The 137,510-nt window shown below is 36.8% G+C and overlaps 1 protein-coding gene and 2 long non-coding RNA genes across 3 annotated transcripts; 2 read left to right on the top strand and 1 right to left on the bottom strand.

Annotated features, from left to right (window-relative positions):
- Positions 1-19,069: 19,069 nt before the first annotated feature.
- LOC140140093 (uncharacterized) lies at positions 19,070-25,087 on the bottom strand. Its single transcript, XM_072161917.1, has 4 exons — positions 24,854-25,087; positions 23,132-23,212; positions 22,015-22,134; positions 19,070-20,790 (listed from the first exon to the last, which is right to left on the bottom strand). The coding sequence occupies exons 2-4, from the start codon at positions 23,176-23,178 to the stop codon at positions 19,773-19,775; spliced, it is 1,185 nt and encodes a 394-aa protein (XP_072018018.1). The 5' UTR covers positions 23,179-23,212; positions 24,854-25,087; the 3' UTR covers positions 19,070-19,772.
- Positions 25,088-45,898: 20,811 nt separating this feature from the next.
- Positions 45,899-73,676, top strand: LOC140139427 (uncharacterized). Its single transcript, XR_011857117.1, has 3 exons — positions 45,899-45,996; positions 70,073-70,231; positions 73,081-73,676. It is a non-coding gene; the product is annotated as an uncharacterized lncRNA (long non-coding RNA).
- A 19,660-nt stretch (positions 73,677-93,336) lies between these two features.
- LOC140139426 (uncharacterized) lies at positions 93,337-101,409 on the top strand. The gene is made up of 3 exons (XR_011857116.1): positions 93,337-93,521; positions 97,812-97,950; positions 101,265-101,409. It is a non-coding gene; the product is annotated as an uncharacterized lncRNA (long non-coding RNA).
- Positions 101,410-137,510: the final 36,101 nt, after the last annotated feature.

The following is a 137,510-nucleotide window of genomic DNA, read 5'->3' as shown; positions in this document are numbered from 1 at the left end:
GTTGTTGTTACAGATGATTTTCTTATTACTTTATTAACAAACAAAGGTTGTAGATAGTGACAATAATTAAATATGTGGCTGTTGTTGTTTTATAGGCCTACTTTAGCATTAATTATAATGATATAAAGCTTAATAATAATAATAATAATAATAATAGGCCTCAATAGTAAACATTATATAAATAAAAAAATAAAGCATAGGCCTACTATTATTAAAATAAAAGCATAATAATATTATTAATTGAATTAATATGAAAATGCAATTAAATATTAAATAATAGCATTAATTATAATAACAGTAAAACATAATAATAATATCATTAATTGTAACATTAATAAATGATAATAATTTATTATCATTTAATAAAAAAATTATAGGCAAAAAAAAAATGTCTTGGAATTCTTTCTCTAGGCCTACAGTGCTATATGCCGATTAAAAAAAATCTTGACTGTTAAAAACAGTAGTTCAGTAGGGCCTATACGATGACCTTTTTTCTAGCATGTCTAGCAATATCAATATATGGATTTAGGGTTTTTCTACCGGAAGTCAATTTGTGCCGAAATTCCTTCCCACAATGCAATAAGCGTTTTGCATAACAATATATACAGTTCGGATGTTAATCAATATTCTTTGTTATGCAATACGCATAATTGCATAGTGGGAAGGAATTTCGGCACAAATTGACTCCCGGTAGAGAAACCCTAAATCCGCGTATTGATCCTATTGCTTCAATTTGGTTAAGGGTCAGTCAGTATGTAAAGTTGACCTGTTACCCCATATATATTTTCATGGCATTTCTCTATGATCACATGAACAATACAGGCCTATATATTATACATTCGTCTTTCAAACAACACATGTAAAAATTATATCACACACTTGATTACGTAACAGCATTAGCATAAAATCAATGGTCTACAGTCACTGGCTGAGTCGTTTTTGTTAAGGGAAATAAGATATTGAAATGAGGTATCGCTGTGTATTGCTATGTGCGGGAGCACGTGTGGCCGAGTGAAAGGCGCCCGACTCATAATCCATAGGTTGCGAGTTCGAGCCCCGCTCGTGCCAACGTGTTGTGTCCTTGGGCCATAGGGCCTGCACTTTGGCTCGTTTTTGCAGGTTTACATGGTCCAATAATCACAAGATGACTGACATGTGGTAACAAAGGAAGCAGTCACTGCAATTTGATTATGTATGATTGGCCATTCAAGACACCCCTGTGAATATACTATAGCAGCCTTTTCAAAATATAATACCTGTTTGCTTGACTGTATTGACAATACCCGGGAACAATACACACAGTATATGCATTGGACAAACTTTTTACAATAAGCATGATAAGTGATGATGTGACCTCCAGATTTATACATCGTTCGTCTCGCACACTGACAACATTTGATCATAGATACTATGATTTGATTGAATGGACTGTAGGCTACTGCGCCGTGATTACGGTGAAGGACACCGGTTCAAATCCTTTGTTTGGAGCCAATCGATAAAAGCATGCAGGGCCTCTATACCCATGTACAGTTTATCCCTACATAACCTATGTCTTGAATACGCTGGCAAAGTTATGTAATAATCGGATTAATACTATATAGCAGTAGGTAAAAACTAGTCCCATTCAGTGATCCCAGCGAAAGTGGAAAAAAAATCAAATTGTTACGTTTATAAATTTTTTAATGAAAAACAAATGGCAAAAAAAACCAACAGGAAAACGACAGTATTAACGAAGTTGAAGCCCCATTCAAATACATGTAGCTAATTTATATACTGTCAGTACCGGTATATAAATTACAGACTCACGTAAATGCATTATTTTTTGTCTTAGACACACGGCGCGGCTTTCGGCTGAACCACTGCACTAGCAAGCTATGTTAGCACATCTATGACAATGACGAAAGGTACAAAATCAGCCATAGGCCTTTAGATAGCAGAAGACACAAAAGTGGTGTTTTATGACCTTTGACATTCTTTTGTGGCGAGTGACATGGTCTTTCAATTCACGCCGAGTGTCCTTGACAGGTTTGACTATGCTTCAGTGGTCATAAAAGAATTCAAAAGATAACCTTTGCCCCAATAATCCCAAGCAATTGTCTGAAACTGCTCCTCGGATCATAAGAACTCAGTCCTCAAATGATAGTCATAATAATGTCCAAAATATAAAAATTACTGACTATCATTGAAGACTGAGTTCCGCAGTCTAGTATCCAAAATCTGAATTTTGATGATTTTTACGATCGTCGGAATGAAAAAAAAATCAAAAAAATCACTGAATGGGCCTTTAGTTCCCTCCTCTCCTTACCCTGGCAATATAAATCAAAGAAAAATAAAGAAAAAAATAAAGAAAACAAGAAAAGAAAATTAACCAAATTAAGGGATCTGTTTTGAGCATTTCGATAGTATTTTTTGTGGGACATGAGAGCACATCAGACATATCGAATTGCATTCTGAATACGAAGAATGTCTTTCTGATATCAAATAAATTTCATTGTTTGAAATTCACGATATAATACAAATTTTATGACAAATTATTAAAATTTGATATTTTTCACATTTTTGATAAATAACAGTCCTCGAAGTAAATATCATAAATCTAATGTTATATTCTTAAACAGTCCCTGGCATACAGATACCATACATGTATAGGCCTATGTATAGTAAATTTGTCTGCTTTATCTGTTTTGTGCTGTTTAAGCAAATAGTTAAACATAATTTCCATAAAATGTAAGCTTTTACTGTCAGATATGTCCCCTTTAATTTTGAGCAGAACAAGTGAGGTAAAGCAAAGAAAATTGAAATGTACTACTACTAGCGCCAATGAATGTTATACGATTGTAAAACGGTACGATCCTCTGGGTGTGTGGGGGTGTGTGCGTATGTGTGTCTTGCACGCGTATTTTTTTCTGCAACTATAACGGGACGCAATACGATACCGGTATGTTATAAGAATCAAACTTACAAGAAAGATGGCTCTTGTCAAATGCTACAATTCTGTCAGAGAAAATATGCATATTTGCATTAAATTTTTAATTAATCGACATAATTGATTAATTAATAAATATTTTATTTAATGATTTACCATAATTCCAAATATGTCAAACAATATGTCAAATTAAAGCTAATGAAATGCTTTATAAATTGGTCAGAGCGCATTTTGAAGAATGCATTTAGTACTTTAGTTGCATTATTCCAAACATTCTATTCCAATTTTTTGCTATACACGCATAGGAGCTGTACTTTTAAAATCCGCGCCTAATCAATAATAATAGTCTTTCACTCCATTGTCAAAGTACTGTGCTCCCTGTAGCATTATGGAGTGACCAGGTCCTAGAGCACACCACTCCACGCCATACATAAATTCTCCCAGTCACATTTCCCCAATATGAAATTTAAAAAAAGTTAAATTTTAATTTTACTTCTTTTAAAGTTTTTAAAGTTTTAAAATTGAAATAAAATTCTCTGCCTCATAAACGACCTCAAATGTGCCACAATTGGGTATCACGAATCGTTATATATGATGTGCAGTTAATATTCATATTTTCTTTTATACAGAGGATGCTTCAGTTTTGACAGGAAAAATATTTTCTTGAAAACCCTCTCACTCGGTTATTTCAAAACGGTAACCACGCTTCCCCAGAATGTGCAATAATTTAGCATTAATTTTTTTCTTATTCTAACAGCAAGCGTTTCTAGAATACAGTATGGCGAAATGTGGTGTAGTCCTAGAGTGTGATGGTTTTGTAGCAGATGACAGTGCCCATTCAAGCCTGTCAAGGTCAGTTAGTAGCCACTTGCTGAATGGATGGCCATGATCAGCTATCAAAGAGATGCCTTGTGCAGCTGCCAATCACAGTTAGAGGTTTGATAACATTTTGTTAAAAACCCAAATGTGATATAAGGACAAAGCTGTGCATTTTGGTACTTAATTGTTTGGATTCTTACGTTGAAATTCCCTTGTATTAGTATTTTTATGTGTAGTGTATAGTGGTCATAAATTATATAGCTTTTAAATTGTGGGCATTTTTGCTCTGTTGCACTGTACCATTATGGAATTTGAGCAAATCAATTACCGACACAAGCAGGTATACAGTGTATTATTTTATTTTTATTTCGTATCTCAGGAGCACAGCTCACTTGGTAAGGCATAAAAATGTGGTACACTAGCGCTTCGAACTTTAAATCGGAAGGTGGTGAGTTCGAGCCTCATCACGGTCACATTAATTTTATAAACCAAATATTGTTCGAACTTTTCATATTTGTTTTTCTTTTATTGTTTCTTTTTTGTCTTTTTTTTTTGTCTTTTTTTTTTTGTCTTTTTTTTCTTTGATCCATATTGCCAGTGTTAGGAGAGGAGGGAACTAACGGCCCATTCAGTGATTTTTTTTCATCCGGACGATCGTAAAAATCATCAAAATTCAGATTTTGTACAAGACTGCGGAACTCAGTCTTCAATGATATAGTCAGTAATAATCTTTTGGTCATTATATGTGATGCGATCAAGCAAAATCAGTCGGAACTCGGAAATATTGATTTTGAGATATAGCCATACAAAGGAAATATTTCCTTTTGTTTTCTGTTGTTTTAGAACCTCTTTAATTGTTCATATCTTTGGAACTGGTTGTTCAATTTCAATGGTGTTTTCTGCAAAATCCAGATTTGTAAATGCTTTTTACTATTCCATAAGAGACTGAAAATTTAATATTTCCGAGTTCCGACCGATTTTGCTTGATCGCATCACATATGACTATCATCATTTGACGACTGAGTTCTTATGATACATCATCCGAAGAGCAGTTTCAGACAATTGCTTGGGATTGTTGGGGCAGAGGTTATCTTTTGACTTCTTTCATGACCACCGAAGCAGAGTTAAACCTGTCAAGGACACTCGGCGTGAATTGAACTGACCATGTCACTCGCCACAAAAGAATGTCAAAGGTCATAAAACATCAACTTGGTGTCTTCTGCTAGTGGTTCAGCCCTAAGCCGTGTAGGCCTATTTAAGACAAAAATAATGCATTTATGTGAATCTGTAATTTATATACTGACAGTATATATAAATTAGCTACATGTATTTGAATGGGGCTTCAACTTCGTCAATACTGCCGTTTTCTTGGGTTTTGTGCCAATTTTGTTCATTAAAATTTTTTATAAAAGTAACAATTTTTTTTTTTTTTTCACTTTCGCTGGGATCACTGAATGGGGCTTTGCAACGCGATATATTCAAAACTTGTATTCACCTACTGTTATAGCATTAATCCGATTATTACACAACCTCGCCAGCGTATTCAAGACATCCAATGCAAATAATCACCTAGATTATGCCGTATCATACCATAAATATGGCGGAGTACTCAAATTCATTCAACAAAAGCATGATTACCAGCTATTGCAATCTACCGCGACAGCTCGTCTCACACACATACAGTCTGCCGCCTGGACAACCAATTCTTTAGAAATGCTTAGTCGCGCTAAAAGTCGATCGATACATGTAAAAATCAGCACAATTCAGAGATACACCTTTTTGCTATGAAATTAATTTTCTCGGTCAAATATAAAGCAATATTTTTTTTCTTCAGTAATGTCAGTTAAAAACTTGGTGCTTGGATATACATTTTTTTAAAATCCTGGTGTTAAAATTAAGCATCAAATTGTGTCTTTTAGTGTGATATTTTTGATTTTTATAGGCCTTGAATTCGCCTGCGAGCTTTTTACGGAATTCATGTTTTAGCGTCTCAAACTAACATAGTTTGCTAAAGAAAGATATTTCCCACCTCTGTAAAGCACATCGTGTGGGTCTATATGTTATAGTTTTGTCAGAATTTCCGTTTTTGTTTTACCCTTTTTCCATTCATGATCCGAAAATGTCAAACTAAGTAAAAGTAGGCAATGGTGAGTACTTTTATCTCGAGAGCAACCAGCAGAAATAGTCGATATTTCCTTTGTTGTTATCCAGGTCAATTTTTCATTGAAAGCAAATTGCCCGACCAGCGATTAAATCCCCAATTGGGTGTTCTGGTTAAACATGATCAGTAGGAGCGCTATAGGTCTGGGAATTTCTTTGCTATATTGAAGTTCTGGCAACACTATAGCCATGCCGGTATTCCTATTAAACCCAGGGATATCGATCCACAATGCTAGTACTAGCCTTTAGATTTCACGTGTTGATTTAGAAATTTTTTCAGCCGACAGTGAAAGATGGTGAAATCAAAACGGAAATTCTGACAAAACTATGATATATAGCTCACGGTGATGTGCTTTAGAAAGTTGGGGAAAATCCTTCATTAGCGAACTATATTACTTTGAAAAGCTAAAAGGTTGATCCAAGAAAAAGCTCGCGGGCCGAGCTGAAGCCTATAAAAATCGAATATCTTACACTAAATGACTGAATTTCAGGCCTAAGTTTAACACCAGGATTTAAAAAAATCAGTATCAAGCATTATAGTTTTTCCAGCCATTTACTGAAAAAATTAAAATTATTGCTTTTCATTTGGCTGAGAAAAAAAATTTTACACTGAAAAGTTGTAACTCAAAATTTTGCTCATTTCAACACCAATTTCGATCGTTTGTATTGCCTCATTAAATGACTGAGTGAGCCTTGCAGAACAAAAGAATCGGTTGTGCAGGTAGGTGACTGCATAACAAATGCACAAATACGATCAAATAGGTTGACGACAACGTTTGATTGAATGCACTGCATTGTGCCATGATTACGGCGAAGGACACCGGTTCAATTCCTTTGTATGGAGCCAATCAATAATTTCACGCACATCCTCTATTATTGCCCAATTATTGCCCGGGATGATTGCACACTGTAAAAGAGCTATTGTTATAATGTTTGATGAAATCGTGTTTAACTACCGTATTTGCTCAAGAACGGCACAATACAGATAAAGCAGACAGATTGACTACATGTGGTACATGTATATACATATAGGGAATGTGTGTGAGTCGAGTATTACCTAATTATAATAGGGGCGTATCCAAAAATGAATTCACGCCCCTTTCAAATGTCGAGCCAAAGTGCAGGCCCTATGAAAGCACTTTATCCTCATTGCCTACTGGGGGGATGGGGTTGGGTTGGGTTGGATGTTTGTATAGTTGTTTAACTTGTTTGTTGCAATGTTGCAATATTGGCGCTGATTAAGCTGCTGCCTGCAAAATTACATTGTGTCTGTTTAGGTGTGTTTAATGTTCAATTCTAGCAATTTGACCTGCGGGTCACCATTAGAGTTTGACATAAAACCTTCCTTTTTTTATGGGTTTTTTTTTAATAGATTTTCTCAGGAATTCTGCCTTTTGAAATAGTGGTAGAACCTCCAACTCATAAAATCATTTTTGGTTTGGCTGGAAAGGTTTTAGTTTATTATTATAATGTGTGGTCAACCGTCAAATATGACTTTTCTTTCTACAAACATTTTGTTTGTAGAAAGGCTTTTCGTTCTACAAACATTTTGATATTGCCAACAATAGCAAACGTGGAATTTTTTATTTTTGGCCATTTCTGTTGACTATGATCTGCAAATATTAAAAACGGAAGTCTCCCTAAAAATATTTGAAACCGTGATTAACAAATGACTGTTATTCTACTATTGTTACATTCATAGTTCATACAAAAGTGGTACACAGAGAAAGAGAGAGGTCATCGTTTGAGTGAAAAATTAATTTAAAAAAAAATTCTGTTCATTTGAGGTTAAAGCCTTAATGTACGATCTTTTTTCAGAATTAACCTTTATTTTGTTCAAAATCGATTTTTTTTGGCATATTTGTAATACTTACACATGTTCTAACTTAAATCTATGAGCAAACGGTCAAATTCGCCCTATTTGTAGTAAAACGGGATGATTTTCTGTTGGTCCGACATAAAATCAGAATTTTTTAGATTATGATTTTATGTCGGCCACGATCGCAAACCGTAGTCTCCTACGAAACTATTTGGTTACGCTCCCTCCACATGTGGAGGGAGCGTAAACCAAACTGGCCGCGTAGGAGACTAACTCTGAGGCCGCACTCGCTATCCTAATCCAAATAGTGCGAGATATTTCGAGTGATAGAGGTGAAGTTTATGATGTTGTTTCTTTGCAAATTCCCAATGTTTTTCGCGTCCAAATGTATTAGGAACTTTCATAATGATTTCATATTATCATTTTGGAAGAAAAAAAAAAAATCTAAAATTTTAAAAAGATCGTACATTAAGCCTTTAATTGAGATCATCCATAAAATATCACATGAATTATTAAATTTCTATTTACATTATAGCATTTTGTAAAATTTTCTAAAGGTGTATCCCCATCCTTGGTGTAAGATATTCATGAGTTAGACTAGTGTAAAGATTTCATTGTGGAATTAAGCAGCTTACGGAATAAAGCTGTGTAATCCTTCAATAGAAGATTTGTGCTTGGCTAATTCCACGTAGTCTTACAAGAAGTATAAACTATATTTGAAGCCCTTTTTTACAATTACATGAAAGTTTGCAATTTTCATACATTTGTTCATAGGTACGAAATAACCATGTGTCATGTATTCTGCATACCAAATATGACGTTTCTACTTTATTTAATGTTAAAGATACTTAGCTAAATAACACTAAATGATATGTAACTTAATATATAACACTATATACCATCTTCATGATGCTTATAACTTGCCAGCAGGATATTCTACTGATTCTAGACACATGCAGTATGCAGCAGTATGCAAAAGGAACCTGTTGCGTTTGTAACCAGCTTTCAAACAAAATAAGCTTTCTAAAATCAAATACCACTCTATCATTAATATTCAATTACGGCATATAAGGTGTTTACTCATAGTTCTTCATAGGTGGACCCTTATTTTCAATAGGTCTATACTTTTGCAAACGAGGCAGATAAGAAAAATAAATGGACATTATATATAAAGGGCTCTAATTATTGACAGAAAAGAATTATAAGCAAGCATTTGTGATGCGATCAAGCCAAATCAGTCGGAACTTAACTCGGAAATATTAAATTTTCAGTTTCTTATAGGATAGGAAATAGCATTTACGAAGCTGGATTTTGCAGAACACCCCATTGAAATTGAACAACTAGTTTCAAAGATATGAGCAATTAAAAGAGTTTCCAAAACAAGAGGAAACAAAAGGGAATATTTCATTTGTTTGGCTATATCTCAAAATCAATATTTCCGAGTTCCGACTGATTTAGCTTGATTGCATCACATTTACTGGGTAGATGTATACCTCATTTCTATGAAGCATGGCGGTTACTGGTTTCATAGCATAATTATTTTTATCATGTTCAAGAATAGGAACTAAGTTTCAGTTGGCAGCCCGGTGTAGCAGAATAGAAGTTGGTTAAATATATCCAGTGCATCTTGCCTATGCATTAACTCTCTCCACGCGAGTGTCGACTGCAGACGACAAGTTTCAAATTGTATTTGAATTTTTCAAAAATTTCAGAATTGTAAATTTTCATGACCATATTTGAAATCAGCATGAAAAATGCATTAAAATGAGTACAAACAAGCCTAGTATTGGTTCAGTGGTTCTTAAGATAGCTCTTGATATTTTGAGAACATTTCTCAAAACTTGGTATTTTTATGTTGAAGCTTATGACTAGCACGCAGAGCATTAATGCTTAGCTATTTAAGTAAACAACCATACTGACCTTTTTATTTGCTCACCACTCAGTATACAGTAAAGGCTATTAAAATCACGCGATTTGCTGGAGCCAATGGGTTATTATAGTCTTTGTCATGTGGGGCAGGATTAGATAAAGGCATACAAAACTTGGTTAGAAATAGTAGGACTTATTTTCTAGCATACTGCAGTTACTGTCCGTTTTCCTATACGCAATACACAATGCTCTCACCATTGACGCGCGACCTTTACAAATAGTGTATGTTAGAAGTATATTGCATTTGCCTAGTTAACATCACTGTGTGAAAAATAACCGGCCAATATTTAAACTATTCTCTAAACTTCTAGCAAATATATTTCTCTAACATGACCTAAAATTACAGCTAGGTTAGATGTTCAGAAATAGTCGCACTTTCGTAGAATATGAGTGAGGGCAAAGCAGACCGAAAATATTCGAGCTATATTGGTAACGGACCGCTCCGTTCTGAAGGATGCCACAAAAAAACGGTACAAGCTACATTTAAACTATTCTATGAAATTCTAGAAAATATAGTTTTGTAACATGTCCTAAATTTTTAGCTAATTTAGGTGTTTGGAAATAGTCGCACTTTTGTGTTTTAGGAAGGATATGTAAACGACAGATAACACCAAAAATATGAAGAAATTATTTCCAAACCGTGTTAAGTCAACAATCATTATGTTGCTCATTTTCAAGAATGCTGGTTAACAAAAAGCAGGCCATTGTCTCATTTCGTGAACAAAGGTCCACATACCATTGTTTCCTTGCGTTTCCTGTATAATCAGTTACCAAACTGAAGCTGTATTATAGCACCTCATAGCGATACCGCACATATAAAACAGACACATGTGCACAACCAGAGAAGATCCGATTTAATCAGTTGAGCTGTTTCAATGAGTGTTATCTTGGTTTAATAGCTTTTAATGGGGTTTAAGTCCTGCAAAGGTCGTGATGAATTCTACTGTAGACATGACTGCATCATGGCCTCTTTAATGGTTCGCGGGCTACAAATAGCTAATCCAGACAAGGGATAAAATGTGCATATGAGATATGTAGTAGGAATAGTTCAACCCGAAACGCGTGCATACTCGGAATACGTTGGCGAACGTTTTCACTGATCATGCGTACTTTAGAAATGACCAACGGTATATGCATGTGTTGGATTCCACAGCGGTATACGCCACTTGTAATGAAAGTTTCTAAGTGTTTGAGTAGGGTATTAAGGGGGTAAAGTTTGAGAGAGCGAGGATAAGTGGAGGGTAGAGGAAGGGGAGAATATGAAGAATGGAGGGGGAACAGGAGGGGAAGAGGAGATAGATTGAAAAAGATGGAATGAAAGAAAAAAATTGTGTTCATTAGCCTATGCTTTGTGTTGGCAAATGGAAATATAAAATTGACAGAGCTAATGTTAAATAATTAAGCATTATTTTGTTTAATAATATAGGCCTACTAAAGTTTGTTTGGTTTATATAAGGCGGAAAAATAAGACTCATACAGGGGTTATTTTATTGTGCCTCCTGGCACGTTCGTGCAGTGAGAATAGAAATCCGTGCAGTGAGAATTAAAAATCCGTGCTTAAAATATTTTTATACTAGTTTCAGCCCGAAAAACGACTAAGAAATGAAAGAAGTTCCCCACAAAGTAAGACTGATCTAGTCGGGAAATCCTATATTGTATAGTTTGTGGTGGTCAGTGCAAACATTCAATATGTGACATATTGAATGTTTGACATAATGTCACATATCGGGTTTTATGTCCATCTTGCTTTTGTTTCTTATTTGGGACAAATCTCTTCGTGGCATGGGATCGGCACTAAGTTGCTCGGCTTTGCCTTCATTGATTGAGTCCACCTCAGGAAGTCATTAACTTCAACATTTAATAAAGAGGTTCTGTGTACTTTCATGGAGTTATCAAAAATGATAAAACAATTAAACCCACCCTTGTCAGTAAATCAAAAGGATTTTTTTATTAGGACATTTTACAGATATTAATTTCGTGCAATTGTAGACATCTGTGTGCATTTTATGCATTTTTTGCAGAGTTTGTATTCTGTTTTGCATATCAATACCATAAATACCATAAACTTAATAAAATTAATGATCCTAGTGTATACTTTCATGGAGCTGTAGGTAATTAAAAATAATGACAAGTCAATTAAATGAATTAGTGAAATGCATTAGTGAACCAGACATGTATCAATTTTCAACTTTAAGTGCATATCATTAGATTGATAAACTTTACTTCGAGGAAAATTTTGATCTTTTAGATTTTACGTTTGCTAAATTAACGCACACCGACATCGTCTGGCTAATAATTACTTGGTACAGCAGAGATACTAAAATCAATACCCGGGATCGATACACGTGAATGTGCTATGCACGATTTGATATTCAGAGTAAAATCTTTGGATACCGGGGTAGAAAATGATGAATATCTCAATTGATTTAGTCTAAAGAAACCAGATTTGGTTCCTTGCACTTGAACATATGTGTTGAACGGATATGATAGTCATTAGCTTGCGTCTTGAGAAAGAAGCTTGCGTCTTGAACGCAAAACCTGACAAAAATTCTGATTTTATATGTGCCGAACTATAGCACAGTGTATAGGCCAATCGTGGAGGTAGTCTAAAAGCAGATGACCTATGGCGTATGCTATGCTCACACACATCGAGGTCAGTCACCGGGCTATTGTCAGTAGCCTTAGTCAGATGTCCATCGGCCCATTATGCGTCTCAAAACTATTAAACAAAATGGCCATGCGTGGCGGTGGATTCAACCTACCATGGCGATTTCTGCTATGAAGATATCGGGGCGATGACGTACACTGTGTAACGTACAGTGACTTTTTTCTTCTAAAATAGCCCCATGACTCATAACACCGTGTCTTGATATAGAATGACATGCACGCAGTTGGGCGCAATGCTAATACGCTAGTTGTGCGTTGCGTAATGCGTGACTGGCGCACGCTTATGTGAATTTACGCGAGCGTGAGTTTGGGACTTTATTGACGCGCGCAGTAACAAAAGCCAAATAATTTTCCGCCTTATATAAGCCGAACAAACTTTATCGTAATCATATTAAAGTTAGTTTAAAAATAATATGATACGGAGATTAGCGCTGGGTTAAGAAGCTCATCGCCTTGTGAGATCATTCATGTTTATTCAAACGAATCGCCTAAGCTAGAATCTTTTGTCTTACTAGTTGCTAACCCATTTGAATAAACAAAAGTTTGATGCGGGTATGCAGTCGCTTACACGTGCCCTTCTTTTGATCGACCATTGATGCACATGTATGTCCCGAGACGTTGTTGGTGCAGTAACCATGGTAACCAAACAGACGTTCGCGTTGCAATAAATTTGAGCAAGACATTCAATAGATATATTTGCAGTTTCTGTGAAGTAAATTAACAAACTTCATTCCGCAAACTCTATATCACCGACCATCTGAACATGATAGTAATGTACCAGTGACTCCAAAAGAGTGCCTTATGGTCACATGTTGACATGTCACGTGTTCAAGACGTGTGGAAAGGTTTGGATACAAAAACGATTCTCTTATAGACGCATCTATGCACAGTTTCTACCTTGATACGCCACCTGAGCGCACAATATCGTCCAAGCAGCAGTACCTTGTAGAGAACACAGTCTGTGCTACACGGTTGAGTGCATAACATCATAAGAGCTGGAAAATAGGCATCTGTGATTGTTTCTTTCTTTGCCAAAACCTCAAGTGTTCCCTTCATTCAATCAGATTGGGCCCAATGATTTTATTCTCTCGGAAATGTCTTACGGCAATGTAATTTACTTATCCTCCGGATAGGCCGCCCTCCCTCTTTATAACTAAAAACCCAATGCCTCTTTCGTCGGTTCGTACTATGCTTTACAAACACTTATTTAATAGGTACAGCTATAGTGTAACCAAGTAAAGTACACTCATGAATATAACTGCTCATTCAATTTTATACTTTTTATAGTCCTCACTAAAGATTACCGTTTTATTTTTATGGTATAAATCTGACCTATTAATATAAATAAACTTTGGGGTGACGATGAATTTCTATGTGAAGTACAAAAATCCAGATTTGAGGAGCATAATATGAAAATGTTTCGATTGGTTGATATGATTTGAGAGATTCAATTGTGTTTGGTTCTAAACGTCACCACATGATTTGACATAAATGAAAAACATAAAACAAATACGATTGGAATGAGTAATATCCATTAAAAGGCAAATGAGTCTCATTATTTGAGAACATTAGCATAAGCTAGATATTAGCGCGCAAATAAAAAGTACAAAAATTGTTGAATGATTAATATATAGGCTTCTAGTACCCCTCCAAAGTATGCAGACATCATGACATATGTTTGTTCTATTCCAGGGCATAACGTAGTATATTAACCGCGTAGATCGTGAGCAACTCAGTGATCATCACCATGCGGTCTTTGCGATCATGTACTGATTCAATCATGTCATCGAATTCGTCGATGTTAAAACTATACAATTAACCTTGAAGCACTGTTGTTGAGCGATTTAAAACATCTGTTTATAATCATTATTTTCTGAGGCGAATGTCGGCAGGGCGGATTATAAACTGTCGCCTGGTAGTTATAGTTCTGCACTTTCGGGTCAAAAAACGGATTAAAAGTTATTAAACATTGTTTAAGAAATATGAAACTTTTCTTTTTGTGTTTGAGACGCATCAGTCACACCCGTGGGTTGTATGAGAACCAAAGGTACCACTGGCTAAGCGGGCGCTTTCAAATGACTTTCGTTTGATCACTTATTGACAGTATGCTGCCTGGTAAAGCGTTAATACGCTATCAGATCAGTTACCGATTTAATGGCGATACTCTTTTGTCCTGAACAAAAGGAACCACTTGATGAATAGCTTGTCGGCAACTCAAATCAACATCAAAGGAAAAATGCGTTACGTAATCTATGTCTCACCATTTTATACAAGCCTTTTGTGTGTGCATACAAATGAAATACGTTAGAAATGCCAAAATATATTATCAAAGAACATTTCAGTATCTAAATCTGCAGGAACAGAAAGCGTATGGTGTACATTCCAAAAACACATGTTTAATCGATAGGAACACGAGTAAAGGATAATAAATCAAATATCGCGCCCTCAACTCGCATGTAATCGATAACCCCATTGCAATTTAGCCATCAGTGTGCCGCTTCCAGTCCCTTCGTAAAGTTTGCTCGGCTTAGGCGGAAAAATAGGACTCATAACCACAGAATTAATTGGTTTTAATTCTGTGCTGTTGGGCGCAGTGCTTACGCTAGGTGTGCGTTGCGTAATGCGTGACTAGCGCACGCTTATGAATTTACGCGAGCGTGAGATGGAACTTTATTGACCGTCGCAGTAACAAGCGGAACAAACCTTAACACGATCCCTGCTTCAACCATTTCCTAAACTTGGCATAAAATGGTTACTAGAGTTCTTCATATTATACGGACCAGCTTTCAGCAACATTTGAAATCTTTTCTTCTTTTGGTTTGATCTTAACATGTGAAATATATCCATTTGATTATTTTTCTTTGGAGGTTTTTCGCATCTCGCACAAAATGTCATTTTAATATTGTATCTTATTAATATTTAATGACACCATATGTATATGATTTCTCCTATGGTTGATTTCCTTATTTTAGCCGTATCCACCACAATAAATACACAGGAATGATACAGGAACTTTTGCCTCAGGTCAGGTCAGGTTGCTTCAATGGTTGCACAATTAATCTGCACATACCTCTGTCTTCTTGCTGGATGTGCCGGCAGTCACTACATGAACTCAAAACTGGTTGTGATTCGGATATACAGATGTAGGAGCATGGCTTATGTGATCCATGTCCATGTCCAGATTCAGAAGAGTCAACCTGGTTGTAGCTGTTGAAATTCATATCTTTGTAATCTGGTTTGATTTTGATGACAGCAAGAAAATAGAACGCGTACGCACAGCGCGCGTAAGTGAAATCGCGTAGCGTGGGAAAACAATACGGATAATTATATAATCATGTACGCGTCACCGAAGAACGTGTCACACTTCCTGTCACATTTCAGAGGCAAATTTAGTGGAAATGGATGGCCTTATTTTGCATTAAAATGTAGGTTTTCTTAAAGTTCGAGACGGGAATTAGCCATTTATTTAAATCATGGTGTGTTTTTTTTTGGGGGGGGGGGAGGAGGTTCCCTTGTATAGGCTGCAAGTCATGTTGTGGTTGCACAACTAATCTGCACATACCTTTATGTCTTCTTGCTCGATGTGCCGGCAGTTAGTAAAAAAATTTAAAACTTGTACCTTGGATGAGATGTAAGAGCATGACTGTGATGTGATCCATGCCCTTGCCCAGATTCAGAAGTCACCCTGGTTGTAGCTGTTGACATTTATATCCTTGTAGTCCGGTTAAAATGACAATATTTCCATAATATTTTACATTAATGATTTTGTTTACAGCAAGAAATAGAACGGGTACGCATAGCGCGCGTAAGTGATAGCGGGTAACGCGGAAAATATACCCGTCACTATGTACGCGTCACCGCACCCAATGTAACGTGTCATACTTAGAGGCAAATTTTGTGAAAATGGAAGGTCTTATTTTGCATTAAAATACACCGAGGTTTTATAAAAGTTCGAGACCTGATTTAGCCATTTATATAAATCATGTTGTTTTATCGTTTTCCCTTTTAAAATTATGTTGCAGGTCTGGTTGCTTTTGTAGTTGCACAATTAATCTGCACATACCTTTATGTCTTCTTGTTGGATGTGCCGGCGCCCGGCAGTCACTAAAAAAAACTGGTTGTGATTTGGATGAGATGTAAGAGCAAGACTGTGATCCATGGCCTTGCCCAGATTGAGAAGTCACCCTGGTTGTAACTTTTGCAATCTATCACCCTTGGAGTCCGGTTAAAATGTCAAACTTTCCATCATTTTTTTACCTTAGATTAATAAACATAATGTTTTTTTACATTTGATTGTTTACGACAAGAAAATAGAACGCGTACGCATAGCGAGAGTAAGTGACAGCCATGGTGATAGCGCTAAGTGCGAAAAAATATGCGCGTCACCATGTACGCATCGCCGCACGCAATGTCCTGCGTAGAGCGTGTCATACTTCAGAGGCAAATTGTGTGCGAAAGTGGAATGCCTTATTCCCGGGGCCTTATTTTCCATTAACATCAGAGAGTTAGAGAAGGAGAACCTGGACTCCGTATACCGCCACGTACATGTAAAATCTCGCCGTCAGCATGGTCAGCTATGGGTTGAAAATTGCGGGTATTTATTCAGGTCCTTGCTAATGGTGTGCGGGACGAACGAAAACTAATCTGCGTCTTATCTGAAGCGTCTGGTACTCACGTGCAGGTCGCATGAAGTGCGTTTCTCAAAATGCGCCCATCATCCATGTCGCGTGTGCATGACAACGAATGCCTCGACCGAATCCCCCATTTTTGTTCAATGCCTGTTTCAAGATGACGATCGAGTCCCCCGGGTCGAGTCACAGTTCTCCTTTCCCTTTATTCTGTGATTGAATTGCACGTTTTATTAAAGTTCGATTATGCATTTATAGCCATTTATACAAACCATGTTATTATACATGTAGTTTTTTTGGTATCTCTCTTTAATAAATATAGGTTTCATTGTAAAACATTTGTAAAATATGCTAACAAAACTTAATAAATAACGCCCAATGCCCTCATACGATAATATATAAATCGCGAATATTTAAACATTTTATTGAAATTGTCATACATTTTATAACAGTTTTGTATTAAACATGTTAAAGCCATAATATACGATTGCCTTCAAATTTTAAATTTGTTATGATACTCTAAAATTAATGCTGAAATAAATACTGGTAATAATAATTGTCGGGAATGGTTTATGTCCATTATTAGCTGAAATAACAAGGTAAAGGGATAAAAAAAAGCGTAGTGATTTATAGTGCGCTATATGCACAGACACAAGACGTTGATCCACTAGCCTCAGCACACTTTACAGTGTAAAGTTAACTCCCACTGGTTAGTTTGGCCGTTTAACATGCAGTTTTATTGGAGGACATAAAGTTATAATTCATGACTGTATGTCGAATTTTGCTCCGTTGACCTACAAACACAACAAATTTGCCTGATTCCATTTGTGTGCAAGTTGGTACATGTGTAAACATTACAAATATCATGAAATATGCCACAAAATCAGGTTTAAAAAAAATAATATCATAAGATAGTACATTGTGGCTTTAAGGGTAGACTAGGTATTGTTGGTCGAAGCAGCCAAACAAAAAATCGATTTTCGTTATCTAAATCAATATGTTTTGCAAAAGTTCATTCTACAAATCATATACCTTAAAAACTTCTTTGATTTATTGTTGTAAATGAGTTATGAACGTTTTACAAAAGTGTTGTTGTTTCAACCCTCTTTACAACTAAACTCAAGAACCACATGACCTACAAAAGTATATCTGTGCTATTTGAATTCTACACACTCTCTATGAAATGGTCAATGCAATTTTGCCACAGCTTAGGCCTACTACCATTTGCAAGATGCTGTGAACTACTAAATCACAACAGTTTAAAATAGTTGCTAACTTTAATGAGTTGAATATGATAAAATATTATTGAATGTGGATATAGAATGTGAATTGTTTTGCTAACTGCTGTATGTCATTTTTCTGTATATTACAGTATTTTTCTTGCAAAATCCCATTATCTTTTGCTTTAAGAACGTTTTGGTATCGACGCTTTATATAAAGTGTCTTATTATATATGTTATTTATATTTGGTTGGCATCTACATGTAGTTGTATTTCATTGCCAACTGATTGTACTTCGCTTTTAACCTTTGCCATGATAGGCTATTGCACTATAAGCACGTTTCAATGTTTAATTTGTCAACATGTCATATGACGCAAGTCCAATGATCAACATACAACTCCAGTTCAACTTAAGGGATCTGGAATGAGCATTTTGAGCGTTTCGACAGTATTTTTTGTGGGACATGAGAGCACATCAGACATATCGAATTGCATTCTGAATACGAAGAATGTCTTTCTGATATCAAATAATTTTCATTTTTGAAATTCACGATATAATATAAATTTTATAAATCTAATGATATATTTTAAAGTGTATGTAGCTGGGAGGAAAGCCGACGATCAATTGAAAATTTTGACCTTTCATATTGAAGATATGGATTTTTTTCCCAAAAAGACCTATTTTTCTGTTGTGTTTTGGGGAAAAAATTCATATCTTCAATACAAAAGGTCAAAATTTTCAATTGATCGTCGGCTTTTCATCCCACCTCCATACACTTTATGTATAAATCATCACATTTATAAAGTTTACTTCGAGTACTGTTAAATATCAAAAATATCAATGTTTAATCATTAGCCATAAAATGTGTATTACATATACATTGCGAATTTCAAAAAATCAAAATTATTTGATATCAGAAGGCCATTCTTCGTATTAAGAATGCAATTCGATATGTCTGATGTGCTCTAACGTTCCACAATAAATACTGTCCAAAGGTTCATACCTCAGCCCTTAATGGTACACTATGACTGACTGACTGACGAAAACTCGGGTCAGATCTCATAATTTCTGTGTAAAAATTTGAACCAACGACATATCCGTTTGTGTCTTATAACTACATCTGTGACAAATCTACATGGTGAAAACGATCTAAACACAGTAGACCTGCCCGTAACGAAATGTATGATTTCTACATTATTTACATAGCACTGAGAAATGTATTGGCGTAGACCATTAAACCTAGACACTTCAACCAAATTAATAGTCGATCGCAAAAGCTACTTCACTTTTGTACAATGAGCATGCGCGCGATTCGCTTTCACGCAACAGCATGCGCAACAGTGATCGAGCAAAAATTCAGATTTATTGTGTCTATTTTAATCAGCAACCTTAACCATGAATATTGGATGTCAGAAAATTATACAGCGAAATAGAATGACACCCCCAAAACAGACAAAAAACAATTTGAACTAAACAAACGAACAAATAAAAAAAAAACCAGTTCTTCAAGTTTTCATTACTAAATGACAAACACGTGGTACAATGGTGTTGACAGAATGGAAAACCACAAACTTGAAAGGCCCATCGGATTTCCCCATGTTCACTATAAACCAAGATATGACCTTTGTGCTTTTAAGAGATCTTTCAGGAAACTAATTTTGTCAGTAGTCGGAATGTGTTTGAAATCGGGATGGTGTGTCAAAGAGGTCAATCTTTGTGGTCTTTCCAAAGTATGTCTACCTCTCTTGCTTCTAATTGCTACAGTTTTCTTTTCCTTCCTCTCTATATCCAGCAATAGGGATGACGATTTGCTGCATCCAAGTCGCTTAAGCGAGGTCGAGTTGAGTTTTGGTATTGTTACACGCAGCGATTTGGTCATTTGAAACATTTTAGGTGTATGTGTTGATTCTCTGATTTGTTTTGACGGGATTACTGCAGTGTCTTGTAAAACAATATCTTTTGGTCCAGTATTCGATTTGGTTGTTTGCGTTTTCAGCACGTGCTCTGTGTCTGTGTTTGGAATATGCGCCATTTTACACATTGCGCGTGCATCTTTACCAGGTTGCATCTTATCTTTTACATTATTTCCTGGTTTCTGATATTTGCTTTCGTATGCGTCAAACGAACCAGTTTTATTCCACGGAAATTTGACTTTTAATTGACTGTGTCCGACTGTTAAATTTCCAGGTTTGTTGGAACCGGAACTTCTGTTTGTGTTTGTGTTTCTTGTATGATTTTTAGTGCTATGAACAGATATTACAGGGAAGTTCTTCAGTTTGGTTTTTCCTTGAAGGATGCTGTTAGCACTGGGTTTCTGAGATGGTTGTTGGTGAGGAGTAATCTCTATTGACGCATTCCGTAATTGCTTATCTGTTCTCTGTCCCGATGGCATCAAAGTTACTCTTGATCGGTTATTGTCGACATGTCGGCTACTAATTGTTATCGGTGTTTGTATCGTAGGTGCTTGATGGGTCTGCCTTAGTTGAGTTGGTTCAATAAGCACGGGCTGTTGGATATTTGGTTGAATCACGTGACCAAGGACTTGCTGAACACCCACAAGTTTACCATCCACCGAAGTCAGTAAATTATTGCCATTTACAACGCATGCAGAAATTGGCACCCTATGAATAAGATATTTAAAAACAGGAAATTATTTACTCACATTAATATTACTTACAAATACTTCCAATAGTTCCAATGAGAAATGGGCAAATAAATCAGTAATGCAAATAAATTATATTGTTTGTTGGCTTCGGTTACTATTGTTATCATCATCATTATCATCATCATCATCATCATCATCATTATCATTATCATCATCATCATCATCATCATCATCATCATTATTATCATATCGTCATCATCATTATCATCATCATCATCATTAAGCATATAGGAATAAAAAAAAAAGCATTTAATTTGGAATTTTTTTAAATAAGTGCTATAATGCTTGTTTATTCTGATGCTCAGTGAAAAATAATCTTTTCATTAACTATTTAAACTGAGGGTTTAGCATAATCAAAGCACGCCATCTTTTTAATGGATTTCACTGGGTAAGTGCGATACAATTTTTGTCATTTTATAGAAGAAGGTTATGGTGTGGGTGTGTTTCAATTTGCTTACTTATTTATTGTTTAATTATTTAATTTAATTTAATGCTTCTAACAGTTGCAAAATACCATAGAATATATGGTTTCACCTAAATCCTAATATTACATTATGAACTCATTTTGCCCAAAATGTCGCATACGACTATATCTGTAATGGCAGGGATGTGCCTCGGCCATGTTAAAAGTAGGGGGCTTTCAGGTCAAATGTACAATTACAAAAATATGGGGTCATTCAGTACACAACCTGAATAAAAATGAGGTCATTCGATATGAAACTTTAAATAAAGGGGGGCATTGGGGAAACAAACTGTAAAATTGGGGTCATTGGGTACAAGATTGCCAAAAAGGTGTCATTGAGTACACATAAACATGATAAATAAGTGCCAAAACTGCGAAAAAGAAACTTGGCCACCTTGGGAACTAGAATCAGTTAACAAAATTGGAAACAACTGGATGATTGAATTTGAAAAATCCCCATTATTTCTCGAGGAGAACACAAATACCACCTACCTTTGGGAATAAAAACGGGGTCATTGGGTATCAGGATTTTTTTAAAGGGGGTCATTGGGTATTAGGTAGGACAATAACATAAAAAAGGGGGTCATTGGGTACAAGCCGGCTTGAAGCCGGTTTGAAATAGGGGGTCTATCCCGAGGCACATGATGCATATCCGTTATGGAAGTGCCCTCCGGGTTACACCCACTCTCATTTCGCCCAAAATCGATTTATCATTACCTGAAATTAGTAATCTGATCAGCCTCTGTCTTCATCAGTGGTGAGAATGCATAGAATATCGATTTGTCTTGAACCCAAACTATCTTACGACATAGGCATAAAGACGTGGGACCTAGAGACCTATTCAGAAGATAACAATATAGTACATACAATTATAATAATATCGTCACCCCTTGGCCCGGTCATCGACATCGAATAATCGATGCAACCAGTATTTGTTCATCAATCGATTTCCAGTCGTATGTTTGACGACGTATAATCGATAATATTAATTCTATCAGATATTCGACGTCAAATAAATATAATTGATTTTTTTCATCCACAAACATTAGTTAGAAAATAAAAACAAAATAAATTGAAAATATTTGATAACGAATACTTGTTGCATCAGGTATTTGCGTCGAATACATCGGAATATGACTCAGGCCTTTACATGCTATAAATAGGTTAAATTGCATAACTTATTTTTCAAGCCAACATTAAAGCAAGTCTGCACACAATCACGTGTCATATCATAAGATCGAATTAGTAACCATTTTATAAATACTATGTTAATGTACCCCGGGTAGACCTCCAGCATTGCATGCATTAAATATTAAACATGTGCAGAGCAATGCCGTCATCATGTTCATGTGTGATTTGTCATCAATTGGTCAAAGTGCAAGCCGACGTGGCGTGAATTAGCCGATGTCTTTCTCAGACGAATGAGAAAACAAAATTTGCTGAAATGGCTTTGAAATAAAATATTTTGATATTAATCCGCAATGTTATAAGGCCCGCCGATTACTATTTATAGGATTTAGCTGTACTCGCATAATAGGATGATACTTTCCCAACAAAATTAGTTTTTCCTGGAATAGGGAGTAGCATATTCATTTCTAATATCTCTTAAAAAATATCTCTGCCAAAATGACACAAGATGGAAGATGGGAATTTGGGATCTCAAAATGTCCCCTTTTGAAATGTACGGTTAACAACATACATAGGCCTAATAATAATAGGCCTAATAATTATACACGCATATGCACAATTTAAAAGAACCAGACTCAAATTGATTGATTTAAGAATGAAATTGTTTTGATGTGAAATTAATAGTATCGCATGTAAACTGACTTACTGGGGTGTAGGTACCAGGAATAGTAACGGTGGCTTTGACGACGCCATTTTGCTCTTCCTTAGTTTGTGAACTTATGTGTACCTGTCGGTTCAAACGAGCAAGTAAGAATATCATGATTGTACAAAATGTATAACAATGCAATGTTTTGTTAACTAACCATACCATATGTAGGCCTATGGCACGTTGACAAGGATGATTGCACGTGTGACATTAATAGATCGTATACTGTAGTGTTGTTAAAGGAAGTCTCCAGCAATCACAACATTGTGCCTTATATGTAAGAAAAATAATTATCAAGCACGAATCATGTGGTTTAAAACAAATTCATATATATTGACCATAAAAACGAATAAAAACATCCATCTCTCAACACGCGATATTCAAAATTCCCGGACGCCGAAATTGTCGAGTGCAATGACGTCGAAGTAATACAATGAGGGCTGACGACAATTGCACAAATAACCATTACGTCATTCGTTTTTGTGGTCAATATGAGTTTGTTTGAAATAAAACTATGTGATTCGTGCTTGATAATTACTTTTCTAACATATAAGGCATAATGTTGTGATTGCCGGAGACTCTCTTTAAACTGCTACGGCATTTTATCATTATGCACATGATAATATTAGTAAATAATAATAGTAACAATAATATGAATAAAACTATTAATAATAATAACAATAAGACTTATAATAACACAATACTTAATAATAATAATAATAATAGTAATAATAAATCATGAGTGTAAACAAAAGCAAATCGTCACCCTGTAGATTATTGACGAGCTTACTTTTCAGCCGAATTGAGGATTTTGCCTAAAACATGTCACTACTATCAATATCATTGACATTAACCAATCATAAAGGAGAATATAGATGATTTAGGCAATTTTAACACTTGAAAAATGGTGATTAGGCATTTTTACACCAGAATTGATGCTTAACTCAGCTGTTCATTTGTTTTTGTCTGACTGTAATCGTTTCTGTTAATTAATTTTAATTTGTCCCATTATCATTTGTTCATGTTCAAAATTTGATGAATAAATATATTTATATGCGTGCTTAACCATATGATATACTTCTCAAAATCACCAAAAGAGAGCAATTATCGTAGTCATGGTAGTATAATTTCTAAATTACAATGAACAAAGTAACGAAGCATCAGTATAATTTGTGATTTAAGGGGGATGGTGATGGTCCAAATTTCTTTTTTTTTTTTTACATTTTTTTTTATTGGGGCCTACAATAACAACATGCAGCAATTTTAATTTTAATTTTAATTTTAAAATAAATAGACATCAGTAATATAAATTTCTAAATAAATAAAAACTAAATGAAGCATACATACAAAGCATTAAGAAATATACAGTATTAATGATTAAATTAAAACAAAACAAAAATATACTTTAGTTTAACTTATATGAAATTAGATGGTTAGGCCCCTACAACATTTTATAATAAATTATGCTATTAATTAAATCACCGCGATCCGAGATACTTGTTCAAAACGATAATAATAATGTTAAATAAATTTAAGCATAGTAACAAAACATGAAAACATTTAATGTCATTGAAGAGGATAATCAAAAAAGTATGATTACAAATTATTCAAATAGCAAGAAATACTTTAATAGAAAATATTTAAGCTTAAGGTATACATGTAATAAATATACGAATTATTATTACTAATAATATATAAATACATAGTAAAATATATACTCACTTGTATTTATATATCATTCTGCAGCTGCCGATTCTTAATGCGAAGTCTTTGTTCCTTTCACAAAGAACAATTCGACGCATCCGTCGACCGTCCTTGCCTCCGTCGAGTTAATATGGCGGTTTGTGATAAACCAGTCAACCATATACTAGTATTCAACGCGGGAACTCTCTACAGCAGGTTTGACTCACAAACGTGCAGCGGTTGGTAATGTTTACCTTCGGCGTGGAGCTTTCAATGCCCATATGCGGTAAGCCCCGCCCCAAAGACGCCTGAGGTTCAATATCGGCTGTGTTGTAACCTGATCGATTGGCGGCGCTCGTACTGCTACATGTTGTGTAGATTTGGATCGACATATAATGTACAGCTCATTACGAAGGTCGGGTGAATCACATGGAGCCCCGATTACCCGACCCAACAGAGAGGTTTTAATTGGATTATTAATGATACTATTACAGCCAAATACTATACACGTGTTTGGTATTAAAACACGGTGTGGTTGAGAATTACGGGTTATATCATAATGAATATTTCTACACGAACAAAGAAAAGCAAATTAACAAAGAAAGAAAGATTTATTGACTGGCTTATTGATTAGTGTCGATGTGCAGTATTGATGGTATTTTGCACACGTTGACTTGATCATGAGTCAGGATTGTGTTGCTTGGGCTTGAATTGAGAGCATTTACTAATTCTTGTCTTCAACGTGCTATTAATTTAATAATATTAAATAATAATATTAATATTATACTAATGATAATGATAATAATAATAATACTATAATATTAATAATAATAATAATATAATACCGTGATAATACTAATAATACTATAATAATAATAAATAATATTAAGAATAATAACACTAATAATACTAACAATAATAATAATAATAATGATAATAATAATAATAATAATAATAATAATAATAACCGGGAATAATAATAATAATAATAATAATATTGATAATAATATTGATAACATTGTAGCTTGAAACGTGTAGTTGATGAAATAAAACATTATAAAAAGTGACCAAGAGTATTCGCAGTAAAAAATAAGTATGTACTGCGCAGCCATGGCACAACTTAAAAAGCTAGTTGATAATAATATATTTTATGACTAATTAGACAATACCAAGAAAGAAGCGCGACAATAACTAGGAAAACCTATAGTATTAGCTTACATCATATATATGAAACATTTTACATTTTATATTATTTACTTTGTTTGGTCATAATTTTTACCATTCATTCGATTATGATAAATTGTGTTATATTAATTAATATTTACTAATACTGCTGCAATTTATTTTTGTTTTATAAAATACTGGATATGTATACGCACAAAATCAGTAATTTTACACAGCAAAATACTCGTTAACAGTACTTATAGTACTAGTAAATTTAATAATTATGATTACAAAACCATAATAATTATACAATGCAAACTTGTACTCCTGTATACACTTGCATGATGACAAAGTCAGCTTTCCTATTCCTGTATACACTTGCATGATGACAAAGTCAGCTTTCCTACTCCTGTATACACTTGCATGATGACAAAGTCAGCTTTCCTGCTCCTGCATACACTTGCATGATGACAAAGTCAGCTTTCTTACTCCTACATGCACTTGCATGATGACAATGTCAGCTTTCCTACTCCTGCATGTACTTGCATGATGGCAATGTCAGCTTTCCTACTCCTGCATGCACTTGCATGATGACAATGTCACCTTTCCTACTCCTGCATGCACTTGCATGGTGACAATGTCAGCTTTCCTACTCCTGCATGCACTTGCATGATGGCAATGTCAGCTTTCCTACTCCTGCATGCACTTGCATGATGGCAATGTCAGCTCTCCTACTCCTGCATGCACTTGCATGATGACAAGGTCAGCTTTAATCCTACACGTGGTTACACTTGCATGATGACAATGTCAGCTTTCCTACTCCTGCATGCACTTGCATGATGACAATGTCAGCTTTCCTACTCCTGCATGCACTTGCATGCTGGCAATGTCAGCTTTCCTACTCCTGCATGCACTTGCATGATGACAATGTCAGCTTTCCTACTCCTGCATGCACTTGCATGATGACAATGTCAGCTTTCTTACTCCTGCATGCACTTGCATGATGACAATGTCAGCTTTCCTACTCCTGCATGCACTTGCATGATGACAATGTCAGCTTTCCTACTCCTGTATACACTTGCATGATAACAAAGTGAGCTTTCTCACTACTGCATACACTTGCGCATACACTTGCAAGTTTTGTACAAACAGGTGATGGACCAACTGAAGAGTTTCTCACTACTGCTGGAATCCTGCAGGGCGACACATTGGCCCCTTACCATTTTGTGATAGTGGTAGACTATCTCCTCAGACAGTCGATATACACTGACAAGTCCAAAGGGATTGACATCATGCCCAATAAGACGAGCAGCTAGAGAGAAGAACAAATATCAAACCGATCTTGACTACGCAGACGACATAGCTTTAACAGCTACGTTATCACAAGATGCCCAAGATCTTCTGTCATCTTTAGAAGATGCTTCAGCCAAAGTTGGCCTCTTTCTCAATTCCAAGAAGACAGAATATATGTGTATTAATGGAGATAAGAACCCAACTCCAATCCTTTCTCGGATTTTGCATGATGACAAAGTCAGCTTTCTTACTCCTACATGCTCTTGCATGATGACAATGTCAGCTTTCCTACTCCTGCATGCACTTGCATGATGGCAATGTCAGCTTTCCTACTCCTGCATGCACTTGCATGATGACAATGTCAGCTTTCCTACACGTGTCTACACTTGCATGATGACAATGTCAGCTTTCCTACTCCTGCATGCACTTGCATAATGACAATGTCAGCTTTCCTACTCCTGCATGCACTTGCATGATGGCAATGTCAGCTTTCCTACTCCTGCATGCACTTGCATGATGACAATGTCAAATTTCCTACACGTGTCTACACTTGCATGATGACAATGTCAGCTTTCCTATTCCTGCATACACTTGCATGATGACAATATCAGCTTTCCTACTCCTGCATGCACTTGCATGATGACAATGTCAGCTTTCCTACTCCTGCATACACTTGCATGATGACAACGTCAGCTTTCCTACACGTGTCTACACTTGCATGATGACAATGTAAGCTTTCCTATTCCTGCATACACTTGCATGATGACAATATCAGCTTTCCTACTCATGCATGCACTTGGATGATGACAATGTCAGCTTTCCTACTCCTGCATGCACTTACATGATGACAATGTCAGCTTTCTTACTCCCGCATGCACTTACATGATGACAATGTCAGCTTCCATACTCCTGCATGCACTTGCATGATGACAACGTCAGCTTTCCTACACGTGTCTACACTTGCATGATGACAATGTCAGCTTTCCTATTCCTGCATACACTTGCATGATGACAATATCAGCTTTCCTACTCATGCATGCACTTGGATGATGACAATGTCAGCTTTCCTACTCCTGCATGCACTTACATGATGACAATGTCAGCTTTCTTACTCCCGCATGCACTTGCATGATGACAATGTCAGCTTTCCTACACGTGGTTACACTTGCATGATGACAATGTAAGCTTTCCTACACGTGTCTACACTTGCATGATGACAATGTCAGCTTTCCTATTCCTGCATACACTTGCATGATGACAATGTCAGTTTTCCTATACTTGCATTATAGACAATGTCAGTATACACTTGCATAATAACAATATCAGCTTTCCTACACGTGTCTACACCTAACTTACATGATGACAATGTCAGCTTTCCTACTCCTGCATTCACTTGCATGATGACAATGTCAGCTTTCTTACTCATGTATACACTTGCATGATGACAATGTCAGCTTTCTTACTCATGTATACACTTGCATGATGACAATGTCAGCTTTCTTACTCATGCATACACTTGCATGATGACAATGTCAGCTTTCCTACACGTGGTTACACTTGCATGATGACAATGTCATCTTTCCTACTCCTGTATACACTTGCATGATGACAATGTCAGCTTTGCTACTCCTGCATACACTTGCATGATGACAATGTCAGCTTTCCTACTCCTGCATGAACTTACATGATGACAATGTTAGCTTTCCTACTCCTGCATGCACTTGCATGATGACAATGTCAGCTTTCTTACTCATGTATACACTTGCATGATGACAATGTCAGCTTTCCTACACGTGGTTCCACTTGCATGATGACAATGTCATCTTTCCTACTCCTGCATAGACTTGCATGATGACAATGTCAGCTTTCCTACTCCTGCATCCACTTGCATGATGGCAATGTCAGCTTTCCTACTCCTGCATGCACTTGCATGATGACAATGTCAGCTTTCCTACACGTGTCTACACTTGCATGATGACAATGTCAGCTTTCCTACTCCTGCATGCACTTGCATGATGACAATGTCAGCTATCCTACTCCTGCATGCACTTGCATGATGACAATGTCAGCTTTCCTACTCCTGCATGCACTTGCATGATGACAATGTCAGCTTTCCTACTCCTGCATGCACTTGCATGATGGCAATGTCAGCTTTCCTACTCCTGCATGCACTTGCATGATGACAATGTCAGCTTTCCTACACGTGTCTACACTTGCATGATGACAATGTCAGCTTTCCTATTCCTGCATACACTTGCATGATGACAATATCAGCTTTCCTACTCCTGCATGCACTTGGATGATGACAATGTCAGCTTCCATACTCCTGCATGCACTTGCATGATGACAACGTCAGCTTTCCTACACGTGTCTACACTTGCATGATGACAATGTCAGCTTTCCTATTCCTGCATGCACTTGCATAATGACAATGTCAGCTTTCCTACTCCTGCATGCACTTGCATGATGGCAATGTCAGCTTCCATACTCCTGCATGCACTTGCATGATGACAACGTCAGCTTTCCTACACGTGTCTACACTTGCATGATGACAATGTCAGCTTTCCTATTCCTGCATACACTTGCATGATGACAATATCAGCTTTCCTACTCCTGCATGCACTTGCATGATGACAATGTCAGCTTTCTTACTCCCGCATGCACTTGCATGATGACAATGTCAGCTTTCCTACACGTGGTTACACTTGCATGATGACAATGTAAGCTTTCCTACACGTGTCTACACTTGCATGATGACAATGTCAGCTTTCCTATTCCTGCATACACTTGCATGATGACAATATCAGCTTTCCTACTCATGCATGCACTTGCATGATGACAATGTCAGCTTTCCTACTCCTGCATACACTTGCACGATGACAATGTCAGTTTTCCTATACTTGCATTATAGACAATGTCAGTATACACTTGCATAATAACAATATCAGCTTTCCTACACGTGTCTACACCTAACTTACATGATGACAATGTCAGCTTTCCTAATCCTGCATTCACTTGCATGATGACAATGTCAGCTTTCTTACTCATGTATACACTTGCATGATAACAATGTCAGCTTTCTTACTCATGTATACACTTGCATGATGACAATGTCAGCATTCTTACTCATGCATACACTTGCATGATGACAATGTCAACTTTCCTACACGTGGTTACACTTGCATGATGACAATGTCAGCTTTCCTACACGTGGTTACACTTGCATGATGGCAATGTCAGCTTTCCTACACGTGTCTACACTTGCATGATGACAATGTCAGCTTTCCTATTCCTGCATACACTTGCATGATGACAATGTCCGCTTTCCTACTCCTGCATACACTTGCACGATGACAATGTCAGTTTTCCTATACTTGCATTATAGACAATGTCAGTATACACTTGCATAATAACAATGTCAGCTTTCCTACACGTGTCTACACTTAACATACATGATGACAATGTCATCTTTCTTACTCCTGCATGCACTTGCATGATGACAATGTCAGCTTTCTTACTCATGTATACACTTGCATGATGACAATGTCAGCTTTCCTACACGTGGTAACACTTGCATGATGGCAATGTCATCTTTCCTACTCCTGTATACACTTGCCTGATGACAATGTCAGCTTTGCTACTCCTGCATACACTTGCATGATGACAATGTCAGCTTTCCTACTCCTGCATGAACTTACATGATGACAATGTTAGCTTTCCTACTCCTGCATGCACTTGCATGATGACAATGTCAGCTTTCTTACTCATGTATACACTTGCATGATGACAATGTCAGCTTTCCTACACGTGGTTCCACTTGCATGATGACAATGTCATCTTTCCTACTCCTGCATACACTTGCATGATGACAATGTCATCTTTCCTACTCCTGCATGCACTTGCATGATGGCAATGTCAGCTTTCCTACTCCTGCATGCACTTGCATGATGACAATGTCAGCTTTCCTACACGTGTCTACACTTGCATGATGACAATGTCAGCTTTCCTACTCCTGCATGCACTTGCATGATGACAATGTCAGCTTTCCTACTCCTGCATGCACTTGCATGATGACAATGTCAGCTTTCCTACTCCTGCATGCACTTGCATGATGACAATATCAGCTTTCCTACTCCTGCATGCACTTGCATGATGGCAATGTCAGCTTTCCTACTCCTGCATGCACTTGCATGATGACAATGTCAGCTTTCCTACACGTGTCTACACTTGCATGATGACAATGTCAGCTTTCCTATTCCTGCATACACTTGCATGATGACAATATCAGCTTTCCTACTCCTGCATGCACTTGGATGATGACAATGTCAGCTTTCCTACTCCTGCATACACTTGCATGATGACAACGTCAGCTTTCTTACTCCCGCATGCACTTGCATGATGACAATGTCAGCTTTCCTACACGTGGTTACACTTGCATGATGACAATGTAAGCTTTCCTATACGTGTCTACACTTGCATGATGAAAATGTCAGCTTTCCTATTCCTGCATACACTTGCATGATGACAATGTCAGCTTTCCTACTCATGCATGCACTTGCATGATGACAATGTCAGCTTTCCTACTCCTGCATACACTTGCACGATGACAATGTCAGTTTTCCTATACTTGCATTATAGACAATGTCAGTATACACTTGCATAATAACAATATCAGCTTTCCTACACGTGTCTACACCTAACTTACATGATGACAATGTCAGCTTTCCTACTCCTGCATTCACTTGCATGATGACAATGTCAGCTTTCTTACTCATGTATACACTTGCATGATGACAATGTCAGCTTTCTTACTCATGTATACACTTGCATGATGACAATGTCAGCTTTCTTACTCATGCATACACTTGCATGATGACAATGTCAACTTTCCTACACGTGGTTACACTTGCATGATGACAATGTCAGCTTTCCTACACGTGGTTACACTTGCATGATGGCAATGTCAGCTTTCCTACACGTGTCTACACTTGCATGATGACAATGTCAGCTTTCCTATTCCTGCATACACTTGCATGATGACAATGTCCGCTTTCCTACTCCTGCATACACTTGCACGATGACAATGTCAGTTTTCCTATACTTGCATTATAGACAATGTCAGTATACACTTGCATAATAACAATGTCCGCTTTCCTACACGTGTCTACACTTAACTTACATGATGACAATGTCATCTTTCTTACTCCTGCATGCACTTGCATGATGACAATGTCAGCTTTCTTACTCATGTATACACTTGCATGATGACAATGTCAGCTTTCCTACACGTGGTTACACTTGCATGATGACAATGTCATCTTTCCTACTCCTGTATACACTTGCATGATGACAGTGTCAGCTTTGCTACTCCTGCATACACTTGCATGATGACAATGTCAGCTTTCCTACTCCTGCATGAACTTACATGATGACAATGTTAGCTTTCCTACTCCTGCATGCACTTGCATGATGACAATGTCAGCTTTCTTACTCATGTATACACTTGCATGATGACAATGTCAGCTTTCCTACACGTGGTTCCACTTGCATGATGACAATGTCATCTTTCCTACTCCTGCATACACTTGCATGATGACAATGTCAGCTTTCCTACTCCTGCATGCACTTACATGATGACAATGTCAGCTTTCCTACTCCTGCATGCACTTACATGATGACAATGTCAGCTTTCCTACTCCTGCATGCACTTGCATGATGACAATGTCAGCTTTCTTACTCATGTATACACTTGCATGATGACAATGTCAGCTTTCCTACACGTGGTTACACTTGCATGATGACAATGTCATCTTTCCTACTCCTGCTTGCACTTGCATGATGACAATGTCAGCTTTCCTACTCCTGCATACACTTGCATGATGACAATGTCAGCTTTCCTACTCCTGCATGCACTTGCATGATGACAACGTCAGCTTTCTTACTCCTGCATGCACTTGCATGATGACAATGTCAGCTTTCCTACACGTGGTTACACTTGCATGATGACAATGTCAGCTTTCCTACACGTGTCTACACTTGCATGATGACAATGTCAGCTTTCCTATTCCTGCATACACTTGCATGATGACAATATCAGCTTTCGTACTCATGCATGCACTTGCATGATGACAATGTCAGCTTTCCTACTCCGGCATACACTTGCACGATGACAATGTCAGTTTTCCTATACTTGCATTATAGACAATGTCAGTATACACTTGCATAATAACAATATCAGCTTTCCTACACGTGTCTACACCTAACTTACATGATGACAATGTCAGCTTTCCTACTCCTGCATTCACTTGCATGATGACAATGTCAGCTTTCTTACTCATGTATACACTTGCATGATGACAATGTCAGCTTTCTTACTCATGTATACACTTGCATGATGACAATGTCAGCTTTCTTACTCATGCATACACTTGCATGATGACAATGTCAACTTTCCTACACGTGGTTACACTTGCATGATGACAATGTCAGCTTTCCTACACGTGGTTACACTTGCATGATGGCAATGTCAGCTTTCCTACACGTGTCTACACTTGCATGATGACAATGTCAGCTTTCCTATTCCTGCATACACTTGCATGATGACAATGTCCGCTTTCCTACTCCTGCATACACTTGCACGATGACAATGTCAGTTTTCCTATACTTGCATTATAGACAATGTCAGTATACACTTGCATAATAACAATGTCAGCTTTCCTACACGTGTCTACACTTAACTTACATGATGACAATGTCATCTTTCTTACTCCTGCATGCACTTGCATGATGACAATGTCAGCTTTCTTACTCATGTATACACTTGCATGATGACAATGTCAGCTTTCCTACACGTGGTTACACTTGCATGATGACAATGTCATCTTTCCTACTCCTGTATACACTTGCATGATGACAATGTCAGCTTTCCTACTCCTGCATACACTTGCATGATGACAATGTCAGCTTTCCTACTCCTGCATGAACTTACATGATGACAATGTCAGCTTTCCTACTCCTGCATGCACTTGCATGATTAATTAAAATTAAAGTTAAATATGGACAAAACTGAATTTATTTTATTTGGTTCACCACATAATACCAGAACATACTCTACCGATCATCTGACAGTTGGAAATTCTATTGTAATGCCATCTACATCCGTTCGCAATCTAGGTGTTCACCTGGACTCAACATTATCAATGAATACTCATGTCTCTCATTTGTGTAAAACTCTGATTTTTCAACTAAGGAACATTTCTCGCATTAGGAGATATTTAGATAAAGACTCATGTAATCACATTGTTCGTGCACTTGTTACATCTCGTCTGGACTATGGCAACTCACTTTTAACTGGAACTACAGAAACCAATCTTAACAAGCTTCAACGCATTCAAAATCGGGCCGTCCGTCTTATTTGTGGTTTAAAGCGACGTGATCATATTTCTTCTCATCTTACTGAGCTTCATTGGCTTCCGGTTAAAGAACGCATAAAGTTTAAACTTCTCACAATCATATTTCAGTGTGTGCATGGGTTAGCTCCAACTTATTTGCAGGATTATGTTCATCTTTATTCATCTGTTAATACCAGACATCATTTACTTCGTTCTTCTCTTGATACAACCAAACTTCACATTCCATATACAAATCGCTGCCTAGGGGATCAGGCTTTCCATGTTGCTGGCCCACGGATATGGAATACTCTTCCACAGCATATCCGTGAGGCCCCCACCCTTAACCGGTTCAAAGAACTCCTCAAATCACATTTATTTCCTGTTGCATAATATTGTTATTGTTTATATTCCATTTGCATGTTTTTGTAGCGTAAGTTTATTGTAGCGTAAAATCTCTTGTAATGCGCTTTGGTATTTCATGATAAAGCGCAATATAAATCTTATATGTATGTATGTATGTAATGTCAGCTTTCTTACTCATGTATACACTTGCATGATGACAATGTCAGCTTTCCTACACGTGGTTACACTTGCATGATGACAATGTCATCTTTCCTACTCCTGCATACACTTGCATGATGACAATGTCAGCTTTCCTACTCCTGCATGCACTTACATGATGACAATGTCAGCTTTCCTACTCCTGCATGCACTTGCATGATGACAATGTCAGCTTTCCTACTCCTGCATGCACTTACATGATGATAATGTCAGCTTTCCTACTGTATGCACTTGCATGATGACAATGTCAGCTTTCTTACTCATGTATACACTTGCATGATGACAATGTCAGCTTTCCTACACGTGGTTACACTTGCATGATGACAATGTCAGCTTTCCTACTCCTGCATACACTTGCATGATGACAATGTCAGCTTTCCTACTCCTGCATGCACTTGCATGATGACAATGTCAGCTTTCCTACTCCTGCATACACTTGCATGATGACAATGTCAGCTTTCCTACTCCTGCATGCACTTGCATGATGACAATGTCAGCTTTCTTACTCATGCATACACTTGCATGATGACAAGGTCAGCTTTCTTACTCATGCATACACTTGCATGATGACAATGTCAGCTTTCCTACACGTGGTTAAACTTGCATGATGACAATGTCAGCTTTCCTACACGTGGTTACACTTGCATGATGACAATATCAACTTTCCTACACGTGGTTACACTTGCATGATGACAATATCAGCTTTTCTACTCCTGCATACACTTGCATGATGACAATGTCAGTTTTCCTATACTTGCATTATAGACAATAATCAGTATACACTTGCATAATAACAATGTCAGCTTTCCTACACGTGTCTACACTTAACTTACATGATGACAATCCCTCATTTCAAATCTTTAGTTTTGGTTTCTCTTTTGTTCAGAAACCAAAAATCAAGGGATTAAAAAGTAGAGCTGATCTGGTCTGCAATCATAACACTATTATGCTGGGAAGCCACAGAATAGGGTATATTACCAGAAGTATACAATTGCCTATAGTGCTAACATAATTATTATCATGATTGATATCGTAAATCTATCCCGCGGACGACAGTTGATGCTCTCTGTCGAAGGTAGGTGGCATATTACATTCACGAGTTCTAGGCCTAGAAATCATATACATGCGCGTAGGCGGGGTGGGGGATTTGTTTGTTTGTATGAAACATAAACGATGCATGGAGATGATTTGATTATGAATTAGTTTATTATCCCCGGGAAGCACAACCCATACCTCTTTAAGAGGGGGCTCCCCTCCCTATATAACTACCTCTTCCCTAAATTACCCCTTTCCCCTCCTCCTCCCCTACATTCGATATCTTCATCTCGAGCTCTCCTCCCCTTCTCTTTAACTTCCAATGCTCTCTCTCATCTGTTTCTCTCTCTCCCGGCCCATATCCCCTTGCCCTCCAACCACCCCCCCCCCCACACACACACACCACAATCTCTTCTCCCCTATATCTTATACTTTTTGCAGTAAAAATTGCTTCAGTAAAAGTCATTAGGTTATTAGAGGTCATATTATAATGGCCTTCCATCGATTCTGGTACATGGGATTAAGGACATGGATCGATTTTATTTATAGCACCTATACAATTACAATAGTGGCCCCTTTTGTAATGTCGAATGCAAATATTTCGATGGTCTATATTTTTTCACAGGTGAATTAGCCTAGGCTTATTCGGTTTTGTAAACCACGTCTTTCAATGTAGATTACCATGCTCGAATTGTCTCCTCGTGAATATTGCACTGCAAAATTTAAACATTTCTTTTGTATACTTAGAGTAGGTAACTTCAAATCAAATAAATTTACGATTCACACCACTTATAAGAAACTGAAACCAAAACCGAAACTGACTGACACAAATGTTCGGTTTTAAACAAAAGGTAGAAACAATGAGTTCGATATCTTATGATTCAAGTGGTTAGGCAGGACAATAGGAAACCACGTGACCAAAACCAAAACTAAAACTAAACATTTAAAATGAGGCAATGTCAGCTTTCCTACTCCTGCATGCACTTGCATGACGTCAGATCATGTACACCAGCGTACACTTGGATGATGATAAAGTCAGCTTCCATGCTCCGTGCATGATGACATTGTCAGATTACCTATCCCAGCATACACTTGCATGATTTCAGTACATGATGGGCTCGGAATCGAACAGTAAAAGGCTCGGCTCTGACAAAAAAGTCGCGTCCGATCCCAGTTCAACCAATCCATGTACAATGTGGAAAATTATATATCTCAAAACATCAATTGGACTTAAATTAATTGTTAATTTTCCTAGTAAGTGGAACCTTTCATGCACATTGCATATCCACACACCCACCAGATTATCCATTGGCTTAATCATATAATTATGATCATTAACACATCCATGTTTTATTAATAGTTTGTCTATAGGACCCAGAAATCCAACATTTCTGTATGGTAAGGACATCTCTATTCATTTGACTCGGATGCACAAGCCCAAGCATGGGCACAAAGCCCCCCCCCCGCACGCGCCTGCAAGAAGTACATGTGGCGGTCCGGAATGTCCTCATAACAAATACATTATCATGTAGTTCTTGATGTGATAAAAGGTATAATAATGGTATTACACCGATAACTTGAAATTCATCACCAAAATAAATGTTCTCCCAGTTTGCTGATGTTTTTTTGCTGTATTGGTCAGTGTGCAGCATGTAGATTTTTGTAGCCAGGTCGGATTTAGCTTTTCAGTGCCCTGGGCCATGCTAAGTAACCCAGCAAACACAAAAACGTTTTAAAAACGTTTTAAATAAGTTATATTTTGGCTTTTGGTTTAGGTAAAAACGTTTTAATAACATTAAAATGTCGGGTTATATAAAGGTCATGAAAACGTTTAAAAACGTTTTGTATGAAAACACACTACAGCAATATTTTTAAATGTTTTCAAAAAATGTTATTGTAAACTATATTTGCAAACATTTTTGCCAAATAGTGTGCCAATACTTAAATAACATTATGTTAAAATGTTTGAACCCAGCAAACACAGAAATGTTCTTAAAATGTTTTTTCAAAACCTTTTAATAACATTTAAATGTCGGGTTATATAAAGGTCATGAAAACGTTTTTAAAACGTTATTGAAAATATTTTGGGCAAACATTTTTCGCAAAATATTTTTTCAACCCCAAAATAACATTCTGTTTAGAATGTTTTGTATCAAGTTTTCAAGAATGTTTTTAGAATGTTATTAAAACGTTTTTATACCCTTTATATAACCCGACATTTAAACGTTTTCGGTAAAACATTTTTGTTTGCTGAGCAGTAGATTATTAAAAAATGTTTTTTAAGGTTATGAAAACGTTTTATACTCTAAATATACCCTTTATATAACCCGACATTTAAACGTTTTCTGACAACCTTTTATAACCTTTTGCGAATGATGTCGAAAACGTTTTGTGTTTGCTGGGAAGGGCACTTGCTATCTGGATCCATGCGTCCATCCAACCCCGGGATCCATCACCAACAATGTAAACCTATTTAATTTGATTTTGAGGACTCGTAGTGAGATTAGAGTTAACATACATCTGGGGGGTAGAGAGTATTCTTCTCTCATTTTTATGTAGCCATGTACTGCACGGTACCAGTGTAAGGGTACGGGTCCCGGACCATGAGTATGGGTACGGGTCCCATGCCACGAGTACAGGTACGATCGAGTCCCATTCCATGAGTATGGGTTTCGGATACGGGTCCAAAGTCAAAATAAGGCATGAGTACGGGTACGGGCCCGGAGCCATGGTACGGGTACAGGTACCAAACCAAGTCTCGAGTACGGGTACGGGTACTACAAGTCTGGTTTATACTGCACTAATCATGCTAATAGAGACGTGTCACTTAAACTTGGGACGTATGTATCAATGGGCGATCAACAGAAGGGACGTATGTATCAATGGGCGATCAACAGAAGGGCAATAGTAAGCGACTGCTCCTTCGGTTTGCTTGAGCAAGTGGGTTATTGGTCACACTTAAAGACAAAAAACTACCTCTTCAACAGGGATTATGTCGGAAGCCTGCGCTAATCTCCTTATCCTAGTTTTTTAACAAGATATGTTTCGATTAAATATTCTTATGATTGTAAGCATATATATTATAAAGCCGGGCTCAATTATTAAAGTTAACGTTATCTTTGTCAATTTCATATCTCCATTTTACAACACAAAGCGTAATGAAACACCAACTCGTTTTTTCTTTCCCTTCCTCTCCCGTCCCCATATTCCCCCTCCCTCTCCTCTATCTGAAATGTCTTCTTTTCTTATTTTTTTGCACACATCGTCAAAAAAATTATATGTGCATTATTATTCTCTGCAGTAGCTGCTCCCTCTGCTCTAGTATATAACTATCAAGCACATGACTCATCGAGACTGCACATTAATCATTGGAAACTATTCCGTGCGACATTAGTCATGTTAGTTAATATTGTTAAATATTGACTAAATACAGGGCACACGAAAATTCGCACCCTCAATTTCTTTGCTATGAGAGGTGCAATATCGCATTCGATTAGTAATGGAATGGAATGTTAAGGCCTTAGAAAGCATGAGCACAATTAAGTTTTACATAAAAATAACATTTCATTATAAATTATAACCTTTTGTTATTGCCATTTTGCCAATATTTTACTACTACCATTTTAACACTCGTCCTGCCAAGAAAATTTTATTTAATCTAAATAACAAGTATGAAGACAATATCACTTAGAATAATTTTTATTTAGAACAATAGATATCGCTTAGCCTCAACTCCCTCCTGAGATTTCGAACTTTGTTCGACCACCCTAACCTCGGGTTTAAGGAAGTTGAGTCCACATAGTTTTGTTCGCACAAGATGTACGTATACCATGTCATTTGAACGATAAGTTAATTTGAGAGTTTTAGTGCAACCACTATCTTTATTGTATGATTATAAACAAGCATCTACACTCCTTCCATTGTCCATTTGAGTCAGTGCGTTCGCGGCATAGTATTAAATCTGACTTGTTGACTCGAAGAGCGGACGTGTTAATACGCTCGATCAAAACACGCGCGCATATATCCGACTAAATAAACCTTTTTCCCGTGACGTCACTGTATCGATTTTGGGGTCTTAGATGTAAACAAACAACACGTGCGTTTCCCACGTGCCCGCGATGTGAAACATATTTCACCTCTGTTTTGTCATCTTTCACTTCAGCTTCCATAAAATAAGTGTTTAAACGGGAACTGTATATGGCTGCCTTTATTTCAGCTTGTTTTGATGATATAAATCACAAAAGATAGGGAAAAACAGCGATGCTATAATTTGAAATCCAATCTTTGTTGTTGTTTTTCCACGATGTTATGAGTCCCCTCTATTACGAGGTGATCAGAATACCGAGCAAACACAAAACGTTTTCGACATCATTCGCAAAAGGTTAGAAAAGCTGGCCAGAAAACGTTTAAATGTCGGTGTGACACGATTTCATAACATTCGAAAAACGTTTTTTTGATAACTTATCGCGAATATTCTAACATAATGTTATTAATGTGTTAACGAAATATTTGCAAAAAAATATTTTATAATAACATTTCGAAAACATTTAAAAATATTTTTGTAGTGTGTTTTCATACAAAACGTTTTCATGATCTTCATATATCCCGATATTTAATGTTATTAAAACGTTTTTACCAAACCAAAAATCCAAAATATAACCTGTTAAGTACGTTTTGGGTTTGCTGGGTATATAGCCCAGCTTCAATAAGCACATTAATTTATAGGTCAGTGGATCACAAAACATAACTTAACCAAGATCTTCTCCTTTAAAGTTCAAGGCTATCTCCAGCATGCTCCGCATCCGCATGTTATGGTCGCGAATTCGACAACGCATCACTTGTGCTGTAATAAAAGTACATACGTCCTTTAATCCTGTCTCCCTTTTAAATGTCAGATGTTGACTAAATATACAGATTTACTTTATTACTTTTCACGTTTGTCATTTGCTCGATATGTTTGCTTAAAAATGCCAAAATCTTAAACGTTGATGGATATTATGTGGTTTGGTCTTATGGTTGATTAGCTTTTGAGCTTGGTTTTAAACCCTAGAATTTTGACAACTTCGTAAAAAAGCTCGATGACCCAAATACCAACTATTTTTTGGTGATGTTTGTCAAATTAAATTAAATTCATTCATTCATTCATTGGACAACCAAGAATCCGCGCAGTTAATTTGTACCTTAAGTTTATAACATTTGACCTCAAGGAAGCCATTCAAACTTTCAGAGTACATACCACTTTTAAAAGCCATATTTTAAGCTCCTCCCATGTTCAATAAAATGATACATTGCAAGTGTATTTTAACTGTGATTAATGCCAACTGCTGACGAAGTTTAGGAAATATCACCTCAAACCCCTATAAATTTGATAATAACAGAACAATGATAATAACAGAACAATGTTGCATAAAGTCCGGAATTGTGTGCACCACAAAGCTCAAATTCAGCCTCCCTAAATCCGCTATTTTAGGCAGATTCGCTACATTATGAGAACCATAATGTTAACTCATGTAAAGCACATTTTGTATCAAACAATTATTTTACACCATCTCACGACACAACCCAATTAATATTTATCCCGTGGTCTGTAATGATGCAAACCCCTTCCAGACCAATCTTGATATTTTTCGAAAAAATATTCCATACTAAATGTCAAGTCTGTAATTTTAATATTCGTTCAGAATGAATGAGCCATTTTCGAAATATTCTGCCGTCTGCGAAATTAATATTTATGAATACCAATCATTTTTATTATAAATTATAACCCTTAAAAGCGGGTAAGGGCACGTTTGGTCAATAGCAACACTCAAGTATTTCACAAAAAGTGACCTTTGATGGATTGACATATACATTCAATTCATCTTGACATCTCCGACTTTTGTAACTGATCTCTTGGATTTAAATGCCATAATTAAGTGGGGAAAGTTTACTACCTACTAGCCAGTTGTTGCATGACTCCTAAGTCTGTACCAAAGTTTATAGTGTATTTAACAGAAGGAATCAATACTCATACTCTCTCATTTATGTAATATAATAACAAAAGGGGCCCTAACATACATCCCTGAGGTACACAACACATGCAGGAAATATCAAGATGGTTAGATTCAACGTCATTTACATAAACTATTTGATGCCCATAGCAACCACTCAACTGATACATGATACAGTTAAGGCAACACAGATAATAATAACTTTATGTTACCTAGATAGTATTTTCGCCCTTTCCTTTTTAAAGGAATTTTTATTTCCTTATATCAATGGGTTTTGCAAACACACCGTACAAATAGTCAATCAGGAGTTGACTTCCGATTCCGACTCGACAACGTCATGTGTGGATTTAGGAACTAATAAACGGGTATTGTAACTGAGGAAAAACGAGTGAAATTTGAAATACTGGTATATAACCAAGAAGAATATTTTGTTTTCATTTGCTGGTCGGTCATGGAGGATAAAAAAGGTAAGACAACATATTGACTCGCTTATTTCATAATAAGAATTTATCTTTATTTAATTTATAATGAATTAATGACACATTAAATAATCTGCAGTTATGCAATTGATATCTGTGAATAATACCAAATATTTTTACAGGTATATATTCTTTTATTTAATCCTAACATTTTTAAGCCACCAAGATACTTACTCTCGATATCTCCAGCATGCTAGTGACCAAGGGGTCCTATAATGGTCCCTACTATCACAAACCACTTTCCTATCGAAAATGCGTGGGAAACTACAGAACTTGTTTATTTCACAATACAAAATATTCATTGAGGTCGTATTGGGGGGTAGGAGGTTGGTTGGTTGTGGGGTGTTAGGGTTTTTAATGCATTAATTTACGCTTTGAGTCATATTTACTCTGTGTAAACATTGATATTCATGAATTGCCCCGGAACATAACAGTTTTTCTGATATTACATTGCGCGCACAATAAAATGCGTTTTATTTAATAATCACAAACAGTTATGGGAAGGAACATTTTAAATTTAATTTATCACCAAGGTAAGTAATGGATTTAGAAATAACAGTGTGCAAATAATCTACCCGTATGTGATGTGACAAGCGTTATTTATTTATTTATATATATATTTATTTATTTATATATTTATATATATATTTATTTATTTATTTATGTATTTATTTATTTATATTTATTTATTTATTTATTTATTTATTTATTTATATATTTATATATTAATTAATTTATTTATTTATTTACTTATTTATTTATTTATATATTAATTAATTAATTAATTTATTTACTTATTTATTTATTTATTTATTTACTTAAAATATATTTTATGCTAGGCCTATTTGTTTTATATATAAATAAATAAAAGTTTTATGAATAAAATATGCATTGCAGACAAATATTTTATTAACAGTAACTGTAGGTTGCAGCAATCGCGTTTATATTTTACTTACTAGTATTCAATTATTTCAAAGTTTTGATCCTACAAAAATAAAAAGCGAAACAGAACGGTTTCTCATACCCGCTAGACAAAAATGGTTGTGTATTGGGTGACACTTTTTTTCTGTAATGAGTATACTCAGCGATAATTAAATCTGCAGTGCATAAATTGGACTACAATAGAAAAGAAATGACGCATTTTATGAAAAAAAACCGGTGAAACGATAAATCATTTCATGAATGCTTCAGTTTCAGATCATGAATACATGCATAATGTTTTATTTCATCAATTCTTATAACCATTAATTAATTGCACTTACGTTACAGAAATTTGGAACATTTTATGTATTACCAATTCCAATAAGATTGACAGCGCTAACATCCAGGACAAACATGCGACCGTCAGGCGGGCTTTTTGTGCAATCAACAACTGCACCAGCTTGTATTATATTCGTATCAGGCTAGATAAACACGATTAAAAAACCTTTATACATATACCCGGCTGGATTGAGCTCTCATTTATGGGGAGGTATGCAGCAATTAAGGTTTCAAAATCCTATGCAGATTTATTCTTATTTTACACATTTCTTATGGGAGAATGTAATTAAATAAACACATTCACCAATCCAATGATGATTCTCATAATTTTAATCTTTATAGGCTTATCTCCTAATTTTATGTGCCCCAAAATTTTCCACAGTATTCATTAATATGTATGTAATATTATGCTGTAATATGTTATAATTAGTGTGTGGTTATTCTAGAATGGTAACAAATTATATATAAGGCCTGTGAAAGAATATGTCCTTTATATTCCACCACATGGGAAGAGGAAACCGGGATGGCCACGCACACTGTACTTACAGTATGTCCAGCACCTCATGGGAGATACTGAAGGGATGCTGCAGCCTAACAAAATTGTTTCGCTTGCCCAAGATCGCAATAGTTACAGAAAGCTTGTAGCCGCCTGCTCCGCAGCCGACTGATGATGATAAGGCATGGAGAATAATCAACCAGCAGGCAGCAGTGTAGAATTATAACAGGAACGCTGTGAAACTTATGTTAACCAGTGGTGGTAATTGTTTGAAGTCTTCAAACTGGAGAGAAGAAAATACGTCAAGCGGTGGTGAAAGCCAATATAGTGCTTGATTCTCTGGTTGACTCAAAGAAGTGACAGACTGAAATATATCTCCATCAACAAACGGTAGTTCTGTGAACTAAAATTATATGTTATCTGACTATCAAGTCGAGCAGGTAACTTTCTCAAGAGATCTCCTACAGGCCTAGGGGGGCTTACAGTCAACATATTTAAGACCATTTGGAAAACACTTGCATTGCAGCTTGGATAGTGAAAACATAGTCCCCATGACTTGGACTGAGGCTGTGGTAGACGAGGGGTTTTCCTTGGGTTGACAGGATGGATAAAACAGGAAAAAACACAGAAATGTGAATCTGAGGCTAACAAAATGAAAGAAAAAAAGACATTATAAAGCAACTGCCAGCCTGTGTGGTGATGACACAGGCTTCAACTGGCACTAACGTTGTCGTTAGACATTTTCAACTCGATAAGCGATCAGTGACGGCACAATGTTTCCCGGGAATAATAGCGTACCACAATGAATTTCAGATGTCACTTACACATACGCATATGTCCAGTGTCTACAGGATGTACACATAATTGAGGTCAAATGTCAATTAAAAGATCACTTCCGGTATGAGACAAATACGTTTAAAATCATTTTCTGCCACAAATTGCATAATCATAATGAAGTCTATTCTCTTTCGCATATACATTGTAGCCTAAATACTGTGATATTCCGTCCATGCATGGATCCTACATGTGCAATACCTAGCTTGCAATAATGAGTCCAATTGGTTGAAGATCATAGACAATTAACCTTGTGAAGCTGTGCTAATTGGCTAATGGCAATAGCATAATTGGTTGTAAGCTATGGCATTATTGAGACGATTTGCGCGCGGAAAATTTTTGTATTTTACACTAATTTTTAGCCCATGTTCGGGCTGAATTTCGGTAGAAAAGGGCTCCTTGCCCCTTTTCTTTTCTTTTGCCCTTCTTTTTAGTTTTTGTCAGAGGGCACTTTTTTCTTTCATTTTTTGTCAGGGGGGCACTCAGCCCTCCATGCCCACGCTGGTTACGCTACTGTACGTGTACGTGTGTACCAAATCACCTCTACTTATTTTTTTTACCTCTCTCTCTTTACATCTACAGGGTTGATCAAAATGAACATGTTCCCGTTACCTCTGAAATGCAAAGTTACGCTTACGGTGGTCAGCCAGAGGCTCCTCCTTACCAACAGCATGTCGTGGTAATTATGCTACATTTTGATCTTTTTTTAAACCCTTCATGAAAATGTTAATATAAAGCTGTGGATGGTCTTAAATAGTTTCGAATATGTTGGTCTATATATATTGAATGTTAAAGGGGGGGGGGGGGCACGAGGGACTACGAATTGTTTTTAATGAAAAAGAGAGAAACAATTCTGGAGAGCCATATCCTCCCCCAAAAAAAAAAAAAGAGAATCTACTCGCATTTACGTTTATATATCAATATCCTTCAATGTGGCAACGTAAACAGCCAAGGGTCATCCAGGCAGGAATTTCATATCAATTTCTAAGCGCCCTTTAAGGGATGTGGAATGAGCGTTTTGACAGTATTTTTTGTGGGACATGAGAACAAATCAGACATATCGAACTGCATTTTTAATACGAAGAAAGTCCTTCTGATATCAAATAATTTTAATTTTTTGAAATTCGCGATGCAACTCAAATTTTATGACAAATTATAAAAATTTGATATTTTTCAACAGATTGACAACATTCGCCTTGCTATAAACATTTAATTGCGTCATCTGTTGACGTAATGAAAAAAACAAACAGGCTCCCCAAAAATCAAAACAGAAGAAAAAAATAAAACATGATGCAGTCATGTCTACAGTAGAATTCATCTCGACCTTTGCAGGACTTTTACATTAAAAGCTATTAAACCAAGATAACACTCATTGAAACAGCTCAACTGATTAATTCGGATCTTCTCTGGTTGTGCACATGTGTCTGTTTTCATGTGCGATATCGCAATAAAGCTGGTATTATAGCTTCAGTTGGGTAACCGATTATAAAGGAAACGAAAGGAAACAATGGTATGTGTACCTTTGTTCACGAAATGAGACAATGGCCTGCTTTTTGTAAACCAGCATTCTTGAAAATGAGCAACATAATGATTGTTGACTTAACACGGTTTGGAAATAATTTCTTCATATTTTTGGTGTTATCTGTCGTTTACATATCCTTCCTAAAACACAAAAGTGCGACCCTCTTCAAACACCTAAATTAGCTAAAAATTTAGGACATGTTATCAAAACTATATTGTCTAGAACTTTAGAAGAGTACTTTTAATATTGGCCGGTTATTTTTCACACAGCGACGTTAACTAGTCGTCGCATTTACAGCATAGTGACCTATGTCAAAAAACAGTGTTTCTTGAAATTCAGTGTTTAAATATTAACCATGTGTAAAAATTGTTCCTACTCAGTCAGTTAATGCTTTTGATTAATAACATTAATCATATAGTTGACTGATGTTTAAAGATTATATCAATTATAAAATTGAATTAAATCAAACATATTAATTATTTAAATTTAACGGTTAAAGTTATATGCCGGTATGTCCTAGACTTATTTTGACAGTTATGACATAGGTCACCTTTGACATAGAGCTATTATTATTATTACACTTGTTATATTGTGTGCTAAGTTGAGTTTTGCAATAAAATGTTCACGACATAGTGGCATATCTCAGGTCCTATGGCATATCATAGGTCACTATGTCCTGGAATATGTGGTATTGACCAATATTTTGTAGGTTATTTTTTTCACAGTATTTAAATTGTGGAATAACATTAATTAAACAATTGCTTGTTGATCTCATCATGTGTACAATAAAAGCGAATGATTCATAGACTATGAATTTCAACGTAACTCATTTTGTGAAAAAATGCTCATAGGTCACTATGCCGTAAATGTGACGTAGTCATATCCCCATACTTTTAACGTAGGGCTATTTGTAGAGGTCACGCGTCAATGGAAAAGAGCACTGTGTATTGTGTATAGGAAAACGGACAGTAACTGCAGTATGACAAAAATGGTCCATCTACAGGGAAGATTGTACACATTTTCGCGCCAAAACAGGGTTAAATTACATTGACTAGTTACCAATATCATACGTCACTTCAAAAACTGACCTCCAGTCCAGAACGTTTGAAACGTGTGTCCGCATTTATTTGTCCTTGTTTCACGGTCATTGATTTTAGGAACAATAAAACGAAATCTGGCCATTGTATTGCCATAATGCGGATCCAATGACACATGTGATATAGCTAAGGGATCAAATCAAAACTCGACCGCCGGTTGCCCGCCGGTTCCGGGCGGTTCCGTCCGGTTCTAAAATATACACACTAATGAGGTCAGTCGTCACACCCTGGTTCATATGGCCGGTTGGTATCATCAAGTGAGTGAGTGGAGTGATTTCAAGTGGTTTCTTTTCAAATTTAGTACAATAGGAATAATCGATTTATCTTCTCGAAGTTCTTCTCAATCAATTAGCTACTTTTAGCATTTTATTTTGATAAAATATAGGCAGAGACTTGATCTATTTATTTCTAATTATTTTACCTCGTGACAGGTTAGATTAAAGTTTCATTTCCGAGGGGATAATCGCGATCTAGGAATTCTGCATGTTTTAAAACGCAAGGGTAATACATTTTTCATAAACTGTGTTTATAATCGAAAGAAAGAAAAAAAGAATCAAAGAAAAAAGAAAGAGAGAAAAAGGGGAAAGAGAGAAAAAAAGAAGAGAGAAAGGGAGCAAGAAGGGGAAGAGAGAGGGGGAGAGTAAGAGGGCGGATGGGGTAGAGGTGGGAAAGGGGTGAGAGTATGAGATGTGTCTCTCACATCACATGAGAGAGAGGGGAGTAAAAAACTTCACTAAGTTCGTAATATAGGCCATATTAGGCCGGTATATTGGGCCTACAATGATGTTGGCCATGCTCATTGAGGTGATGTGCAAGAAGAACTAATGATTTTGCAAGATGCATAAAATATATGCGAATCCCAACCGCGCCCTTCATCAGCACCAATGGAGATTAGCCATGGGGGCAGGGTGGCAAGTCAGTACCTTCCCCGCCCCTGCTCAGTCGACAGAAATGTTGTGACAAAATCTTCCTTTTGGTCTATTTTAGACCCAAAATCAACCCCATTTTGGGCTATCATTTTCTTCGGAAGGGGGGAGGTGTCTCAAATATACGGGAGGGGGGAGCGGGGTTATATATTTTTGGAAAGAAAAATGGGGGGGTTCATAAACATTTTGATGACCAAAAGGTAGGGAGTCATAAGATGACCACAGATAGTGTGTTTGTTTTATTCAAAAAGACTGATTTCAATACAATTTTAGGGTGTGTCGGTGGTGGGATCATAAAATTGTTGTTGCCGAAATAGGAGGAATCGCAATTTTATTGACGCTGACATTTTGTACATTTGGGACCCATATTCCGAAGAAAATGATATCCCCCATAGTATTAAAATGCCAAATTGCCGCGCGCTTCTTTCTCGGTAATGCCATTCTGTGAGTAGATTTGCGAGAGAACCCTTCTTCTTTTTTTTTTAATCTCCAACTTGAACACGAATTTCAAAAATGAGAGTATAATTCTATACTTTCTATTATATAATTCTATCCTTTCTATTATGTAAATCATAAAATAATATGAGTGCTAGATCAGCTCCTCTGATATAATACTCTTGAGCTGGGTCAAAATAGGCCTACCGGGACTAAATTAACCAAAAGTCAAAAGGCATATATGCAGCTTCCTTTGGCACGATGTCTTCTGGAGGCAGATTCGAACTAATGACTTTTCGTGAAATTGTCCTATAGTAGTATATAAATAATAATTGTCCATCACCAATACAGGCCTATGTGATTTTCAAAATAATAAATTCACAACTTCTAAATTACTTATAACCTGTAGAAATCATTGAAACACTGTTCTGAACTGAAATTAACTGATCTAAACAATGGTGATATATTCAAGTAATTTTAACCATAAACAAGAAATCATATCCAAAATTAATTTGCTTTTGTGACAAGCCAATAGATACACGACTAAGAAAAATCGATCACCGTGTAGTACTTTCAAGTATGCGCTATTGTGACCGTGAAATTTCAAGTATGCGCTATTGTGATCGCGAAATAAACATATCGACATTTTGTTAATCTCTCCGGTTATGTGCTTAACCGGCGGTTGTTACTCATGCATTCTTGAATATTCATATACCAATGACCTCTGCCAACCGGACGGAACCGCCCGGAACCGGCGGGCAACCGGCGGTCGAGTTTTGATTTGATCCCTAACGTTCGTTACCTTAGGCCAAGTAAAAAATAAAACATGTTTCACGTCTGGGTTTTCGAAAAAAAGGAAAAAGGAACAGGCCCTTTTTTATTTGTTGTTCTGAGAGTTACACCCCCTCCAATGATCACAAAACCTTCCTATAATGTAAGGCTATAGAAAGCATTCCAACTTCCTAGACATATTTTTTGAAGTTACAACTGAATTTCAAAAAATAAAAATATATTTGAGGAAATAAATTAAATTTTATACAAATTTTATGCATGGAATGCTTTAGATATGGCAGAAATTTTCAACATGCTACGAAATATAAGGGGGGGGGGGAAGCTCAAACGAATTAAAATCACAGAAATATTGCGCCCTATAGACGAATCCAACGAGCCAAGTCACATGTGGTCAGGATTTGGTCGGCCATCTTTGGGTCCCCGTAACACCAAAAATCCGCTTAAAAATCGATGTTACATTCTTTTGTGTTGTAAACTGTCATTATTCTTTTGTCTACTTGTAACACGGTTGATATAATGCAGTTTAAAATGCCCTCCAAGGCCGCATTATTTCACATTTTAGGTGAAATTGAGTCGACGGGAACCAAAACTTTGGCAGCCATTGAGGTATAGGACTGCGTGAAATTGGATTCGTCTATAGACGAATCCAACGAGCCAAGTCATGGTCAGGATTTGGTCGGCCATCTTTGGTTTCCCGCTAGCACCAACCTGGGGTATTGAGCTCCCGATTGTGCAAATAAAAGCCGCCTATTAGCGTTGTTGCGGCTCCCGTATGCATATGCACCGTAGATTTTGATGAATAGACTGACGGTTAAAAGTCAATCAGCTGTATAATTTGAAGTACTCAACCTGCGTGACACACCACGAAGAGCGTGCTGATATAAATCAATAAATCCCACTTGAAATCGAATCCAAAGTCTATACGCCGTAGAAGTGACGTAGTTAATCGGATTAACTACCATAGCAATAGATGAATACAATTTTGGCAATATCGCCCCGCACTACAACGTTCATGCGGTACCGATGCATTGAACCATAGATGTCAAAGAAATGCTAATCACTTGCACCTGTAAGATTAGTCTCTTTGAAAAGAGCGGTATTGTATTCAATCTATTATTTGATTGAAGACAGGTGATGAGTGCAACCTGCTGCAGTGCAGCGCGGTATATTCAAAAATTGTATTCATCTATTGCTATGGTAGTTAATCAGATTATGACGTCACTTCTACAGCGTATACGCATAACAATGAGAGGGTTTGTGCATCGATGCATATATGTGACCCGTTACAGCGAAAGGTACCTTATGTCGGCTGCTACAAGTGTCTCTTTTTCCCCAATGTTGGCAGAAAATATTAAACAATAATGACAATCTGAAGTGGCGGTCATTTCAAATCATTTACAAGTCAACGAGGTTCAGGAATGTACTCTCATTGTTAGTGGGTGGTACATACCTATACAAATACAATACAATGCTTTTGTAACCCACCACTCATGCCACTTGAACAGGGATTAGCCATATCAAATAAAGACTAGAGCTGTATAACAAACAGTTCTATAGACAGGTACAAGCTTATTATCCTCTACAACAATAGGATTAATGATTGGTTTAGAATGCATTTGTTACTAGCAAAATAAGGCATATGTAGCTCCCGACTTAAGGTACCTTTTGCTGTAACGGGTCACATATAATAGTAGGTTTAATATTTCAAAGCCTCTTCAATGAGGGCGGTGACTTGCGATTAACAAGCTCTCCATGCATGGTCATCGCGGAGCAGAAGGCCTGGGAAGATTTTGAATATAGGGAGAGGTGGGGGGAGGGGGCAATTGTTTTGAGCCTGTTCCGAGACGCGACATGCTGAAGGGGGTGGGTGCGGGAGGGCGAGTTTTGAAATGCATACATGTTAACCTAAAATCAATTACATTATAAATTATACTAAAATTATGAATTTGACCTTAAAATACAATACAATACCAAAAAAAATTGAATACCTTCAAATTATGAATTTTACCTTGAAATTGTGAATTTGGTCTTAAAATTATGAACTTTACCCTTAAATTATGAATTTTACCCTAGATTAATGGGAAGGGGCCTAGGGTACTTGGCCCCACCAAAATTATTGCCTCAACCTCCCCCCCGATTCCGGGGCCACTGCGGAGTTGATTTGATTATATATGTAGGTTCTTGTCCTGGCAAAATAAATTCTATACCTCTCTCCTCAAATATTTCCGGCAAAGGGTGGCTTTATCCTTATCTCACCCTACCCTCTCTCAGGCTGGAGGTAGCGGCGGCGCCATAAATTTCTCTTTCGGGGATAGGGGCAAAGTGAATTTAAACAATGGCGGGCGAGTATTTTTTCGGGGCATGGGGAGGGGCTAAATCAACAAATTTTCTCCCATGTCACCCCCCCCCCCGCGGCGCCACCTGTATGTGTTTGTTTAAATGAGGTATTTTTTAATCTCAATTTCTATTGTACTAAATAAAAACCGAAGGGGTGATATAGGGCTGATTATACTGGCCTTTGAAGTGGTCAGGCGCCCTCTCTATTTCTCTCATCATAATGCTCTCTCTCCCTTTCTTCTCTCTCCTACATACGACCCCAATCAACCCACCCTGTCTCTCTCATTCCCTCTCACCTCCACTCTCTCCTCTCCTGGGAGCGAACTTACAAGTAGGCCTACGTCTCGTGTGGACACACTCGCAAGTTACTTTCGAAATTAAACGAACATGTAAACACACCCACTTCTATAGGATTAGGTGAATGACCGCTAAGGTACCTCCTTTGTTAGTATGCTAATTCTCCTTTGTTAGTTACCGTACGTTTGACTGTTCTGGATAAAGGATATGACCGGAACCATGACTACTCGGTACCTTCATTGTTATGTATCACGGGTACCATGGCTACTAGGTACCTCCTTTGTTAACATGCTAATTCTCCTTTGTTAGATACCGTACATTTGATTGTTCTGGATAAAGGATGACCGGAACCATGGCTACTCCGTGCCTTCATTGTTATGTATCACGGGTACCATGGCTACTAGGTACGTCCTTTGTTAATATGCTAATTCTCCTTTGTTAGATACCGTACATTTGATTGTTCTGGATAAAGGATATGACCGGAACCATGACTACTCCGTGCCTTCATTGTTAGTTTCCGTAAAGGATTAGAGAGCGCTTGTTATGCTAATTCTCTTCATTGTTTGTTACGGAACAGGTTACTCACCTTAGGTAAAGGTTTAAACTCAGTCGCTACGCTATCGCGACGATTGATTGACTTTTATTGAATAAAATCGCTGTTCCAAAGGCGACTGGGTGTAAACCTTTACCTAAGGTGTCTAACCTGTACGGTAAAACAATGAAGAGAATTAGCATAACACTGAGCGGGCTTGCGCAGCTGAGCAGTCTCTCTAATCTCTTACGCAAATTAACCATATCAGTGGTGGGGTGGGGGAGGTGGGGAATGTTGGGGGGGGGGGAGGCAGTGGCTGCGACAGCCATTTTTCGGGGGTACAAGGGTGGGGAGGGGGCAAAGTGAATTTCATGGGGTGGGTAGAATCAACCCATTTTGCGCAAAAATGGAGCAAAAAGTCTTTTTTTTATCTCACTTTCTTGTTGTTTATTGTACCAAACGAAAACAAACGGGGTTATGTGAGTTGATTTATAATTTGGCTTCTTTAAACAAGATTTGCACATCAATTTATCTTTTTAAATAGAATTCAGCATGCTGCCAAATACTAATATATATAGGGCTTATTATACTGCCATTGGAAGTGGTCAGGCGCCCTCTCTCTCTCCTCTCTCCTCTCTCCATGCGAGTATTAGGGGGGGGGGACTTTGGGGGCGCCAGCCCCCCGGGGTCAAGGTAGGGGGCGGCCAAAAAGAAGGGGCGGCGGAAGAAGAAGGGGCAGCAAAAGGAAGGAGGGGCGGCAAAAAGAATTAGTAAAGAAAAAAGGGCGAAAAAATTGGAAATAACATAAAAAACTTGGAAAAAATGGTACTATACATTTGTTTTAGGGCGCTAACGCTAAAACCTTTTTTTTTTTTCTTTTTTGCTCTTCACTTTTTCAAACCACCTTTTCGTGCTGTTGAGGAAGGGGCGCCAAAATTTAATTTTCTTCAGCTCCCCGGGGTAGGGGCGGCCACGGTACGCCACTGATCTCTCTCTCTCTCATGATAATAATAATTATTATTATCACTATTTGAACCAACTCGATATTATGAGTTCAGTTAACAAAACTTGAAAGGTATTTTAGTGAAAGTGGTGCCGCAATTGGGAACTTGATCCAATTTTCCCCTTCCCCTCTTCACCTGTCCCTCATCTCCCGGTCCCTTTCTCACCCCACCCTCCCTTTCTTCTCTCTCCACACACAATTCCATTAAATACACATACACACCCTCTTTCCCTCTAGGCGGGGGCGGGGCTGACCGATTTTGATTGAAGTTACCAACTACAATGGCAGAGTCCGCTTCCCTCCTGTAACATTAATTCTTCCTCCTCTCCCAGTCCATCCCCTTTTCTTATCTGCTCTCTCTCCCTTTCTTCTCTCTCCCACATATGGCCCCAATCCACCCACCCCGTCTCTCTCATTCCCTCTCACCTCCACTCGCTCCTCTCCCGGGAGTGAACTTACAAGTAGGCCTACGTCTCGTGTGGACACACTCGCAAGTTACTTTCGAAATTAATCGAATATGTAAACACACCCACTTCTCTGGGATTAGGTGAATGACCGCTAAGGTACGTCTTTTGTTAGTATGCTAATTCTCCTTTGTTAGTTACCGTACGTTTGATTGTTCTGGATAAAGGATATGACCGGAACCATGACTACTCGGTACCTCATTGTTATGTATCACGGGTACCATGGCTACTAGGTACCTCCTTTGTTAACATGCTAATTCTCCTTTGTTAGATACCGTACATTTGATTGTTCTGGATAAAGGATGACCGGAACCATGGCTACTCCGTGCCTTCATTGTTATGTATCACGGGTACCATGGCTACTAGGTACGTCCTTTGTTAATATGCTAATTCTCCTTTGTTAGATACCGTACATTTGATTGTTCTGGATAAAGGATATGACCGGAACCATGACTACTCCGTGCCTTCATTGTTAGTTTCCGTAAAGGATTAGAGAGCGCAAGCCGCTTGTTATGCTAATTCTCTTCATTGTTTGTTACGGAACAGGTTACTCACCTTAGGTAAAGGTTTAAACTCAGTCGCTACGCTATCGCGACGATTGATTGACTTTTATTGAATAAATTCGCTGTTCCAAAGGCGACTGGGTGTAAACCTTTACCCAAGGTGTCTAACATGTACGGTAAAACAATGAAGAGAATTAGCATAACACTGAGCGGGCTTGCGCAGCTGAGCAGTCTCTCTAATCTCTTACGCAAATTAACCATATCAGTGGTGGGGCGGGGGAGGTGGGTAATATTGGGGGGGAGGCAGTGGCGGCAAAAATGGAGCAAAAAGTCTTTTTTTATCTCACTTTCTGGTTGTTTATTGTACCAAACGAAAACAAACGGGGTTATGTGAGTTGATTTATAATTTGGCTTCTTTAAACAAGATTTGCACATCAATTTATCTTTTAAATAGAATTCAGCATGCTGCCAAATACTGATATATAGGGCTTATTATACTGCCATTGGAAGTGGTCAGGCGCCCCTCTCTCTCTCCTCCTCTCCATGCGAGTATTGGGGGGGGGGGGGGCTTTGGGGGGTCAAGGTAGGGGGCGGCCAAAAAGAAGGGGCGGCGGAAGAAGGGGCGGCAAAAGGAAGAAGGGGCGGCAAAAAGAATTAGTAAATTGTTGCTCTTCACTTTTTCAAACAACCTTTTCGGCCTGTTGAGGAAGGGGCGCCAAAATTTAATTTTCTTCAGCTCCCCGGGGTAGGGGCAGCCACGGTACGCCACTGATCTCTCTCTCTCTCATGATAATAATAACTATTTGGGCCCCCGCCCCCTAGTGCAAGGAAAAATGAGGAAAAAGGAGGGAGAAAGAGGAAAAAGAGAGGAGAGAGAGAGAGGGGGGGGAGAGGAGGGACAGAGAGATGGGGAATCCATACGATATGCAATACCATACGATTATTATCAATAAGCCTAGCAAAAGTGTCTATTTGCCCCCCCCCAGTGCAGGGAAATTTGGTGGATTTGGGCCCCCGCAACATACAGGCTTGCCCCCCTGGAAAAAATCACAGCTACGCCGCTATGTCTCCCCGTCAGTCCACTAAAAGACCGTCAGTCAGAACCACCGTCAGTCAGAACCACCGTCAGTCAGAATTGTTTAGGGTTTGGGTTAGATTTTTTTTTAAAATTCGGATTGACAGTGGTTCGGACTGACGGTGTTTCTGTTTGACGGGGTGTAGGCCTACCCAACAAATTAAACTTTGAGGAACCTATGAGAATGATGCGGACATGTGTGGAGATGAGATGAGAGGAGAGGAAAGGCGAAGAAAAGAGATCGAGGACAGCTGAGGAGGACAGGATAGGAGCAGGGCGATTATTTTTCGTACATCATAATTAGGCCTATATATTTGTAACGCATGTGGTAAAATCAGTTGATTTTTCAGACAATTTAATTTAATTTTTTCAGGCTGAGTTTGCTTTAAATATTTCGTGTTTGATTATGAAAAACGGAACAAATTTTCAAATATGTAGGCCCTATGATGTATGAAAAAAATCGCGAGCGGAGCAGGGAAAGGCCCGGCCGGGAGACGACAGGAGGCAGAAAGTGGAAGGAAAGAAAGTTATCAGATTGGGTGTTCCCAATTTCATCACTATCACCAAAATACCCTATTTTATAAAAACTCGCCCCGAATCCAACATTTACAAAATTATTATGGGCAATGAGGACGCTAGACCAATTCAAACATCGGTGTTTATCAAACCTTGAAACCTAACAGATATAATGGACAGCACCCACCCAGCTCTTTAATTGATGTATGAGGCACAACTTTCAGGGTCGCATTAAAGACTTCACGGTAGGATTTATTGATTGATATCAGCCTGAATTCGTGGTGCGTCACGCACGTGGAGCTACTTTAAATTTTACGGCTGATTGACTTTTAACCGTAAGTCTATTCATCAAAATCTACGGTGCATATGCATACGGGAGCCGCAACAACGCTATTAACATCTGGAGAAGATGCAAAGACGAGGAGGGTTAATATAATAATATATACAATAGAGGTAATCCTGTCGCATCTATTCATACATATAGTCCTTTTGTTCATCCATTTGTACATCTATGAATACATGCGACGGGATTACCTGCGGAATTATCTCTATAGTATTATTCTATTAACCCTCCTCGACCTTATCTAGGTGTAAGGCGGCTTTTATTTGCACAACTGTTGGAACTGTATTGTGTTGTAAACTTAAATCAATCTTTTGTCTACCTGTGTTTTCGCGGAAGGTGTAAAACGGGTGATGGAATGCAGTTTAAAAGTTCCACCAAGGCCGAATCATTTCACATTTTGGATGCATTGTAGCCGGCGGGGACCCAACTAAAGGCTGCTAGTCAGGTGTAGGGATGCGTGTATTTGGATTCCTCTATAGACGAATCCAACGAGCCAAGTCATGGTCAGGATTTGGTCGGCCATCATTGGTTTCCCGCTAGCACCAACCTGGGATATTGAGCGCCCGATTGTGCAAATAAAAGCCGCCTAACACCTGGAGAAGATGCAAAGACGAGGAGGGTTAATAGAATAATATATACAATAGAGGCAATCCTGTCGCATCTGTTCATACATAGTCCTTTTGTTCATCCATTTGTACATCTATGAATACATGCGACAGGATTACCTGCGGAATTATCTCTATTGTATTAATCTATTAACCCTCCTCGACCTTATCTAGGTGTAAGGCGGTTTTTATTTGCACAACTGTTGGAACTGTATTGTGTTGTAACTTAAATCAATCTTTTGTCTACCTGGGTTTTCGCGGAAGGTGTAAAACGGGTGATGGAATGCAGTTTAAAATTTCCGCCAAGGCCGAATCATTTAACATTTTGGATGCATTGTAGCCGACGGGGACCCAACTAAAGGCTGCTAGTCAGGTGTAGGGATGCGTGTATTTGGATTCGTCTATAGACCACTTGCCATATGACGTCATTGCCCGGCAGTATGCGCGCGCATTATGGCAATTTCCATTGTTCTTTGCCCTGCAGTGTGCGTACGCATCGTAGTCTGCTAAGGGCACGTGCATTTTAAATCGCCCGCCACATTTCATATAGTACAGGAAAGCCATTGAACAGTGTAGCGGCTCGTTCGACCATATCGACAGATGAGTCCCTCGCCTTTGTTGATAAACAGTGATGTCAAGTGGTATCGCCTCTGAAATAGAGTCAGACTGAAAAACAAAACCACGTCCTAAAGAGGGTTTGATATTCGAGGCTGATATTTTTGTTTTTATTGTGACCAAATTAGCATAGAAATGCCACTAAAGAGCGTCTGCAAAATATTCAACGGACCCTTCAGCAGTCACCGACCCCATCCACGCAGTTAAATGGTTTGAAAGATATCCAACCAATCACCAAATTGTGGATACGCGTCTGTTTTGGGCCCCGTTTTTAGCACTATGGAAATCTGAAGAGCGGGTACCCCTAAGACGAGAATCTGAAAGCAACAATCCCCTATAATGAATATATAACATTTTTCGTGTTTGTGTTTTGTTTTGTATTGTTTTGTTTTGTTTTGTTTTGTTTTGTTTTGTTTTGTTTTGTGTTGTTTTGTTTTGTTTTGTTTTGTTTTGTTTTGTTTTGTTTGATTGGTTGGGGTTTTTTTAACCCCCTTACTCAGACACCATTTGTATCTAAACTTCTTTTAAATATTGAGGCATTCAAGTTTTTTTAAATGTTCTTGTTATATTGGTTATCAAATTTGAAAAAGGTTCAGAAAATCTATTGGCCTACGGTATACATTTGTGGAAATGCCGGAACTTCAAGTTTATTTACCCTCCAAAGCGAATCTATTATACATGTTATAAGAGTAACCACTTCATGGCCATTGTCCAGTAGCTCCAGTTTAATTCATTCCCTCATTTCAAATCTTTAGTTTTGGTTTCTCTTTTGTTCAGAAACCAAAAATCAAGGGATTAAAAAGAAGAGCTGATCTGGTCTGCAATTATAACACTATTATGCTGGGAGGACACAGTATAGGGTATATAACAATAGTCATTAGGTTATTAGAGATCATATAATGGCCTTCCATCGATTCTGGTACATGGGATTAAGGACATGAATCGATTTTGTTTATAGCACCTATACAATTACAATAGTGGCCCCTTTTGTAATGTCGAATGCAAATATTTCGATGGTCTATATTTTTTCACAGGTGAATTAGCCTAGGCTTATTCGGTTTTGTAAACCACGTCTTTCAATGTAGATTACCATGCTCGATTTCTCTCCTCGTGAATATTGCACTGCGAAATTTAAACATTTCTTTTGTATACTTAGAGTAGGTAACTTCAAATCAAATAATTTTACGATTCACACCACTTATAATAAACTAAAACCAAAACCGAAACTGACTGACACAAATGTTCGGTTTTAAACGAAAGGTAGAAACAATGAGTTCGATATCTTATGATTCAAGTGGTTAGGCAGGACAACCACGTGACCAAAACCAAAACCAAAACTAAAACTAAACATTTGAAATGAGGCATTGTTCAGCATGTTTAGAGCGCCTACGAGTTTTCAATTACGTTTCTGGTAGGGAGAGAGGAAGTCAGCCGATCGTTTATCATGTATCAATCTTGTGGCTTGTTCCCTTACATGAATAACACTGACCTAAAAAAATATCGCTGAACTGTCATTGTAAAACAATGTTGGCAAACATTTTTGCAAAATAATTTGTTAGCACATTTTGTCAAAACGTTTTGGACACTTCATAATACATGGGTTTAGAATTCCACTTCTCTACACTAGTGGAACCAATGTTTTCTGTAAGCCTGAAATGATAAAAAAATGATTGGAGTGGTTCCATATTTTTCTAGTACAGTGGGGTCAAAACTTATAAGTAGTCTCATCATGCTGTAATATACTCGTATATATCTCATCACAGGGAATCAAAAGTCAATTGTCATAATTATTTCTGCGGTTAGTTCAGTAGTTATAAGGTCGAATAGATCAACTGTCAAAAAATCGATACACAGAGGTAAAAATTAAAAAATTAAATCGAAACAAATCTCAAATAGCTCCCCTTAACATAAAAAATCTCAAACATAGGCTTTAAGACCCATTCAGTGATCCCAGCGCAAGTGTAAAAAAATTAAAATTGTTTATAAATTGCTTAAAAGTGAAGGATAAGTCATTCAAATTGTCATTTGGTATTTTTGAAATAACAAATTTGGCAAAAAACAAAGAAAACAGCAGTATACTGACGAAGTTAGTAGCTAATATAGATACTGTCAGTATCTAAATTACATATTCGTGTAAAATGTCTTATTTTGTCTTAAAACACTGCTTTCGGCTGAACCACTCGCAGGCTATGATTGATAGCACATCTATGACAATGACAAAGGTACCAAAATCTGAATTTTGATGATTTTTACGATCGTCGGAATGAGCAAATCACTTAATGGGCCTTTAAGTCACAGTTTTAGTGCCATTTTGTATTGTCAGAGTTCATGCAGCCAAAGTCCAATAGAAATTTGTACAAGAATAACATTTGACCCATGATTTCATCAGATTCTGCACTGAATATATTTCTGAGATAAATTATTTTTCTATTGGGTTTGCCGAGAGGAATAATTTAAGACAAATTTCGATAAATCGGTGCGTTTAGAATATTTAGCTTCTGTGCATGAGATATTAGACATTTGACCTTATTTACTCTATAACTCCTGGAATAAACACCCAACTACAATATGACGATTGACTTTTTTTTATTCCTAGGAAAGAACATGTTAGAACAGGTATTATCTCTTTTGTTACACATGTTTTTCTCCCACCAGGGAAATAAAATGAAATATCAATCAATTTTATTTCATCCATTCATATACAACAATATAATTACTTATATAATATTTAATGGCTTTGAGTGAGATACAAGAATATATTTTTCTATCGAGTGCAATATATTCTTGTTTCACACGAAAATAAGCCATTCAATATTATTATTATTATTCATATCAGGCTTTTGTTATACGGTTAAATGAAAACTTACCTTTTGACCTTCTTGTTTTTTGCTCTTTACTCACCAAAGACAATTTCGAAATAATTATATATATGTGTATTTGCAGGCCTAGATGTGGATTATATTTCCTAAGGTTATGATCATCCAGAATTGCCGCGAATTAAGTTTGTGATTTTACTTGTTTATACGGTACGAAATCTCCTGTGAGCCGTTACGGTGTACGTGTCTCAGTGTATTGTTGTGCTGTTGTATCATGACGCGTGTTGGTGCTGTCACCATGGTAACTCGCGGCGCGTACAAGATACGCGTACAATATTTAAAAAATATTGTATTGCATCCGGGTGTTTTGCAAATATTGTACAATATGCAGTTTTATTGTATCGCTCAAAGCCTGATATAAATAATAATATACAATGAGTTACAATAAGGATGTATTTTATATACAACTACATTTCGCGGTTCTCGGGTTGGGTGGTTCTCGTAATAGGCCTCTATAATTACCTATTGGTCCGATGAGATGCACCTGTTAGTCACATGCACTATTAATGCTTTCCGATGCCCGCACTGCGCCCGCCGCGTCGGTACTCGTCGCACACTCCCGTTGATACTCCGTGATAGCGCTATGCGGGCACGCGATAGCTTCTCGCGCACGCGATAGCGCGCGGACAGACGGACAAACTCTCTATAATTAGTATTATGATAATATAATTGAAAAAGCAACCATTTTTATGAAAAACGTCAACGAGAGAGAGAGCGTGGGGTGCGATGCCCTCGGCCTAAAGTTACAACATACAACATACAACTTACACTAAAAATCGTGCACTGAGTGCCTGTGGACAAATAGTGAAAACAAACAGATAATGGCCAAAATGCTGTCCATGCACTGGGCACACAATTTGGAGTGGAATGATACATAATGGTAAACTGAATAATGTACCAAAAATTAGGGTGCTGACAATAAAAGGTGACATGATAGCAAAATATGAGAGACCAAGTAGGTCGTTAGGAAGGAGACAATGATAAAATTGATACATAAAAATCACAAGTTGGAGAATGTACAAATCATGTATTTTTAATGTTTTAAAGGTTGGTAACCTGATTGACAATCTTATCCCCCACTTTACCTCATCAAAATGCTGATTTTGGTATCAGATGAAAGCTCATATTTTCCTCATAAACATCTTGAAATTTGGCGTTCCAAATCGGTATATTTCAAAAGAAATCATCAAAAAACTGCCGAATTAGTCTGATTAGTATGAGAAAAATAAGGTCTTTCACTTGAAATCAATATATTACATGATCATGATGATCATCATTAATAAAAACAACGTAGACTACCAATATCACGCTGTATAAATATTGGTCATTCCATTAGGAATTAGTCACATTTACAAAAAACATTTACATGTTCTTTTTGCATGAGTGCTTGAAAGGAATGACATTTTATTGATTTTCCAAATATATCAGGTCACCATCCTTTATTCATAACCTCATTAATAAACGCGATGCGTGCGATCCAATTACATTTAGTTATTTGTGAAAACGCGAACGCAAATCGAGGTCATTAATATCTCACAATTGACCGCAAAATGCGTACTTGTTCCAATGTCGCACACAATTGACCGGCGTTTGCGTGTTGTTGTGCGTCGAACAAACTGCGCGCGCGCTGGCTGCCGTATTTGGATTGCGCGCTTCCATATTTGGACAGATTGTGATACGCGCTTTTGTTATTGGTCGTCCTGTTTTAGCCTGATCGATTTTTGGAAAGGAAGATATAAAATCATCTATTTTTATAAACTTTTGAGCAAAATTTTGTGTTATTTTGTAAGGTGAAGAGATTACAGTGACGGTTATGAATGAGGTTAATAACTTTGCATCGGTAATTTGTCGGGCATTGTGAAAAATCTAAACATTTTGCTTTGGACCTCGGAATATCCCTCGGGGCTGCGCCCCTCGGGATATTCCTCGGTTCCAAAGGCAAAATGTTTAGATTTTTCACAATGCCCGACAAATTACCGATGCAAAGTTATTAACCTCTAAATAGTGCTCAGCACTATGTCGAGTCGTGTGATTTCGGTGTTAAAAGCAAACTTTCACTTGATTTTGTCTCTTATGGGGGTAAATAATGGGAAAAAAGATGTTTCCATTTTTTTATTTCGTGGGAAGTGGTAAAATCCAAGATGGCCGCCAAAATCCTATAAAACTGACTGACACATGCAAAAAAAGCTATATATCGCTCTCAAAATATACTAAAAATGTAAATTTCAAACACTGGAACTATGTAGCCTTGTGTCAGACACTCAAAGAAAGATTTAATATTTCGGGGTAAGTGGTAAAATCCAAGATGGCCGCCAAAATACTATCTGACTGACACATGCAAAAAAAGCTATATATCGCTCTCAAAATATGCTAAAAATGTAAATTTCAAACACTGGAACTATGTAGCCTTGTGTCAGACACTCAAAGAAAGATTCGGGGTAAGTGATAAAATCCAAGATGGCCGCCAAAATCCTATAAAACTGACTGACACATGCAAAAAAAGCTATATATCGCTCTCAAAATATGCTAAAACGTAAATTTCAAACACTGGAACTATGTAGCCTTGTGTCAGACACTCAAAGAAAGATTTAATATTTCAGGGTAAGTGGTAAAATCCAAGATGGCCGCCAAAATCTTGTAAAACTGACTGACACATGCAAAAAAAAGCCACATACCTCTCTCAAAGTATGCTCAAAATCTAAATTTCAAACACTGGAACTAGCATTATGTCATGCACTCAAAGATAACTTTAATATTCTAGAATTATGATTAGTATTCAATATGGCGACCAATATGGCTGCTTATATACTGCTTAAATGTATATAAATGCATGAGTTTGTTTTTATGATCACGTTTCCAAGTGTATAATTATGTCTTTGAACCAAAAGCACAATGTTTTACATAACCAGACCCCTTGCCAGGTCCAAGATGGACGGCATATCAGATACAGTACCTACTCATGGCACTAGCGCATGGTTATACACCACTAATAGGCCTGGGCGATGCATGGAAATGATGAACTATTTGTTTACGTGGCATCTGAAAAGACTGTTTAAGGGGGTACTACACCTATTGATTTTTTTTTTTTTTTTTTTTCATTTTGTGAAGAAATTACAAAAAAAGATTGGACAAAGTGGTATGCAAAATGAAGGGGCAAATCTTCTCGTTTTATTGGTGGCATCGGTATCAATGTAGCTTACATGCTTTTGAAGATAGAAGCCAAAAGGAGGTACATCACTGATGATTTAAATTCACTTCATTTTGGAAAGCTTACTATCAACGGATTTCGTTAAAATTTTGGATATGTGTTGCTAACAGGGAAATAATGTTGATATGTAAAATGGGAATAAGTGGTCGCTGATTTCTTTTATGACTTCATGAACTTGGTGCTCCACAACTATCAAAAACGAACCGGTTAAAATGCTTCTATTTTCAATGTCGAGCTATATTTTGTATTTTGAACTTGCAACACTATGTCACTGAAACTTAATTAAGCCATAGGTAACAGGTTACCACAACCACACTACAGCAATGTTGAAAAAGATTGTATTTTTGTCACCTATACCACCATATTAGGTAGTTTTCCGCAAGCTTCATTTTTGTGATTTTGGTAACTATTTTATATTTATTTGCCCAATCCAACTCAACTAGGCAATCTAAATTGTACTCACCATTTACATCCCAAGGTATTTTAGTATATCCACCTCACACATTTCCATTATATATTCAGTAACAGACAAAATATCAAAATTGATGCCTCATTATTACATGTATAATATCACAGACTATCACATGTATTCAAAATTGATGCCTGAATTTGACCTGAACCAATTGACCTATAACCTGACCTTTGATGACCTTATAGCCTTTTTTAATCTCTTTTCCTAACAACATATTATAGAAGATACATACATGGTGTAGTATTAAATTGTCTATGTGGAAGAGATTATTTAGGCCTATTTAATTTATTCAGTGTTATAATCAGTGAGTATATTTCTATAGATAGTATAACAAAGGATTTAATGTATTCTATTCATGTATTCTACTTGGACATGTTCAATAGAATAAATTATGGTTTGTTATGAAACACACATCTCAGTTACCAGGATACAGTAAACAAAAAAAAAAATATATAGGGCTAAAATGATTTTCTAAAATGGTTTAAAACCACTTTGTATGTAGAGATATTTTATAAGTTCAGGACATGAGATGATGAACATATTTATATACTTTATCAATTTGCAACAAAAAAAAGAAGATGGGTACTGATGAAAATCAGGGTATTAAATCGCCTTAAAATCACTGTAATTGACCAAGTTATATTGCCAGAAAAGTACATTTTGGGTTTTGATGCTTCGAAATGGTATATTTTTCTCATTATATGACACCTTTTTGCATATATTCGCCCTATCTAATTAATTGTATCTTTCAGCTTCGAGGGCGCAATGTCTTTTTGTTTGCGGTTCAGTGCATTTAAACAAGAAGTCTCATTTCAACCTATGTTGAGTTTTTGATCATTTTTGATCATTAAATCATCTAGTTTCACCTGATATTGACTATAACTTTATATTAACTGTGAGAGTTCTAAATTTGAGAAAATTTCACCCAAAATCAGCCATTTTCCCATTAACAACAGTGTAATGGGTTTAGGGGTTTAGACTGCGTTATCCTAGATTCACGTCCCTTATCGGGGGTTAGGGCACCTTATCTGGGGTTTAGACTGCATTATCCTAGATCCACGTTCCTGATCTGGGGTTAGGGCACCTTATCTGGAGTTTAGACTGCATTGTCCTGACTGATTCAGGTCCCTTATCTGGGGTTAGGGCACCTTATCTTGGTTTAGATGCCTTCTGGGATTTAGGCTGCCTTATATGGGGTTTGTGTTTCTTATCTAGGGTGTGAGGTGCCGTATTTGGGTTTTTTAAACTGCCTTATCTGGAGCTTACGTCCCTTATCTGGGGTTTAGATGCCTTATCTGGGGTCTAGACTATGTTATCCCCAGTTAACATCCCTTATCAGGTGCTAAGGCAGTTTATTTGGGGTTTAGACTGCATTATCCTATATTTACCTCTCTTATCTGTGGTTAAGGTGCCTTTAAGGAGTTTAGACTGCCTTATCTGGGGGTTTACGTCCCTTATCTGGGGTTAAGGCGCCTTATCTGTGTTTAGGTGCCTAAAGAATGGATCTGGGATTTAGACTGCCTTATCTATGGTTTACATCCTTTTTTGGTGGGTTTAAATCCCTTATGGTTTACATCTCTTATTTGGAGCCATATGGGGTTTAAATGCATTATCTGGGGTTTAGACTGTGTTATCCTAGGTTAACGTCCCTCATCTGAAGTTAAGGCGCCTTATGTGGGATTTAGATGCCTTATGTGGGATTTAGATGCCTTATCTGGTGTTTACGTTCCTTACCTGGGGTTTAAACTGCCTTATATCTGGTGTTTACGTCTCTTATCTGGGGTTTACGTCTCTTATCTGGGGTTAAGGCGCCCTATCCTGGGGTTTAGGTGCCTTATCTGGGGTCTATGACCCTTATCGGGGGTTAACGATCCTTATCTAGAGTTAAGGCACCTTACGTGGGGTATAGATGCCTTATCTGTGGTTTATGTTCCTTATTTAGGGTTAAGGCACCTTATTTGAGGTTTGGACTGCTTTATCTGGAATCTATGTCTCTTAATCTGGGGTTACGGCGCCTTATCTGGGGTTTAGATACATTATCTGGGGTTTAGACTGCGTTATGCTAAGGTTAAGGTATCTTAGCCCCAGGTAAACCCCGGATAAGGCCGTATAAACCACTGATAAGATAATATATAGGCTAAATTCTGCATTTTAGTGGTGGTTATTTTTAAATTTTGGGATTTAAGGTCCTGTGCTGTTTTAGATTATACCAATGGATTTCTAGACCCTGTAAACATGGATATAGACACCAGCATCATACTTCTAGGACTTTCTGCACCCGAGATATAGCCAAATTAATTTTCACTGACGGCCATTTTGAAATTTTGGCAGCCATCTTGGAATGATAGGTCAAAGGCTGTTGTAAATGACTCTATTGGATTCCTTGACCCTGAAAACATGGGTATACACATCAGAATCGTGCTGCTGGGTGCTTCTCTGACCAAGTTATGGTGATTTTAAGGGATTTTGGCGGCCATTTTTAAAAACGCCCTCTGCCAAGAGTTCCCCACACTTTTCGATGGTGTAGACCCCTCTCATTTTATTCAACGTCCTCAAATCTATAAAGAAACACCTTCAAAATGTCTTGTACTCAACCCGAGAATGGGACTTCCATTCTGTACCCTGCTAAAGCGCAATTTATGAGTAAAATATGGCAAATTTTCAATCACGGCGGCCATCTTGGATTTTAGGCACTAAACGGTCTTTAAAAAAATGGAAACATGTTTTATTTCAATCTCTACCTTTCAATGTAATGAAATCAATTGAGAAATTGCTTTTGACAAAAAAATCGCACGACTTCCTCTTTGTTCAACATAGTGCTGTATTAAGTGATGAAAAAAGTGGGTTAGAATGTGCCAGCCACAGTGAGTTAGTGCAAGTCCTGACGAGCTTCTTTTGCAACAGGAGAACAGAGTCACGGCGATAATTATTATTATTAGGCCAGATAATTGCACAATAGTTTAAGTAAGGATAAACCAACGCATTATATAAGGTTGGTAAGGACTCAATTGGAAGAAATTGCTTAACTTTTCTGATGATGCCATTATATTTAGAGATGATATTACTGTATTACAGACGCGAGTGGTGTGGGAATTCCAACTTAAATTATCAGCAATTAGGATCCCTAAAAATGTTGTAGTATTTACTTGACCAAATTGTTTATTATCAATCTTAACTTTAATGTTAGACTATGCCATAGTCGAATTTTATTAAAAATATGTTATTATTAGTCATGATGAACCCATTTCGTTGAACTCAAAATTATACTGATGTTTATTAAAATTATAGTATTCAATAGTAAAATGGTCATAAAGAGTTAAAAATATCAGATGATTAGTGACAATAAAAGTAATTGAATGCAACATTATCTTGCATAATTATAATGGCTCACTTTAATACTGAACAATTCTGATTTTGGAATCTACCAGTTTATTGATAGCGAACCCCGAAAATTCGACTATGGACTTTGAATTGTAAGCAGAACTTTACCCCTGGACTTTGCTCTCTAAAAACACACTGTCAAGCATACTTGTTTATCAGTCCATTAACCACAAGTACGCGCTAGATGTTTGATGAGAGATTAACTTTCGCGTCAACACAAAAGCGCCGCAAATACCACAGACAGTTGTGTACGGTGTAGTTAATGGTAATGGCGCGGGCCCAGAAGATTTAAACCATAGCGAGATATGGGCGACCAATCACAAGGCAGATTCATTTAAAGATGCATTACATCATGGCCAATTTTAGTTAGGCCAGAAATTGGCCTAACTCTCCATAGAGTCCCGTGTTTAAAATCTTAACCGCAAGGCAAAGTCAGTAGTCTACTTGGGAAGCTAACAAAGAGAGGGAGTAGGGTGACTGAAAAGATCAGATGTGAAAATCTATCAATTGTGCACACATTAATTAAATCAGAGTTTTAAGCTTAAATACAATATCCAGAGTATGCACAATGGGCAAGTGGACTACAGGGTAGTCTACTTTAATGTCAATGTTGGGATTCCGACTATATGGTACAAATTATTTTAGTATCATCTGCAAATAGTATAAATTTAAGTGTCGAGGAGCAATTGGGCAAATCATTTATGTAAAAGAGGACAAATAAGGGACCCAGGATCGAACCCTGTGGAACTCCACAATGGATTGTAATAGTGGAGGAATGTTTCCCATTGAAGACAACAAATTGTCTATCCTTTTTAAAAATAGTTTTTGATCCACAAAATGGAATTTCTTCCAATGCCACAGTGATAAAGTTTTTGAAGGAGAATGGAATGGTCAAGGGTGTCAAAAGCCTTGCTTAAATCAAGGAAGATACCAACTGTGCATAGTTTTTTGTCAATTGCAGTGGTTATAGTGTCATACATGTTATTAATTGCCATGTAGGTGGAATAATTTTTGTGGAAGTCAAACTGGTTCGGACTAAGAATTTTGTGTTCAGATAATGAAGTCAAGGCCCGGGGGGCACTCACTAAAAATGGGTGACGGGGATGTGCGGCCACATTGACCCCCATTTTTCAACTACCTCTCACCCAATGACCCCCTTTTTTATTTTACTGAAATCCCTCTCACCCAATGACCCCCATTTTTGTTTTCCTGTCACCAAAAGACCCCCTTTTTTTCAAAAATTTTGGGGACATTTCTGATAATCTCTCACTAAATGATCCTGTTTTTTCAGTATTTTTCCTAAGATTTGTCAAAAATTTGAAAAATTTGATTTTTTTTCTTCAAATTATGATGAATTTTTGAATTTTTTTTATCAACTTTAATATCTTGACCCAAAATTTTTCCCAGTCTCAATGAAGTGCCCCCCCCCCCGGAGTCAAGGATCCGGTTATAAATGATCTTTTTGAGATAGATGGTAAGATAGAAATGGGACAATAATTGGTGAATTTATGTTTGTCACCAGATTTAAAAACCGGATTCACTTTGGCCGTTTTCAGTTTTGATTGAACAATACCTGTTGATAAGGAGCTGTTAAAAATATGTATGATCATGATGATGACACATCAGGAATTTCAGGGATAATCTGCTTTAAGAAGGTTTGAGCTGACGCACGCCATCAACGCCGCAGCTGGTGCTCGCCTTTAATAAATTAAATAAAAAACTTTCTTTATGTGTTGTGTTTATTTTATGATGATAGAATCAGCAGCCGAGTTCTGGATCATCATCAACGCATGCGCAAGGCAATTGGATTTGTACTCCACATGACCCTCCAAAGGACTACATGGCCATGGCAATATTGGTTACTATCTTCTGCTGTATACCATTCGGGATTGTTGGAATTGTACAGTCTAGTGGTGTACGTTTTGTTAATTTCTTTTAATACATTCACACTCTTCCGTTTGTTCGACAATCAGCTTGTTCCAAACGGTAATCATCTATTGAGCCAACGAATAAAAAATACACACAAGAAGTACGAAGGGGGGGGGTGTACTAAACAGGGTTTTCTTTAAGCATTTTGCTGAAGGGGTATTTTCAAATTTATTTCACCCTTTCAATTGTGAATTTTTCCTCTGAAGGAGTCAAAAACATTGCCCAAGGGGTATTTTTTATAATATTATTTTTGAAGACATTGTTAACAATATGTGTGTTTTTGGAGCTATAGGCGTAGATCCGGGGTGGGGGGGTGGCGGGGGGATGTGTTGGGGGAATCTCCCCAATATTTTCCCAGGGGATGGTCCATACAATCATCCCCCAATGTTGACGCCTGTATGTGGGATTCTGAGTAAATTAACCTCATATTTGGCCATTTTAGCCCCAAAAGTGCAAATTTTTGTGCGCTTCGCGCGAATTCATTCCACTTTTGCACCATATTTCAACAGTTCAGCTTCAAAATGGCATTTTTTTTGTACCATAAACTTATTCTTTCTCCAAAAGGTGCTGGATTCACTATAATTCAAGACATTTTTTCACCCCTCCCCCGAGTCAAAAAGAAATCTACGCCACTGTTTGGAGTAGTGGCGGCTCTAGAGCAGTCAGAAGGGGATGAGGGCAATTTTAGAAGAAAATAATAATATTTTAAAATGCCCCCTGAGAAGTAAGAAACTTTTGCAAAATGAAGACCTAATTGAAGCAATTTCGTGGATCATTTTGGCACTATTAATGTGTACAATTTTAGTTTAAAAAAGCCGAACATTTGTGAAATGAGCAGTCCATGGAGCCTTTCGTGGACGGCAAGTTTTCCCTAGTATGGTAGGCATATAAATTGTGTTAAACATAAAATTATTGGCATATGTCGAAAGCAGAAGTGAAAGTGGCCATTTGTTTATCAACTACGCAGGATGATGTCCCCCCCCTTAGAACTTGAAACATTTTGCAAAATGAAGACCTACTTGAAGCGATTTGGTGGACCATTTTGGCACTATACTGTGTAAAATTTCAGTTTGAACAGTTGAAAAGCCGAAAATTGTGAAATGACGGTCTATAAAGCCTTTCGTTGTCACGTTTTCCCCATTAGACCTATAAATTGAGTTAAACATAGGGCCTAAATTGGCAAATGTCGAAAGCAGAAGCGAAAATGGTCACTTGTTTATCCACTACGCATGGGAGTGTCTGAGGGGGATGTACCCCCTGAGAGGAAAAATTTTGCAAAATTAAAGTCCAATTGAAGACATATTTGGTGCATCATTTAAACAGAAAAAAGGACCCGAACCCAATTTGCAAGATTTCAAATTGACACTATACAATTTTAGAGACTCGCAATCACTAAAACATAAATGGATCGATATGCTGACAAAATTTGATGAGCCCTACATATCGGGAGTAGGTCCTAAATGCCAAAAGCCGAGAATAAATGCACAATATCGGGTGTTTCTCTATTCAAATCTTGCAATATCTGAACGCGTACGTTTTCAAATTTTGTACGCATTGGAATTTGGGACTATGGATTTGAAGGAGCCAAAAAAGTGCCTGAACGCGTAAATACGCGTGTTTTGTGCGTTAAAGTAAAACCTGGTACTAAACACCTCTAAGATGTTTTACCTGTCACAAAAAAAAAGAACGCGTGTGTTTACGCCTAAACGACCTAAGCTTATTAGATCCATCATTTGCGCTTATTTTAGTGATGCAATTTCTACCCTAGACTATGCCATAGTCGAATTTTGATTTAAATAAAAATATGTTATTATTAATCATGATGAACGCTAACTTAAGTTTATACTGATGTGTATTATAATTAATAGTACAATGGTCATAAAGAGTTTACAGTAAAAGTAAAGCATACTTATGTTATATGAATGCAACATATCTTGCACAATGCCTTACTTTAATACTGAACAATTGTGATTTGGGAATCTACCAGTTTATTCGCGAACGCCCGAGTCAAAATTCCGACTATGTACTTTGACTTTTAAGCAGAACTTTACCCCGGGACTTTAACCACAAGCACTAAGCATGGTGGTACAATACCCGCTAGATGTACGTTCATCCACCAACATTCGCGCCATCACAAAAGCGCCGCATTCCATAGATAGTTGTGTACAATGTATAGCTAATGGTGATGACACGTGCCCGGAGGATTTAAACAATAACGAGATCTGGGCGACCAATCACAAGTCAGATTCATTTAAAGATGCATTACATCATGGCCAATTTTAGTTAGGCCAGAAATTGGTCTAGCTTTACATAGAGTCCCGTGTTTAAAATGTTAACCGCAAGTCAAAGTAAGTAGTCCACTTGGGAAGCTAACAAACAGAGGGAGTACGGTGACTGAAAAGATCAGATGTGAAAATATATCAATTGCACACAAATTAATACAAATCAGAGTTGTATGCTTAAATGTAATAGCCAAAGTATGCAAAATGGGCAAGTGGACTACGGAGAAGTCTATGTGAACCCCAGCGATTTTATCAAACGCTCGCGATTTGAAATTGCGCACAATGATAATATGCGCGCACTGACGTTACTGCCCCCGCCAAGGCGAAAATGTTAAAGCTCAATCGATTTTTACTGTATACAATAAAACACAATTAATATATAAATTTCAATCAACGTAATCATGCTATCATTACTCTAGTCTCGTTGTTTTAATAATTATGTATTGATTTTGTCACTAATTAGTCACTAATTTATTGATTTATTTACTGATTTAAGCAATAACGTACTTATGCTTTGATATTCTTCTATTTATTTTATTTCCGCTGAAAATAGGCCAGGACGAGGCACAGACTGGGAGATTACGAGGAGGCAGAAAGAACATCACAAAGTGCAGGCTTTTGGAGTACAGCTGGGTTAATAGCCGGCCTTCTGGTGTGGCTTATTAATATAATCAGGATTATTGTTTTAGTTTCAGGCTAATAAAATTATGTATATAACAATCGTAGCCTAGCATCCCCTACTTTTTTTTGTAGCTGTTGTGTTGACAATGTAAAAAAAAGCAGCAGGTTTTAAAATATTCCCCACTTCTGCTCTGCACTTCTTGTAAAAGCCAGTAATTTAAGTTTAAGGGGTGGGTATGAACGTTTGGACAGTATTTATTTTGGGACGTTAGAGACATCAGACATATCGAATTGCATTCTGAATACGAAGAATGTCCTTCTGATATCAAATAATTTTGATTTTTTGAAATTCGCAATGTAATACACATTTTATGGCAAATGATTAAAATTGATATTTTTGATATTTAACGGTACTCGAAGTAAACTTTATAAATCTGATGATTTATACTTAAAGTGTATGTAGGTGGGATGAAAAGCCGACGATCAATTGAAAATTTTGACCTTTCGTATTGAAGATATGGATTTTTCCCCAAAACACCAAAAAAAATTAGGTCTTTTTGGGAAAAAAATCTTAGTATATCTTCAATATGAAAGGTCAAAATTTTCAATTGATCGTCGGCTTTTCCTCCCAGCTACATACACTTTAAGAATATGTCATTAGATGTATAAAATTTACTTCGAGGACTGTTAAATATCAAAAATGTGAAAAATATCAAATTTTAATAATTTGTCATAAAATTTGTATTATATCGTGAATTTCAAATTATTTGATATCAGAAAGACATTCTTCGTATTCAGAATGCAATTCGATATGTCTGATGTGCTCTCATGTCCCACAAAAATAACTGTCGAAACGCTCAAAACGCTCATTCCAGATCCCTTAAGAGTGTACCGTAAGATTCGCCTAATAGCGTACATGGGCTCCCTTAAGGGTACATTTCTCGTACAAGCCCCAACCTCTGAAAATCCCAACAAGAATTAAGAGTTCATACCTTTATTGGTGGTTATGCCTTACATTCCAGTCATGTCAAGGGATCTCATCAGTGTTAAAAGGCGAATCTTTACGGTATCGTAATCAACTTAAAAGATTTCCAGAAGTTTTATTTATCTGTATGTGCAGTGTCACATTAATTTGAATACTTCATAGAACTAAGGGTATTTGCTTGTTCTTGCATAATATGCCTATAGACGAATCCAACGAGCCAAGTCATGGTCAGGATTTGGTCGGCCATATTAGGGTCCCCGCATGCACCAAACAGGTGTTGTGAGTTCCCAATTGGGTGGATTGAACCCGCTTAAAATTCGATGTGAGATTCTTTTGTGTTGTAAACTGTCATCATTCTTTTGTCTACGTGTAACACGGGTGATATAATGCAGTTTAAGATACCCTTCAAGGCCGCATCATTTCACAATTTAGGTGAGATAGTTGGGTCCCCGTCGCGGATTAATATCTGCCATTGAGGTGCAGGAATGCGTGAAATTGGATTCGTCTATATCATGTTTTATAATATTAATTGCATGATTAATGTTTGAGAACGATAGGCCTGTAATGTCAGTGATGCTATTGTTAAAACGTTCCATCTGATTGAAAACGTAATATTTTCTTTAGAATAAAATAATAAACACTTAGGCCTGGGTGCTCAATCTCGCCGATTTACTCTTCGGCGTGCCCGGAACCTAAGCCGCAGACCCACGCCAATGCACATATGCTGATAAATAAAATACTGTTGCGATATGCACTAACAAAATGTGTGTCTGCTCGATTAAAAGCCATGTTCAGTCACCCGTTCGCAACCGGCTTATAAAACTTGACAACAATACCCTTACAAATTAGTGTCCTCGAGTGTGTTGATTCTTTGCCGGATTATATCGACTGATCCGCAAACTGCTCACGTAAGTAAACTCAAGTAAGTACTACAGTAAACATTAATATAAAGGTTTTGAGTAATGAATGACAAACCGCAGAACAAGAAGATGGCATGATGTTGCGAACCCGATGCCCATAACTGCTGGTGATTTCGCAACCACGGATATGGCTACGCTACATTAATTCGACGGCGTACTGCGGCTTAAAACTGCAAGCCGCAGGAGAGCCCTCGAAAAGCTCCGAGACGCCGCAGAGTTAATCGGCGAGATTGAGCACCGGGGCCTTACCTGCATAGTAGTGCATAGGTGATAAGTGATGCTAGAATTGGGACCAACTATATCAGAGGTGGTGACATTATTGGTAAACTTGCTATTTTTTTTGTCTTTTTTTAAATTTCTTTTCTCTCTATTTTTTTTATTGAATGGTGCCTAACTTAAAAGTTACGTAGTCTTAATGTTACGGAGAAGTACGTGAATAAAACGAATAGATCGAAAAATGAATAATAAATAAGGCGGTGGTCCATCAATAAAATAAATTAAGGCATGGGGTATGGGCGAACTTGAAGTACAGGTATCTGGAGAGGAGAATCAACGAGTTACCCCAAATCACAGCGACAGGTAGTGACTGGGCCGCCGAGTGCGGATATGTATTTTTTTTGGAAGGTTCGTGTTTGTTTTAAATTTTGGGGCGTTTTTCCAAAATTTGATATTTTAGTGATATTTCAAAAATGCGACATGCCAAAGGCAACTCTTTGGGCACATACCTTGTTATTGCTATTGCACTTCTTTTCCACATACCTACGTTACCATTCGCTTTAGTGATTTACAAATATTATATAGTTTGTGACTGGAATTTGGCGTTTTCAATGCAATTGAAGCTTATCATGAAATTAAGAAAAATATCTGCTCACGCTTCTTTTATTATTTTTACCTGATCGTCGGCTTTTGCAGGCAACATAATGCAGATTGGCTCACGATAGATGTCGTATTCCTCTATGTGGGTCACTTGATGATAAAATTACTTTGAATTCATTGTAACAACACACAAATGTCCGTCTGGAAACCGGGTTTCGGACTAAATTATGGACGAGCTCTAGTCTTCGGCGCCGTATCAAATCTCATGTATTTATGTTTCCCACACGAAAGCTTGCGTTTATTTCTATACTCTACTTCTTTGGAAACGTTGACCTTTGACCATTCTTTGTATAATGTCCTGCTATGACCTTGATATGTACACTTGTTTTTTATCCTCGCATTTAATATTTAATGTCTCATATTGACTGATGTCATGCTATGACACAGCAGATAGGCCGCCCTCTCTAATTATAATTGTTTATGTACTGTTAAAGCATCGACTTTAGTACCTAGTCAGAAGATAATCCTAGAGGGATATAGTATCGTTTAACTATTGAGTGAACATAGTGAAAGACCCATTATTGATTAGGTGCGGATATTAAAAGCACACCTAATCCCGTGTATAGTACTTAGAAAATTATAATAGAATAATCTAATTTTGTACCTAAAATAATACCTGCGTTCTGCAGTATGTATTTACTTCACTTTAGGCCTATGCCTATTTATTTATTTGTTTATTTACTGACTAGTTTAGTAGATTAGTAAGTAATTAATAATATTCTATGATTCATTGGTTTATTATTCATTGTTGATAACTTGATAACTTGATTGATTGATCGATTGATAGCCATTTCACACATTATTCCTAGGCTCGTTTTATCTTTTCAGTTTCCGTAAGTCTATTGTTCAGATACGAAAACGCAAGGGATTTAGTAAGTTTACTGTAACATGACTTCATTGTTAACTTTGAAGTACCAATCAGCTTATTTCAAAAGAGGCAGTTACTTATGTCAATAAAAGCGGGAGAGACAACACCGCTGTTTTTAATGGCCTAGCGCCCTCTCGTCTTTGATGCATGCCAATCCGAATGACAAAGTCCACTTTTTTCTGTAAAAACGTTGAAAATAAGCTCTAAAATCACAAAAGGCCCGCTTATGAGCATATCGCACCCCAATGCACTTATGCAGGGCCACAATGTCGCCCTTCACTCGTATCAATGTCTATCTCCCTATTTTGCTTCCTCCTGCCCCCCCCCCATGATCAGTCTCCCACTCCCTCCCCGTCCCCGGTCCCTACTCTCTCCTCTCGAGTTCTTCTCTTTCTAGTCTTTCCGTCTCTCCCTCTCCTCTCTTTCTTCCTCCCCCCCTCCCACTCTCGCTTGTTCAGTCTCAACTTAAGTATCTCCCTCCCCTCCCTCCCTCCCCCTCGCGAAATTTATCAGTATGATCCATGACTGAAAATAAGCTCTGCAAAAATATACATTTAAAATAAACCCGAGTCTTGCATATAGGCCCAACCAATTATCAGATTAGCTTGCCATGAATAGAATACATTATCTTTGGCTAGAATAAAAGATTGGTCATACCTGGGAGACTACCACTTCAGAATAACAATGCCTCATTTCAAATATATAGTTTTAGTTTTGGTTTTGGTTTTGGTCACGTGGTTTCCTATTGTCCTGCCTAACCACTTGAATCACAAGATATCGAACTCATTGTTTCTACCTTTTGTTTAAAACTAAACATTTGTGGCAGGTAGTTTCGGTTTTGGTTTCAGTTTCTTATAAGTGGTGTGACAAATAAAATTACAGGATTTTCGAGTTACCTGATCTAAGTATACAAAAGAAATGTTTAAATTTCGCAGTGCAATATTCACGAGCAGAGAAGTCGAACAAAGCAGTCTACATTTGAAAGCATTGATTTAGTTTGAAAGCATTGACAAGAGACTACGAAATCAGCCTAAGCTGATTTCACTGTGAAAATATATAGACCATCGAAATATTTGCATTCGACATTACAAAAGGGCAACTATTGTAATTGTATAGGTGCTATAAACAAAATCGATTCATGTCCTTAATCCCATGTACCAGAATCGATGGAAGGCCATTATATGACCTCTAATAACCTAATGACTTTTACTGAAGCAATTTTTACTGCAAAAAGTAGAAGATAGAGGGGAGAAGAGATGTGTGATGTGTGTGTGTGTGGGTGGGGGTGTGTGTGTGTGTGTGTGTTGGGGGGGTGGAGGGCAAGGGGGATATGGGCCGGGAGAGAGAGAAACATATGAGAGAGAGCATTGGAAGTGAAAGAGAAGGGGAGGAGAGTTCGAGATGAAGATATCGAATGTAGGGGAGGAGGAGGGGGAAAGGGGTAATTTAGGGAAGATGTGGTTATATAGGAAGGGGAGCCCCCTCTTAAAGAGGTATGGGTTGTGCTTCCGGGGATAATAAACTAATTCATAATCAAATCATCTCCATGCATCGTTTATGTTTCATACAAACAAACAAATCCCCCACTGTGTCCCATCCTTCAATATACGCGCATGTATATGATGTCTAGGCCTACATGTAGAACTCGTGAGTGTAATATGCCACCTACCGTCGACAGAGAGCATCAACTGTCGTCCGCAGGATAGATTTCCGATATCAATCATGATAATAATTATGTTAGCACAATAGGCTATTGTATACTTCTGGTTATATACCCTATACTGTGTCCTCCCAGCATAATAGTGTTATGATTACAGACCAGATCAGCTCTACTTTTTAATCCCTTGATTTTTGGTTTCTGAACAAAAGAGAAACCAAAACTATATATTTGAAATGAGGGAATGACTTACAAAAACTATTACGGATACGGAAACAGAAACTGAAAAGATAAAACGACGGCTAGTTTATAGGCCCTTTTAATTTTGAATTGCATTGTACATTAGATAAATAGGGCTATAAGTATTGATTTATTCTATTCAGCAATATCAAGGATTACTATCAAACTTCTCGCAGCTAATAGTTACTTTGCTCAGTGGTATGCACTGAGTTTTACAACAGATTTAAACAGATTTATTTAAGTGGAATCTTTAATTATATTTACGTATGCAATATTGCTTAAAACTACACATAAGTTGTAGTTCTGTATGTGAAATAGTTAATTTCCCGATATCGTATTTAAAGTGCATTACATACTGGTCTATCTCGATAAGCTTCGAGATAGACCAGTATGTGATGCGTCTAAAATCACGTCACCGATCGCGAACTTGAGATAGCCCACAAGATAGACCAGTATGTGATGCACTTTAAATACGTTATAGGGAAATTAACTATTTCACATACAGAACTACAACTTTAGTGTAGTTTTAAGCAATATTGCATACGTAAATATAATTCAAGATTCCACTTAAATAAATCTTATAAATATATGATTTAATTTAAAACCACTTTCATGAAAATCCATAGTCTTATTAAATAATAGAAAAGTAAACTTAATACGAAGATTTTCAATTGCGTTTTTCTCGAAATACGTGTTTTTCGAGATAGACCAGTATGTGATGCGTCCGACGATATGTATGTTTATGAAATCTCACACTGCCATCATGGAAGTGTATCCGTGTATAGGAAGATGGCATTCCCATCATCGAAGTTGACATTTCCATCATGCAAGTGTATGCATCATGTAAGTGTATGCATTTTCATGCAAGCTGACATTTCCATCATGCAAGTGTATGCAGGCACATGGAAGCTGATAATGCCATCATGTAAGAGGATGCATGACTAACCTTGACTCAATTATATTATGTATTGTAAATAATGTCTTCCGCAATCACTGATATAAGTTGCTTGTCCATGTCATAAAATAATGCTCGACTTCAGACTGATTTTGCTTGATCACAACATATATGTGATGCGATCAAGCAAAATCAGTCGGAACTCGGAAATATTGATTTTAAGATATAGCCAAACAAAGGAAATATTTTCTTTTGTTTCCTGTTGTTTTGGAAACTCTTTAATTGCTCATATCGTTGGAACTGGTTGTTCAATTTCAATGGGGTTCTGCAAAATCCCGGTTTGTGAATCCTTTTTACTATCCTGAAAATTTAATTTTGCCGAGTTCCGACTGATTTTGCGTGATCGCATCACATAATTTTATGCGGCTTTTATCAATCTTTTTTCTTGATTGTTTATAGTAAAATGTTTGCTTTTAAATCGTGTTTCCCTGTTATCCAGTCTCATTTTTAGGTTTAATTTGTCTTTTTGTTATTTTTAACAATCTGTGGATTTACTGAGTTCTTCGTGAATTTTATCCTTTGTTGTATTATTTTCGTATATTGCATTCGTTTTAGCTGAAATGAAATCGTATAATTCTTATAACTCGATTGTTTTCATCAAGCCGTATAGATTTGAATGCTGACATTGGTAGCTTTATTACACCCGCATACATTTTACGATGGCAGTAGTGGAAGCTTTCATGAAGATGCATAAAACAAATGTTGGTATTTTATACAGCGCCTTTCACGTCAAAAGCGCTTTTACATTTTTCTGTTGTCCTTAGAATGTGTCAGCTATTCTTAAACACTTCGGAACGTTCCTGCAATCTCATTAGTTCTTACCCGTGTGATATGACACGATATCACACGGGTCAGCGCGTGTGCATCGACGCGATACGCGTGCTCACTATTTGAACCAATCGGGAGGCGCATAGCAACAACGGGACTGATCGATTTTAAACCCTAGGTAGTTCCTCATAAAATATACTTGTGATATTTCTATTTGAATTGAAGTGTTTAAGAATGAGAATAAAGGTATTGTTTTTAGCCGCTGTCGTGCATCTATCGTCTCATATAACACAGGCGATATCATTATTGTTGGCGTAAAACAACTCGGCTTACTTATAATAATGATGTCGCCCGTGTTATATGAGACGATAGAGGCACTCCAAGGGCTAAAACCAATACCTTTATTCTCTAATTATAGAATGCCATTTTACTTTGGAGCGGCGCTCAATGGACAGTATTCATAACATCTCTTCCTTTCACATCTGGGTAGTAGAGAGAGGCAAGTGATGTATTAAGGCTACATGCTCTTTTTGGTTGAAATTTTTGGCGGAAATAATCCCGCCAAAACATTAAAGTAATCTTTTCCCACAACTAAATATCATAGTCAGGAAATTAATGATGCATCTGGTAGCTTAGATCATAACTTTCATTGCACTTAGTTGCAATTATCCCAGAAAATTCTTGATTTGTTTTTACAGAGTCTTTTTGATCAAAAAACATCACTCGGTGTATTTTGAAACTCGAGGCATTAACTCTTCTCAAATTAGCCCCAAATCATAATTTATTATATGCACGTGTAGCAAATACCAATATACATGCAGCACGGATGTGTGTGGTCCTCCGCAGGTTTTGACATAAATTACAAATGATGTCCTGAATGACCCAGCGTTTTCATTTTATTATTACTAAATTAATCGTCGTTTATCACGAGTGCTAAGAGTTGTACCAGTTCAATTCATCAAAATTAATTTGTATTAAATGAAAAACAAACAGACAAGTAGAGTCATATGTCTTTCTATGACCGTATTCCTACCAAAATCAAAATCAAAATGATTTTCAATACACTAGAAACGTGTTGATATGTATATCTTTGAAAATCGCCGAATGTTAACCACAGTCACCGTGGCACAGTAGGCATCTTTAGCATTCAGTGAAATTGGCAGTGGTTCGAACCCCGGTGAAAATTTTAGTATTTTTTATTCTTTTTACTAATGCGCTGTGCCGTTTTACAAACACGCCCCTGAATGAAACTCATGGGCATGTACCCTTAAGCACCTTCCCAAATACACAACACGATCATGGCACCTCCGCAAACTCACAAATCCTCCGATTGCAGAACCCGTACAGCGCCACCACACTCCGTTGCATGATGACAATAACCTACATGCACTCGCATGATGGCAGTGGCAGCTTTCATGAACCTGCATACACTCGCATGATTGTAATGTCAACTTTCCTGAACCTGCATTATACACTTGTATCGGTTATTGGCTATGTCATTTTTTACGAACCAGTATTAGTCTAAAAAATAGCCCTAAGGGTGTGAAGTTACGTACTACATGTTTGTATTTTTGTTACTTTACGGGTAGACTAGGTATTGTTGGTCGAAGCAGCCAAAAAACCCGATTTTCATTATCTAAATCAATATATTATTGAAAATAGTACTTTGATGTTTTGCAAAAGTTCATTCTACAAATCACATGCTTTGAAATAGTTTGATTTATTGATGTTAATGAATTATGTACGTTTTAAGTGTTTTCTTTCAACCCAAGATATAAAATTATATCTGTGATATTTGGGTTCCTCTGTACACTCGCTTTAGTCAATGTAAAATTTGCAAAACCTTACTACCATTCGCAACTACTGTGAACTACCAAACCGCAACGGTTTAAAATAGTTGCTAACCTTAAGGGGCGAGGTATGAACGTTTGGGCAGTATTTATTGTGGGACATTAGAGCACATCAGACATATTGAATTGCATTCTGAATACGAAGAATGTCCTTCTGATATCAAATAATTTTGATTTTTTGTTTAAATTCGCAATGTAATACACATTTTATGGCAATTGATTAAAATTGATATTTTTGATATTTAACAGTACTCGAAGTAAACTTTATAAATCTGATGATTTATACTTAAAGTGTATGTAGGTGGGATGAAAAGCCGACGATCAATTGAAAAATTTTCACCTTTCGTATTGAAACACCAAAAAATAATAGGTCTTTTTGGGACAAAAATCCATAATCTTCAATATGAAAGGTCAAAATTTTCAATTGATCGTCGGCTTTTCATCCCACCTACATACACTTTAAGAATATGTCATTAGATTTATACAATTTACTTCGAGGACTGTTATATATCAAAAATGTGAAAAATATCAAATTTTAATAATGTCTCATAAAATTTGTATTATATCGTAATTTCAAAAATGAAAATTATTTGATATCAGAAGGACATTCTTCGTATTCAGAATGCAATTCGATAGGTCTGGTGACTCTCAGCTCCCACAAAAAATACGTGAAAACGTCGCTAAACGTTAATGTAAGATCCCTTAAGTAACAACCATGGTTATTCAGATTCCGCCCGGTGCCAAAAGGCACCCTTTGTCCGTCCCTTGAGCAATACAGCAGTACTCGATATACGCCGAGTGTTTTTAGAATGCTGCTAAAATAACAAAAAATTGAGGGAGAGTTTTCAATGAAATATTTTTTGTGTGTTAAAACTGAAGCATCCTATGTATAAAAGAATATATGAATATAATACGATTCGTGATATTCAATCGTGCTAAAATTCATGTGGTTTATGAGGCAGAGAATTTGATTTTATATACGCCAAAATATTTCCTGAATTTGGTCAAAATTAACACTGAATTGATGGTGAAAATTTTATGTAAGGTCCCGACTAAAGATTACTGTTTCGTCTTTATGGGAATCTAATCTTTTAATATCTGAAAGAAACTTTGCGGACCTACGTGGACTTTTCCTATAAAATGCAAAAATTCAGACCGTCTTACAAGAAAAATGATATGCTGACTGGGCTCCATATAACTCGCAACCGACGCAATGTCAGGGATCGATACAAAGGGATGGGCATCCTAGTATTACGTAACAAACCGGAAGATGTAGTCTAGACAATAGGCGGATTAGCGGCCATTTTGTCTTCGACATGATTTTATTCACGTGTCCTTATACTTTAGTACACAAATATATAAGTTAACATGTTTACAATATTAAAATTATATTTTGAATAATCAATTATATTCTGTAGTAAATCGATCAAATGACGGTGATTGTTTAGGTATTATATGCTTGATGAAATTAAACTGTCTGACCAGCTAGTATTCTCCTCCGCCGTCAGTGTGATTCCAGACATTCCACGTACCATGTTAATTGAGAAGGTGGAGGAGACTAAAGCTGTATTAACGAACACGCATGCGTTAAAAATGATGTAGTTTAAGTCGAACAATAGAGTGATGTAGTTTCCGGCATTGTTCCTATGCACTTTCACCCTCCTGGCAATGTCTGTGAGCGGAGCTCATGGCCGAAATCAAAATCGATTTATGTATTGTGTATTTATCATAGATCCCTCGTATTGTCTGTATGAGCTTGAGAATTCAGAATTCAACAATATTAATAATGGTAGTTCTATTATAATACACACTAATGTTTTTAAGCAGATAAAATTCCAAAATATGGTACGTTTTCTGTCTTTGCTTGTCAAGTGGTATGAGCGCAAGAAGACCGTAAGTCCACTTGGCTACTCAACAGACTTGTACCCGAGTCCAGCTTGTCCGAGTCCGAGCCGAGCCGAGTCCATTTGTATCCGAGTCCGAGCCAAGTCCGAGTCCTTTTGTGTCCGAGTCCGGACTCGAGTCCAAGTCCAGGGGTGCCGAGTCCGAGCCAAGTCCGAGTCCAACAAAAATAAGACCCGAGTCCGGACTCGAGTCCGGCTCGAGTCCGGACTCGGGGTGAGAGTCCATGCCCGGTGGGGGTGGGGGTTCATTCAACTTTAATGTGACAGGTATCTACCTATTGGCATTGCTTAGTTTGGGTATAACAAAATGAAAAAGGGGTAATTGGGTATAAAATTTTGAAAGAAGGGGTCATTTGGTACAACATTTTGAAAAAAATGGGTCATTATTTGCAAAAATGGAGCAAAATTTTTTATTTTATTTCTTATTTAAAAAATTTACAATACAAATTTGCTGAAAAAGGTCAATTTTAAAGTTTCCGCATAATTTTATGGCATTTTGATGATACAATTGTAGAAATGTGATGAGAAGGTCACTCACTGCATCACACCACACACCACTCTACCAAACCCCACCCAACACTGTTGACTCAACCAACCAACCGTACACACTTTCTTCAAAAGCCATGTCCATGAACAGGTTACTCCTGAAGGTAAAAACTACATGTATCAGACCACCTAGTACCTGTATCAGACAGCAGGCATGTGGGGGTATTTTGTGTGTGTGTGTAGCACACTACATGTAAACTCACAGTTAAAGGCCCTTTCAGTGATTTCACAGGAACATTAAAAAAATGGAAATTTGTCAGAGTTGCTTAGAAATAAAGAATAAGTCTACAGAATTTCATTAAACCACTTTTCCCTGAATACATCGACAAATTAGTCAAAAACAGAAGTTTTAGAAAGGTTTTCTACTTCAACTCAGATCGACTCGAGAAAATCGAGATTTTCGTACAGTGCGCCACCAATCGACTGGAAAAACTTCCTAGTCCAGTGTTTCTAACACGGGGAAGTAGAGTCTAAATTGATTTAAAACAGACGTTTAATTTTTGTAGTAGAAAACAAAATAAGCAATTAAAGGTCAGTTAGGTCACCGAGGCAAACTAACGGTCAATTCAAATATGAAAAACAGTTAAAATTGTGTATTTTGTTTAAAATAGTAGCTACTGATGTAATAAGTAGTAGAAACAATACGCAACGCGTGTTGGTACGTGGAGAGTGAGCTTCTTTCGATCTCGAGTCGGACTTCTGTCCTGTCATCAGTATCAAAAGTCCAGAATCATGCAAATGCTTTATTTTGTCTAAAATACACGGCTTTCGACCGAACCACTAGCAGGCTATGTTAGCACATCTATGCCAATTACAAAGGTACCAAAATCTGAATTTTGATGATTTTTACGATCGTCCGGATGAGCAAATCACTGAATGGGCCTTTAACTTAATTGCGACTAGGGACAAGGCTGTAGGTATGCCAGGTGAATTCAAATTTACCATCAAACAAATTTTATATATTAAATTAAAGCCCTTGAGTAAAGAAAGTCAAAACTGAAAACCGTTTTGTCATAGCTCTTTCCGTAGCAAAGTTACATCGTGTCAAAGATTGACTTTCATCAAAAAGATTCAGCTAACAAAACAGCATTTCGGTCATAGACATACCACCTAGACCTATGACTGCCCATCCCTTAACCACAGCGGGAGGTGAAGCCCCGTATCCAAGGTGATATTGACGGGGTTACTAATACTAGGCGAGGAGATAATCGCGTACATTCTGACGCTCTCGGTTGCGTGGTTACTGCGCCGTTATCGCCCGCGTCAGATGCAACATGTTCTGTAGACGCGAACATTATCTGCTTGCTTGCGTCCGGGTATGCGTCCTTGTTCAAGTCGTTGCTAAGCAGTGTCGGCTTCACTACGCGAGTTAAAGTCACTGGTCTAGGTACTAGTTTGTCTGGGATTTCGGTGGTGTTTCTAGATCTTAGTCTCATGATGATAGCAGCTTTTCTATGTGGAACTGCTATCAAAATCCGGGTCAAAATCCCTCTAAAATTCCATGTGCGAGTGTCTTATTGCCATAAAAAAATCATATATTTGGGTCAAGTGAAGTATAGATAACATATTTATGTAGGTTTCCTTGACCTACCTGTTTTGAATTTCTAAATATGTATTGTGTTCTAGGCGAATCTGGCTGACTAGCAGATAGGTTTGCCTGGCATACTATAGGCTGTGTGCAGTATTACATGTAAATGAATTGCAATATATTCAAATACATCATAGAAAATTAACATCATCATCATTATAATAATAATAATACTAACAGAAATTCACCTTTATAATTCTAAACATATTTTCAAAATTGGCCCACACAAATGTCATGTGTACTCACTTACTGAGCACATGCAAACTATAGCCCTATACTGTCAGTACTGAGTGGGAGCTGAGATGTATGGTCCAGTGTGCATGTTTCTCTTCCATGAAAGAAGTCTTACATTGTAGAAATTTTTATATAGTCCAAATATTTAATAAAATTATGCATTTGATTAATTATCAATTATTTCATTTTAAATGATAACAAAAATATGATTCTGCTAAGTGACAGATAAATCTAAATAATTTGGTGGATATGTAGGATAATAACAGGTCACAGATTTGACAGCCCCAATTAATTTGGAAAATGGCCAAATAAGTAAAGTCAACAAATTTGAGATCTATTTTTACATTTTAGATAATCATTTCACATTTTACATAGATTTGGACATTGGACTGGACTCGGACCGGACTCGCCTTCGAGTCCGAGTCCGTTTGTGTCCGAGTCCGAGCCGAGCCGAGTCTTTTTGTGTCCGAGTCCGAGCCAAGTCCGAGTCCAACAAGTCCGGACTCGAACGATACATCTCTGCTACTCAACATGTATACACTAAAGCTACGTATAGTTTCTTATGGTTTTCTAATGTTTAATACATGTTCCAGGGTGAAAACATCATGAAAGGTTGTGAAAGATTTGTTTTGGCCCCTGAAAATGTATAAAACATTACCAAACTATACGAAACTATACGCAACTTTAGTGTATACATGTTGAGTGGCCAAGTGAACTTACGGTCTTTTTGCGCTCTGTGCAATCTAAACACCAATCAATAAGTAATTCCACCCTTAAAGGGGTACTACACCCCTGCCCAATTTTGTGCCTATTTTTGCATTTTTCTCAAAAATTATAGCGCATTGGTGACAAGTAAGATATGTATATTATAGGGGCAAGGACTACAACTACTGCACTGGAAATTTTATTTCAGCACAGACCACAGTTGTGGAGTTACAGTCAAAAAATGAGGGAAAACCAATATTTGATCAATAAATCAATAACTACTTGCCTTGAGTTTCTGAATTTTCAGTGCAGTAGTTGTAGTCTTTGCCCTATAATATACATATCTTACCTGTCACCAATGCGCTATAATTTTTGAGAAAAATGCAAAAATAGGCACAAAATTGGCCAGGGGTGTAGTACCCCCTTAATGAATGACCATTAATTATTCCGGTTGATCCTATGTCAAATTTGCGATATGTAGTCGAGGCAGAATAATTTTTGCGCATTATGGCACCTCATTTGTAGTGCAATATTCCCACTATTGATGCCGTGGCATTACATTTTGAATGAACGTAACGCAAGATTTGAAATTTCCAGTAAATTCCTATTGCCTTGTATTAAATATCCAATGAAGGACATCTGTTCAGCTTCCATTGGATTCTCCTCTTTGTTTCATGCATAGGTCTCCCGTCTTTGAAATCACACCCCTTATGTTAAATTTGCACGGAATTCATATGCGTGTACATAAAGATTTTCAATATCTTGTAATGAAACTGCGCCATCTAGCTTATTCTTTATAGGAACTAGTTATACTAAACATCTAAAAAAAAGTAACTGACCCCCCTTAAATAAAGACCATTATTCAAAAGCGGGTGAATGTATTACAAGTCTGTAAAATGCGTTGAAAGCAGAATTTATTTCTGCACATTGTGACATTGTAGCAATTCATTTGTAGCAATTGACCAAATATTGACGCCACATGGTACATTTAAATCAATGTAGCGCAAGATCTGAAAGTTGCAGTAAATTCTATTAATTTTGCATTCAGTGTAATGGAAGGAAATCTGTGTAATGGAAGGAAATCTGTGTAATTATATCTGAATGTTTTAGTGCTGCAGAATGGTGCCCAATACAAAAAAATTTTTGTGAAAAGTGTAAAAATTGGCACAGATGTCGGTGATCATATACTAAACATATCTGGATAGAGGGCCAAAATTATTTTGGCTCAGAATCCAAGATGGCCGCCAAAATGCAAAATGGCCGCTACAACCATAGAAATACTAGATGTTAACAACCTGTAGTGGTATTTTACTGCATGTATGTAACTGAAAACGGGTAAATAGCCCATGTCTGATTGGTTATTAATTATTCAACTCAAAAAGAATCCAAAATGGCCGCTAAATTCAAAATGGCCGCCATTTCAGAGAAACAATACTTAATTTTACGTTTACAATCTTAAATTACGCTTAATTCTGCAAGTATATGCGTCATTACTTTTAAATTGTTCATTGTTGATTCTTTGTTTATTGTCCATATTATAGATGTGATGATGTATGTCGAAAGGGGTCTTTGTGGCAGAACACTTTTCAAGAAACTAGTGAAAATAAGCAGCAAAAAAGTAAAACAAATATAAGAATTTCCAACAGATTTTCTGTTATAAAACCTGATTGCCTTGACCAATTTCAATAAATAGGATGTCATTTTAATGCTTTTAAAATGCTCTAACAGATAAAAGGATAATAACCAAAAATTAAAATCATCAGCAAAGTCTCTCCTTTTGGCATGAGGCATCACAAATACCTTCCAATTGAACATAAGTTCCAGAATCCAGACAGTTGCCTGATCATCAATTTATTGGTGCTCGCAGTCCCCATGGCATAGCTTCGGGCAGCGTTGTCCACAAAGGTTGCCAAACAGATGAATTCTTCTTTGTCCATCCCCAATCAACCGGGTCTGGCAATTCTGGAGCTCGCAGTAACGCGTGCCCCCAGACATATCCAGCCTGATATGATGCTCTTTTGGCATGCTGGAAGAGTGCTGCTGAGGTGGATGGAATTAATTCCATTGACCTTCTCTTCTCTGTGAAAAGTTCTACGACTATTGTCAACACTATCACAGCAGCTTGTTCTGTCGTACATGACAACAACGAATCGTTCAATTGTTGCCATATACTGCTTCAACTTCTGCTCTGTAGGAGGCACTCTACTAAGTGCTGCAAAACTTTGCTTGCTTCCCATGCTGTTTCCTTCCTCTGTTTAGAAAATATGATGTCTGATCACACCCAGTAAAGGCAGGAACATCAGCAGGAACATAGGTTTCTCTGGTCCCAATGTCTGGGCTATGGTATGAGCTGGTATGAGCCTGCGATGTTTACCGGTGCCAAATAATACCCACATTTCGGTGAAGTTCATTTGGGCAAATAAGGCTATGCACAAGACTATCACATCTGTGTCTACGGTACGAACCACGACTCGCTGGTATCCAGAAGCAGCAGCATCCACTGCATGTAATAGCAGCCTAGTATCAGCTTCCTCATGTGTACACGGTGATAGGCGACTGATATTCTCTGCTTGGGAATTCAGCAAAACCGATTTGCCAAATGTAGAGATGACCTTCCCTTCTGTGTGAAATGTGATAGACTTTTGTGCCAGAAAAGCAAAGAGTTACACCTTATTCTCATCGATTCCTAGGAAAGCCTGCCAGTTACCGGGTATCTTGGTGTTTGGTTGTACACGTCTCCTTGTTCCCTTTCCATGCTTCTTTCTTCTTGTTGCTTTAAGACTCAGTATTTGGAATGTATTCGTCCCAGGCAATATCGACTCTACTGGCTTTCATGAGCTGGGACCGAATATAGGACAAGAATATGAGCTCTGAGTACTCGCTGAAAGTTTTGGCGGCAGCAGGCTTCAGTATGTTATTAACAGCAGCACCATCAAGGAGAATAGCATCAACCTCTGAGACATGTTGTGGTGGGGTGGCATATGTATCCTTGAAACATTCAACAAGATCTGCCTTTGTACCTCTCCAAAACGTGATAGTGACGGAGGATAACTCTGATTATGATGACAGAAAAACTCCTCAATATTTCCATCACGAGCTTGACAAGACACGTACAACCTGGAGAACAGGGTGCATGTCTTCTTCGGGGACGCTATCTGCAGCTTCTCATTCGACTTCACTACAGGTGCAGGGCAGCTGAACAGTGGCAACTTGTTACGTTTCAATGTGTGAAACAGAGACTTTGTTCTCTTGTTAAGGCGCTCTTCTACAGCGCAGGTATACTGTTCCTCTCCTAGCTTTTGGATGTTGCGAACTGTGGAGACTACTTCCTCTCCATCAATATCCCTGGTGTCAAGAACCAACAGATCATTGGATTGCTCTTCAAAGGGGTTACCCATCTCTTCTATGGTATGGCAGAGAGACTTCACTTGTTTGGCAAATGTGACCTGCACTGACTTCACTTGCTCATGGTGTTTGACATCAGGTCCCTTGATCTTCTTCAGCACAATACTCTCAACTGACTCTTCAAACTCACCAATGACTTGGGCAAGTTCTGGTCCTGCAACCATCCACCGCATTAGCTTTGATGTGTTTTATGTGAGTCCGATAGCTCCACCGTCACCCTTTACAATACTGTTATTTTGCTCACGAGCATGATCCAGAGCTATGGAAGAAAATGAACAATGGGTCTTCTTCATGACAAATTTGCCACTTTCAAATTGTTCTGCAACGGAAGGATGGACAATCTGAAGTGTCTTCATATCTCGCAGGTGTTCGGGCAACCAACGGCTATAGTGCGGGTGGTCAAGGGCGAAAAACCAAGGCATAAGCCGATCAAGAGCTTCAATTTGGCTTCCCGAAGTGACCTCACAAAGCTGAAGATGACTAACTCAAATTCCAATGTGATCCACCAGTAATGGAATCGTGGGCTTTCTTGCATACGTCTGCTACATCAAATTCTTCTGGTATTTCATCTGGTGATAAACTTGCTATATACTTTTCATATGATATACTAAAGCTGTGACCTGGTGAGCATGTCTTGTTCAAATGCGATGCTTTGAGGAAGGAGTCTGCTGTTCCTGGTGATGTTATATCAGATTCTACTAGTGCGCTTGTCCATCCACTTTCATCTAACCAGTCACCAATGGCTCTAAATGCAGCCATCTCTATGTGAAGGCCTCCAAACATGATGACCATCTTGTTTTCACGGTGAGTTTCTGGTCAGTTCCACTGGATCTGCATGGAAAGAGCAAACAATGGATGTTCACGTGCAATAACAGGAGTCTGACCAGGATTGAGAAAGTCCACATTCTGCTTGACAATTATAGCATGGCGTATCAGGAGATGTTGCCTTTTCAGCAAATAGAGGTAGAAGTGAGCTGATATCTGTAGGGTTGCCAGGATCATGATCTGTATTACTGGCATGGAAAGCTGCCCAGGAGACCATATTTTGTGTAGTGTTATCTTCAGATTCAATTACTTCTTCCACATTGCCAAGCCATCTGCTTGAGTATGTTGTAAATACAGCCTGTACCCTAAAATAACGCCACCAACAGTTCTTCAAATTATCATGGATACCCATAAGGGCCATAAAAATTATTGTTGACATGATTTTATATTGAGTTTATGTTTAAGTTTCATTGACTATTTTAGAATATTAACTGAAGTCAATTCATTTTATAGTGATAAATAATAGATTAGCATTTTGATATGGATGTGTGATGTGGATTATATGGGGTATGTATGGTGGGTGTAGGGGTTGTGTATGTGCATGTGGTTTATGCATGGGCTGCATATGTGTTGGCATACAAATTAACATGCTACTTGTGCAAATTCCTGATATCTGATTTTAATGTATATTTCATGGTGAAAATTAGTCGATATGGCGGCCATTTTGAATAATGACAGCCATTTTAAATTAGTTAATCTGTGCATTAAATTGAAAACGTGTTACATACTACATTTTCAATAAATATCTCAAACATCAGACGAGAAATGGCTACTTTACTCAATTTCATGGTGATTTTTAATTTTTTTTGGCAATTTGGGCGCCATTTTGAAAATGGCGGCCATATTGGAAAAAATATTTTTGGCCCTCCCCCTAGAATTGTTCACCATACTGAATACTATATCTGAGCCAAATTTCACACTTTTCACAAAACTTTAAAGATGGTTTCACCATTCTGCAGCACTATACATAATACAAGTAAATATTCTACAAGTGGCCATCAAACGACACCTGTGATGAATATTGTAGGTTGGGATTGACGGATCTCAGAATTAGGACCTTATACTATTTTTGTACATCAAAATATTCAAAATTGTGATCAAAACAAAAGTCAAAATTTTCATCCTTTGCGACCGATATTGTTAAAACGTGTCTGTAGAAGAAAAATATGCAGTTTTCATTGATTTGAAAATTTAAAGTTCATGTGATGGGCGGGAAAAAAATGACATGGAAATCAAATTTGACGCTTCTCTTAAGGTAATACACTATTGGTGTTGCGATTTGGTAGTTCACAGCATCTTGCGAATGGTAGTGAGCTTTGGCAAAAATTGCATTCCTCATTTCCTTGCGAGCGTGTAGAAGAATTCAAATATCACAGAAATTCTTTTGTAGGTCCTGTGGTTCTTGAGTTATGTTGTAAAGAGGGCTGAAACAACAACACTTTTGTAAAATGTACATAACACATTAACAACAATAAATTAAGCAAGTTTCCAAAGTATATGATTTGTAGAATGAACTTTTGCAAAATATCAAAGTGTTATTTTTGATTAATATATTGATTTAGTCAATAAAAAAACCTTAAGAACTGGTCATTTGGATAGATATCCTTGCATTATTTCATTTCATTTCTTAAAGTTGCAATGCAATGTCTAAAATCCCCCACCCTAATACAACTGCTTAAACTGTGTAAAACAAGAACATATGACTTAGGCTTGTAAGGAATCTTGCCGCGACTTTTCCAACAATCAAAGAAATATGTCATTTTGTATTCAAACTTGCAAAAATCAAAAATTGATGGTAGAAAAGGAAATTAACAATTAATCGTCATGAATTCATTACCATATATGTTTCTTTATATCCATGGGTGTTGCAAGTACACTGTGCATTTCGAACATAACTTGACTTCCGACTCCACACCAACAAGCGTGCATGTAGGAGCTAATAAACTGGTATTGTACCAGTCTAGAAGGAAATTTTACATTTGGAACATAATTATTAAACAAAGGGGAGAGATTGTCTTGATTTGATGAGTGATGGCTGATAAGAAAGGTAAGACAACATTTTTGTAAGAGACTCGTTTATGTAGGCAACTAGTATACAAATATTGACTGCTATGAGGGGCATGGTCAAAATTATATGCCCACCGGTGATCTCAAGACCATGACCATAGTCATGTTTTGAGATCACGCGGGCCTAAAGTTTAACCATATTAATGCCCCGAATAAAAAGTAGTCAATTATATTTGTTTTATATACCAAATCTGAAGGTTCTTGTCACCTGCTTGGTTAAATGCATCGATTTTGGGAAGAGAAATTGATAGTTTTAATGCAAACGGCACCGATTACAATCTGTGATTGCGCGTAATTATAGTGCGCGAAAACATTAACGCGTGCGTAATATCATTTTACGCTGGGAACAAAGCACACACAGAACTATGCCCGGGGCATAGTTACCTTTGCGGGCATAGACAAAACTATACCCGCGCTTTTAACCAATCAGATGGCGGAAATATTTAGATGAGGTATATAATTAAATACGTAACATAGTTGTTGTAATTTACATATATTCTCTTCATCCTTTTTTGTTACTGGAACCGGGAGGCACAACATGTAAAGACAAAAATTGCATGTGTATTTTTAAATGATTATTACTTTTTGTTACAGGTATAGTTGTGTCTCAGATGATGGTCATATACTAATTCTAGCATCTTCTTTTTAGGGTATGGTCTAATAGATAATAGTGACACTAAAACGGTCTATTTCCAAAATTTCAATATAGTTAACTGCACGTATTACAGAGCCCCATAGGCTACAATTTTTTCTATCGACAGACCGAAAATAAAGACTGGCACGGTGGCTCAGTGTTTACGGCCTTGGACTCATAATCCGAGGGCTTGCTCGACGTGCTTGGGTTCGATTCCCCGTCCCACTACCGTGTTGCGCCCTTGGGCAAGGCGCTTTGCCTCGCTTGCATCACCCCACCCAGGTGCAATGGGAAGCTGTTTAGGGGTAGTCACAGTCGTTGTACTGATGGACCATTCGCCACTTGTAGGCTGCAAACGTGATTCTGACATATTCTAATGACGGCGGAATAAATGTAAAGCGCTTTGATGCTGTTTACGGCATAAAGCGCTATATAAATATCTACATTTATTTTTATCAGATGACTGAATCGGCAACAAAAAAGTTTATGCATACAAACATGTAGGTAGTCCATGCAGTCCTAGGTTTCTGCTAGTATACAAATCTCAGCTATTTGGAGTAAGTTGGGAGGATTAGGGTGTAGTTCACGAATTCTTAAAGCAATATTGTAAGACCTTTAAAAATGCAATATTGTGAGGAATAAGTACTGCCTGTGGGATATATTCTGTCTATTTTAAACCAAATTAATGAAGTAATACGGAAGAAAGCAGCTGTACAAATCGAGATCACTATGCTTGTCTGACGATTGGCGAATTAACTCAGGGATTTCGAAGTAAAAAAAAGCGCAGTGATTTATAGTGTCCCACGCACAGGCACAACGCCTAGACGTTGATCCACGAGCCTCAGCATACTTCACAGACTGTAGCTGACGACTACGGCCCACATAATTCCATAAACCATTTAACAACACTTCAAGGACTTTGCTGCTTCAAGATCGCACACCCCAGATATTCTACAAATAACCTTACACAGTAACATACACAGTTGTATTTAAGTATATCGCACATACACAATAACGAACAGCATGAAAAATATGGAGGGTTTTGCACGATATCAGTCATAAACCGTTTACACGACCCCAAACACTTGCGCTGCATTTGTAAAACCTGTGAGACGCAGGCTAAGGGATAAAACACTGCAGGGATATTGTATTGGTTAATTATCATGTTTTTTACGTCTGTAGCCCATGTATGTGGAGTACCTTACCACGACACATCTAAGTAATGTTTCCTGATGCTTAATTCATGTTCATGTTAATTAGCCTTGATATTTAATGAGCAATATCTTTAACCAGGCGCGATATAAATTTTTGTATGGTGTATATGTTAACGGTGTAGGCCTAGAACAAGAGTGCCTATAAATACAAAATAATATAGGCCTAAGTGAAAATATATAAATGATAAAACGCACAAATTTAAATGTAATTTGAGGTGTTGACTTTTAGAAGTGCGTTTCCTTCCTCTACAGGGTGTATCAAAATTAAGTATACAGTTTGAAAAATGCCGCCCGATTAAATAGTATGAGGTTTGTGGTCAAAATTCTCTAGTTGATAACTTAATCAACATCTTGTCCTCCTATAGCTGAAGAATCACTGGCGTGTGACCAATGATAAGTCAAAACAACATACAAATCACAAAAAAGTCTCACCACTTTCTTTACTGTTTACAGTTATTGACAGTTTTAGTCTTAGTATTCCACATGCCCACAATTCCTCTGTATGCAGATTTCGGCTCTTCTCAACATGGCGTTCACACCACGTCTAATGAGAGGTAAGTCCTGCCTGAGAATGTCAATTTGTGCAATTATGTGCCTCTGAAGTTCATCAAGGTCTGCAGGAAGACTTGTGAAATCATTTAATGCAAACTCTGCTTCATCGCCAATGATGAAATCTTCCAGGAAACGTAGAGTAAGGGCAAGAAGCCACTGGCAGAACACAGTGTGACGTTGGTGATCTGCTTGCTGAAGTTGGTGTCTCCTTATCGTCTGATAGGGATGAAATCGCAAGTCATAAACGAGTTATTCTGTTAAAGGTTGCAGATGGTATTCCAAGTCCATTTCGACGGCAGCTAATTTCATTTTGACCTCCTGCTTCCCCCGCCTGCAGAGTGCTACGGACTGCTAGGATATTAGCAGCAGATCTTCCAATTCGGGGGTGACCACAATGTTCTCTGTTCCGATTACGGCTCGTTCCTGTTATCTGATACTTGTAAAAGCGCCACGTGAAGGGGGACGTGCATTTGGGTACTGCTGACCGAATCTCCGAAACAATTCTGCTGGATTCTGGGTGCGATGGTACACTGCAACAATGAAGGCCCTTTGCTCTGGCGTGTACTGCGGAGTATTTAATGTGGCTATTCTCCTTTTCAAGTTAAATCTAGCATATGTAAGGACATAGTTGCCCAGATTTACCAAAAGTCACGTGTTATGTAACTCACTCATGCACATGATTGGAACCCTAACAATGAGGACAAAATGATCTGTACACCTGCATGTGGCTCTTGGCTTCACAACAATAACAAGCACCGGGCATTTAAACCCAATTGACTTCGCGCAACTGCTTTTTGTACTCGGCTCACAAAAGTAGCTACCAAATCCTTATTAATGGTCACACGCTAGTGATTGTTCAGCTGTAGGGGGACAAGATGTTGATTAAGTTATCAACTAGAGAATTTTGACCAAAGACCTCATACTTTTTAATCTAGGGGCATTTTTCAACTGTATACTTGATTTTGATACACCCTGTACATTTGAAAGTGTCAGTATAAGTATAATTAATGTGTTTTATGAAAATACTAGTATCAGAGCTTTGTAGGAATTAAAATTTTAAAGCAGAACTGGGTAAATGTGATTGATAATTTCAATAATGTGTAACATTTGTTCACAAAGTATTATTTTCTCTTCCTTAAGGGCTGGGGTATGAACGTTTGGACACTATTTATTTTGGGACATTAGAGCACATCAGACATATCGAATTGCATTCTGAATACGAAGAATGTCCTTTTGATATCAAATAATTTTGATTTTTGAAATTCGCAATTTAATACACATTTTATGGCAAATCATTAAAATTGATATTTTTGATATTTAACAGTACTCGAAGTAAACTTTATAAATCTGATGATTTATACTTAAAGTGTATGTAGGTGGGATGAAAAGCCGACGATCAATTGAAAAATTTTGACCTTTCATATTGAAGATATGGATTTTTTTTTCCAAAAATACCCAAAAAATTAGGTCTTTTGGGGAAAAAATCCATATCTTCAATATGAAAGGTCAACATTTTCTAATTGACCGTCGGCTTTTCCTCCCAACTACATACACTTTAAAATATATCATTAGATTTATATAATTTACTTCGAGGACTGTATATATATCAAAAATTTGAAAAATATCAAATTTTTATAATTTGTCATAAAATTTGTATTATATTGTGATTTTCAAAAAATGAAAATTATTTGATATCAGAAAGACATGCTTCGTATTTAGAATGCAATTCGATACGTCTCACCAAAAATACTGTCGAAACTCCATAAACGCTCATTCTAGATCCCTTAAACCTCTTGCACCCAAAGTGTCTTCATACATGTACTACATCATTTCTTTGTTTTACTTTTTTACTACATTTTTCGATCTTTAGGTTTGATCGACAATGAAGAAATTCAATGTCTACCGCATATTGTTCCTCTGCACCTCAAAGCCATGCTAGCGGTGATTACAATACGGAAACACCATACCAACAGCATATCGTGGTAAATCCATACGAACAGCATGTTGTGGTAAGTATAAATATTTTAACTTACAGGAAACTAGGTATTGTTGGTCGACGCAGCCAAAAATTCGATTCTCATTGTCAAAATCAATATATTATTGAAAAATAACACCTTAATGTTTTGCGAAAGTTCATTCTACAATTCATATAAACACAGCCAAATTAAAAAGTCTCCACTAGTTCCATCCCCATTTAATCAGAGTCTGATAAGTTTATGGCAAAATAATTTATACAATAATTTTCTATATACTTTCCTTTGAAGGTTGATACCAAATTTGATATCAAAAGTTTAATCATCGTGAGCATAGGAGCCGTTGTTAGGAAATTCGTGCAATTTTAAAAATGACAAATTACGAATTAACCACGCAAAAGACAATGCATGGTATCAGCTTGTTATGTGGCCTGAAGCAACCCGACCCGTACAGGAATTATTGTACAATTGCCAGCGCACAATTGAAAGAGCGGGGTATTTGATTTGCATTTTGACATGCTTGGGTAAACCTGCCGGCCTATTCAGGCGACGTAATTCTTGGCACTCAAGCTAGCTCCGCTACGTGATACAATTTCCATTTTTAAAGTTGCACGAATTTTCAAACAACAGTTCCTATGCCCACGATGATTAAACGTTTGATATCAAATTTGGTATCAACCTTCGAAGGAAAGTGTATAGAAAATTATTATATGAATTATTTTGCCATAAACTCATAAAAAAATAAAAAGCCCCTCTTCCTCATTTTTTCCAAAACCCCGGACGTGAAACATGTTTTTTATTTTACTTGGCCTTATGCATAACAGTTATAACGATTGATGATACCCAAATCGCAGTACAATTGATCTGGTTTAGTTTAACTCTATGTACGCCAATCATACTGCAGTTACTGTCCGTTTTCCTATACACAATACACAGTGCTCTTTCCCATTGACGCGTGACCTCTACAAATAGCCCACGTTAAAAGTATGGGGATATGCCTAGTTAACGTCGCTGTATGAAAATAACCGGCCAATATTACAAGTATTCTTCTAAAGTTCTAGAAAATGTAGTTTTGTAACAAGTCCTTACTTGTTAGCTAATTTAGATGTTTGGAAATATGCGTACTTTGGTGTTTTAGTTAATGTTATAGGTAATAGTACATTGCCTAGTTAACGTCGCTGTGTGAAAAATAACCGGCCAATATTAAAAGTACTCTTCTAAAATTCTAGAAAATATAGTTTTGTAACATGTCCTAAATTTTTAGCTAATTTAGATGTTTGGAAATATGCGTACTTTGGTGTTTTAGGAAGGATATGTAAACGACAGATAACACCAAAACATATGAAGAAATTATTTCCAAACCGTGTTAAGTCTGCAAACCACCATGTTTCTCATTTTCAAGAACGCTGGTTAACAATAAGCACGTATTGTCTCATTTCGTAAACAAAGACCACACACAATTGTTCTCTATAGCGCTCGCTTTATAATTGTTCACCCAACTGAAAGTATAATCCCAGCTCATTGCTCCATTGTACGTGTAAAACAGAAACATATGTTGTGTGTATTTAACCAGAGAAGACATGATTTAATCAGTTGAGCTGTTTTCAATGAGTGTTATCTTGGTTTAATAGCTTTTAATGGGGTTTAAGTCCTGCAAAGGTCGAGTTGAATTCTACTGTAGACATGACTGCATCATGTTTTTTTAAATTTAGTGAAAATAAAGACTGTAAAGATGGTGAAAAAGATATGTAAAATTACATAGCTAGCGCTATAGAGTACGCATTAATTTGCTTGTCATAATCGGTGATAATATTGTTAATTCCTTACCAGGTATTGGAGTTGTGTACATACATGTAGGTTCCTATTTCGTGATGGCTACTTATGAATCATGTGGACGAGTGATCTAGCGTATTTTTACTGTACTGACCGCCGGCAAGGTGCGGCGTGGTTTCGAGGCTATCCTCCGCCAAACTAGTTTCCTTTTTGAAAATCTCATTTAAGGGACATATGGCTAGGCAAGTTTATGTATGGCGTAGGGTGGTGAAAAATATATTACTTGATTACAAAAGAAATAACAAATAATGCAAAGTAGCCCTGTGTAATATCAAACTACCATTCATAACTAAGCGGCTGGGCAAAAATTATTTGTACCCCTAGGGGTGAATTCTCAAAGTGGTCAATTTGCCATTTTCTTATCATGTGAATGCATGTCTACTGTTTTCCATCTTTTATGTCGTTTGCGAGTGTATTATCCACAAGGTGCCCAAAATGCTGTGCCAAAAATCGGCAAAACACCGCTCTTTCGACACCGGACTCTGAGGATTGCTGGAAAATGTTTCCCATATAATTCAACCCACGGGGATTCATATAAATATGGAACCAACCCAAACCGTGTTTGCCACTCAACAATGATAAAACTGAATTTTTCATTGCATCCTCTCCTCATAACTCACGCTTTATCAACAATGTTTCACTCAAAATTGGAGATTCAACCATCTTGCCATCCGAGTCAGTTCGTAATCTTGGTTCATTTTTTGATACAAATATGTCTATGACAACGCACATCACTAATTTATGCAAGACAACTACATTTCATCTACGTAATTTAACCAGAATACGAAAATATATTGATGAAGATACTTGTAATCATGCTGCTCGCTCACTTGTTTTGTCCCGTTTGGATTACTGTAATGGTCTCTTGTCTTCAATTCCACATAAACATGTCCTTCGTCTTCAACGTCTTCAAAACTGGGCAGCTCGACTTGTTTTTAATGTACCTCGCAAGCACGATTCGCAACCACTGTTATCTGCTCTTCATTGGCTTCCTGTCCAACAGCGTATTATTTACAAACTGCTCCTCTACGTCTACAAGACTCTAAACCACTTAGCACCAGATTATCTGAATACTTGTCTCCATATTTATCATCCAACTCGTAATCTCAGATCCGTCAATGATTTTCTTCGTTTGGATTACCCCAAGGCTCACCTTAGAGCAGGCGACAGGACATTTACTCTATGTGCTTCACGGGAATGGAATAAACTTCCCATCACTATAAGACAATCCTCTTCTATCGCGAGTTTTAAAAAGTCGATTAAGACCTATCTTTTTCCATGATATGTTTCTGTTGATTTCCTTAGTTGACTTGTGTTATTTTACGCCTTGTATTATGTAAATTTAAGGTTTGTACTCTATAACATTATTTATTTAAGGCTTTTGTTTGTGTACTTTAAGATGTTTTTATTTTTACTTTGTAAGCGCTACGAGCTTGTCATAAGGAACAGCGCACCAAAAGTTTTCTGTTATGTTATGTTATGTTATGTTAATGTACTTTCGTATGCTCTGGTTACAGAATCAGCAGCCACTTTTTGAATCTTCTCCAAAAAGCTTGCCGATGTGCAAGCCACCGCCCCCTCCGAAGGACTTTATGGTCAAGTCAATAATGGTCACCATATTCTGCAGTTTTTCACTCGGTATTGTTGGAATTGTACAATCTGCTCGGGTACGTTTGAATAGTTTTTAACCCACCATATTTTAGTGGATTTGTGTTATACAGCCTGTCGCAAAAAAAAATTGTGCAAGTGGAAAGCGTCATCTTTAGCAATAAAATACTGTTGTGACATGATGCTTACGTCAAGGGAGCATTCTAGCTTTCAAATACCGTTTGTTTCATTAATTTTGGTTTTGGCAATCCAGAGATATGCTTCACTAAACACAACTATATGAAAACCCTATTGCACAGTGTCAACACACTGTATAAATATTTTTCCATACAGCTCTATACTCCGTTGAAATCAATATTCTATTATTGACAAAGATAAAGAAAGTTTACATAGGCATTGTGTTATAGGACTTGCACCTGGAACTTAACTGAATGGGCTAAACGTGTTCCTTTATACCTATAAAGTATAATTGTAATTCTCAAAATTAAATATATCACAATTTTTACTTTGGATTTCAAAATCTTTACTTATAAAATGCAGTAAAAGATATCCACAGTAAGCTGCAATGCCCCGCTAATTAGTGTATTGCTTTTCGAGTTAGTGTACTGGAAACAAAACCCTGGTTTTACCTGAAAACAAATCGATTTTTCTTGTAATAGAAACATCATATGGGGTACTAGAGCATGCACAAATCGTAATAATGTGTAGAGTATAGAAACTCTGTGGTATCTCATATGATAGTCATGGTATGCTTAGCCTGAGCCGCTCGGCCTATCTCGAACAAAATTACCATGCGTAGCTGTTGAAAATCGAGAGGATTCGCTGTACTATCACGGCAATTTTTGACACGAAGATATAGGGATGATGACGATGTGTATTGTGCCACTTTTTAGAAAATTGAAAATAATGTTATACCTGTACAGCTACGGGCTCTGAAATTAGCGTTTCCATAGTATTTTCTGTAAGACATGAGAGCACATCAGACATATCGAATTGCATTCTCAATACGAAGAATGTCCTTCTGATATCAAATAATTTTTTTTTTTGAAATTCGCGATAATACAAATTTTATGACAAATTAATTATTACAATTTGATATTTTAAAAACTTTTTGATATATAACAATCCTCGAAGCAAAACTTTATCAATCTAATGATATGTACTTAATGTGTTTAAAGCTAGGAGGAAAAGCCGACGATCAATTGAAAATTTTGACCTTTCATATTGAAGATGGACATTTTATCCCAAAAGGCCTATTTTTTAGTGATTGGGGAAACAATCCATATCTTCAATACGAAAGGTCAAAATTGTCATTTGCTCGTCGGCTTTTCATCCCAGCTACATACACTTTAAGTACATAATCAGCAGATTTACTTCGAGGACCGTTAAATATCATTAATTATTTGCGAATTTCAAAAAATCAAAATTATTTGATATCAGAAGGACATTCTTCGTATTCAGAATGCAATTAGATATGTCTGATGTACTCTCATGTCCCACAATAAATAGTGTCCAAACGCTCATACCCTAATAAGAACATTCCTTTCTATGATTAGAAATGATTATGTAACAATTGCTCTGTAAAATTTCAAACGTATACGATATGCAATATTCCGGTGACATGATTATAATTTTGCAACAGAGTGTTCAATATTTGTTTGACTTTTAATATGTCTTGAGTGATAAAGAGAACAGTAGTAAATACCATGATAAAATCACTGATATGTACATGCATTTAATTTTTTACAGCAGAATGTGAAATATTTATTTATCATTTTTTCAAGTGGAAAAGAGAATCATTATACCTGTATCATGATAAAACAGTAAAAACAATTTTGTCTTGTTGTGATGCATTCTTTTGATTTCACGAAGGAACTCTTGATAAACTTGATGCTATGATTTATACCATGTGTTCACGAGCCTTAGAGCGAAACTGTCTGTAGTGAATTGAACACAACAAACGGCATTTAAAAGCTAAGCTTATTTTCTAATTGCCAAAGAGGGCGCCTTTCACTTGCACAATTTTTTATTGATACAGGCTGCACATTGTATTTCTTACATTCCTCCCACTGACCTATGCTATAGATCTACCCACTTTAAGCAGAAGAAAGATCCAGATTTGTAGGACACTATGATCTAATAGCCAACTAAAAATTAAACTAGACATAGCAGTGGTCTAAGATCACCAACACAGCCGTGGTAACCCTTAAATTACCTTTGACCCCACATCTCTGAAAACACCATAGACACTGGCTAATGTCAATGCAATGTTTGCGCGTGGCAACACGCTGCTATGTGATTTATGCCAGAAGTGGCAGGAAGGAATTTCGTTTTGGACTGGAAGTGACCCCTTAATGACCTTTGACCCCCAAATCTGTGAACATCCAATAGACACTGGCTAAAGTTGATACATGTACGTATAAGTGGTGTCACTCTTTGATCGTGCAGCTTCTTTCTTTTTTCTTCATTCTTCTGTGTGACCTTATCATTAAATTTGCTCTGGTACTACATGTAACATATTTGGTATCATACTTCCCATTACAAACATGCAAACAGGCAGCCTCGTGGAGTCAAATGTCACACTGGGGTCATGGGGGAGGAGTCAAAACGTAATTTCAATTAAAAATACTACTTCTCCCACAAATTAAGTAGGACAGTGAGAACTCTTGCACACATGCATTGTTATTACACAGTGTCTAAAAACATTGTATGGTGACGTTTTGTTCACACATGAATTGTTGTTACAATGACGTATTTCTTGTTTGGAGGTCAAAGGTCATTAAGAGGTCGCTTTCGGTTCGAGACGAAATACCTTCAAAATGCTCTTCTGCCATAAATAACATAGCAGAGGGACGCCATACTGATAAACATATCTGAAGCCTGTTACTTACGGATAAGCGCAGCACATAACCCCCGGGCACATACCACACTAGCGTACTAGATCAATTTTACTAATGCTTTAACCCGCCATCCTTACACATCATATAAACAATGTAAGGGACTGCGCATCGTATACTGGATTGTAGAAACACGTACCCATCATCACGAGCCCTCAAAAATATGGAGTTCTGACTGCCCGGCAGGGAGCTAAAAATGAAAAACTTATTTCCAAACCGTGTTAAGTCTAAAACCACATGTTTCTCATTTACATGTGTGATACAATCACAATTACTTTGACAAGTTTGACATGAGTTGTACTATCAACAAGGCTGGTGAACAATATGCAGACTATTGTTCTCATTTGGGAAACAAAGGCCACACACAGTATTCATGGTATTGTTACTCTGCGTTTGCTTTGTAATGGTGCATCCAACTGAAATTATAATACCTTTTTCATCACAGCCTATTGCAACATCGCACAGGTAAATCAGAAACATGTGTTTGTGGATTTAACCAGGGATATGAGACAAATCCCTGATTTAACATAGTTGAGCTGTTTTCAATAGGTTTTATCTTGGTTTAATGGGGTTTAAGTCCCGCACAGGTCGTGGAGAATTCTGCTGTAGACATAACTGCATAATGTCTCGTACGCTGATGTGTTATGTGCTGTGTGTATTTTTTTTACCGAAGGTCTGGGGTTCAAGTATCCGCACAGGCAGGTGCGCCCCGATACTTACATACTTACTCAAGTTACTTACTTACTTACTTACTTACTTACTTACTTGCTTACTTGCTTACTTGCTTACTTGCTTGCTTACTTACTTACTTACTTACTTACTTACTTACTTACTTACTTACTTACTTACTTACTTACTTACTTACTTACTTACTTACTTACTTACTTACTTTTAATTATTTGTATATATTTTTTATTTTCTTCAAATTCATATAGGCTAAAAGCAGGTACAAAGCAGGAGATTACGAAGAGGCTCAAAAGAAGTCAGAAAGCGCAGACCGTTGGAATAACAGGGGCATCGCCTTTGGCACATTGGTGAAGACGTTGCTAATTATGTTTAGGTTACTTTTAACAATTATTATAAACAATGACAACTATTAAATTACTATTTACGTATTATTTAATAAATCGAAATTCAAATCAAGGCCGTTTGAAATATTAGTTTTCGCAAAAAGTGTCAAAATATCTGACGTCTGTATGAAATTTCGGCTGTTGAACTTTGTAAAAGTTTACCATTACACGTCACGTGAAGAACTCCCAGATTGTAAATAACAGATTTATTTGATATTGCTTACTAAAGTACTGATTTTGTTGTTGTAGTTGTAGAATTATTTGCATATTTTGCCTAAATTGTTGTTCTATGTAACAGAACTTCGGTGTTCTAGGGAGCAGCTGGGCAGACTGGTCCTGGTTATGGTATTTCCCTTTGGTGCGAGAGGTCCCGGGTTCAAATCTCTGAGGACCAAAAACAAAAAACAGAACAAAAATATGCTCTCCCCATGTCTCATCTGGAAAAGGCGGGGCAGCAGATGGCCCATGATCAAGACCTCGCTACAGTCGGTTCCAATATGGGTAATACCCCCGCTGCTACGTCTGCATGTCCTGTAAAATACTCCGACTATCTACGGCGACCCACTTCTCCAGGTTACATGTGCCTGGCCGTTCATCGGTGTTATCTCCCAGATTTCAGCTATCTGTTAATGTTATTATGCTTGACAGAAAAAAAATGTAAACGTTGATAATTGTTTATGCACGTACATAATTTATATAATATAGATTGTGTTTTGTAATAAAATATTATGATATTATTGGTGCTTTTGTAAAAACCTGTTTTGCCCGTTATTGCTGGTAAAGATGACCAAAACCGGCAGAAACTCATGTGGTAAGTAAAATATTAAAAAAGTAACACAGTAAGTTCATAAACAGTAACGCAAAACCTCAATATCTAGTCTTTAAAAATGAAAGCATTTTGAATTTTTGGTACGATACATTTCAGTTAAAAGGGTATTTCGTGATCCACAGCCGCATCTTTTTTTATAGATTTTAATATCACTGGAAATCTCTGGCTGCATAATATTTATGTACAAAGTATTTCTTGCAGATTAATTCGTTTAGCAATTAGAATTACGTTCTGGTGTATCAGTACGAAATTACAACACAGCATAACTCGCAAACCCAAAATCGGAATCAACTGAAAGTTTAGGTATAAGCCTTTTTTGTGAAAAATGTCATAAAAAGAGGATGTTAGGATCACGAAACACTCCTTTAAGTGAGCGATGAAACTCCGTCTTTAATTTCTAAATGTGTCACTTATATGACAGAATCATAAAATTATATTTTTTACCAGAAAATTAATTTGTTTTTTGATAAAAAAAGTTGAACATTTATAAATTTTTCTAGTTTTTGCAATTTTTACAACTGGCAAAAACTGTTTTGGTCAAGAAGAAATAAAATGCGGTTAAAACCATGGATATATCCACCTGCGGCAAAAAGCTTCGACAATTTTAACATTTTAAAGAAAATGGTACATTAGTTTCTTTTGTGTTACTCTAGATCCTATATTCGCCAAAAACCATGCCTCAAAGTGGCATAATTAGTAAGATATTAATTAATTTGATTATGTCGTATTTGCAAAACTTTGAAATGTCTGTGTCACATAACGACATATTTGCCGATAACCTATTCTGTGCAAGCCCAGTATGTCGTATCTGCAATTTGAAGAATTTGCCGTTTCACATAGTGAAGTATTTGCGCGACTTTGTCATTGCACGGTAAAATTGCTGTTCTGTCCTTTTCATATAGTGACGTATTGTGCAATTGTTTCACATAGTGACGTATTTGCACAACATATTTGTCATTTGAACGGCGAAATTGTCATTAGTCCTTTTCACATATTGACATATTTTATTTAAAGGAGGATTTCGTGATCCTAGCATCCTCTTTTTATGACATTTTCAGTAGATATCCACGAAAAAGCTTATTTCCAAAATTTCAGTTGATTCCGATTTTGCGTTTGCGAGTTATGCATGATTATGTGTATACACTGCTCCATAGACAATGTGTTGTAATTTCGTTCTGGTGCACCAGTCAGTGCATTAGTCAAGATAATCGCACGCGCCGTGGAGTTATTGCATTTAGCTCGAGAGCCGATAGGCTCGAGAGCTAAATGCAATAACTCCATGGCAAGTGCGATTATCTTGACGAATGCATTTGCACGAGTACATTATCCGTCATATACTTTGAGTGTATTAAAACAATAAGCAATATTAATTGCTGCATTCATTATATTAGTTTGAATATTAGGTAAAATATCTTAAATTTTAAAAACGCCGTCAGGCCATTGACCAGGTAGCATTTAATTGGTCAAGAAATCAATCACTGTATAAGTTAGCTATCAATGGTATCGATTGCGCCATACGTCATACTTAAGTAACTTATTCACGCATGGTTTGTAACCCATTGACTTTATGTTGTGATCATTTAATATCGTGGTTCCGAACACAGAGAGCACTGAAGCAGTTGACCTGAAAACAATCGATTTTGACGTCCCACTACATGTAGTACTACGGTGAATGGAGATGAGAGAATAAACTTATATATCAATATCAACTGGACTTTAAAATCTACTAATATTAGGGATGACCACTGTTAATACAGTTTCCACTAGAACGATTTTTCATTTACTGTGTGCGTGCACTCACACACGTATTGTCTATGGAGAAAGTGATCGATACAAGAAATCCCAGGCCTGTTAAATGGCGCACATACTCGTTTTGATCCAAATGTGGGCCTGTATCAGGGTGTTTCAAGAAATTCCTCATTCCACCAGAAAACATTAACCAAACTTTTTCCTGTTTGGTCAGTAAATAGAGAGGACCTTCCTTCATGAAGAGATCAACTTTTTTAATGAAAAATTTAATGAGATGAGAACTACAACAGGTTGAAGTGACACCATTCCGTGCATCAGGTGTTCAAACGCAATTATCTCCGAATTTGGAGTGAATCAGACAAGCAAACTTACATACTCATAAAATTTAACTATTTTTGAAGACAAAATGTGCAGGATGTTAAGAAATTTAAGAATGTTTAAGCCTACCGCGGCCCATCTCAAATCTTTTACTTCCCCGTGCACTACTCACTACCTAGTCTGTGTTACAGACCGTGTACCTATATCCATAGGGAGAGAAACTACTGGGAACCACACACTCTCGGAAACCATAGTGGGCACATGCACACACAGTGTATTGCTCAATGTAGTAAAGATAACCTTTGAGTTGGAGCAAATTTCTCAAAATTGGTAGTGATTAATGTTACCAAACTTATGCCATGATGAAATATAATAATTTTTGAAGATAAAATGTGCTGACCTTAAAAGATTGAACAATGTTTAAGACTACCGCTATTCATTTGAAATAATGCACTTATTGTTCATCTCCTCTATGGAGATATTTTCCATGGCGGCCATCTATGATCATGCTTGAGGTTTCACCAAACAAACCATGGGTTTTGAGGTCTTATATTTTTTGTTGTATGTCAACAAAATCGATTACATTTTCAGGATGATCTTATTTTCATGTTGTTATAAGCAAATATAATGTTCCAGATAACGCTAGTTAATAAATACATTAAGAAAAAGTACCTTAAAGTTGCACTTTCTGTTAGTATTCCTTTTTGGACTTTAACTTTTTAACATGTTCTAGCAGCCCTATATAAAACCGTGACACTCGAAAGGCCATATCTCTGGAATGAAACGTCCGATTAAGATTATTTAAACGCCAAAATGTTTCTTTCATCAATTCCAAGCCAATAAGTTAGGTCTGAATCAATTTAAATGTACTTCAATTTTTAGTGGACATGCCTACTAATATTGTTAAAACACACGACAGTGGAATTTTTCAATTTGTTCAGTATTATAAAGCATGATCATGATATTATGCGCTAGTGTGTGTTTCCCGGGCGTGTTTATGTTATCTTAGATACAGGCCTACATGTAATTCATTTGTAAAATGCTGAATATTTTATAATGGTGTCATCTTATATAATTATGGTCCACCTGTTTTAGCCCTTTTTAATTAATAGAAGCTCGATTATTCTCATTTGATGTTTGATTTATTTGAGTTCATTAATCATAATTTATGGCAATGATAGTTGCAAAATAGAACAGTTTGTAACCTATGATTTACAAAGTGCGCATGAAAAAATACCATACCCTATAACTATTTTAACACCACAGAATGTATATTCGTACTTTTTTGGTGATATATATATCGAACATAGTTATGTAGGATATAGTAATGTGAAAGTAGTATTTCTAGTATTTGAGCGTGCACGTGTTATCTAAAATCTATTGTTTAGCGCGCGGGTTTTAGATAATGTATTGTTTAGCGTGCAGGTTTATATAAACCTGCACGCGAAGTAGTTCGCGAAAATAATGCACGGGAGAAGAATACATAACGATGAATAGAAACGGGCACTAGAAGTATATGCTCAGATAGTGATAAGTGAATTACATTGAAAATACCTAACACATACGCTGGCGAAGTTACATAATAATCGGATTAACTACTATAGCAATAGGTGAAAACAATTTTTGAATATACCGCGCTGCACTGATATGTTCAAGCGGTACCTCTGCATTGAACCATATCATACTGATCACTTGCACCTGTAAGATAAGTATATTGAAAAGACCAGTATTGTATTCAATCTATGATTGCAGACATACACAGGTGGTGAGTGTAAGCTACTTGTAGTGCAGCGCGATATGTTCAAAATTGTTTTCACCTATTGCTATGGTAATTAATCCGATTAATCACGTAACTTCGCCAGCGTATTGGGAAAACTACAAACACAGAGGGTCGGTGATGGAGGACATATAATATACAAAGATCAATTAAATCACGCATAGTACGTGAGTGCGCACCTGTCCATTATACTGAATCACAGTACTCCTGCTCTAACGTTTGACCTGATCGGTTCTCGCTATAAAAAGTGTATGAATATATGTGATGCGATCAAGCAAAATCAGTCGGAACTCGGAAATATTGATTTTGAGATATAGCCAAACAATGGAAATATTTCCTTTTTTTCCTGTTGTTTTGGAAACGCTTTCATTACTCATATCTTTGGAACTGTTTGTTCAATTTCAATGGGGTTTTCTGCAAACTCCAGATTTGTAAATTCTTTTTACTATCCAATAAGAAACCGAAAATTTAATATTTCCGAGTTCCGGCTGATTTAGCTTGATCGGATCACATATATTGCATACAAATAATCGAAATGAAGCCAATTTATTACGCACATAAGTAAACACTCTGTACCCCAAGGACATGCTGTCGACGGAATCTTTAATATTCATGAATGTTCTAGTAGTATGTTATTGATGTTATTTATAATGGGTTTACCAGGGGTGAAACAAAATCATTAGCCCGAGTCATTTGAGAGCCCTATATTAGGCGATGATGGTTAATATGGCATACACTTGTTATATTTTTTTTCATACCTTAATCAGAGTCTGATGAAAAAACATGTTTTAGAGCTTTAATTTCCATTTGTGACCTTTATATAACCCGACATTTAATGTTATTGAATTGTTTTTACTAAGACCAAACCCCGAAATATAACCTGTTTAAAACGTTTTAAAAACGTTTTGTGTTATATTTTTTTTCATACCCTAATAAGAGGCTGATGAAAAAGTATACTATATATGTTTTAGAGCTTTGATTTCCATTTTTGTTTTTGATACAAATAGACATTTAATGATTTTTTGGTAGGCAAATCCAGTAAAATAGTACTCACTTTCTGAGCTTTCGATGACCGGTTATGTCATCTTGATCACAGATGTCCAGGCTCACTGCACTTGGTAGTCTCATTCCCACATGTTCTTGATTGGTTTAGCAGCGAGTCGTAGACGTGATCTAGAGAATACATCCCAATGAATCAGTTCACTAGAAAAATCCGTGAAGCCATGTGGATCAGGAGGAGGGGCGACAAAACCATGAATCGAGACATTGTGATGTATTCTCTAGATCACTACTACGACTCGCTGCTAAACCAATCAAGAACCTGTGGGAATGAGACTACCAAGTCCCACGGCGGGAAGTGCAGTGAGCCTGGACATCTGTGATCAAGATGACATAACCAGTCATCGGAAAGCGCAGAAAGTGATTACTATTTTACTGGATTTGCCAACCAAAAAATCATTAATCGTTTGAAACAATCCTACAAATGAAACTCTTTAACAAATAGACATTCTTATGAAAAATAATACCGTTTCTCTATAATCCAAGAAATAAACTATGAGTTGTCTTTCAAAATATACAGGCTAAATACTATTGTTGAACGTCGAGTGTCTCACTGTCTGTATTGAACCGAAACATAATTGCAATAAGAGCACATAGTTGCATACTAAGATGAATTGCTTTTATTCCGAGCTATCATAATGAAAACAAGATATTCCTGAAAAAAATTGGTGTCAGTTCCAATTTACAATGTAATTATTATTTGAATGTAATGTTAAAGATGGTTCCGAAAAATGGCCAAAAGCAATTCGACAAATAAAAAAATAGGCAAATGTGGTGACTAATTTGCATATCTTGCGACAAAAATTGCATCGGATCTTACGACTGCCGTTTACCACAACCTCATCAAGTTACATCCCTATACGTCTCACCAGTTCGAAATGGCAAAAAAAAAACCACCCAAAAACAATTTTTAAGTTAAATATGCAAATTAGCTACCTAATTTGCGCCAAAAATTGCATCAAGTCTTAGGGCAGCCACTTACCACCACCCTACCAAGTTATACCCCAATACACCTCACCAGCTCCGTGAAACTGCCGCTTACCACAATCTCATCAAGTTATATCCCTATACGCCTCGCCAGTTCTTCGAAATGGCAAAAAAACAACCAAAAAACCAAAAAAACTATTTTTAAGTTAAATATGCAAATTAGCTACTTAATTTGCATATTTTGCGCCAAAAATGCATCAAGTCTTAGGGCAGCCACTTACCACCACCCTACCAAGTTAAACCCAGATACGCCTCACCAGCTCCGAGAAACTAACCTGGAAACCAAAGGCATTTAAAAACAAAGTTCACACAATACAAATGTATAAGACCCCATTATAGCATAAGGCAATTTATAAGTCATTTTAAATGATTTTAAATGTGACGTATACAATTTGTCTATAACACAGGGAGATATAAAATGTAGGGATTTGGGTACTTTTTGTCCAATTTTCACAGAAATTGGAGGATTTTGACCTTTGTTTTTGTTTGTCTGTTTACCCCTGGGTCGCTGAAACAAAGAATTATATTAATTAAATCACCTTATTTATAATTAATAAAGGACAAAGAAGGATAAAAGCAAAAGTATGCTTCATTTAGTTAAAACAATAGTAACATCCCTGTTGTGTACAAAAATATAACTCTATACGACAATGCAAATCAGGATCAATTCATGGACTAAGTGCACAGGGAAATGTTGAGTATGTAAATTAAATGGTACAGCCAAAATGCCAATGGGTATGTAATTTAACTAGAACAGCCTTAAATTGATATCGATATTAACATTGACGTCACAGATTCGATTTGTCACGTGATCGTCAAACCTGTACTAAAGGTGTCAGTTCTGCAGGAACTGACACAAAAAAAACTTCATGTGGTAGTCTGGTAGTGTATATTCTTTTGATATTCAATAATATAATTATATCTCAAATCCTGGAATATATCACGTGATTATAAGTATTTGTCAAAACCTATTGCTCGACTTGCCATTGAATATATGTGTTGAAAGAATATGCTAATTAATAGCTCTTAAAAGGAGAAAAAAGTAAGTTGAGGTAATTTCAAGTGCCGCCTAGAGGTAAAACACGACAATAATGTATTCCTTTTCAACATAATGATTAAAAGCATAATTTGACCTACTCGTACTGTCAGAGTTCCTGAGTTCAAAGGTCATATTACGGGTTCCACAGAATGTCAGAGAGCTATTTGTTGACAGTGAGCTATTTTGTGATGTTGCATAATGTAAATAAAACATCAGAAACAATACAAAATAATTTTCTGTTCTGTTGGTTTTGTTTTGTGCTGGTTTTTATTTTGCCCAAGGAATAATTGGCCAAAATTACAATTCACAAGAAAATATAAATTAAACACATAAAATAAACGTTTAAGGCCTATGGCCGACACAGGCTAATCAGAACCACGTATCTCTGCAAGGACGCCCCCTCACACACCCCTCAAATCCAGCTCCACATACCCCACACCCCCAACCACCCCACCAATAGACGACCACCCACACACACACCCCCACGCAGACTCCAGCGAGTAATAAAGGAGTATAAAGTGTGCTGCAAAAATAACATTAAAGAAATAAACATAGTGAGCAAGAAAAGCAAGCTTTCAATATCAGAGAAAACCGGAATTGCATAAACAATGACAAGAAATAATGCAGTGGCACATAAAGAGATAAGACTGGCCGAGACGGTGGAATCATATGACGTGAACAAATGCACGCCTCCTGAATGTCACGACGGTGGTGGTGGACCAATCACCGAACCTTGAGGAATACCAAATTCCAGCGATTGAATAGAAGAATAACTGTCTTCGACGCACATACAGGAAGACCGTTTTCGACATCATTCGCGAAAGGTTAGAAAAGGTTGCCAAAAAATGTTTAAATGTCGGGTTATATAAAGTGTATATAAAGGGTATAAAACATTTTTATAACGTGCAAAAACATTTTTTGATAACATACTGCAAATATTCTAACATAATGTTATTAAAGTGTTTACAAAGTATTTGGCAAAAAAATTGTATAAAAACATTTTACAATAACATTTTAAAAACATTTAAAAATCTTGTTGATTTGTTGTAGTGTGTTTTCATACAAAATGTTTAAAGATATTTTCATGACATTTATATAACCCGACATTTAATGTTATTAAAATGTTTTTCCTAAAACCAAAACCCAAAATATAACCGGTTTAAAACGTTTTAGAAACATTTTGTTGGGGATGTGCGGCTGAAATTTCGAAACCGTAAAACAAAAATAATTTCAGACTGTTTCAGTTCAAAACTGCAGTACCCAATTTTCCCAATTTTGTAAAATTTGAGCAAATTATACTTTTCACACACAATTTTTCTGAAGAATCTGCATTTTTGTCAGATCTCTTAACCTTTTGTCTGATTACACCCGGAAGATATACCAAAAGGCCGAAAATGCACCCCAAATCTGCCACACATCTGCGAATCCATCTTTCTACTAAGAACCCCCCCCCACTCTGGTAATAAATCAGAGAAATGCCTTTAAACCATTTTCGTTTAGATATCGACAAAACCAATCATGTAACGTCCCCCGTTTTGGGGATCGCATCCCTTATTTAATTTGCACGACATTCCGTATGCGTACGCATAAATAGTTCTTGCATTAAAACTACGCCATCTAGCTTATTCATGGTAAGGGTTAATTACTACATTAGTAAATATTCTATCAAATGACACGTGTGAGGAATATTGTAGTTTGGGATTGGCGGATCTTATACTATTTTACACATTAAAATATCCAAAATTGTGATAAAAATTGAAAACGAAAGTCAAATTTTCATCCTTTTTGATCCACATTTTTAAAACAAAGAACATTTCAAAAGAATAAGAACACTTTAAGGGCTCTGGTATGAACGTTTCGATAGTATTTTTTGTGGGACATGAGAGCATATCAGACATATCGAATTGAGTTCTGAATACGAGGAATGTCCTTCTAATATCAAATAAGTTTGTTTTTTTAATTCGCGATATAATACAAATTGTATGACAAATTATTACAATTGGGTATTTCTTAAACGACATTTAACAGTCCTCGAAATACACTTTCTAAATCTAATGATACGTGCTGAAAGTGTATGTAGCTGGGATGAAAAGCTATACAAAGATATACATTTTCCCCCCAAAACACCTAATTTTTTTTGTGTGTGTTTTTAGGGACAAAATTCATATCTTCAATACAAAACGTCAACATTTTCAATTAATCGTCTGCTTTTCATCCCAGCTACATACACTTTTGAAAGTACATATCATTAGATTTATAAAGTTTACTTCAATGACTGTCAAAAATCAAAAATATCAATTTTTAATTTCTATAAATCAACATTATTTAATATCAGAAGGACACTCTTCGTATTCAAAATGCAATTCGAGATGCCTGATGTCCCACAAAAAATACTGTCCAAACGTTCATACGTTTTTTTTAGAAGATTTCATTTGAAAATTTAAGTTGTTATGGTGTGCGATTAATGTAAATCAAATTTGACGCTTTTCTTAAAAACTGCTCATTTTGTCAGAAATCCTTGCATTGTTTCCTTTCATAAAATGTATACTTTTACGTATATACTTATCATCATTACTTTTAAAGACACAACAATGTCCAAAGTTCCCACTTAGAGTGTCTCTTCCCACTTAGAGTGTCTCTTCCCACTTAGAGTGACTCTTCCCACTTAGAGTGACTCTTCCCACTTAGAGTGTCTCTTCCCACTTAGAGTGTCTCTTCCCACTTAGAGTGACTCTTCCCACTTAGAGTTAGAGTGACTCTTCCCACTTAGAGTGACTCTTCCCACTTAGAGTGTCTCTTCCCACTTAGAGTGTCTCTTCCCACTTAGAGTGTCTCTTCCCACTTAGAGTGACTCTTCCCACTTAGAGTTAGAGTGACTCTTCCCACTTAGAGTTAGAGTGACTCTTCCCACTTAGAGTGACTCTTCCCACTTAGAGTGTCTCTTCTCACTTAGAGGGACTCTTCCCACTTAGAGTGACTCTTCCCACTTAGAGTGACTCTTCCCACTTAGAGTGACTCTTCCCACTTAGAGTGACTCTTCCCACTTAGAGTGACTCTTCGTACACCGCTGAACACAGAAACACATGACTTTGATTTCTGGGGAATCATATACCGTGACTTTTCCAACAATCACAGTCATCTTGTATTCAAACTGGCAAAAATGAAAATTTGATGGTGATGGGGAAACGAAATCAGCAAATAATCGCCATGCTTTCATTACCATAGATGTTTCTCTATATCCACGGGTATTGCAAGTACACTGTGAATGTCTAACATAACTCTATTTCCGACTCGACACCAACAAGCGTGCATGTAGGAGCTAATAAGCTGGTATTGTACCAGTCTAGAAGCGAATTTTACATTTGGAATATATTGAACAAAGGGGGAGATTGTCTTGATCTGATGAGTAATGGCTGATAAGAAAGGTAAGACAACATATTTGTAAGCTACTCGTTTATGTATGCAACTAATCAACATGATCAAATACATAACACAGTAGTTGCAATTTACATACCATTTCGAGGAGTATAAATACGCATCGTTTGACATTGTACACATCTGTATTGTTATAATATTGATTATTTCGTTATTTCAATACCAAAACTTTTGTTTTTTCATTCGCATTATTCGAATAAGACAAAGGGGTGACTTAGAAACGTACATTTTGATCGTTGGTATTTATTACCGAAATGTTGGTCTTATAATAGATGATGATCTGGTTAATGGCCGATTTCATCCGTTGACATAATTATGGCATGTGGCTTCATTATATCGTAGTGGTCAAATTTTTTTGAGAGGCCCTAAAATGATTAACTTCTGAAAACTATTAAAAGGAGGGCCAAAGGTCATTAAGATACACAAGAATAAATTGTGACGTGTCATGTCAAAAGGAGACACTTTTGGGCAGGTTATCAATTTTGAGGTTATTACATATCTTAAATATAGAGATATTTTGCTACACAACGCCATTTTCCCCAATGAAATAGGACATTCCTAAACGAAGATATTGAGTTTGTAAGTTATGGTATTATAAATATGGAAATTGAGATATCGGCATTTAAAATATTATTGACAATGTTGAGAGTAGGAATTACCTTGAAGAATGTCTCAAAAACTACAAGATGCCAGTTATATTCTAGTCTAAAACTATCAGACAATGTTTTAAACATTAATAACATCACAAATTTGCAACAAACCCAAATTGTTAAAAAATCACTCCCGGGCAGATTTTTGGCTATTTCTCCATTTACGATCCTGCCCAAAAGTGTCTCCTTTTGACATGACACGTCACAATTGTTCCTCAAGTCATAATGATTTAGGAAAAATACATAACCAACAGTATCATTCCATTATGGGTAACGGTGTGTGGGTGTGTATAATGTATGTGTGTAAATGGTGTACAGAAAGGGTGCCACAAAATATAACACAAGGCCCCGGGCCCAAGGCGCCAATCCATGAACTGCCAACCAGTGATGTATCGTTCGAGTGAGTCCGGACTCGAGTCCACTTTTTGTTGGACTCGGACTTGGCTCAGACTCGGACACAAAAAGACTCGGCTCGGCTCGAACTCGGACACACAAGGGCTCGGACTCGAAGCCGAGTCCGGTCCGAGTCCAGTCCATGAAAAATGTGAAATGATTATCTAAAAATGTCAAAATAGATCTCAAATTTGTTGACTTTACTTATTTGGCCATTTTCCTAATTAATTGGGGGGGCTGTCAAATCTGTGATCTGTCATATATCCTAAATATCCACCAAATTATATAGATTTATCAGAATCATATTATTGTTATCATTAATGAAATAATTTATAATTTATTAAATGCATAATTTTATTAAATATTTGTACTATATAAAAATATAAAATTGTGCTCCATTTTTTGGAAATAATGACACATTTTTTTCAAAATGTTATACCAAATGACCCTCTTCTTTCAAAATTTTATACCCAATTACCACTTTTTTCATTTTGTTATACCAATGACCCATTACAAATAGACTCATACTAAACAATATGGGCAGATACCTGTCACATTAAAGTTGAATGACCCCCCCCACGACCTCCGGGCTAACCGCGTCCGGACTCGGGTCTTATTTTTGTTGTACTCGGACTTAGCTCGGACTCGGCACCCCCGGACTTGGATTCGAGTCCGGACTCGGACACAAAAGGACTCGGACTTGGCTCGGACTCGGATACCAATGGACTCGGCTCGGCTCGGACTCGGATAAGCTGGACTCGGGTACAAGTCTGATGCCAACCCATTGTTAAATATAGAGAATGAGTTTTTATATACATAAATAATAACGATTTTATTTCACATATAATGTTTATATTCTTGATAGAGCCTTATCGTCCGATGTATTGAAAATGGAAGTCTTGGTTTGGACACGCTGTAGAAAGGAGCAAAATGTGACAATAATGTGACTGTGCAGCATTCATTGTGTAAAAATTTTTAAATTATTTCCTACGCTTTTGCAACTCCCAAGATTTGTCTACATGACTACATGTACCTCATTGAATAATTGAATATATGAATACAAAACCCACCCAAGTCCATACGTTGGCTAAATTGAGTTAAGCATGGGAAATTGTTACTATACATAGGCCTGTCATATGTATGAAAGAACAACTCAAATTCATCGTCTGTGTCTATTGAGCATGTGAAAAATAGCATGTATGAAAAAACCACCCAATTCCATGATTTGAGTCTTGTAACACATTGATTGAAATCCAGTATGTATAAAAGTCCACTTGTAACACATTCATTGCTAGAGAGTGACTTTTGAAAAAAAAAAGGGCTTAATAAAGGAAAGTGTGTGGTTTATATTACATGGCAGAATGCTTTCAACATTATACATACCTGCGTGCTTTATTTTATATTATCTTACTAGTGGTAATCTCATTCTAACATTGTTGTCTTTGTATATGATTCAAAAAACCACCCAAGTCCAAAATTTAAAATGAACCCCACGAAGTCCCTGAAATGCTAATCTTCATACCTAATACAGGTTAATCCACTCATTTGCACGTAAAACTTACCATATTGACCAGGTAAATCTAACTGAAGGAATTAAAATGATACACAGGTTTTTCTCTCAAAATCACTTCCCATGGACTTGGGTGGGTTTTGTATTCATGTATTCAATTATTTGATTTTTCCTGCTACATTGCTTCATATTTAGGTTTGATCGACAATGATGAAATTCCAATGTCTACCGCATATGGTTACTCTGCACCTCAAAACCACGCTGACGTTGTTCACAAATCCGAAACTTCATATCAACATCATATTCGTGGTGAATCCATACCAAGAACATGTCGTGGTAAATATGTGCCAGTTTCAACATAATGTTAATGTTTCTTTGCGGTGTTAAGTAACCCTGTATGAAAATGTATATTAATTATTCCTCTGTGGCAGTTCAGATTGAATGAAAAAAAAACTGAAAAGAGATTATTATAGATCATGTAGATAGGCACTTTAAATAATCATGCTTATAAGTTGTGAGTGTGATTAAGCGGTCCAATCTAAGGGTGTAAGGGGCAATCATTATGCTCTGGTTAATTAACAAAAACACCCAAAACTACAGAAGTATCTGTATCAATGTAAAATTATAGAATATATACTGTTAATATAAATATCTAAAAGTCTTAAGACCATCTCTTGCGCTTATGTTTTTTTTAAAAAGAATCTACCACTTTACCTTGGGATAGGGGAAGGATTGAAGTTGGAAAATAAATGATGATATTATTTTTATTTTTGCGAGAGCAAAAATAAAAAAGCGATATTGAATTCCTGGTGGGGGCACTTTCATAATGATAACACAGCATGTGCCGAGGGATAGATCCCCTTTTTCAAACCGGCGTGTATCCGATGACCTCCCCTTTTTGAGTTACAGGTCTACCTAATGACCTATTAAAAATCAGGTAGGCTATTCACTACCTAATACAAATTTTTTCCGTTGACACCATTTGATATCCTGGTCGTGTCAGCGGAATAAAATGCACACATTCTCAAAGTGTATTACATGATTTAGGTTTACAAATCAAGCAACAAACAGTGCAAAAGCCTACGTGGGTTTGATAACCGAAAAGAAAGCTGGTTTTCCTTCGTTTGAATAATCAGTTTGATTCATTAATATGACAATACTGATCAAAATGAATTAAATATAGTAAATGATTATAATTATAGAGCACCAATTTATTTTTTATCAAATCAGGCAAATATTTGGAATTTTACGTTACATTAGTACCAAGATATTAAGTGATTTCAAATCGCCACGCAGCAACATTGACGCGATGGTGAATCACGCACACACGGCAATATCGCGTACGATATCTGATTGGATGACATTATAAAGGATCAAATACGCATGCTAATGACCCATACGATTAACATATCTGATATTCACTTTTAACGATGTCTCACGTGCTAGTGCGCATAAATTATAAAACATGTGTTTTTAACAGTTTTTATGGTTAGAGGGCCGATGGTCCGAAGGACCATTAGTCCGAAAACCCAAAAACTTAGCTGTGAAATCTAATCCATACCATAGCTCTAACCATAATCTGAGCTAAAACCCTAAGCAAACATAAGCATAACCCTGACTCTGGTCATAACTCTGGCCCTTACCCTAACTCTAATGCTAATCCTAACTTATGCCTGGCCCCAATCCTAACTTTGATCTTTGTTAGTTAGGGACCGTTCACAAACACTTGTAAGGGGGGGGGGGCTGATGCAATCTTGGTTGCACGAAACCACTGAATTGTGAAGTTTTGTGTGATATCATCATTCATCATTGTATAGTAATACCCTCAGCTCGCACCAAACACGCACCCCACACCCCACTCCGCATCCACATCCACACACACCCCACCAACAAAGGCGTGGACCGTTGACACATCCCGACAAACATTGACTTACACGTACTAATAGGCCTATTCTTTTCACAACAGTAAGAAAAATAAGGGTTATAGCTTAACATATTTAGAATTCTGTTCAGATGAAAAATGTATTTATATGATTATGTTGTAGAAAAATTCCAACTTTAAGTATATTAATGAGGAGTAAATGTCCAATCCAATTTTATTGGGCCCCATGAGCCAAGGTTGCCTATGTTTTATTTGTCTTGAAAATAACTATGTTTGTGCTACACTTAAGTTTTAAGTGTTTTTTTTTTGTCACATCTGGATCAAATATTAATATTTCGAACGACAGTACAAGCTAACTATAATTTGTTTGGATACAAAGGATTTCATGATTTTTTTTCTGGTAGTCAAACCGTATATAGTAGCCTGGTCATATCTTTGATCCTTAAAATCATTCAGAAAGACGCATAGTTTTCACCAAGACTTTCTTGCCATGTTTAATAGACAAAACACACTTAGTGTTCCCTTTTATAGCAATGTGGCTAAGGAATAGGCTAATATATAGCAATCATGCATACCCTTAGTTAATGTCATATTACATGAAACACATCTTATCTTCTCTGTAACGAATTTTATCTTAATTGACCCAATTATGCTATACACAGCATGACCCGAATGTCTAAATGTCGTTGGCTTGAGTAAACAATCACATCATGATACAGCTCACTCAACATCACCCAAAGTTATTAACAACATTCACTAAAGGGTGTCGCAAAAATGTTGTCACAGAGATCATCCTAGTCTGCTTATCAGTCGATTTATGTCGTGCTGTTTCTGATAGTGGCAAATACAGAGCGGGGATGAGACTAAACTGCATTTTCGGGTTCATTTTAAGCTCACTTATCGCGTGTTTGTTCAATGGTATATCAAAGAAAGTCCGGGAGAAAGTCACGGAGAACCACCATTCGTCTGTAGGTTGTTTTGGTGAAATTAAATAGGGAGCGCGCCTGGGGGGGTAGGCGCTGCTCCAAAAACATCGCTCATGAACAAAGGGCTATGGCAATAATTATGTGTATGCCCAGGTGAATTCTCAAAATGGTCTGTTTTTCTCCATCTTAACTTACCAAAATCCGCCCTCTTCGACATGCTAGAATTTTGATATCCAAATTTACAACTTATCATCTGATGTGAGCTCAGAAAGCAGGAATTTGCATATTTATTTTAATATTTAGCTACTGTTTTTCATTTAGTGCATATTCGATAATAAAAAGTTGAGCAAACAATATGAGCCAAAATCGCTTCATCAAAAACCACTGCCAAAAATCACTTCCGCTCTAGTATTGCCTAAAATCCCACAAAAAAAACACCTTTTTACCCAACTATTTGCCGTGGTATGCATAAATTATTAATGCACCAACACTAACCATATTTGTCATCATGTCGTATTCGCTGGTTGCAGAATCAGCAGCCAAGTTTTGGATCTTCTCCACAAGGCACGTCAATGTATGAACCGCCAGCACCTCGTCCTCCGATGGGCTACTACTTGATCAGTGCAATATTTGCTACCATATTCTGCTGTTCACCTTTCGGTATTGTTGGAATTGTACAATGGGCTTTGGTACGTTTTAATTGATCATACAATCAATAAATGAAGAGCTTATTTCCAAACCGCGTTAAGTCCACAACCACATGTTTCTCATTTACTTGTGTGATACAATCACAATTACTTTGACAAGTTTGACAATAGCACCCATGAGTTGTACCACCAACAAGCCATTATTTACCACAACAATGCTTGTTAACAATATGCAGACTATTGTTTTCATTTTGGGAATCAAAGGCCTCACACAGTATTGTTACTGTGAATCCATCCATTGTTTGCTATCCAACTGAAATTATAATACCTATAGCATCACAACCCATTGCAATATCACAAAGGTAAATCAGAAACATGTGTTTGTGTACTTAACACGATTTGGAAATAAGCACCTCAAATATTATTCATAAACAGTATTTACACTCACGAGGCAATGAACTTTACATTTTATGCATTGATATTTTTTTCAATACACGAAGAATATCATGTACGTGTACTTATGTGTATTCGCCGAAGAAGTGACGTCATAATCGGATTAACTACCATAGCAATAGAGGAATACAATTTTTGAATAGATCTTTTTCAAAATTGGTGACTTGTGCAATGATTATTAAATCAGGAAGTGACACTGGTGACACTGGCCCGTTAGCATGTATCCAATTCATATGTAAATAGCGTTTTGTTATTTCAATGATGGTCTGACCTGGCCAGAGGGCGTTAATATATCGGACAGAAAGGGCTTGACGCGACAGTGTGATTACGTCTCGTAGTATTCTATGTTGGGTTAAATGGGTTGAATAATCGACTTTGCACAGTATATATCATGTCCTCATGAAATAAATTCAAAGTTTGTTTTGACAAATTTAGTTAGAATGACGATAGATAAAACGTTGAAAATTCTATGTAAAAATTACATTAGACCCCGCCAAAGATTACTGTTTCGTTTTGATGGTAATCTTTTATTTCCTGAAATAAAATTTGGGGTCTAATGTGGATTTTTTGTATAAATGATAAAAACATCGACGTGTATGCAAGAAAAATGAGCTAAAATGGTAGGTTCCATATACTGACCCACATGTATTATACGAGTAGTCGACACAAAATCGATAGTCGAAATCGATGTAGGCGTGTCAAAATCGATATAATGTATTGTGCATGTATAGAGGCTCATTTATTGTCGGATTTCTCTATGTACAACACACAGTTATCAACAATTGAGCGCTATTAAGGGGGTACTACACCCATTGATTTTTTTGTGCATTTTTTGCATTTTGTGAAGAAATTACAAAAAAAAATTGGACAAAGTGGTATGCAAAATGAAGGGGCAAATCTTCTCGTTTTATTGGTGGCATCGGTATCAACGTAGCTTACTTGCTTTTAAAAGTAGAAGCCAAAAGGTGGTACATCACTGATGATTTAAATTCACTTCATTTTGGAAAGCTTAATATCAACGGATTTCGTTAAAATTTTGGATATGTGTTGCTAACACGTTAGGGAAATAAAGTTGATATGTAAAATGGGAATAAGTGGTTCCTGATTTCTTTTATGACTTCATGAACTTGGTGCTCCACAACTATCAAAAAGGAACTGGTTAAAATGCTTCTATTTTCAATGTTGAGCTATATTTTGTATTTTTAACTTGCGACATTATTTCACTGAAACTTAATTAAGCCATAGGTAACAGGTTACCACAACCATACTACAGCAATGTTGAAAAAATTGTATTTCTTGTCACCTATACCACCATATTGGGTAGTTTTCCGTAAGCTTACCTTTTGTGATTTTGGTAACTATTTTATATTTATTTGTGAAATCCGTCTCAACTAGGCATTCTAAATTGTACTCACCATTTACATCCCAAGGTATATTAGTATATCCACCTTGCACTTCTCGATATATATCCAGTTAAAGACAGAATATCAAAATTATTCCTCATTATGATACATTTTGTATCACAGACTCTCACATGTGTATTCAAAATTGATGCTTAAATTTGACCTGAACCAATTGACCTATAACCTGACATACGGTGACCTAATAGCCTTTTCTTCTCCTAACAACACATCAATAACAACATCAATATCAAATTGACTAATGACTATGCATCTATTGTGTAAGTGTTTATTTAATTTATTCAGTGTTATATATTTTGCAAGCACCACTAGATTTTCTATAGAGAGTATAACAAAGGATTTAATGTATTCTATTCATGTACCCTACTTGAACATGTTGAAAAGAATAAATTATGGTTTGTTATGAAACACGCATCTGAGTTACCAGGATACGGTAAACAAAAAATATATAGGGCTAAAATGACTTACTATACAATGGTTTAAAAGCACCTTTTTTATTTATTTTTTTTTATTTTTTTTTTCTCACATGATCCGTGCATATATCGCCTCGCTATAAATGAAAAAATATTTTTTTAGACCAATCAAACCAATATATGGGTGTAGTACGCCCTTAATATACATTAATGTTTTTAAGCAAATACAATTCTAAAATATGGTACGTTTTTTGTCTTTGCTTGTCACGTGGTAAGCCTATGTTGAAGTTGCAATTATATGTTCAAATAAGTTTCAAGATGAATACCAACAAGTCAGTAACTAAGCGGTCTAATGCGCTAGGCTCATTCAGAATACATTATAGCGGTGCGGCGTGAGTTCGAGCCCCACCTCTGCCGTACAGCTCAACTTACCGTACTTTGCCTAACCAGGAAAGTTGAAAAAGAAGGAGGAAGAACGTAATTATATCCTTGAGATAATCCCGTAGGTTATCCTGTCGCACCTATTCATAGTCCTTTATTCTCAAGTAGTTACACATCTACTTGAAAGTAGCCTTTGATGTGATGTGCCTTGCCGACTACGGTTGATTAATATTCACTCCAGAATTGAAACCATATCCAATGTTTCTATAGATAATTCCTTGAAAGTATGACACGTGTGTGTTAAGTACCTGATGTTGCTCTGCAGGGATACCGCACGTGGATACTATAAGAGAGAAATGTAGTTTTGTAAAGATTCCAAAAAAATCCGCCCATTTTGGAATATATATTAATTATTTAGGAGAGTGTTTTAGGATTTTGTTAGAAACGGGATAATTTTTGATCATCTATATTTTATTGTTTTAATGTATTTTCCTGTCATTTCCTGCAAACCTAATAAAGATATTTTGATAATTGAAAATAGTCTGTATCATAAATCGTAGAGGTTGAAAGCGTAACCAAGCGTGCACAATTATTATTTGCCATGGAACTTCGGTCATATTTTATTTGAAATAAACTGGATGTTAGGATCTGCATGCATGGTATGCATGGTATTGATGGTATACAGACACTGACCTTTCCCTAAAACCAGTAAGCAGCAACTTGTGTATCACACCCGTCATGGGTTCGAACCCTTTTGTTGTATTTTATTGTTAAACCTAAATAGCGTGATTGCTTTTGAATGAGCGGCAACACACATATTTTGTTTGAGGATAGCTAGCTGGATCTATCTCCTTCTTTTACATCTTCTCTGGCCTAACCAGACAGTCCATGCCAAAATTGTTACTACACCTTTACATTTCATCGAATCTCTTTTTGATGTCTGTCATTTTGAACATCATACTTGAAAGATGTATGCTATGTAGAAACTTTATTTTGCAATTTCATAATTTGCATATTATTAGCATATTTGCAAGAAAAACATGAAAATCAATAAATACCTATATTTTTCACAATTTCAATATTTTATTACAAATTAAGCATGTAGGCAGTTTGTTATGACTTGATGAATGAAACTGTTAGACAGATTTTGATATTTTTGCTTATGTTTCCTTTTTTGCCCCAAAATGTGTAAAAATCACAATTTTTTTTTTGACCTATATTTTCTTTGAATATTTATCAAATTTCTTAATTTAGGTATAATACAGTGCAGAAAAAGATGTCAAATACAGATTTCCAATAAATTGTTCCATTTTCCATTTTGGGTTAAATACTCAATTTTCATGCGCGGGATATTTGAAACATAAAATGAAAACATGTCCATTGCACTTTTTCCTCGAGATGTACTATAATATCAAGGTTACGGATATTATAATCCCTTCTTATCTTCACTGACCCATCAGATACCTATTGTTATGAATGATCAATGAAAGGTTCAGAACTGGGCTACTAATGGTCTTGTCAAGTATCTATAGTTATTTTCATGATTGTGTCAACTCAAAAATCATGCAAGGTCGAATGTAGGAAAAGTATGATCAGTTGAGCTGTACTTAATTTACTTTTTTTTAAATTTTACAATTACGATTATTCATAGGGAAATGTGGCTGGGAGAATTTATGTATGGTGTAGCGAGGAGTGAGCTCATCGGTCTAAAAGTGGGTTTTCTCTGGAATACAGCAAGATAATATTAAAACCAGGGCTACGACACTGGCTCATTTGCATAGCAAAATGACCCGTCTCCTCCGCAGCCAATTTGGTTTTGCTCCATCGAAATCAAGCTGACCACGGAGGAGACTACCCTCCTTTGTGTTTGTTCATTTGTGTATGGAGAGCCATTCTTGGAGTCTACAATGACTTAGGCTACGCTCTCAGCTAGAGTCCGACCATAGATGAACTCCTGGATGGGGCAGCTTTAATTAGCATGAGGCCGCATTGATATGTAAATAGCGTATTGTTATTTAAATTTGTGCCCAGACGTATTGAGGGCGACAGTCATGTTATCCAAATGGAGAATGGCTGCATATGCCGGGCATGTCAAATTGCTGAGTGAAGGCTGATAATCACCTTTCTGTATAGGTAATAAGCTATAATACGTTTATGGGACCTTTGGACGTCCAACCGATCGATTTGAACGTACCATTGGCCGGGAGAGGAGGCATCTCTGTAGACGATAAATCAATATGACCTTCATCAAGTAGCATATTATCTTATAGGCCTATGTATTTTTACCGTAGACCTATAATCATAATATAGGATGATTTCTTTGATTTGATTAATATTATACCTATTTGATTAAAGGAGTATTTCGTGATCCTAACATCCTCTATTTATGTCATTTTTCATTAGATATCCACGAAAAAAACCTATTTCCAAAATTTCACTTGATTCCGATTTTGCGTTCGCGAGTTGTGTATGATTATGTGTATTACACTGCTCCATAGACAATGCGTGTCTGGTGCACCAGAACGAAATTCAAATTTCACGATATCTTTGCTAAACGAATTAATCTGCAAGAATTATTTTGTACATAAACATTATGTAGCCAGAGGTTTCCAGTGATATAAAAATCTCAACTTTTTTTGAGAAAAGTGGGGGGATGAGGCTGTGGATCATGAAATGCCCTTTTAATATTATACCTATTTCTTTTCTTTTAATACCTTTACATCATAGGCCTAAACTTGTATTAGTGAAAATATAGTCTAAAACAAAATGGAATTTCCCTCCACGTTTTCTTTTTCATGAGAAAGTATTCAAGCTGGAAATAATGTCACAGATATTTTTGCGGCCATGTTTAAAGATACGTAATACGTAAGGTTCTGATATCAACTACGGGGACTAAAATGGCATGGGAGATATATCAATTGTGTGAAGAATGCTTTGTGGAAACAAGTTAAATTTAATGTAGTATATTATTCTGAATTACAAAGTATTGGTTAGTACTTTTTGATTTTTCCAATTGGCGTTAAACATGTTTAATACATGCCTGCATTTGTAATGCTTGTTGGTGAGTAAACAAAATATTATGTGTGCATGGCCTGAAGTAAAGGTCCGTAGTGCAAATCCGTCTATTTATCCCGGGTTTAGAGAATGTGTACTCAACCGTTGCTGTCAAAAGACCTTTGATTCTGGATACTCGTCCTAGTATCTAATGACATTGTACCATATATGCCTACTGCGGATGCGGTGACATAGCATAATTCTCCACTGACGTATATAGAACATCATTAACAAACTTTAGTACTTCTCGGACCTAAAGATTATAAGAGATTATACACTTGGACGATGTTGTATTCATACTTGCATCTACCAGCATCTACTGCGACGTCGCCTGAAGCTAACCTTTCGAATATGCTTCTTGTGTGGCATGTGTAAATAAATGAATTCGGTATAAAGCATGCACGCAAGGTTAACATCGTCACACGTCTGCACATGTCCGTAGGTGCTACGCCAAGTATAAACTTTCATTCTAACCAAGCACATGCACCTCAAATCAACCTTCTACCTCTCTTCCGGCAAACTTGGTCCAAGGGTCCCTTAAACGTACTATAGTATATTTCGTATACCAGTTGGTTATAACAAAAAATTAGTATATTAAATATATTAAGTGTATAAACTTTGAAATTTACATGAATTTGAAGAGCAGAGCTTCGAAATCTAGCTAAGTCAGGTGGTGTGAAATTCTGCTATGTGACCCCCTCTGCGTGGTAGAATTATATTCATAAAACATTGAATTTAACAGATATCATGGGCAGCCAACCACGATTTATCAGCATTTAAAATATATGTTAATTAACCAAGATAAATAATAAAGAGTACAAATGGCAATTAACTAGTAAACAAACCTGAAATCTTAAAATGTTGCCACGTGATTTCCCGAACACATGATATATCAACTGCATGACATGTGACCACTATTCAGATTCACCATAAATATTTGGAGTATTGTCGCACGGCTTGCACATACACTGTGCATTTCTTTACCTCCGTATAAAATCAATAATTCATGCTGGGAGCCAAGTAACATTCTGTCTGAAGATTGGTATTTTAAAGTTACTTGAGAGCATAATAGAAATACATAAGACGAATAAGGCGCCATGATGGAAGGTCAGTTCGGGTATCAAAGGTTATCGTAACTTCAAATACTACTTGTATTTCACACCTTGCCTCTGTCACATATTTCCTTCATATTATTGACAGCAAGTCCTAATTTTGACTTTGCTATTGCAAAATATCATTTCATATCAAATTAGTAGACTTTCTTTGAAAAAACATATCACTGGTGCCTGATGGGAATACCCGTCCGCCATTTCATTAAACTGGATCGTTTTCGCCTGGTTTGTGCCCAGATGTATTGGGGCGCGCTATACTCTCATTGAACAGGCAAAGTTTGCAAAACGAACAACGTTGTTATTTGCCAATATCAATTAACATGATCCAAGGGTCGAACATGAATTATTCATAACGGATCGATAACTGGCCTCACTTTCTAGCTAGTAAACCAGCGGAATTTTTCATAGGTTTTGCGTTGCTAATAGAACAACCGTGAATTTAGTGTCACCCCCTTGGTCCGACGCTGCATGGTACTAGAAATACCTTACTTGTGAAATCGCTATAGAGCCAACCGGGAACACGTATTCATTTTGAAAATATAGCATTAAGATTAGTATCACCCTTGTGGCCCCCGTGCAGTGGAAAACCTTAAATTCTTTCATTAAAAAGAAATGAAAATAAAAAATAAAAAACACGGATCCACCTGCACTTATAACAGCAATTTGTCTCAAATATGAATGAATTTTAAGAAACATACGGGATATGATGAACCATTGACCTGACGCCATGATAGTAGGGTCTATTAGTCGTTTTATCCACTCGTATAATGCACGGGCATATACCGTATTGTCATAATACCAATATTTACCAACGTAAATGTGCAGTTCATATGCTCAAACGAATACTGATCTTATGATATTCAGGTTTTTGTACATCACGTATAACATGTCACATAGGAGGTCATACGTGTTGACCTTCATCTATTGTATTTGTTCATCTGTGTATGGAGAGAAGACACGCCATTAAACGCCATTACAACTCCATCAGTATTAGGGCGTAGCTCAGTGAACTCACCGGATTGCTATTCCAAGTACTTTGATAATACAGATAATATGTATTAATGGGTCGAGGCGATTGCATTGAAAAACCTAATAAATTATTCATAACAGTTACGTAATCAATCGATAGTGCGGACACTTTTCATTTGCAAACCACCAAAATTCGTGATCTTTTAGCGTTGGAAAAGAAACCACGTGAATAGAGTGCCCTCTCAAGAATAGGTTCTCTGTGATTAAAACGTAAACCTGTATTTTAGGTAGAGTGTCAAGAGCTAGCTTACGTCTAGTGCAAGGCAATACATTCAAAAATTGTAATCAATCCTGTTACATCACTACTTCTACAGCGAATAGCTACTCGGTAATTGATGGTTCGATTTCATTGGAGATAGGCGGAGACTTTTCAGGCATATAATGAAGATTTTTTCAAAGCAAATTTAAATCTTTATTTAAATGCCGTTTACGAATGGGGTTGATGACTGGATAGTGGATACGGTTTTGTTGACATTTAAATGAAGCATTTCAATGCATTGTAGTCTAAATCTTATGTTTTCCCTGTCATTTGAACGACAACAACATCATATCTAATCATTTACCTCTTAGGCCAAAAGAAAAAAGAAAGTTTGTCTCTGGTCTTACGGAAAATTTGAAATTATCAAATATCCGCTGCAATTGTCGCTGTTTTGACATACTGTCGAATGACGACTTTTTGGGCAAAATGAGTTATATAAACTTTCAAAATCTGTGAATGAAGCTCTATATATTCACAAAGTTTTGAGACCTAAATGTAATTAGTTAATGAGATATGGCACTAATAAACCCCCTCCCGAAAACGTCATTCTGTATTTTGACATACAGTCGTATCATGATACGTCGCCATAGGCCACCGTGTAACTGTAGTTGCCTATTATTTTGACATACTGTCGTATCACAATGTCGTATCATTATTAATACACAGGTTTAAATGGCGCATATTTTGACATACTGTCGTATGAGTTTGCAGATTAATTACTTCTAATTAGTGAATGAATAAACAGTAAGACAGATGTATTATTGATTATATTCTTCTATAAAGACACCGGTATAGCAAAGACAAAATAATGATCATGGATTAGAGTGAAAAAGTAATTTAACACAAAAAATAATTGAGACTATAAACCTCAATATTTCGATGATACTTTCGATGATTTTTATCGCATCACTCACTAGGCGCCAAGCAGTCTGTCAAGCAGGGCGATATATTCAAACGCTATTGTCTGGATCATTGAGTATCGATTGCGCACGTATACATGCAGCACGGATGTGTGTGGTCCTCCCCAGGTTTTGACATAAATTACAAATGACGTCGTGAATGACCCAGCGTTTTCATTTTATTATTACTAAATTAATCGTCGGTTATCACGAGTGCTAAGAGTCGTACCAGTTCAATAATTCATCAAAATTAATTTGTATTAAATGAAAAACAAACAGACAAGTAGAGTCATACGTCTTTCTATGACCGTATTCCTACCAAAATCTGATTTTCAATACACTAGAAACGTGTTGATATGTATATCTTTGAAAATCGCCGAATGTTAACCACAGTCACCGTGGCACAGTAGGCATCTTTAGCATTCATAGTGCAGTTGGCAGTGGTTCGAACCCCGGTGAAAATTTTAGTATTTTTTATTCTTTTTACTAATGCGCTGTGCCGTTTTTCAAACACGCCCCTGAATGAAACTGATGGGCAAGTACCCTTAATTCGGTCGATTCACAATACGATGCGCCTCCAGCGGTCGATGGGGAATGGACGAAATACGCAGTGCATCATGGGAAAATGTCGACATCAAAAGCCCGCGTAATACGAATACAACACATGAACATGTCAATGTGTGTTTAAATCATGTCAATATAATTATGGCACACGCGTATGTACACTAAACAGTAGTTTACAATAATTGTAGTAGATCCATTTCCGATCAATTGATCACACGGAATCCTTTGTGGAACTGTTTTCAGCATTATTATTATCACACTCGCGTAAAAACCCAATGGTGGCTATGAAGGCGATGTCGACCCTGGAGGTCAAAGTTTGGACTAGCAAGAGCAACCGTTGGAGGCGCATTGTATTGTGAATCGCGAGAATTGCAACTGCAATTTTGATATGATCTATTAAAATAATTAATTAATGAATGAATGAATTAATTAATTAATTAAATAATTAATTAATTAATTAATTAATTAATTAATTAATTAATTAATTAATTTATTTATTTATTTATTTATTTATTTATTTATTTTTTATTGTTTATTTTTGATTGATTGATTGATTGATTGATTGATTGATTGATTGATTGATTGATTCGTTCATTTATATTAGGCTAACACGAGGCATAGGGCCGGTGACTACGGAGAGGCGGAAAGAATATCACAAAGTGGAGACCTTTGGACTAACATTGGCTGGCTCGTAGGCGTCACGTTTTGGGGTTTGGTGATGTTGATGTTTGTAATCAAAGCGGCCGTATTAGTGTGATAGCTGTTGGTATTACACATGTCTAGAATGGAACATTTATCATGTCATGTCAAAAGGGTATCTAGGCCTGGGTGCCCCCTAGCCCCCCCCCCCCCATAGGAGTTACGCCACTGGATGATATTATAACTATAGGTTTTCGACAAATTAAAAATAAAATACAACGAAGAAACAATTCAATATTATAGTATTAATCTTATAATTTAATTATATTCCTTTCTTATCCGAAAAATAATTAGATAAATATACTATGTACTATTTAAATAATTAGTACCTATTCCATTATAAAAAGGGCTCTTAAAAGTAGTACATACTCAAACAGTTTGAATGGCCCCACTGGGGTCAAATGTTATAAACTTACGGTACAAAACAACTGCGTGGATTCCTTGTTGTCCAATGAACTCACGCTGTTTCTTTGTGTACAGGAAGTTTATAACATTTGGTCTCAGGGGGTCATTCATACTTCCTGAGTGCGTTCCACTTTTAAGAGCCATATTTTTAAAGCTCCTCCCACTTACAAAACTGGAAGATTACAAGTCACTACATCCGCATTGTAGAGTGCAGCCTTTTGTATGACGTGTAAATAAAATGGCAGCTGGGGAAATCCCTGCCATAGAACACGTGAGTAAGAGTGTCATGTGAATAGAGTGCCCTCTCAAGAATAGGTTCTCATAGATTAAAACGTAAACCTGTATTTTAGGTAGAGTGTCAAGAGCTAGCTTACGTCTAGTGCAAGGCAATACATTCAAAAATTGTAATCAATCCTGTTACATCACTACTTCTACAGCGAATACCTACTCGGTAATTGATGGTTCGATTTCATTGGAGATAGGCGGAGACTTTTCAGGCATATAATGAAGATTTTTTCAAAGCAAATTAAAATCTTTATTTAAATGCCGTTTACGAATGGGGTTGATGACTGGATAGTGGATACGGTTTTGTTGACATTTAAATGAAGCATTTCAATGCATTGTAGTCTAAATCTTATGTTTTCCTGTCATTTGAACGACAACAACATCATATCTAATCATTTACCTCTTAGGCCAAAAGAAAAAAGAAAGTTTGTCTCTGGTCTTACGGAAAATTTGAAATTATCAAATATCCGCTGCAATTGTCGCTGTTTTGACATACTGTCGAATGACGACTTTTTGGGCAAAATGAGTTATATAAACTTTCAAAATCTGTGAATGAAGCTCTATATATTCACAAAGTTTTGAGACCTAAATGTAATTAGTTAATGAGATATGGCACTAATAAACCCCCCTCCCGAAAACGTCATTCTGTATTTTGACATACAGTCGTATCATGATACGTCGCCATAGGCCACCGTGTAACTGTAGTTGCCTATTATTTTGACATACTGTCGTATCACAATGTCGTATCATTATTAATACACAGGTTTAAATGGCGCATATTTTGACATACTGTCGTATGAGTTTGCAGATTAATTACTTCTAATTAGTGAATGAATAAACAGTAAGACAGATATATTATTGATTATATTCTTCTATAAAGACACCGGTATAGCAAAGACAAAATAATGATCATGGATTAGAGTGAAAAAGTAATTTAACACAAAAAATAATTGAGACTGTAAACCTCAATATTTCGATGATACTTCTGATTTTTATCGCATCACTCACTAGGCGCCAAGCAGTCTGTCAAGCAAGGCGATATATTCAAACGCTATTGTCTGGATCATTGAGTATCGATTGCGCACGTATACATGCAGCACGGATGTGTGTGGTCCTCCCCAGGTTTTGACATAAATTACAAATGACGTCGTGAATGACCCAGCGTTTTCTTTTTATTATTACTAAATTAATCGTCGGTTATCACGAGCGCTAAGAGTCGTACCAGTTCAATAATTCATCAAAATTAATTTGTATTAAATGAAAAACAAACAGACAAGTAGAGTCATATGTCTTTCTATGACCGTATTCCTACCAAAATCTGATTTTCAATACACTAGAAACGTGTTGATATGTATATCTTTGAAAATCGCCGAATGTTAACCACAGTCACCGTGGCACAGTAGGCATCTTTAGCATTCATAGTGCAGTTGGCAGTGGTTCGAACCCCGGTGAAAATTTTAGTATTTTTTTATTCTTTTTACTAATGCGCTGTGCCGTTTTTCAAACACGCCCCTGAATGAAACTGATGGGCAAGTACCCTTAATTCGGTCGATTCACAATACGATGCGCCTCCAGCGGTCGATGGGGAATGGACGAAATACGCAGTGCATCATGGGAAAATGTCGACATCAAAAGCCCGCGTAATACGAATACAACACATGAACATGTCAATGTGTGTTTAAATCATGTCAATATAATTATGGCACACGCGTATGTACACTAAACAGTAGTTTACAATAATTGTAGTAGATCCATTTCCGATCAATTGATCACACGGAATCCTTTGTGGAACTGTTTTCAGCATTATTATTATCACACTCGCGTAAAAACCCAATGGTGGCTATGAAGGCGATGTCGACCCTGGAGGTCAAAGTTTGGACTAGCAAGAGCAACCGTTGGAGGCGCATTGTATTGTGAATCGCGAGAATTGCAACTGCAATTTTTGATATGATCTATTAAAATAATTAATTAATGAATGAATGAATTAATTAATTAATTAATTAAATAATTAATTAATTAATTAATTAATTAATTTATTTATTTATTTATTTATTTATTTATTTATTTATTTATTTATTTATTTTTATTGTTTATTTTGATTGATTGATTGATTGATTGATTGATTGATTGATTGATTGATTGATTCGTTCATTTATATTAGGCTAACACGAGGCATAGGGCCGGTGACTACGGAGAGGCGGAAAGAATATCACAAAGTGGAGACCTTTGGACTAACATTGGCTGGCTCGTAGGCGTCACGTTTTGGGGTTTGGTGATGTTGATGTTTGTAATCAAAGCGGCCGTATTAGTGTGATAGCTGTTGGTATTACACATGTCTAGAATGGAACATTTATCATGTCATGTCAAAAGGGTATCTAGGCCTGGGTGCCCCTTAGCCCCCCCCCCCCCCATAGGAGTTACGCCACTGGATGATATTATAACTATAGGTTTTCGACAAATTAAAAATAAAATACAACGAAGAAACAATTCAATATTATAGTATTAATCTTATAATTTAATTATATTCCTTTCTTATCCGAAAAATAATTAGATAAATATACTATGTACTATTTAAATAATTAGTACCTATTCCAATTATTCGCCTGTACATGAACAAAAATTACACACAGGATAACTTCAATACTCTACTCTAAACACATGTCAGTAAACCAAGCAGTTTTCCAACTGACACAACAGCAAAATGCACTGACATGGAACACCTTCTTGGACCAAAATCACAGCCCAACAGTAGCCCTTGGTTACTGTGTTTAGAGTAGAGTATTGAAGTAATCATGTGTGCAATTTTTGTTCATTTTTATGGAGAGGATTTAAGATATGATAATAATAAGACATTAATTAAGAGCGCACTATTGCACACGAAGCGGCCTCTAGGCGCCGAAATACATACTACAGCATTTATAAAAACTTATCAATATACAAAATATGAATTTAACTTAAAAAATTAAATAGATAAAAATAAAAACTGCATAAAAAGGCAGGCCAGCTGTACAGTACAAATCAATATGGGCAAAAACAGTAAAAACACAACCATCTCCATCCAAAGGATGGAGACGCCTGTGTAAGAAGCATGAGAGACCCACCGATGTAGCACAAGTGCCAATCCGTGGGCCTCATATGACCTTGTGAAAAATTACAAGTTTCTTTTTTAGGCCAGTTTATATACGTAGATGTAAGTGACTTTTGGGTATGTGCATGGTCACTTGAATCTAAATAACTGTTAAGTGACCATGCATATACCACAAAGTCACTTGCATTTATTATGGAGGGCAGAACTAACCGTCCATTTGTTGCCGAAATGAGTAACATTATAATTTGCACTTACCCATTTCTGGCACTAAGCAGTCGATCTTTTGAGAACCAAAATTGTGGCTAAATTGCCCTTGGAAATTCAAATTATTTGAACAGCATAATTCATATAACTGTAAATAAATCGTTGAATATTATTCATGTACTATATCGTACTGAAAAAGACCACCGATTTTTCAGGATATAGCCCTTTACTGGATGAATCACAACTTTGAATTCTTCCTGGAGCTTCCTTTTTATCATTTTTGTGCATGCAAAGTTGAAAGTTACAGCAAAAATGTATTTTTGCAAACGGTTATGTGACACGTTTTCGGCGTTGCTATGATAAAATACACTAACCAAACTCTGACATGCAGTGGACAGTTTGTTGAGTACTTGACTTTAAAATACTCATTTTAACTTGGAAAGATTTGAATGGCATTGCGCCAGAATATTTAATGAATCTCCTTCTTCCATATACTCAAAGTCGCACACTTCGGTCTTCTGATAAACAATTACTTGTCGTTCCACGGGCTTCATCTACATTTGGAGATCGAGCCTTTTCTGTTGTTGCATCCACACTTTGGAACTTGTTACCTCTGAATATAAGAAACTGTGATTGTTTTCAGACTTTTAAGAACTTGTTAAAGACTTATTTATTTAGCAAAGCATATGTGATGCGACCAAGCAAAATCAGTCGGAACTCG

Source organism: Amphiura filiformis, chromosome 18 (assembly GCF_039555335.1).
Source record: "Amphiura filiformis chromosome 18, Afil_fr2py, whole genome shotgun sequence".
Classification (NCBI taxonomy): Eukaryota; Metazoa; Echinodermata; class Ophiuroidea; order Amphilepidida; family Amphiuridae; genus Amphiura; species Amphiura filiformis.
The sequence above is the reverse complement of the archived record's forward strand: the minus strand, read 5'-3'. Positions and strand labels throughout refer to the sequence as shown.

Excerpts from the sequence above, each read along its gene's own strand:
- LOC140140093 (XM_072161917.1), bottom strand. The coding sequence starts at position 23,178 with ATGGCGTCGTCAAAGCCACCGTTACTATTCCTGGTACCTACACCCCA. Across the intron at positions 22,135-23,131 it reads TTCCTGGTACCTACACCCCA|GTCTCTAGGTCCCACGTCTT; the intron begins GTAAGTCAGTTT and ends TCTTCTGAATAG. Across the intron at positions 20,791-22,014 it reads GATCAGATTACTAATTTCAG|GGTGCCAATTTCTGCATGCG; the intron begins GTAATGATAAAT and ends TCTTATTCATAG.